This window comes from Vanellus vanellus (assembly GCF_965231255.1).
Source record: "Vanellus vanellus genome assembly, chromosome: 17".
NCBI lineage: Eukaryota > Metazoa > Chordata > Aves > Charadriiformes > Charadriidae > Vanellus > Vanellus vanellus.
In genome coordinates this window covers 14,101,941-14,220,398 of record NC_138922.1, presented here as the reverse complement: position 1 = coordinate 14,220,398, position 118,458 = coordinate 14,101,941, and the positions used below count along the sequence as shown (strand labels likewise).

General features: G+C 61.8%; 5 protein-coding genes across 7 annotated transcripts; 2 read left to right on the top strand and 3 right to left on the bottom strand.

Moving 5' to 3' along the window:
* Nucleotides 1–12,355: 12,355 nt before the first annotated feature.
* Nucleotides 12,356–28,853, bottom strand: CEP131 (centrosomal protein 131). 2 transcript variants are annotated; one of them, XM_082492110.1, is made up of 26 exons: nt 27,922–28,853; nt 26,808–26,893; nt 25,916–26,030; nt 25,388–25,506; nt 24,734–24,847; nt 24,474–24,623; nt 23,966–24,083; nt 23,055–23,171; nt 21,856–22,018; nt 21,606–21,706; nt 21,307–21,489; nt 20,738–20,929; nt 20,447–20,599; nt 19,756–19,881; nt 19,539–19,655; nt 18,055–18,084; nt 16,792–16,894; nt 16,266–16,467; nt 15,898–16,005; nt 15,565–15,682; nt 15,290–15,364; nt 15,061–15,203; nt 14,573–14,750; nt 14,276–14,472; nt 12,735–12,795; nt 12,356–12,635 (listed from the first exon to the last, which is right to left on the bottom strand). In XM_082492110.1, the coding sequence occupies exons 1-26, from the start codon at nt 28,174–28,176 to the stop codon at nt 12,561–12,563; spliced, it is 3,399 nt and encodes a 1,132-aa protein (XP_082348236.1). In that variant the 5' UTR covers nt 28,177–28,853; the 3' UTR covers nt 12,356–12,560. The 2 variants fall into 2 exon arrangements, with proteins under 2 accessions (XP_082348236.1, XP_082348235.1); XM_082492109.1 differs by lacking the exon at nt 27,922–28,853 and having other exon boundaries at nt 20,462–20,599; nt 26,808–26,888.
* Nucleotides 28,854–30,107: 1,254 nt separating this feature from the next.
* On the bottom strand, nt 30,108–35,325 carry TEPSIN (TEPSIN adaptor related protein complex 4 accessory protein). 2 transcript variants are annotated; one of them, XM_082492352.1, is made up of 13 exons: nt 35,265–35,325; nt 34,992–35,064; nt 34,714–34,805; nt 34,477–34,570; nt 34,236–34,303; nt 34,025–34,103; nt 33,501–33,572; nt 32,739–32,945; nt 32,445–32,619; nt 32,009–32,122; nt 31,705–31,783; nt 31,405–31,539; nt 30,108–31,100 (listed from the first exon to the last, which is right to left on the bottom strand). In XM_082492352.1, exons 1-13 carry the CDS (start codon nt 35,304–35,306, stop codon nt 30,621–30,623), a joined length of 1,710 nt encoding a protein of 569 aa, XP_082348478.1. In that variant the 5' UTR covers nt 35,307–35,325; the 3' UTR covers nt 30,108–30,620. The 2 variants fall into 2 exon arrangements, with proteins under 2 accessions (XP_082348478.1, XP_082348479.1); XM_082492353.1 differs by lacking the exon at nt 32,009–32,122.
* Nucleotides 35,326–35,763: 438 nt separating this feature from the next.
* NDUFAF8 (NADH:ubiquinone oxidoreductase complex assembly factor 8) lies at nt 35,764–38,500 on the top strand. Its single transcript, XM_082492066.1, has 4 exons — nt 35,764–35,885; nt 35,976–36,086; nt 36,169–36,823; nt 36,916–38,500. The coding sequence occupies exons 1-3, from the start codon at nt 35,805–35,807 to the stop codon at nt 36,187–36,189; spliced, it is 213 nt and encodes a 70-aa protein (XP_082348192.1). The 5' UTR covers nt 35,764–35,804; the 3' UTR covers nt 36,190–36,823; nt 36,916–38,500.
* Nucleotides 38,501–38,554: 54 nt separating this feature from the next.
* Nucleotides 38,555–75,340, bottom strand: SLC38A10 (solute carrier family 38 member 10; the record flags this gene model as incomplete). Its single annotated transcript, XM_082492351.1, has 16 exons — nt 38,555–40,224; nt 40,552–40,731; nt 43,776–43,883; nt 44,459–44,938; nt 45,281–45,448; nt 51,816–51,969; nt 58,179–58,285; nt 58,486–58,597; nt 60,555–60,737; nt 61,564–61,666; nt 64,961–65,085; nt 66,833–66,976; nt 68,200–68,293; nt 70,232–70,277; nt 73,773–73,890; nt 75,242–75,340. The coding sequence occupies 16 exons, from the start codon at nt 75,338–75,340 to the stop codon at nt 39,056–39,058; spliced, it is 3,390 nt and encodes a 1,129-aa protein (XP_082348477.1). The 3' UTR covers nt 38,555–39,055.
* A 16,024-nt stretch (nt 75,341–91,364) lies between these two features.
* BAHCC1 (BAH domain and coiled-coil containing 1) lies at nt 91,365–115,220 on the top strand (the record flags this gene model as incomplete). The annotated part of the gene is made up of 26 exons (XM_082492184.1): nt 91,365–91,524; nt 99,275–99,454; nt 100,567–100,689; nt 101,148–102,860; nt 102,940–103,045; nt 103,142–103,350; nt 103,497–103,655; nt 104,176–104,369; nt 104,700–105,057; nt 105,148–105,864; nt 107,000–107,184; nt 107,298–107,434; nt 107,653–107,754; nt 108,693–108,807; nt 108,892–109,135; nt 109,600–109,764; nt 109,887–110,212; nt 110,749–110,856; nt 110,954–111,216; nt 111,316–111,391; nt 111,474–111,582; nt 111,687–111,809; nt 111,895–112,068; nt 112,637–113,781; nt 114,596–114,832; nt 114,914–115,220. 26 exons carry the CDS (start codon nt 91,365–91,367, stop codon nt 115,118–115,120), a joined length of 7,635 nt encoding a protein of 2,544 aa, XP_082348310.1. The 3' UTR covers nt 115,121–115,220.
* Between the last annotated feature and the right edge of the window lie 3,238 nt (nt 115,221–118,458).

Here is a 118,458-nt window from a genome sequence, read left to right as displayed (position 1 = left end):
GGGCTGGATTTGGGCAGGGAGAGGCTGGATTGGGGCTGGGAAAGGCTGGATTGGGGCAGGGAAAAGAACAGGATTAGGGCAGGGAGCAGAGCAGGATTTGTGCTGGGAGATGCTGGATTGGGGAAGGGAGAGGCTGGATTCAGGCAGGGAACACAGCTGGATTTGGGCAGGGAGCAGGGCAGGATTGGAGCTGGGAACGGGGCAGGACGGGAACACAGGCAGGGCCCTCCGGCACTGCTCAGCGCTCCCCTGCCCCGGCAGCTCTCCCGGCACAGCCACAGCCCTGGAAACGTGTTAATCCCCAGGCCCACGGGCAGCTTCCAGGAAAGCAATTTTACACCCCACAGGATGAGCGCTCTGCTCACCCACATGCATCCAGGCGGCAAGAAACCATCCGCTGCCATTTAGCGCGCAAAGGCGAAGCTGCTCCTCGCAGTCTGGCTGCGGCTCCAGAGGGAAACTGAGGCACCGGGAAGCCGGGCAGCGGGGAAGACATGGGATGGCCGCGGCTGCTGCACCCCTGAGCCCCGATCCCTCCTGCCACGGGAGCAGCCGGGAGCGGGGAGCAGTGTCGGGGCTGGCACTACCCACCCGTGCCACCCGGGAGCCCGGCACGGAGCCGGTACCCGCAGCATCCTCTGCCGAGATGCCGTGGGAGCCACGCGTCCCCTCGCAGGGGCCGGCCAAAACCGGGGCGCAAGGAAGCAGCACCCTGTACCCCCCAGCCCTGGAGATCTTCTCCCACCAGAAACCACAGCCACAGCCATTTGGGCAACCTCTCCGGTGATTAATAGATGGGTTAATTTTAAATGCAAGGCACGCCTTGTTAATCTGTTCTCCTTATGTATCTTTTAATGTGGGCTTATTTAACCAATGCAGAAGTATTTTAAAAGGATTGATTCTTGCCTCTTAATTCTGGTTTTATCATCTTGGGATGAATTAGCAGTAAAAAAAATAATTAGATGGAAAATAAAAAAAATCATCCATCATTTTCTAACGTGATGAAATAAAAATTAGGACTGTAACAAGTACAGGCCAAGCCGCATCATTGTTGTGCATACACCAACCGCGTCAGCCTGATTAGAAACAAAAAAATCAAGTTCCTCCATCAAAGCTGCCCTGCTGCAGAGCCGGGTTTCCAGCCGACGCAGCCCAACCACCATCAACTTTCTCCATTTTCTGAGAAAATAATACTATATAAAAAAGCACGCCAAGCGAGACTCGATTATTTAAACCAAATTGTCTTGCTTGGTGTTTTGAACCAGGTCTGAATCGGGCACCGTGAGCCTCCCACGCCGGCAGGGATGCTACGGCTGCATCACGGCAAACCCACCGTCCCGAGGGACGAGGAGAGACCTCGGCCCTTCGTGCCCCAGGAGGGGTACAGCATCCACCCCAGCCCTGCCCGTGCCCCGGCAGGGACCCCGCCAGCCCCGTGCCGGGATCGGTGCCCACAGCCGGAGCTGCTGGGAGAGCACGGCACCGCGGTCCCGCCGCCGGCAGCGTGCGGCACTGGCCGAGACGAGGCAGCGTTTACGTAACAGCGGGAGAGAGGCAGCGCGGAGCGGGGCAGCCTATTTTTATCAGAAATGCTCAGCGGCGTTATGAAACGAGGCGCTCTGGCTCCGAAGCGGCGCGGTGGAGGAGCAGGGCCCCGCGCAGGAGGAGGGCAGGGGGCTGCTCCACAGGGCATCGCCCGGGTGGGTGCTGGGGGGGACCCTCCTGCTCCACAGGCAGCTCTCACGGCGTCCCTCACCGCAGCCCTGGCAGGCACTGCCCAGACCCCGGCTGCCCCAGCCCGTGGCGTGGCAGGGAGTGCGGCTCAGCATCGAGGATGCTCGGCACGCGCCGGGGGGATGCTCAGGACGCACCGGGGGGATGCTCGGCACCAGCCAGCGCGGCACCCCTCTGCACCACGCCTGCTCTCGGCCAGCCCACGGCACCCAAATCACCCGTCACCCACGTGCACGGGAACACACAGACCGGGGAGCCCGGAAAATACCCTACTTTGCCATAGTGCTGGCGGCGGGGATGACCCGAGGGCGGGAGCAGGTCTCAGCCCGGCTCCCAAACACCCGCCCGGGCTGCAGCCACCGCAGCTGCGGAGCAGGCGAGTGCCGGGAGGAGCACCCAACCTCACCGGTGTTTCGGAAAGATGAAGGGGAGGCCGACGTGGAGGCCCAGCAGCAGGACACGCCGGCAGAGCCGGGACGGGAGCCTGGCAGTGCCCACGGGAGAACCGGCCCCGGCCCAGCCAGGCGGGCAGCGCTGCTCCATTTACTGCGTTTGCCTACACTGGAATTTTCCTTCGCTCCAGTAATTAAAACAAACCGTTTTAACACGGCTGCTGGCACTGGGCTGCGGAGGAGGATGCTGGCTGCGGCTGGCAGAGGGGAAGGGACTGGAAGCGGGACCCCCCCTCCAACATTCACTGCCTTCGTCCCGGGATGGGGGACGGTGGCTCTGCAGGAAATCCCAGATCTGCTCCCCCTTCCTCCAGCGCCGAGCGCTTGCCCGCCCGCCCGCCAGCCCTGCGTCCTCTCCGTCCCTCGGCCAGCCCTGAGCACCATCGTGAGCCGTGCACCAGCCCCGGTGCAACCCGGGATGCCCCCCGGCCCCCGGTCCTTAGGCCAGGTCGGAGTGGCTCTCTGAGCTCAGCCGATGGCAAACGATATTGTGGCAGTAATTTCCCTAAGACGGCCACGCAGCACGCTCCGCCGACGCTTCCGCGGGCTGTCAGGGGGATTAATGCCCAGAGGAGATTTATTTCCCTGCCACCGGGCACGCTGAGTCAGCACGGCTCGGCTCCTCTCCGTGCCAGCACCGTCACCCTCCAGCCCTCCCCACGGCCGCCCCAGCCCACTGTCACACGCCATGTCCCCGCAGGGTCCCTCTGGCTCAGCCCACCCCGGTGGGACACCCCGGGGCGTTTGCCAGGGCAGGAGCAGCCGGAGACCGGCAGAGCCCGCGAGGGGCTGCAGGGCACAGCCGGGACCACCATCCCTCCACCGCGGGCAGCGGGTCCCGGCACCTCCGTGCTCGCCGAGGCCGTGTGGCAGGGGGTAGAAACGGGCTCAGCCATGGGACGAGAGTGGCCCAACAGCCCCTTTGACCCGAGCGCAGGAGCCGCCTGACCTGGCGGGGATTTTCCCACCCAGGGAATTAGCGGGATGGCGAAGCAGCGTAACACGAATGAGGGAAAACCTGGGAAGCATGAGTCGCCCGCTCTGCCTGCCCTGGCTGCGGGTAGCCGGCACCGGGCAAGCCCCCAGCTAAACGTAGCCCCCCTGGCTGGACGCAGACCCCCCCCACCAGCCAAATGCAGACCCCTCGTACCAGCGGGAAGGATGCGGCCATGCATGCAGGTGCAGAGCGCAGCAGCGCAGCCCCGGCCTGGGCAGGGATGGCGACGCTGGGGCTGAGGCAGGCTGCGCGGCACGGCGAGGTGGGCACCGCGGCCCCGCTCCGACCGGCAGCACGCGGTGCCGGGGCGGGCAGAGCCCGTGGGCTGCTCCGGCACATGGTGTCCCACAGAGCGCCGGGCAGGGAGCCCGTGAGTCACAGCCCACTCCCCCCCTCCTCCGAGAGCACGGAGCCCTTTCAACCCCGGCGTATTAATTTCTCCTAATTGGCTTTGACAGGGATCCGTATCGCCATCCAGAACGCAATCGCCCGTGCGCGTGGGGCGGGGGAGCGGGGAGGGAGCGGCACGCGGCGGGAGGGAAGGAGGGGAGAAGGGGGGAGCAAAGCGGCACCCCCGGGGGAGCGGCGCTGCCGGGATGCGTCCCCCCCGCCGAGCGGGACCCAGCTGCCCTGCTGCACTGCAGTGCTGCGCCAACGCCATTTCCCGCGGCAGCCCAGCTGCCAGGCTGTGCCGGGGCCGGGGGCTCGCCACACGCCACCCCGCCGCTGCCCACCCCCGGCACCCCCGTGGGCACTGGGACTCACCCCCTGCCTGTGTGTCCGGCTCCTGCTGCCGGCCAGCCGGACAGACGGATGGGCCCGGTGCCGCTGGCACCTCCCGTGCACCATCTCTTCGTGGGCAACGTGCAGCGAGACGGGACGCCGGCTACGGTGCTGCCCCGGCCGTGCAGGGCGTTACGCCTCCCCATAGCCACCACCTTCATCTCCCGCCCGAGGAGCTCCCACCTCCCTGCCCCAAACTCCCCCTCTGCGTCCAGCCCCAGCAGCACCTTCCCCCTGTCCTCCCCCAGTATCACCAGCAGCCAGCGGCACGGTTGGCACCAGAGCGGAAGCACGGGGGGTGCCCGGCCCTGGGTTTGGGCTGCCAGTGTCCTTCTGGGTGCTACAGCCCCTTTGCCACCGCGGTCCTCCTCTCCCATCCCTGTGCCAGAAGGGGACGGTGGTGCTGGACACGGAGCACCAGTACTCACCGAGCTGTTGCCGCCGCGTGGCCTGGGGCAGAGAACGGCAGCACGTGTCAGCCAGGACCGAAAACACAGTGCTGGGGGGTCCCGGCGTCCCTCAGCCTCGGCCCCCCATCCCTCCCCATCCCTCGAGCCCCGGCTGACCCCAGCGCAGGTGTGCTGCCCCGGCACATGAAGACCCCCAAAACACAGGGTCCCGCAGCCGGAGCGGGGAGCAGTGACGCCGCAGCCACCAGCAGCTGGTGACACCTCGCCGGCTGCCGTGGGACAGGGAGAAGGGCCAGGGCAGCTGAGGGGGTGGAAAAAAGGGGAAGAAGAAATAGGCGGGGGAGAAAGGATGTTTCTCATGATTTCAAAACGCGCTTCTGTGTCTGAGATGGGGAAGTGCGGGCTGGGAGCAGGGAGGGCAGCCGGGCAGGCAGGGCAGGCAGGGCAGGCAGCAGGGCGAGGAGAGGAGCAGCCCTTTGCCCCGGCAGTGCCATCCATCCCTGTGTCCCTGAGCAGCTGCCATCGGCTTCACCGCGAGAGGACGGGGTGCCGTTGTCCCCACAGCAAAGCGCTGCCCACTCGGGTGACACAGGGGACGCAGCGCTACTGCCCGGTGCATCCACACAGCGCCTGCTCGGCCGCACTGCCGCAGGTCATGGCACTTCCAGGGCAGGGAGAGGGCACCCAATTCCCACGGGAAGCCCAGGGGCTCCGGGCTCCGGGCTCGGGGCAGGTGGCGTGGCGTTGCATGTCTCCAGCGGGGCGGTCGGTGCTCTGATGGTGGCTCCGGTGCTCTGTGCACCCCGTAGGAGCATCTCCGGGTCTGGCCTGCAGATGGGCAAAGCGAGACGGGAACCACGAGGCCACCGGGCCGGGACGCCCTCCCCGGAGCCCCCGGCGCTGGGAGTGAGCGCATCCCCTGTGCGGTGCCCGCCGGCGCAGGCAGCCAGCACAGCCCGGTGCGGGCACATCTGACAGCGTCACCAAAAACAGAAGCTGAGGCCGGAGCATGGGGTGCTGTGGTCGGCACATCCCTTTGGCACCTCCAGCCCAGGTGACACCGCTGCCACCGTTCCCCAGCTCAGCCCGCGGCCCCTGGCTCCAGCGGCTGTAGCTGCCCACCGTCCCTCGCCGGGGGGTGCAGGGACACAGGGCTGGCAGTGTCCCTGCTGCTCTCATGGAGCCAGAGCCCCCAGGGCTGTCCCGTCCCCTGGCCACAGTGCCAACGTGCCACCGAGCCCCGCAAAGCCTCTTCCACGCCGGCGCAAGCAAACCCTGGGGAAACCAGGCTGGTGCAGGCGGCTGGTGACACCGCGCAGGCAGGAGGTGCTGCCAAACGGAGAAAATCAACAAAGCCATGAAACAGAGAATGCGATTTGTTCCCCCAATAATTCCTCTCCCTGCCAGTACCCGTGGGTGGCAGCCGTACGACAGCGGCCGAGCCCTGGGCCCCAGCGCGCGGCAGCACAGCGATGGGCAGCGATGGAAACCTTCTCACAGAAGGATTTTTAAATCAAACGTGCCCTGCAAATCCCCAGGTTGACGGGATTAGCATGGCAAATGGGGCGCCTCACAAAAACCCAGAGAAAAATCACACCGGAAAAATCACACAGCTCCGTTCCCAGCGCCGCCACATTTTAGATGCAAATAAAGAGGTTTCCTCCTGAACAGAAATCAATGCCGAGCGTGCTGGGAACAAAGTCTCCGGCAACGGGGATGCGGTTTGGTGAGTCCCGGTGTGGCTCATTTTTAAAGCCCTCCACAGATTCAGACCGTCCGCAGCCACCAGACCCAGGGCCAGGCGAGCGGGAGCGGCGTCCTGCGAAGGACGGAGGGACCAGGAGCCCGGCAGGGAGGGACGCAGGAGCCCGGCACCGACAGCCAGAGCCTCCGCTGCCACCGCGTCCGGCACGGGCAACGCTTCGCCTCCTTGGCGGTGATGGAGGAGGCGATGGCAGAGGCGCGGGAGCCGCGGCACCGCTGCTCGGCTGCCGGACCCTGACACACGTTTTCTCCAGTTTGGTAAACAAAGAGCCAGTGCCGAGCGTGCCGCCAGCCCCGCCGGACGTCCCCGCGGGCAGCGGGTCCCACGCATGAGGGGTTCCCGGTGCCCTGCGCGGGTGCGATCCCCGCAGCGGGAGGGACGCGAGGCGAGAGGCGGCTGTCGGTGTTCGGCAGCGGAGGAGCCAAAGGCAGAGGAGAGGGGGAGGCTGCTGCTGCGGCAGCCCCAAAACACGCACACACAAAAGCCAGCCCCTGCTCTGCTCCCGCGGCTGCAGCATCTCCCTGCGGCTGCGACGCGGCCGAGGCCGTACCACGGCGCCTTACATAACAGCCTGCACCCCAAAACGCCCGCTGCCCGTCCCCCGGCACACCGCCGAGCCCCGCCGCCTCTCCTAGCCCAAGGGGCCACCATCAGCCCCGCAGCCGGCGGGCAAGCAGGCGTCCCAGGCAGCGCGGGGGCTCAGCCCCGGGCTCCCCCTTCCTCCCTCTCCCCATCACCATTATTCCCGCTGTTATTATCCCATTTCCATCCCAGAGGTGCCTCCGGAGGCAGCGCAGCCCCCGCGATTCCCCCGCGCCCTCCAGCCCGGGGGGGACACAACGCCGCCGGGCTGCGGCAGCGGTCCCCCCGCCGCGGCAAAGGGGTCCGGCGGAGGACCCCCAAAGTGACATTTCCCGGCGACGGGGGCGTAGGGGATGCGCGGGTCGCGGTGCGGCACAGGGCACCGGCACGGCACGCTGCACCGGGCGGGCTGCCGGCGCCGGAGCCCGGCGGGGACCGAGCGAGGGGGGACGCCCGGGAGGGGACCCCCGAGGGCACCGGGGAGGGCTCGGCGGGGGGGGGCGGGGGGGGCTGCGGCACTCACCGGGGTCGAAGTGGGAGCTGAAGGCGAGGCTGGGGCTGAGGAAGGCGGCCGACATGGCAGCGGCGGCGGCGGCGAGGCGGCCCATGGCGCGGCGGCGGCGGGAGCCTCACGGCCGCCGGCTGCCGCTGGCCCCGCGCTGGGCACGGCGGCGGCGGCGGCGGCGGCGACGGCGGCGGCGGCGGCTCCTCCTCCATGGCGGCCGCCGCGGCCCCGCGCCCCGTGCCCCGGGGAGGGGCCGCGCCGCCGCCGCCGCCGCGGAGCGGGCTCCGGCGGGGGGGGCGGGGGGGGGGGCGGCAGGTGGCGGAGCCGCAGCCCCGGGCCCGCACCGGGACCCGCCGCTCCCCCGGGACGCGCCGCCGCCGCCCCCGCGCGGCCCGGATGGGGCGGACGGGACCCCCTCCGGGAACCCCCCCCGGAGCGGGGCAGGGACCCCCCCCTCCTCCTCGAGGGGCAGTCGCCCCCCGGCACCACGGAGATGTGCGGGTGCTGGCCCGCCCCGGGCACTGCCGGCTTCCCGGGACCGGGGGTGGGGTGGGATGGGGATGGGGTGGGATGGGGATGGGATGGGATGGGACTGGGACGGGGACGGGGACGGGGACAGGGATGGGATGGGACGGGATGGGATGGGACGGGATGGGATGGGATGGGATGGGATGGGATGGGATGGGATGGGATGGGATGGAGGTGGGGATGGGAGGGGGATGGGGATGGGACCAGGAATGGGGACAGGGATGGAGATGGGGACAGGACTAAGGATGGGGACAGGACCAGAGATGGGGACAGGACTAAGGATGGGGACAGGACCAGAGATGGGGATGGGACCAGGGATGCCCTGCAGCTGCCCCTCGCCCCCCAGCCAGCCCCACACACACCCCCCAGCACAGTCCCACACCCCACGCTCCAACCTCGCACCCTGGCTGGACACCCCAGCACCCCACATCTCTGCACCCACAGCCCCGCGCACCAGCACAGCCTCAGCACCACAGCTCCCTGAGCCACCCCGGCATGGGGGGAGCAAAACCCCTCTGGCAGCCCCCCGCGAAACCAGGCAGGCCAGCCCATGGTGTGGGGTCCCCGTCGGGCTGGGGGGCTGCCCCACTGCGGGGCCTCACAGCTCGGCCTCGTGCGCTCAACATCACAGCTGCAGCACATGAGACTGCGCCCTCCAAACATGGGATGCTCTAAAACCCAAATGGTCCCGATCCCTGGGAGAGAACAGCCCACAGCTTCACCCACAGCCACACACAGCTCCCAGTCAGCACCCCGGCAAAGCTGCGGCTGCAGCCGGTGACCGAGCCCACCCAGCCCCAGACAGCAGCCAGGACCTGGGTTGGACTTTCCTTCGGGGTCATGGTGGGACAGCCCCATCCCCAGTAGCCCCCAGACCAGGACCCGCTGCTGCAGGACATCGGCCCACCCCACACGGGGCTCAGCTCTTAGCACAGGGCTCACACTTCCCCACAGTCGATTTTAATATTTAAAGCCAAATTTTGCGTACACGATTAAATTTTTACAAGACTTCAAGCTTGCAAAGAACACCACACTGCACATGTCACATCGCCGCAAATAGATACAGGGCTGGAAAAATTACAGACTGCTGGGAGAATAAACACGCTGCCGTCAGCCAGAGCCAGCTCGCTTCTCCCAAACCGCATTTTGCTGCTCCGGAGCAGCTTAGACCCACGTGGCCCCAAAGACCCTCTGTGAGGGACCCCCCTCGTCACCCATTTTGCTTTCGGTGCACCCTGGCTGGGTTGCAGCCCATGGGCATCCCACTGCCCCCTTCAGCGACCCCCCCGGGTCCCTGGTCCCTCCTGGTGGTGCAAAGGGCCACATCCCTGTGCGCCTGCTCATCGCAGCCTGAGACCCCCCAAAGCTCCCCCAGACGCCTTCACAGGCTTCAAAGCAACCGAGCAAACCCGGCATGGTGCCTGGCGCCCGGCGCCCGGGAGCGGAGGGGATTTGGGCTCTCTTGGAGCTGCGGTGGCACCTGAACCCACCGGAGCTGCCATGGCCGTGCGCTGCCGGGGGGGGTTGCATGGCCAGCCCCGCTCCTCGTGCAGCTGAGCTGGCGCCGGGCTGAGTCACGGCAAGGCTGGATGCAGGCGGGGGCGGGCGGCTGCGCAGAGCCCTCACTGGCACCCACCAGCCCATCCTGCAGCCCCCACCGGGCACCCACCCCTCCAGGCCGTCCTCAGTGCCAGGAGCACAGGCAGCCGGTCCCGATGGCAGAGCGGGAGGAGGACGAGCTCGAGGCCTTCCCACCGCTGGGCAGGGGCAGCGGTGGCTTCGGCGAGTAGGAGGGGATGAAATCACCCGGCTGTTGTGTTTGGGGGTGGCAGGGCAGCTCTCTGCGTAGGCAGCCCCAGTGCCCAGTGCCGCTTCCCTCCTGGCGTGCAGGAGCCCAGCACAGCCCGTCTGGGTCGGGATGGGATGGGGATGAGGATGGAGGTGGGATGGGGCTGGGGCTGGAACAGGGCTGGAATAAGGATAAGGATGGGGGATGAGGATGAGGTTGAGGTCAGGGATGGGATGGTGCATGTGCCTGCCCAGCCCGGCTGTGCTGCTCAGCCCTCCCTGGGACCCCCAGCTCAGCCAGGACCCCGTGCATGGCAGCCTTGTGTCCAGACACCCTCCTTGCCCGGGTGACAGCCCCGGCAGCTCCATTTGACACGGTCGGGAGCGGCACTGAGCCATGTCAGGGTCCCCCCAAACCCACCGCCACCCTCTGTGCTGCGCACTGCCCCTGTGCCCACCCCGAGCTCCAGCCGCCCACCACCCTCCTCTCTCCCTGGTTCCTTGTGGTTTTCTGACGTGGCCGTTAAATAGATGATCCCAAAGAAGTATTGAGGCCAAAAGCCCCATCAAAGATCTCCCCAGGCACCACCTGGGGCACAGCCCTGAGCAGTGGGGACAGTCCCACCCCAGGCAGAGCCCCATTCCCGGCAGGAGGCACAACGTGGCACCAGCCCGGCGGGCGTCCCCTCCTCAGCCGAGCAGTCTCGGGCAGGCGAGCAGCACGCTCGCCCCAATTAGCAGGGGAGATTACCCCGCACGGATCCTGCCAACTTGCTCCGGCTTCCCGGCTGATTTGTCTGGGGCCGCGGCTAATCCCCTCCCGGGCAGACACCAGATTGAGCCGCGATCTCTGCGCGGCAGCTGCCAAAAGCACCCTGCGCTCCTGACCTCCTTCCCGGCACAGCGGTGGGGCTCGCCGGCGGCCAACAGGCTCCGCTCATCCCACCTAATCCCAGGGCGGGGGGAGAGGGGCTCCTTAATTGGGGATCTTTGGTAGAGCCTGTGACAGCCACGCGGCCACCAACAGCCTTGCTAACCGCCCTGGCCGGCAGGGACAGGGCTTGTGCCACGTGGACGACAGCCCCGGTCCCAGAGGACCCCCAGGGTGCAGGGAGGGGTCGTCCGGTGCTGGCGCAGCAGCAGCAGGGTTGCAGGCAGCCATCCGGTGAAAATCTGCATCCCCGCTTATGCAACGCCGCTGATTTATTCATGCCTGAACCGGGCACTGGCCTAGAAATTAGCCTCAGTGATGCTGGCGAGGGGCAGGGCCGGGAAGATGCTGGGGGACTGAGCCCCAGGGGAGGGCTGAGCCCCAGGGGAGGCTGCCAGAGGCACATGGGGCACCCAGGGGAACCTGCGTGGGTGCTCACCCCACAGCCGGCGACGCCGGATGGGGCACAGGGTGCTGCCGTCCTACGCGTGGTCAGCAGGGCTGCGGACAGGCACAAGCCCCCCGGGAGAGGCAGGGAGGGGGCTGATCCCCTCTTCTCCTCCCGCACCAGATTTTGTGTGATTAATCAATTTCAGCACAGCAGGTTCCAGCGCCCGTCCGGGGCCGCGCTGGGAGATGCCGGCACAAGGCTCCGGGTGGCCCAAGCGGAGGCTGCGCAGGGGCGGAGGACGGAAGCGGCGCTCAGGAAACGGTCGTTAGAAAAAGCAACAACAGTGAAAAGAAGCACGGTGCCCGGCCTTTCCCGGCAAAACGGGGCTACGTGCTCCTCCCCGTCCCTGCTGCTTGTTCGGAAGGCCGAGAGGGGCAGCTCAGCGAGGGGGGAGCAGAGACCAGAGGGGAAAGGAGCCCGGCAGGACACAGCCACCCTTCTGCCACTCTGCCCCAGCCAGGAGCACCCCGGGGCTGGAGGAGCTGCTCGTGCCCCCAAACACCCACGGCAAGTGCCAAAGCATGGGCAGGGGAAGCGGTGTCCATGGGACTGCATCCCCCTGGGAAGCTGCAGCTGGGAGCCTACGCCAGGACAAATGCCAGCACGGGGAAGCGACTGAGCTCCTCCACAGGGTGACAAGGGGTCCCTCTGCCCCTCACCCTGTGGCTCCACATCACGGCAGGGTCTCCCCGACCACTCCTCCCCAGGAGGAAAGGGGGTCTGGCACTGCTGCCGTCACCCACCTCCCACCAGCAGGGGCCGGCAGGAGGGATGGGAATCACCCTGGGACCTCGATGAGCAAACATCTGCTGACGCCCCGCACCGAGCCCCGACCTCCTTGGAGGGAAAAGGCTGCAGAGGAGCGGTCGCACGCTCCCTGCCGAGAGGAAACAGATGCCGCCGGCCCGGCCCAGGCATTTCCCGTCGCTGTCAGGGGGTGCTGAGAGATTTGCAGGTAGCAGAGGCTGCGGAATCACGTCCTGCCCCGCCTGTGCCTCCCTGCATCATCCCGGGGTATTTTGTTTTAGAAGGGGAAACGAGGCACAGAGCTGGGCACCGTCAGAGCCAGCACGCGCCTGCTCGGGCTGCGGGGCAACAGCTCCCACCTCCACCCAGCCCTTACCGACCGCTGGGGATGGGGGGACTTAGCCCAGGGTCCCTGACCCAAAAATCTCCATCTTTTCCCAAGAGGAGGCTTCTGTCCCCCAGCTCAGCCCTGACCCACAGGTCCTACACATCCCACCATGGGGAAGAACACAGGAACATGGGGTGGGGAGGATCTGCCGCCCGCTCACCCCACGAGGAAGAGCAGCGCGTGCCCCAGGAGGGACAAATGAACCAGCAAAGAAAAAGAAGTCGTGGATGCCAGTGGGACAGAGGCCCCCCGTTCCCCCAGGGGACACAGACAGAACGGGAACAGCTGTAGAAACCAGCGCAGATTTATTGCTAAAACCCAACCACCGAACACCCGAAGGCTGCCGAGAGCCCTGGCAGGGCCCACGGCCGTGGCACCGGGACCAGGCTGTGAAAAACAAGGGTAGAAGGAGAAGAGAGCCTGACCCTGGCTCCACGCACACGGGTGTCCGCTCCCCCCGCGCGCCCCGGAGCACCCCCAGCCCTGCACGGCAGGGTGGTCAGTTGTTGGCCAGCAGCTGCTTTCGCTGTTGCTCCAGGAGGGCTTCCAAGTGGTCGGCTCTCTGCATGGCCGCCTGCAACAGAGCACACAAGAGGGAGAGCTGGCTGCGCCCCGCGGCAGAGCCGCAGCCCGAGGGACGGGGGGGCTGGGGCTGGTCGCCCCCCTCACTCACTTCATACTGCTTCCGAAGGCTGCTCACGCTCTCCTCCTTCCTCACAACCGCTGTTTTCACCCTGATCAGACGGACAGAGAGGCTGAGAACCCCATCCCCAGTGCCCAGCCCCAGACACGGGGTTAGCCCCGTGTCCCAGGGGGGCGATTCCAGCCCCTCTCCCCCCACCCGGCACGCTGCAGCAAGCCAAAGAGCAGTGGCTCTGGGCTCAGGGTGCCGTTACACACTAGAAGCGCCTTTATTCCCTTGGTGAGCGTTACGTAGTTCAGATCAAGTCAGCTACAGGAAGAAGGGGACATTAGCTTCACAAGACTTAATTAATTAACAGGACCACAGGGAGGGGATTTTAAGTTTCCTCCCATTTCTCAAGCCCACGGTTGCTGCCTCATGGCTGGACTCTTCCCCACAGCTCTCAGAGCACCAGACTTCCTGCGTTTCAACCTTTGCCAGGCTGCACATAAGGGACGGAAGGGGAAAGGGGATCCTTCTTATCTCATACTCAAGGTATGATCCTGGCTCTCCGAGTGAGTGGGAATCACTCAGCAGGATTCAGGAAAACCAGTGAGCTCTGTGTGCTCGTACAACACCCTCTCGTTACAGCTGGTGGTGAGCAGCTCCATACAGACACCGACAGGACGGCTCTGCACCACGCTGGAGCTGTTAGCGCAGCGCTCTGCCCCACGCAGAAAGAGCTCCCGCAGGGGACAATGCACTTCCCCTTCCGATTCTCCTTTCACTTGCAAAATGCCTCTCCCCCGCAGGCAGACTCAAGGGAAGAGGAAGCCTTACATCGCTGCCTGACGCTGAGCCCAGCTCCCAGCACCGTGTCCCCACTGAGCACAGGACAGAGCAGAGCCCCACGGCACAACCCCGCAGTGCCAGAGCCCTGCACACGAGCACAGCCCCTGCTCCCTGCAAACCAGGTCTTGGGGTGCTGTGCAGTCAACAGTCAGGGTCCCCGGCGTGTTTTGGGAATGTCACAGTTGCCCTCGACCTCTGTGGCTGTGCAGCGGTTGGCCAAGCTCAGACCCAGCAGCAGGCTGCTCCCTCCCCTCCCTCGGAGGGGGGAATCGGCTGCCTGGCCCCTCTGGAGCAGCAAATCTGCAGAGGGAGATGCCACAGCTCCAATCACAGGTACCACACACTACCCAGGAGCTGACCGTGAGCCCGGCCGGCTCGCAGTGCTCCTGCCAGGGAGGCACCGCAGACAGAGCTGCGCACCACCGGTCTTCTCCTGGCAGGAGCCCTCACACTGCTGCAGGCGCCTGCCCCAACACTAGTGTCCTGCAGGCATGCAAGGCCCTGGGGACAGGATGACACAGAGCAGGCTGGAAGTCACAAGGGCCAGAGGATTCACGGTGGCTGAGCAGGCAGCCAGCTTGGGTGAGAGTCTGCTGCCTATTTTGCCCCAACAGGACTGGAAGCCATGCCTGAGGATGCAGCACTGCGGACACGCTCCGGCAATGCACCCCGGGCCAGCTCTGCGCCCGCAGCCCCAGCTATGAGCGCAGCCCGGGGCTGCGAAGCCCAGGCAGCCTCACCTCCTGTGAACCTCTTCCAGCTCTTTGTCCTTCTCCCGCACTACCCTGTCCAGCTCCAGGCGCTGTCGGGCTCTCATCTCCACCATCTCCGCCTTTAGCCGCTTGTTCTCCTCCTCTGTCCCCACCAGCCTGTCAGCGAACTCCTGCCGGATCACTTCTGCCAGGCTGCTCCGCTCCTGGGCCAGCTGGTCCCTCACCTGCAGCAGGGCAGAGAGGTGACATCAAGGCACGGACAGGCACAGGACGATGCAGAGGGACAGAGCCAGGCAGGGCAGGGAGCAGGGAAAGCTCACCCACCTTCTGGATCTCCTCCACCTCCTGCTCCTTGTGCTTCAGCAGGCCCTGCAGACGAATGTTCTCCCCTTCCAGCTCTGCCAGTCGCCCCTTCAGCTCGTTGCAGCGCTCCTGCAGCTTCCGCTCGGACCTCTCCAGCTCCTGGAGCTCCACCTCGTACTTGTCTCGGATCCTCTTAATCCTAACGGGAGAAAAGGACAGGCAGCCTGGCTCAGCAGGGACCATGCCCAGCCACCTTCGTGCTGCAGGAGGGATCACAACAGAGCAGCAAGGTTGGGGGGAAATCTGCCCCATGGGAGATCCATGGCTGTTCCCTCAGTGAGAAGTACACTGAAGCGGCCCTGCAAGCCACTCCTGCCTGCACTAACGCTGCTCACACCCACAAGCTGCAGCATCCAGAGCTCGCTGGAGAGGTGTGCGGGGCTCAGGGGAAAGGGACCAGCCCGTGAGGAGCTGGGACTTGCAGGCTCCCTCCTCCCTCTTCCCACTACCTGTTCTCTGCTGCCCTCTCACACTCCTCCTTGGCCGAGGACATGTCAGCCTCCAGACGCTGGATCACCAACTCGATCTCTTTGTCTCTCTCCTTCCTCATCTCCTCCCGCAGCTCCCTCTCCCGGGAGAGCAGCCAGGCTTCCTGGGGACAGAGATGGCAAACGTTGCCTCAATGCCTCCCAGAGCCCAAGGGTATCACCTTCGGAGAAGGGCAGCCCTTGCTATTACCTCCTTCTTCACGTAGTTTGCCTCCCAGGCCTGCTTCTCAATCTCCAGCCGGTCCTTCAGCACCTTCACTTCTGCCTGTGGAGAGACAAGAAGACAACTGCTCAGCTCTGGCAGCCGCAGCACCCCATGCCGTCTGGGAGCAGCCCCCACACCACCTCGGTGAGATACAGGGCTCAGCGGTGCCAGCATGTGTCACCACAGCCATGCGCTGGGGACCAGACTGCTCGCACCCAAGAACAGCAATCCAGGGCCCAGAAGCGAGGGGAAAACCAGACCTGATGCCGCCTCTCCTGCTCCTCCTTCTCCTTTGCGTACTCCTCCTTCAGCGCCCTGGTGACAGCCGAGCTGCTGGCCTCCAGCTGCCGCCGCAGCTCCTCTGCCTCCGCTCTCTGCCTGCCCACACACAGACCGCAGCTCCCAACATGGGTGCCAGCCCAGCCTCGCCACCCCCTCCTCGGGCTGCTCCCCCTTGGCCCTGCTCAAACACCAGCCCTCTTCCCACCGCAGCCTGGCCTGGGGAAACCAGCCCCACTGCTCCAGAGCTCGGGGCTGCCTCCAGACGGGCCCCCGCGAGGTCCCGAAGTACTGCTAGCCGCTAGCCCTCTCACCTGGCCGCTTGCTGGCTGAGCCGCTCCTTCTCTTCAGCCACCTCCGCGTAGAGCCGGCGCCGCTGCTGCTGCAGCGCCTGCTCCTCCTGCTCCAGCTGCTGCTCACACCTGTGGGGCAGAGCAGCCTCAGGGACATGCCTGGCTTCGGACGTCCATCCATCTCTCCACCCTGCCCCATCCCATCCCTTCCACGGCCAACCAGGGGCTGGTCCAACTCAGGAGGATGCCCCTGGTTCACCAGCATCTCCCACCTCAGGCTGGTGGAAAGAAAGGGGCTGCTCCCCGTGGATATTAACTGCTGCAAATATCGGGAACCCACCAGCATGAGACTCAAACCACCCTCAAAGCCTCCCCCCATAATGACGTACCGCTGCCGGGCCAGTTCCCTCTCCCGTTGGCTCTGCTCCTCCTTCTCCCGCTCCAGCAGGTCCCGTAGCTCCTCTGCCTGCCGGCCGTAGCGCTGGGCAGCCCGCTCGTCTGACTGCAGCAACTCAGCCTCGTGAAGCATCTTCAGCTTCCTGATGTCCTGCCTGTGCTTGGCAATGAGCTTCTGGATCTCCGGCTCCAGCCCTGGGGCAGTGGGAAGGACAGTTACCGCTCGGCCTCGAGGCTGTCCAGACCCCAACACCGGTACCCTTGGCCCCGGCCAGCTGGCGAGGAGGCTGCAAACACATCAACTAGCAAAGAGGGGCTGGTAAGAAAGGGGAGGCGAGCACGCACGGGCTTTCTTGCCCTCTCTCTACCAAATACAGGGAGCAGAGACTGTCCACGCTGAGCAGCTCTTCCCCGAGCTGCCAGCAGCTTCTGCAGACACAGCCCCTCCTCCTGGAGCACCACAAACATGACCCCTGTACCAGCCTGACTCCAGCCACCACCAAGGGAATGTGCCCATACCTTTCACGGTGATTTCTTTGATCTTTTTTGTTTTCTCATCAATCCACTTCTCCCGCCTGATTTTCTCGGTTGCACTCATCAGTTCTTTCAGTTTCTTAATCTCCTGTTTGGAAGCAAATGGGAAACTTCAGAGAGAAGCTAGGGGAGAAAACCCCTGTTAGCCTGGGAGCTCGGCTCTTGAGAAGGAAGATGCAGGCAAAAGCAGATGGCCTGAGCTGCGCACAGATGACTCGCGCAGCCCTGGATATATTCTCCCAGTTCAGAGAAGCAGCCGTACACTCTCCCAGTGCCTTCTCCTCTCTCTCACTGGATGGGGCTGCTGCTGCCCTGCAGGCCTTAAGCACAGGGGAGAAGATCAAAACCCTTGGGAAAGCGCTCGCTGGCTGAGACATGAGAGGGCGAGAGGGGAATTGGGGCTGCTGACGGTCCTTGCACGTAGGTCAGTCCATCTGTCAGCAGACGCAGGGTCATGTGTGAAGATGCCTCCTTCTCCAGCCTTCCCTCTCCCTGGCATGGAAGACCCTCCAGCAGGAGGACAGACAGACAGGCAGGCACACCTCTCAACACCACGGTACCACTGCAGACCAAGCTCCTGCAGCACCCCAAAACTCTTCAAAGCCTCGGAGGCTGCACAGCCCAGGCACAGCCGCTGCTCTCGCTTCCTCCTCTGCCTGAGTTTACCTCCTCAGCCCTCCTCTCCAGCAAAAAGGCTGGAAAAACACCCAGGCCCTGCTGCCCGCGGAGCTCTTCCCCAGCATCCCCACTGGCAAAAGCCAGTCGAAGCACTTGACCACATACTTCTGTGCTGGGGTTTCTGGTGAGAAAGGCACCACCCAACAGAAAGCCCAGCCCGGCCAGAAATGGCTCCGTTTTGGCACGGGCAGACGATGTCCACATGCTGGACGTGGGGACATGTCACAGCTCCGGAGGACAAGCGTGTGGCAGGACATCCAACGGCCACTGTGCGGAGAGGAGCGGGGAATAGCAGGGGGCCACCCCCACAGCCCAGAACTTGCTCTTAGGGCAAAAGAGGGCAGAAAAATCAGCACGGGAAGACAGGGACAGTCTGAAGGCAGCCGCAGAGAACGTGGCCTGGGGGAATGGGGTGAAGGGGCTCCTTCACGGGGCTGACCCTGCTGCTGAGTGGGGAGCTCCCGTCCCAGCCCTGCTGCCCACAGGCGCATGGGGAGCCAGAGGAGGTCAGGGCATGAGAGCAGAAGGGTAAGGCACAAAAAAAAAAAAAAGAGCAAAGACCACATTTACCTCACAAAAGGGGCCCAAAGTGCGCCAGACCTGGGGAGAAAGAAAGGAGGGGATGGAGAGAGAAGGGGAATCGCAGCATCACAGGGGAGAGGGGAGACAGGAAGGGAGAGAGGCAAAACCAAACAGCTGTGTGTACGCGAGAGCCACGGGGAGGGCAGAGAGAGGGGCAGGGGAGCGAGGGGAGGCAGAGCTGAACCGGGCAGTTACACAGAGGCACGAAGGACCCGGCAGCACCGCCAGCAATCACAGCTCTGGGACAGGGACAGAGCCAGCACCGCCAGGGAGCGTGCCGCATGGTCGGGAGCCCGCTCTAGTGACCAGGGGAACCCCATGGGAACAAACGTCCCCCACCATGCTCTAGAGGAAGCAGGGAGCCATACAGCAGAGCCGGGCAAAGAGCTCTGGCCACAGAGCAGAGACGGGCTCCTGGGCCGTTCCCAGCACTGCTGCCCTGCGGGGATCAAGGAGCAAGAGGTAACGGAGACACCTCCTCTGCTCTGCACAGGCTGCAGCAGCAAAACCAGTCCCATCCCACCATGGGAAGGGGTCCCTCCAGGCACCAAGCACAGCAATATTGCACTGGCTTCTTCCTCTCAGCTGGGCTCAAAACTCAGGCAGAGTGAGCCAAGGGAGCCTTCGCTTTGTTTGCGTGAGGGCATCTGTCTGAACAGGCTCAGGCTGGCACAAACACTTGTGCCACTCCAGAGCCCTGGACACGAGCTCGGCTGCAAGGCCAAGGGCGAGCAGGGACCTGGGCAGCAGAGCCAGGACAAGCCCCGCAGCCAAGCTGCGAGCCAGCGGCACTGCCTCCCAGCCCGGGCGAGCCGAACTGGCTCCATCTGCGGGAGAGGGAGCTCTCTGCACGCTCCTGAGGGAAGCTGCCAGCCAGCTCCCAGGAGAAGGCAGCACATCCTCACTGGGGAAACAGCCCTCTGTGTGTCTGGGTGCCGGTCAGGGCAACAGCCCAGTGAAACCCACAGAGGTCTGTTACTATTGCTTATATACTCCATGTTCCTTTATAAACTTGTCCCCATTTAGCTTTGAGAGCATTCCCGCTCCTGCAAAGGGGGCTGGAAGTCACTCAGCTCAGGAGGATATGGACACAGGTACAAATTTGTGCCAGCGCCTGCTTTCACCTCTGCCGAGGCAAGATCCCCCAGACAGGGAAGAGCTCTGTCCGCACCAGGATGTGTGGGAAGGGTCTTTCCGAGCGGAGTCACTGGGATCTGGCACTGTCTCTTGGTCAGTCCCATGCACCTGGCTTTGGGCAGCAGAGGACAGCAGCCACTGGGGGAGCCAGGGCAAAGCTCTGCGCGTGACACGGACCTTCTGCGCACAGAGAATGGCCCCCAGAACAACTGGGCACCACTGAGGTGAGAGAAACCATACTGCTCTGGGCAGAGACCCCATTTGAGCAAAACCAACCAACTCTGGCAGTGGCATGTCTCCTCTCCCAGCTCCCCCCACCTTCCCTATCCTCTCACCAGCTCATGCTGCTCCTGCATCTGGGTGATCTTCTTGCCATACTTCTGGTCCACTTGCTTCAGCTCAGCTACCACAGCCTCACACTTCTCACTCAGCACCTTCTTATCATCAATGAGCTGGGCAGGGTGAAGAAAAGGCATCGGGCAGCCAGGCAGGGTAGAGCCACCTCAGCTTCTGACTTCAGAAGCATCAGTCTGAGTTGGGATGAGAGATTACCTGGTCAATGAAGGCCAGATGCCTCTGGATAGCTGCCTCATACTGTTCCCTCTGCAGCCTGAGCTGGTGGCCAAGCTCTTTCTCGGTCTGTTTGACGTGCCGGACAGTCAGTTCCCTCTGCTGAGCCTTTGGGATGTAGGGAAGAAATAGACACAAGACATTCAGAGGGAAAAGTTACACCAACCCCACCATGTGCACAGGAGATAACTACCAAACCTGGAAGGCACTGCTGGGCCAGAACAAGGAGGAAGAGAGTTAAATCAAAGTCCCTGGTACTCACACCCTCTGCCCTGCTGTCAGCAACACCCAAATCCCCGTGGGACAGAGGAAAAGAGTTCAGCCCAGGTCCTGACCAAGGGTTTCTGGACTAGCCAGGCACCTGCCAGGGAGCGGAGTTTGATGGTGCCTTTCAAATCAGAGGGGCAACAAGGAGAAATCTGAGCGAACCTCACGCCATACTGGGAAGGGCCTTGCAGGTCTTTCCCCTGCTAACAGCAACCGGGACTGTGGCATGCCCGGCAGCCTCTGGCTCTCCGGCTCCTTGGCACTAGCTCCGGGAGCACTGCAGTACGCTGCCGGGGACGCAGATGGAAAGCCCTATTTGCGGAGCCCTGATCTTGTGCTTCAAAGGCACTGCCCCAGGAAACAGCTGCTGAGGGCTCTTGGTCTTCGTTCCCCAGCAAGCACGCACATCTGGCTCACACACCAGGGCTGTCTGCAGCAGGCTGATGGCTCGTTTCTTCTCCTCCACTTCCAGCTTCAGCCTCATGATGGAGCTCGTGACCTCTGTGGCAACAGCCGACGCCTGCTCCAAGTGAGCCAGCTCCTCTTCCGAGAGGAGGCCCTGCCACAGCAAAAAAATACCCCATGATTAAAAGGTAGCAGGGACCACCTGGAACCGGGACAAGGAGATGGGAGACCCCTCCCACCAGGATCTTACACCACCTCTCCAATACACATGGGCTCTCGCTTCAGCACTCACCTCCCGCTGCGTGGCCGAGGCGGCCGACCTGGGCCTCTCCTGTTCCAACTTCTCCATCTCATCCAGGAAACTGATGATGCTTTGGAGCTTGGCCTCCGAGAGCAGGGCCCCGTCCTCAGGGACCCCCGGGGAGTGGTTCAGCTTCCCAAACTTCTCCAAGTTATCAGCAGTCAGGGAATTGGAGCTGGGCTCCTGATGGGAAGACACAGCTGTGCATGAGCACCCAAGGGAAGGCTCGGGAGAAGAGGTGCTGGCTCTTCTCCATCACTGGAGCCCAGTCCTCCCACTGCACCCCAGTAACCAGCCTTATCCTCTGTGTTAACCCCACTCCCACCACAGCCCTCGCACAGTTTTCCTCCTCCTTGCGGATACCCAAGCCCTGGCTGCCTCCAAACCCCTCCACTGCCTCCAAACCTCTCCGCTGCCTTCTCTAGCAGTGAACCAGCTGCGTTTTTCACCCTCCGCCACCCAGCAGTGCTACGAGAAAGCAGCCCATAGGGGAACCTGCTCTCACAGGGCAACCGTCACTGTCTGAGGGTGGACACAACTGGCCTCAGCCCTCTGCTTACCCCGTCTATCCAAGCATATCTGTCCTTCTTGAAGAGCTTCGGTGGGGGCAGCAGCTCTGGCTCTTCCTCCAACAGCCTGAGTGTGTCCAGCAGCTCATTGAGAGTGACCTTGGACTGAGCCCTGCTGACAGCAGTCACCACCGTCTCCAGATCCTCACCACCCGTCTCTCTGGAACTTACATCCTAGAGGAGAAAACAACACACCTTGCAGTAAAAGAGTTTGCCGGATCGCCCCAGAAGTCAACGAAGGCTCCAAAGCCACCCCAGCCAGGAGCCCCACGAGGTAAAGCCAGACTCACCTGCAGCTTGTCCTCTACCCCGGGGTCCCGCGAGGGCACGGAGCCGAGGTCTGCGAGGCCGCTTTCTTCTGGCTCTGCAGCTACTGAGTGGAAATTGGCCTCTGCAAGAACCAGACTGTTCTCAGGCACTTGCAACCACCAGCCCCTTTGAAGCAGCTCCACTGAGTGAGAACTGCTCCTCCGTCCTCCTCCTTACCCCTCATGTCACACACGGCTCCAAAAGCATCGGGGACCTGCAGAAGGGACTCACCAGCATTATTGGCTTTGGTGACGCTGCTGGCTGGACTGATGTTCCTTGCAGGTTTGGCAGACTTCTTCTTTGCTACCCTTCTGCTCTCCTTCACCAGTGCAATCTCTTCTTCTGCCAAGCGCTTTGCGTCCAAAGCCTTTTGGGCCCTTTTCTGGTGCAGTTCCTGTAGGGACAGGCAAGCCATCAGTGTCCTGCCCAGCACAGGGTGCGCTTTGACACATACCTGCACTGCTTTAAGTACTAGCAGGGGTCTGGGTGACAACAACCCACACACTTGCTGCTGAAGGGTTAACAAGGACAAATCTAGAGAAAGGGAAGGCACAGGAACAACAGCTCTACTCTTTACTGCTCTGAGCAGAGGGGAGGCGATGGCCAGGGTCTTGCCAGCTCCACATGTGAACAAGGGCTGCTCGCATGCCCCTGCGCAGTGTCCTTTACTGCTCCGTAAAGGGCCTCCAAATCCCAAGGGCCGAGCACGGCACAGTGCAGCGACACCACAGTACCCAGGAGGCTGCCTTAGCCGAGTTTTGGGAAGTCACTTAAGGCACAAGCACGTGCTTGCAAGGCTGTTGCAGCATTTTGCCGTCCTCCAGCTGCTCGCTGTTGTGTCTCCTGTGACCCCCCCGATGAAACATGATTCCATTTAGGGCAAAGAGAAATTGGGCTTTTAAAAAAAGTCTTCAGTTATACTTCAAGCGAGCATACAACTCCCCATAGTCTGTGCCAGCCCCTCATCTGTGCCCCAGGAGCACCAGCCCTCTCCTGCTGCAGAGGCAGCTGCAAGAACAGGGTGAAGACGGCGAGATGCTTCCTGCCAGCAGGCACAGCGCAACACTCAGCTCACCCTGGAGGGTCCCCGTTCCCAAGGAGGGTCCCCTCCCAGGCCACTCTCATCCTCAGCCACTCCGAGGAGCTGCAGTTACAGTCTCCCTGTTTCAATGTGGTCACCCTTTCCCCGAGAACTAGATCAAAATCAGTGCTGTCTTCGCAAGCTCCGAATGAGCTGCCAAGGCTTGGCAGGAGCACAACGGAAAACCGCTCTATGGCACCTCCGTCTCCGCAGGGAGCACTCCATTTCCAAGGCTGGCTCTAATTCCGCTTCACGCAAAGCCCCGAGAGATGCAGAGGAGAGGCCCTCTCATTGCCTCACAAAAAGATGTCAACAAACTGGTCTCATGCAGGCCTTGCCTTGTCCCTACCTGGATGGCAGCACGTCGGGCCAGGCGTGCCTTCTCCTCTCGGATCTTCCGTCGTTCCTCATCCTTTCTCTCATGCAAATCCAAGATATTCCCTTCCTCCATCCGCTGCTGCCTTTCCTTCCAGAGAAGAGGGTCAAAAATGTTACCGAGAGCGGTTCAGCATCCACTACCCACAGCAGGAAAGAGGAAAAGGGCACAACACACCTGAGGTCACCCCATACCCAAGCTTTCCATCCTCTCAATTCCCCCCTCCACATGGGTAAAGAGTCCTCAGAAAAGCTCCACTTTAGAACAGTTTATTTTCTTTAGATACAAAATGTAATTATTAGTCATCTGGGTCTGAAACCACCAAGGAGACAAGGCTTAAAAATAGACTCACATGCAAAGAGCTATGGTACTCTTTGTTATTGGGATAAATAATTCAACACAAAGAAACACAAATAGCTGCAGATGACTCGTCACTCTCTAATGAGCCACTCGTTACCGATTCGCTAAGATGAGCCGAGACAGGGTATCCCTCCTCTGGCCACGAGCGTGTCTGAGACAATAAGAATTCAGCAGGATTTGTGCTGCTACTGCCAAGCATCTGCCTGCTCACAGCTGAAGGGAGCTGGTAGACCAGAGCCAGTCAGCGCTGAGCCCAGGGGCTCCCAGCCTGAACTCCCCCTGGAACCAAAGCTGTGCCTCCCCCCTACACAGCCACACATCTCTGCAGGGACGGGACCCTCCCCGGCTCCCTGGACCACAAGGGGCTGGCTAGATGCAAAGCCAAGGCCTCCTAGTCTCCAACAGCTCAGGTCTTGGTTGGAGGGTCTGGTGACTAAAGGGACTCAAATTCCCCTGCCAGCAAGGTGAGCGGGACACCTGGGTGTTGGAATGGTCTGTGCTACAAGGCAGTGGACAGGACTGACCTCTCTTTTGGAAGCCAGCAAGCGCCCCAGAGCCGCTGCTCCTGCCTTATGCCGTTGCGAGTGGCGTCGGTACCAGCGCTGGATGGTCACGGCAGCCAGGTTCACCTGCTGGATGAACCTGTGGGGAGAGAGAAGGTCAGCACGGCCCCCGCATCCTCCTGGGCCGCTGGCCAGGCAGCACCACCCCGTCCTGCTGCAGCAGAGCACAGGCTGCTCACCAGGGGACCGGGACCTCTTCTGTCCCCTCACACCCTGACTTAATGAGGACCTTTCCCAGGCTTTTGGGGTGGGAGGAACTTGGGCCTCTGATGAGGACAACTCAAAGCACAGAGCTGAGTCACAGGGAGGGTAATTGAGCCACTGTGGGTACACATAGAGGGCCCCTTCCCAAATCTGGACCGCACGGGACAGGAATAAACCAGTACCAGCTCCCCTGGAGCTCACCCCTCCACCTGACACCGTCCTCCTGCCTCTTCCCACCAGCCATCATGCACTGGCTCCACCTCACCTCTCTGCCTCCTCCTCGGTCACCTCCTTCCTCCGGGGCAGGCTGCTGTTGTTGTTGCGGGTCATGATGTTGTTGCTGGAGAAATTCTTCTGAGACTTCACGAAGCTGCTGCTTTCGCTGTCCTCATTTGACGTCGCTTTCACAACATTGCTAAGGCAGAAGATGAAGCTACTTGGCACCATCCTGCCCTGTCCCGTGCCACATCTGCACGTGAACACGGGGTCAGCACAGCCTCCAAGCCAGGACCTCACCACACTTACTTGAGGGAGCTGGGTGCCTGGTTGGAGCTTTTGGGCGCAGGACCCTTCTCAGTGGTGGAGTAGTTGTTGTGCACCATGGTGGTGACAGAGTTTCCCATCGCGCCCTTGTTGCTCCTTTTGTGAAGAGAAGACAAGGCATTAGGACTTGCTGGACCTGAAGGGGACAGCATCCACCAGTAGGGACACTTCCTGCATTGCAACCCTCAACCCAACCATGACCATCTCGAGCGTCCCCCAAGGCGAGGAGCCAGCGAGGCCTCACAAGCGACTTGCCTGCTCTCTAGAGTTTGCTCCTCGGTAGCTCAGTACCTCACACACAGACAGACACAGCCCGAGCAGACCTAACAGCCCGCTCTTCAGGCTGTTCTACATACAGCCTTGGCTTAAGCCTCTCCTGGCCCTGAAGGGCTCAAAGTTTACTCGTTCCCTTTCCTAGAGCAAGAGCAGCCTCTCCCACACACCCATCAAGCTCCTGTGCAGCTTCCAAACCTGTCCTGGCCAGCCAGCCTGGCACACCGTCATGGGCTGCCCCGCACTTGACCCCCGTGCCCCAGCAGAGGCAGAGCACTGGCACCCCCTCCTCTGCCTGGGTGTTTCCTTGGTGTAGTTCCTCCCAACACCAGACCAGCTCTGGTTAAGCATCGCCTCTCCTACCTGTTGTTGGCAGTGAAGTTGGCTGCCAGGAGCACAGTGGCTTCTTTCCTCCTCATGCCTGCTGGTGGCTCAACGCCGTGGGAGCTGGAGGGGCCCGGGAATGCTCGTGGCTGATCATCCTGCCACGAAGTCAGCAGGAGTAAGGAAGGGCAGGCAAGTGCCAACCCCACATCCTCAAACACCACCCTCTTCCTTCACAAGCAAGTTTCTCCCCCACACAAGAAACCTCTGTTCCACAGCACGGCAGCCTCGAGGCTTTGCCTGCGCCTCTGCCTGCCTCCACCAGAAGCCAGGAGCACAGATGTGATGGGCTAAAAGCCCCGGGCCAGAGGCAAGTCCAAGGCGGGCTAGAGGACTGGCCGAGCACGCTGGCCATTCAAACCATGACAGCTTTGACTGCAGGCTGAGCAAGTACCCACGGATCCTCGGGTCTAGGGAAACCCTCCCACTCCTCCACCAAACCCAGCCAACCCCTCAGGCTGGCAGAGGTGACTTAGCCCACCGACCCCAGGAGGCCGCTGTCCTCACCAAGATGTTCCACGTGGTTTTCTTTTCTGGGGAGGTTTTGCTCAGACTCGTCAGTTTCTTTCTTCCCCCAGAACCGCTCTCAAAGAAGGTCAGGAAGTCTCCCGTCTGCTCTGAGCTTTAGCCCGAACCCAGGGAAGGCAGAGAGGAGGAGAGAACACGTATTCTGGAGTTAATATTGCATGTAGACACATGGCAACAAGACAGCGACAGCAGGGTTCTCATCCCGCACAGGCTGCTTCAGCAAGAAGCACGCTCTGATTGCGGCAGGGCACTCTGACACACGCACAGCATAGAGCCGAGGCACACCTACCGCCTGCCATGGTGACACAGAGGAAAAAAGGGATGGGGAATCATTACACAGTCATGAAATCTACAAAATATTCATTTTTACACAGAGCTTTAGATTTCAGCATGATGTGCAGAAATAGAATGTATTAAAGGGATGGGTACAAGGCAACAAGAGAATGGAAAATCATGATTCAGAGACAGCCCTAGGAGGTCACTGGGGACATAAGAACTTTTCGTCTCCTAACACAGTCCAGCTATGATCCAGGGGGTCCAGGAGGGGCTGTTGTAATTCAACAGTCCCATCCCTTGGAATTAAACTGACTGTCTTTTGTGACAGACTTCCCAGCCACAGAAATATACTCTATTTCCCCAAATGTTAATCAAGTGACCTCCGCTCAAAAAAAAAAAAAAAAAAACAAACCAAAAACCCAGTCCTTGGCTTTCCAAGGCCAGATTATAACCCCCAATGTGTATGACAGACCTTAATGCACATTTTTGAAAGGCTCCGGTTCCCTCCCAGGATGAGAGGTCAGACAGATGGGTGGGCTTTCACACAGTCCCATCCACAGGACAGACAGACACACGTTGGTGGCTGGAGCTGTACCTGCGCGTGCTGTTCACCCGCTGGTTAACGTGGGTGGTGCTGTTGGACCTCCGGAGGTTGTTCATTGCCCGGGATCCCGCATCTTCCTGCGGAGGAGAGAGCTAAATTCAGCAGCAATGTTAAGGAGAAGCATGGGCAGGCTTCCCCCGTGAATCAGGCATCCTAAAATAGCACTGCTGGCGGTGCTACCCTTCCACCCCCTTCAACCCAGCCCTGACACGATGTTTCTGATATCCCCACGGCTGCCTCTCCTTGAGGCAGAGAGCAATGACACCTCGCTCACTCTCAGGCTCCCGCGCTGCTGCTGAGCCAGCAGGAATGCACTCGTTTGTGTGAACTCCTCAGCTGAGGAGGGCCGTGCTCATTACCTGCCCTGGGAATGAGCATGAAGGATGACTGCCAAGACAGCAGGGATTACTCAGCAAAGAGCGCAGAGACTCTCTGCTACTGGATCTTAACACAGCCCTGTAAGTACCTGGGGCTCATTCACTCTGCTGAAAAAACACTCAGAGAAACCCCCACTCTGCAAGACACCGAGAGTCCAGAGCTCCTGCTGACCCCAGCAGGAATGGAGGGTGCACAGCAAGGAGCAGGCTGGGCCTGAAAACACCACAGCATCCAGCAGAAGATATCAGGAACTCGGGACTTTCCAGAAGGAAATCACCACAGGGAGGTGAAGGGCAAGGAAGGGAAGTGTGAAGCCTGACACTTCCCTGCTTGCCCTTCTGCATGTTAAAGGGATCAAGAAGAGACCTGACGAGCAGCTGATCATTGAGGATGATCAGATTTGGAGAGAGGGCACAGCACTGCAGCACCCAGAGCTGCAGCACTAACTGGCACCTAGACCAGCCCGATTCTCCCCTCCCGAAGGTGGCACGGCTGCTCTCCGTACATGCACAGCCATGCCACCTGCTCCTGGGGGAACCAGCGTCCTCCTCAGTGCCATCTCCTGCCCCAGGCTACGCTTCAAAGCTCAGCCTGCAGGATCAGCACAGCCCAGCGTTAGACAGATGGCAGAGCATGTGTGCATCGAGGCATCCCATAGCCCCTGCACAGGCGCCTCCCTGCCCCAAGCAGCAGGAGGAATGAAAGACTTCTCCTGCCCAGGACTCACCAGAGCATTCCTCTTCGGTTTGCCATCGGCGGTGACCGAGATGGAGCGTGCCATGTGCTTCGCGGGAGAGGCACTGCTGGGGCGCCGCGAGACCGGTGCTGGGAGGCCTGTCAGGCTCAGATCCACACTGCCAGAAGTGGCGCCCTGGAAGGAGGAGGTGCTGCGGGTGCTCTTCATGCTCGAGCAGAGAGTAGGGGCCCTGGAAGCACAGAGCAGACAGAGAAGTGAAGGCACAGAGAGCGCATCCAGCCTCATGCGGCAAGGAAAACAGGCACTCTGCTCCCAGCTTTCTCCTACAAAGGCCAGCACACAGAGATGCAACCACTTTCAAATGGGATAAAACACCTTCCTCTGTATTCACATGTGCCAAATAACCTGAACACAAGGCCTGCAGAGGCTCCAGGTGAACTCCTCACAGTGCCCGATGCCAGCAGCCATCTCTTCATTGCTTTGACCTAATGCCCTGGCCAGCCAGCCCACATGCTGCTGCCCCATTTACAGGCTGGGGCTTCTCTCTTGAAAATCAGCAGATGACTAAAACAGAGGAGAAAAGCCCTGCTCCCCACACCAGGCTCCTTCACTCCATACAGACTGTGGCTGCCAGAGGATCACGCGAGGTCAGAACGGCCCCTTCTGCTAAGGCCAGGGGTTCAGCTCACCCAGCACCCTGCATCAGGCAGCGATGCTGAAGAAGCAACTGGGCAGCTCCTGAGGGATCCTTCCCCCACCAAGCACTCCCAATCTCTGCCAAGAAGCTGCTCAGAAGCAGCTGCGCCCTCTCCACACGTGCAGGGAGAGCTGAGCCCCCTTCCCAGCTCAGGAGGCAGCACACTCCCCACTTTACCCCTTTGCATTTCCTCCTGCTGTAGCTTTGAGCCAGGAGCTGTTGCTGTCCCCAGGCAAATACCACTGTGACATCGCTTTATTTCTTTACATACTGCCACCCAAACCATCCCTAAACCAATCTTCCCCCAGCAGGTCTGGTTTCACCCTCCCCCCTTGAGGCTCCACTGGAGACCTTGGCAATGCCTTGGCCTCCAACAGCACAGGTAAACAAAAGGCTCTCGATGGAAACTGCCGGGAAAACAGGACTCAGGCCCACAGCCCAGGCGCAGGACATCCGGGCCCAGGCCCCAGGTCCAATCTTAGGCTGTATATCCAAGCCCAGGCCCCCAAGCCCCCAGGCCCAAGATCCCCCAAGTCCCAAGGCCCTGGCCTCCAAGCTCCCAGGCCCAGGGCTCCCCAGGCCCCCAAGCCCTAAGGCCCAGGACCCTCCAGGCCCCAAGGCCCTGCCCCCCCCGCTCCCAAGGCCCTGGACCCCAAGCCCTATGTCCCATGATCCCCCAGGTCCCAAGGCCCTGGCCACCCAGGCCCCCCCAGGATCCCTGGCCCAGAACCCCTAAAGCCCAGGACCCCCAGGCCCCACACAGGAGGGGCGACAAGGGTGAGGAGCTCCGAGCAGCGAGAAGGGCCCAGAGGAGGCTGAGAGGGACCCGCACCCCCCCCGGGGCCTACTGATGGGGCAGCGCCGAGGTCGAGGCCTTGGCCCCCTCCTCGCCCAGCTCCAGCCCCCCCTACACAGAGCCCCGGGGGCCATTACAAGGCCGCGGCCTCCCCATACCCGCGTCCCGATCCCCCCGTCGGAACAGGCCCCGGTACGTGTGTGCCCACCCCTCCCCTCGGGTCGCCCCGCGCCCGCTCGCGCGCAGCCTACCGCCGCCACACGCTCCGCCCCGCCCCAGCCATTGGGCGGGGCCGTGACGGTTACCAATCGGAAGGAAGGGGCGGGGCGAGGAGAAGAGCGGTGGTAGGTTGAGGAGTAGAAGGGGTGGGAGAGGGGATGGATGAGGGGGCGGAGCCTGCGGGGGAGGGAGGGGCTGGGGTGGGGTCGAAGGAGGAGAGCGTCATTGGGAGGCGGTGAGAGGCGGGGCCAGGATGGGCAAGGGGCGGGGCTTCTAGGAGGAGGGGGTGGGATTAGGGAGGAGAGAGTCATTGGGAAGAGGCGAGAGGTGGAGCCAGGAGGGGCGGGGTTATTGGGAGGGCGGGGAGAGGGGCGGGGCCTGCCCCATAGGGGCAGGCAGCGCTGTATTAACGGCCCAGCTCTGGGGCATGGAGAGCTGCGGGGCAGGAGGGAAGCTGTGGGGCAGGTTCCAACAACGGCGCAGGAGGAAGTCACAAGTTCCCAGACCCGAGTGCAGGGTTTATTGGTGGGTCCCGGCCCCACTAGGACGGCGCCTTCTCCCACCCCAGCCACACAGCTGCCAAGCAGGGGGAGGCTGGAGGCAACGGGTCACCCAGGAGCACCCCATGGCCATGACGCAGTCCCCAAACCACCCCCAGCTCAGCCCCAGTGGGCAGCGGCAGACCTCTGCCCCAGCTCCCCCGCACCCCCTCGCAGCCCAGCCGAGCGAGGGGCACCAGCCCTGCTTTTGGCAAAAAAGACAGTGAGAAGGATGTTACCATCTTATTAAAGCCCTGACCCCTGCAGCCATTTCACACCCTGTGTCCCCTTGGCAGCCCCCTGGCAGCCCCCCTTCCCTTGCCTGTGCTATTCCCTGGGGTGCCGTGGGGGATCGGGGCTCCCATTCATGCTGAGCCTGGCGCAAGGCGATGGAGGAGCCCCCGGGGGGCCATAGCACTACAGGCCCCACAGGGAGGGAGGGCAAAGCCCCCAAAGCCCCCCGGGAGCCCAACAGCAGCTACATGTTGAGAAAGGCGAAGGCTGATGGCTGCCAGCTGCCCTCTGTGTCCGTCTGCCTGTCCTGGGGCTGGGACAGTGTCCGCGGCTCTACCGGCAGAGAGTCCGGGCAGAGCACAGCACCAGGGCATGCCACCAGCTCCATGCCAGCAAAGAGGGACAGGCTGCAGGAGGGCACCGTGTCCCCTGCCAGCCTGCTTGCCGCCTCCTGCTCGCAGGGACAGGCTGGTATTATGGCATCAGGCTGCCCGTGGGTCTCCGCTTCCACCCCTGGCTCCTCGCTGCGGGCCGGCATGGCCATGGGGAGCTGGGCTGCGCTCAGGGGGGTGAGGATGCTCTCGTCTGCCAGGGGTGGGATGTCTGTCAGCAGGTCCCCAGTGCACGGGGCTGAGCCCACAGTGAGGGCAGAGGGGTCTGAGTGTGGGCGTGCACTCTTCGGGGAGGGCTGGCCTCTGCAGAGAGCCTCGATCTGCCGCAGGATCTGGGAGGAAAAGAGTGGGATGGGCAGGAGTGAGAGCAGCATTGGGGAGGGGGTTCAGCCCTGGCACCTTTTCCCAGTGCTAGGGATCAGGCCCAGTGTCCCCCCCCAGGGCTCAGCCTTGTCTCCTGGGGAGGCAGCATCACACCCTCCAGGCTCCCCACTCCTGGGAAAGGCAGGCAATTCCCACCCCTCTGGGACACGCACGGAACCATTCCCAAGAGGTGGGTGTCCCCGAGGACGGGCAGGCCAGTCCCCAGGAGCCCCCTGCCCCAGGGAGAGGACACAGGGATGTCCCCAGGGTCACCTTTGTTGCTCGGTTGGCGATGGGGCCGGGGCTGCCTTGGCTGAGCTGCTGCAGGTGCTGCCGAGTCACGGCAAAGATCTGGTCCAGGGAGAGCAGGTCGGAGCACATGAGGGAGGAGATGGCACACATGGATCTCTACGGGGAGGAGAGTGTGGCTGAGCCTGGCAGGCAGGACGGGCACCAAAACACCCCGTCTCAGTGACATTTTTTCCCCCCCAGTCCCTCCACCCTGTGCTTCCACTGGTGTGGGCGGCACCATGGGCACATGCCGGTGGCACACCAGGACTGCCCCATGCTCACCATGCGGACACTGTCGCTGGGGTCCTCCAGCGCACGGTTGAGCAGCTCCAGCACCACCTCACAGTTCAGCAGCCCGCACCTGGTGCCAAGGGGAAGGAGTTACAGCCACATCAGCCACAGGCAGCACCCCAAGCCCCAGGAGCCAGCAGCCCTCCCGCCTGGCAGCCTTTTGGCCCCAGAGGTCCGGGCCAAGACAGCCAGGGGGGTGCAAAGGGCTCAAGCTGCCCCTTGAAGCCCCCGCAGAGCTCCCCGCCTGACCCCGCAGCACCCACAGTCCCAGGGAGTGTCTGCCTTGGGCACTTACTCCTTGACGAAGTGCTGTGCTTCCTCCCTGGTAAGGAAGACCCTGGCGCCGCGGGTCAGTGCTGACACCAGGCTCACCTCTCGCACGCAATCACCCAGGCTGTCAGCGTCCACCCTGCTCGGGGAGATGCCTCAGTGGGGACAGGGGACAGCCCTGCTCCCTCCTGGCACCCCAGCACAGACCCCCACCACCCTCCTGCGGGCAGGGACTCCCTCCCATATCAAGTCCCCTGCCCGTGGCTCTGCCCACCCATGGGCCGCCTGGGCTGGGAGGCCAAACATCCCAGGAGGAATCCAGCCCAGCAGCACCAAAGGACTCAAATTAATGGTGTGGAAAATGAGGGCACCATTTCTGGAGATGAGGGAAGCATCTCAGAAGGTCCTGGGGGAAGAAAAGCCCTTGGGGAAAGAGAAGCCTCCAAGGGCTCCGTTCTCACCTCTCGGCCCCTTGGGTCAGCTCCCGGCTGGCCCCGGAGTGGCTGTCGCTGCCCGATTTGCTGCAGGAGTCCGAGGTGCGGCTCAACTCGCCGTTCCCCTGTGAGGAGTCCTGGGAGCTGTGCCCGCTGTCCGCCTCCTCCCAGCCGCCCCCAGCCAGCCCCGGCTGGTGGCTCACTGCAGGGACAGCAGCAGTGAGGTGCTGACCCCCAGACCAGCCCCAGTACCTCGTGGGGACCCCTGCCAGGCCCCCCAGCAGCCAAGGGCCGTCCCAGCCCAGTGGTGGGTGGACCTACCTCGGGTGCTGTGCGCTGCGGTAACCGCTGGTGGCTTCACAGCCCCAGCTGTGCTCCTGGTGGGAGAGGGGGCTCTCACGGGCTGGTAGGCATCCTCGTGGAGCTCTCTGCAGCGAGGCCGGGACCCCTCTGGGGAGGGGAGCACAGCATGGGCCACCGCTTCGGCTGCTCGATGAATGGTGCTGAGCAGGGCTTCCCCCGTCGAAGCTGGGGAAAGGTGAGGACATCAGGGGCTTCCCAGGGAGCTCAGCCCAGCCCCTGGACACCCACCACCTCGCAGGGAGTCCCGAGGGGACAGCGGGGACCTGCTGGCAGAGAGGAGTGGCCCTGGCAGCCGGGCTCCAGGCACAGCCTGGAGATGGAAAAACCTGAGAGCTACTGGGACAGGCCAAAGGGCACAAAACAGCCTCCCACCCCCCTGTCACACCTGCCAGCAGGGAAGGACCCAGCAGAGCCCCCTCCTGCCAGCCCCACGGCCGTGCCACCAGCCCCAGCGCCTTTCAGACGGCTCAGGAAAGGGGAGAGCTGCAAAGGGTGCAGCGGACTCTGCTCTGAGCCACCCAGAAACACCCCCCCGAGTGAGAAACACCCACCAAGAGAGCTGGCAACCAGGTTACATGTCTCCGAACACTGGGAACCTGGTCTAACCCCAGGCAGGACCCCTGGAGCTGGGGAACCACCCCACACAGGCAGGGCAGTACCGAGCAGGGGACCCACGTGGGGTGAGGGGCAGCACCAGGCGAGGGCACTGCCAGAACTTACCAGAGCTGCGTTTCTCACTACTGAAGCCAAATCCTTGTAAGGAGCCACAGGGGCTGGGGCTGGAGCCCATGCCTGGGGGAGGCACAAGGCACATTCAGAGGGAGCACAGGCATTAGGGATCCCCCTCCACTGCTGCTCCCCACCTTGGAAGCACAGGGGAGTGCATGGGGCAGCTGGGAGGAGCTGGGGTGCAGGGCAGGGCACTTACAGGACAATGCCTCAAAGGGAAGCTAAGGGTAACCTGTCCTGTCCCTCTGCTCCCACGAGCACATTTTTCCCTCTGACACAGTACCCTGCAGCTTGCTCTGCCCAGAGCTGGGGGACATCCCCAGTGAGCAGAGCTGGGCCCTGCAGCAAGGCACGGGCAGCAGTCAGGCATCTGTTACTGGGGCCTGTGGCACCCTGCCCTCACCCCAACAGCCCCCCTGGCCAGCAGACCCTCTGCACACCCACAGCTCCAGCTGAAGGGACCATCGCAGCATGGCCCATGGGAGGTGACAGGGCCATGAGGGATCTGCACTTACCCGTGGGAGGCAGGGGACGGGCAGGCAGCGTGGCAGGCTGAGGAAGCGGCGCATCTGAAAAGAGAACGCTGGCCAAGTCCTGCCGGGAGAGACAGGGGAGTGGGCAGAGAGCTGGGGAGCACTGAGCATCCCGGACGGTCTCTGAGGTGGATGCTGAGAGGCAGGGCCCAAACAGTCTGCCCGGCACATGGGGAACAGGGCCAGCACTCACCTGAGCAGCTGCCCGGACCTTCTGGTTCAAGCTGTTGCCGTGGAGCGGGTCTGGGGGCCCAGAGAACACTGCAAGGCACAAGGTTGGGAGGGCGCTCTGCTCCCAGGCATGAGGCAGGACCCTGGCCCCAGCCAGTGCTGGGCCTCTGGAGCAGCCCCCGCCGCCAGGCTCGGTTCTCCAACACCATACAGGACCACTCCCCGTCCTCCTGCCCCAGATCCCCCACTCCTCACCCCGTTACCTGCTGCCTCCCGGATGAAGCAGGCATTCCTCTTCAGCTGCAGGATGAACTGGGGGGAGCCCTGGGTGCAAGTGTGCAGCAGGATCTTCAGCACCTACAGACACGGGGCTTGGGGTGAGAAGGCCAAGTCTCTGCTGCCCTGACAGCCCCCAGCAATACCCATCACCCCGGCGCCAGGGCTCCTCCACGGCCGGGGGAGCCCCACAGCAGCCCCCCTGCTCCCCACCACAGCCCTACCTTCAGCTTGACGTGGCAGGAGCTGCTCTGCAGCCGGTTGAGGAGATACTCCAGCAGGCACTGGCTGCTGCCGGGCGATTCGTGGGAGATCTCTGGGGTGGGGGTTAGGGATCCTGCTCCCACCATGGGGACCGCAGCCGGGCTGGGGGGCAGCCGCAGCCCCCCCGCTTGCCAGAACCTCCACACCCCTCCGGTCCAGCCGCCCCCGGGCACAGCCCCGCGGGCCCCCCGCACCCCCCGGCCCCCAAGGACCCCCCCGGGCCCCTCTAGAAGGATACTGGCAATCTCCTCCAACAGGTACCCGGGGCAGGGGACGTCGTCGTCCGCCGTTCCCCTCAGCAGCACCGGTAGCTGGAGGAGGAGGAGGAGGGACAGTGTGAGAGGCAAGGCCGAGGGGCCCCAGGCTGACAGCAGGGGAGGTGGGAAGGTGCAGCGATGACATCACGGGTGGAGGAGTGACGTCACGCCCCACGGCAGCCAGCCATCCAGCCCGCCCACCCATTTCCCTTCCCTTCCCTCCTCTCCCCGGCCCGGCTCGGCCCGGCTCGTACCCGGCTCAGGAAACTCAACCGGTCTCTCAGCGGCGCCGCCATGACAATCCCGGCGCCGGCCCTGCCCGGCTCGAAAGCAGCCTCGCGGCTCCGCCTCCCGGAAGACGATTCTGTCCAATGAGAGTGCGAAACGCTGCCGCTCGACCAGTCGTCAACGAGGTAGGGCGGAGCTCAGAGCGGAAGTGGCTCACAAGGTTGACGCCGGCGGCAAAAGGGCGGAGAAGGAAAGTAAACAACTGGCATCTCGGCCAATCAGAGCTGCCAGCGACGAGCTACCAATCAGTAGTGGATCGGGAGGTGGGCAGCCCAGCCCGGCCAACCTGAGAAGGCCGAGGGGACGACCTTCAGCCACCACCCAATAAGAGATCCTATACGTTTTGATAGGCGCACCGCTTCACCTATCGACGAGCCAGACGGGGCGGGCGTCCGCCGACACCCAATGCGAGGGCGCGACGCTTTGATGAACAGAGCGGGCGGCCAATCGCGGTTGCTCAGCTATGGCGGCGCCCAAGCCGTGAGGAGTAGGTGGTGGCGGCGGCGATGTCGGGCCGGGGCGTCTGGCTGCGGACGCGGGCGCGGTTGCGGCGCTTCCCCGCGCTGCTGGCGGACTGCGGGGAGCAGGTGGGGATGGGGGGGATCGACGCCGGGGCGGGGGGGGGGGGAGATCGGCGAGCCGGCGCCCCGCTCCGGTTCCCTGTGGTTTCCCCGCAGGCAGCTGCCTACGGCCGGTGCGTGGCGGCGGCGGCGGGCGGGACGGCGGAGCTGCGGCGGGACGCCTGTCTGGAGGAGTTCAGGGCGCTGCGGGACTGCTTCGCCCGGGCGGTAGGTCCCGGGGCATCCGGGGCGGGGAGCGGGCCCGGGCCCGCGGGGGCCTCGGCCCGGCCTGACCCGCGGCTCTTTGCAGGCCAAGGCGACGCCGAAGTGACAGCGGGTCCGGCCCCGGAGCCCCTCACCGGCCTGGAGACGCTTCGGATAAATAAAAACTCTCGAACCCGACACGGTTTGTCCGTAAATTACAGAATAAAGCAGGAGACGGCACCGCGGTCACCGCCGGCCCCGGGAGGCCGAGCAGCCGCGGGCCAAGCGGGCCCGACACCCCCCCGCACCCCTGGGACACTCGCCGCGCTCCAACCGACACCTCACGGAGGCCTTCCCGCCGCTCGCCCATCGCGGTCCCACATTTCCCGACTCCATGCGAGCTCCAACTTGGCTCAACGGCCAAATTTCCTGCAGCAGCAGCAGGAACGGCAGCCCGAGGTGCCCAAGAGCGGAGGCGAGAGGGACACCGGCCCTGCGGGAATTCCCGCATCCCTTCGGAACGCTCCGGCTCTGGCAGCAGCGCTGCTGCAGTCGCTCAATCCCCTGAATGTCAAATTAAGCGTTTTCCTCCCCAAAACCAGGCCGGGTGTGCGAGGGCAGCGGGAGGATCGCAGCCTCCCCTCCTCTTCCCCGGCAGCAGGGAGGAGCAAATCTCAAAGAAAGAACAAAAGCCCCTTTTCTTTCCGCAGCGGAGCTCCCGGCGGGTACAGAGCACGGCAGATGCCACAGCCCAGGGCTGGGTAAGGCTTACCCATATCTTTTTTTTTTTTTTTTTTAATTTTAAAAAAAAGAGAATTCAGCTCAAAATGCTTCAGCTTATTTTATTGATCAGCTCAGCCTTCCCTCCGGTCTCTCCACCCCAGTATGAGGTGATACAGCTCCTGTCGGCTTCCAGCCTAGCTTGGGGGTGCCCAGGGCCCCGCTGTTCCCAGCTGCTGAGGAATGTCAGGAGCATCTTTGGTCCTTTGCGTCCACACAGACAACTCAACACGAACAAACACAGGCAGGTCTGACCCCGCGGGGCTGGATCCTGCCCTCATCCTGCCCTCACTGCCTGGGACAGCCCCTGGCAGGCAGCAAAGGGCAAGAAGGGGCAGCTCCAGCTCCTGCTCCAGCTCCCACTCGCTTTAGAAAGGCTGGTTGGTGCTGCAGGGGACAATGCCTGGCCCTGTCTCCCTGCTGCAGACATGGAGCCGTGCTCCAGAGCCCGCTGCCATCCCTGCCCCAACACACACGTACACGGGATGGCTGCGGAGCAGCTCCAGGACACCCGGCCGCATTGCTTGTGCTTTAAGACAGCGGAATGGAGAAGCTCACTTGTACTGTGGGGGCAGTCCTGAGGGTTAAGGCCATGACAGTCACGGGGAAGTAGCGCGGGTGGTCCTCCTGAAGAAGTACCGCCTGAATACGTGGCTGTTGCCCTGTGGCTCTGTGTCATTTTAATGAGAAATTAAGATGACATCCTTCAAGCAACAGGCACACGTCCCAGGCAGGCGGCAGCAGAGTTCCCGAGTAACCAGAACCGGTGTGACAGTCCCACGTGTCCAATAACGACCCGTCCCTAGCTCTGCAAGGTCCCATCGGACACAAACTCAACGAGGCCAGTTTACCAAAGACACTTCGAGATACGGATATAAAAACCACCACAGTGATGAGGTCTGTAGACTCCAGGCTGGGAAATTTCAGCCATTCTAGTGAGAGCTTTGGGATTTGATTTCTTACATTCGCAAGTCAGGATGTAAAAACAAAACAAAATAAAACCCCAACCAAAAAACAAAAGGATGAATCACTGTCTGGGAGCCTGAAACAAACCAGGGCTCTCATAGAAGCTCTTCCCTTCCTCGCTCATAAAATACATTTCCAGGGGCGGAGTACTGACATCTATGGATGTAAAACACAGCACAGAGGGGGGCTGGGAAGAACGCACAAAACAAACACGCTCCACCGCGTTACAGAGAGAAGAGGTAGGTATGCTTGGGCCAAGCCCCCCCAGTCCGCCCTTTTAAGCCACGTCTTTTGTTCTCAAATTAGTCACCTCTTGCAGAAAAATCAAGCTGGTTTGGGGGAGGGGGCAGTCTGCAGCCCCGGGTTGAGCTTCATAATGCACTTTGGACAGGAGAAGTCGAGCTTGAGAGCACAGACGAGAGTTGAGCATCTGGGGAGGGTGGTGAGAGCAAAGCTCCGAGTTATTGCTAGTGTATGGCCAACCAATTAAATCCCTGGGAGTAGAGGCAGCACAACAGCAGCAGTTGTGCCCGTTTAAGGCAGCGTTTCTACTAAACTAGGTTCCTAAACCACAACTATCTCCTAAACATGCAAGACTAACAGCTCCCATTTCAAGAGAAACACCAAAGCAATTGGCTAAGCTGGTCCTCAACTTGCGACTTGATGCTTCTCCCGAATAAAGCCTTTCCCGAGGTGTGTGAGCCCCGGTTCCCCTCCTCCCGCAGCCCCAGACCTCTGCCCCGAAGCCCCGCAGAGCCTGGGTGAAGGCACCCAAGGCAGGCACCAGGGAAGCCTTCCCAAGCAGGCAGGGGAACCTCACGGAGGACCACCTCGGTTCTGAAAGGGGAGTCGAGGGCCGGATGGAGCAGGCAATTTGATATGAAGGAGATGTTGAAAAAGGTCCTTGAAAGCTGGCCTGGCAAGGAGCCAAGGTAGATGGCAACCTCTGAAAGCCAGAGGACAGCGGGAGCTTTTCTTTCACGGTTGCCATCTCCTTGGCCACCTGCAGGGCTATGGTCGCAGAGACTTGAGAAGCCCATGGTGCCCTGAACAGTGCTTGCAGGTCCAAGGGGATCCCCTGGGTGCAAGCACTGCGTCCAGCAAAGTGCTGCTGGCTTAGACCAACCACTGCCTGTGCAACGGTGGCCAAAAAACCAGCTGGTTAACTTGAACCTTCCCTGCGGAGCTCCTCAGCCTCATGCCTGTGGCCAACACCCACAGCCACCCACCGAGCACGACCACCCTGCTCACACGTCCGCCTGCGTCATCTGCTTGATCTGCCGGCTGTGGACCACCTGCTGAGCCCCCTCCACAACTTGGTTTAATCGTGTCTCTAGAGCGCTCCGGAGGTCGTTTACTTTCACATCTGGAAGGGGGTTCAGGCCAATGAAGACCCCCGCCCCCTGTGCAGCCTCCTCTTCCTCCTCAGGAGGCAGCAGGTCTCGTCTCCTCCGGCGAAGGTCCAAGTCCGCCTGCAGTTTCAGGTCCCGGTTTGGTTTGACATCATGGTCCAGCTTCTGGTCCCCCTGGGCAGCCGCTCCTTTCTCAGGCTTTTGGGCAGGACCATCCTCAGGGCCTGGTTTCTTCTCAGCATCATTTGAGAGACCTCCATCCCCATGCCTCTGCTTGCTCCGCAGACCTCCCTGTGGGTCCTGGGCCATGTCCACCACGTTCTCCCGAGGAGCTTCTTCCTTTACCTCCCCTCTGCCAGCCGGGTCCCTCTGCGAGGCCTGCTGCCGTCTGCCAGCACCCTCACCTCCCTCTGTCTCTGCAGCTCTCTGATGCTCCCGTAGGTGCTGCTCACTCTCTGCCACGTTCCTTTTACTGGAGGAGTCCAGTGCAACTGCCAGGTTTTTGGGCTCCACCTGACTCAGTGCTTTGGCTTTAAGGTCTGTTCCTGAGTCTCTTTCCAGACTCTTTCCTGCTACTCCCTGAACTTTGGCAGCCCCCAGCTGTTCTCTTTGGATGGGAGCTGTAGCTACTTCCACAGCTTTCAGGGAATTCTTCTTCTCATGGATGTCTCTTCCAGCTTTGGCTTCACGATCTCCTCCTAAATCCTCCGCCAAGGGCTTCTTTTCTAGGTGGTTTCTGACTGCTGGAATGTGTTGGGCATCCCCATGAAGGGGATCCTGGTTCTCCACAGGATTTTTAACAGGTCTGTCATTCTCCTGTGGCGGTACCTTCCACTCCTTGGGAGGAACCCCAGGAATCTCCCGCCTGTGCCCAGCCTCTTCCAGCTTTCCTGCAGTGCCCCTGCGCTGCTCCACGGAGTCAGCAGGCTGCCTGCCCGGGCCCTGCGCGGGGTGCTCCAACAGCTCTTTGCTGAGCGGCTTCGCAGCAGCTTCTTGCTTACTTCCAGGGCCCTCGTCCTCCCTGCTCTTGGAGAGAGGCACAGCGGGCTCCTGCTGCGTTTCCGCTGCAGAACAAAAACCGACATGTGAAAGCTTTTTCTTATAAGATTCCCTTCTCCCGCCACCCCGTTCTGCACAGCAGGGGACAGGAGGAGAGATCACACCAACGGCCACACGGGAAAACAAGGACAGCTGTGGGGGAGAGCGTTATCCTCGCGGTCAGGGGCCGGGGATCCCCACCTCGGGGGTCAGGGTCAGACAGAGGAATGGCTTTTGCAGAGTGGCGTCTGCCATGTGCCAAAGGGACTCGGATCTCTCCCAGGCCGATTTTAAAACTGCTTTGAGCAGTGATCAGCCCGTGGAGGGGTCACGCTCTTTGGCGATGTCCTTACCTTGCTTTGGCTTCTCCTCTCCTCCCTCCTCCTGCCTTTGCTGGTGGATCTCCTTGTGCTGCTCTTCAATTACAGCCAACAGTTTTGCCTGCTGGTCAAGTAGCTGCTTATGCTGTACCTGCTGTTCTTTGATCACCTGCAGCAGCATAGCATGATCAAGCAGTTTCGCCTGCCCTGCTTCTAGAAAAGGGAAAAAATAATAAGAAAAAAAAAATCCATGACCCAAACCATTCACTAATCATCTCTCAGCACTGGAGGGGCTGCAGGGGCTTTCCTCGGCAGGAAGGTCCCACTCTGCAAACACTGCCCGTTCGCCAGGAGGGAGGGAAGGACGCGGCTCAGCTCTGCTGCTGGCGCTGACGGCGATCACGGCAGCACCGCTCCGGCGTACCTCCACCGAGGACGGCAGCCAAAAGCCCAGACTAGCAGCTCGCTAGCACACAGGACACCGACCCCCCAAGAAGATTTGGGTGGAGGGATCAAAACCAAGCTCTCGTCATTAACTGCTCAGGCAGAAGAACCACGAGGAAGAGGTACAGGGGAGCAGGTCTGCTGGGGTCCCAGCGCAGGGAAGGACGAGGCGGCTGCTTGGCACAGGAGCTGGAAGAGGCCAGGGCTGGCAGCAGTCGGTGAAGCGAGGGGCTCGGCTGCCTGAGTGAGATGAGCTGCTCTTAAAGCTGCCTGTGGTGCCCAGGGAAGCCCCAGCGCTGCTGCAGCTCGGCCCTCGAGATCAGCCAGGCTTCCCAAACACAGATCATCTCTCTGAACGCACTGCAAAGACTTCATCCCAGCTAAACCAAGCCCAGAAAGACCAGAAACAGCAAATGAGCTATCTCAAGAGGAACTGGAAGAAGTCAGCTAAGGGACGGCACCAGGAGCTGCCCTCAGAGGGGAACTACCTGCACGGTGGGATAAACCGACACGGAAACACTGACCCAACACATCAGGTACAGATGCTGAGCTGTGTCTTTTTAGGGGGCAGGTCCTGGGTTACGGCCAGAGTGATGAGAGGCTACTGTTGTCTCTTCCCCCGGCTTAGCCAGGTGAACGTCCAGCCTGGCCCACAGCAGGAAAACACCCTCTGAACAATCCTGCCAAAGATTTTGGCTTTGAGCATGGTGAAAGGGTGGGATCTCGAGCAGCAACCAAGGGTTTAACGGCTGAGGACTCTCGCACGCAGCAGCGCGGGTGGTCAGGCAGGTTGAAACCACAGCGGCGCAGAAAGGCAGTCCCACCGCCCGCTGAGCCGAGCCGGCACCGCAATAAAACCGAGCTCCCCGCACCACGGAAGAGGAGGAAATCCCTGCCCACCGGCCCTTTGTAGCCACGGAGTCATACCAAACAGAGGAGTGCACTTCAGGGCAAGCAGAAGTGACTCATGTTGATTCACTCGCTGTAAGCGACACGTCACGCCCAAACTATGAGTCCCAGGTCTGCATGGAAATGCTGCTGCCTTTTCTCCGCCTGGACGGACACCCAGACGTATCGTACCGTATCTGGAGAGTATGAACCTGTGTGTGGCTTCCCTCCCACACCAACAAGCAGCGTTCCTCTGAAACTCGAGGTGCTTCTAGACTATTATGCCCCAAAGGAAACAATGTCAAAATTAATAGCCTGTAAAATGCCATTTAAATTAAAAAGGGATGCTGTCCAGGTTAATCCTTCCCCAGCACGCACCGCCTCCCCCTGTCCCACTAATCACCCACAAGGTGATTACAGAGAAATATTTCCAGTTCACATTATGGCGCGATTAGCCGAGGGCCCCTGGAATTCCCCTTCCACTCCGCGTGCAGCAAGCTGGGCTGCGAGGGGGAATTCGCTCCTTTCAAGAGAGCAATTGACTTCTCGAGATCTGTTTATTTTTCGCACTTTGCTCAGAATAAACAATGAAAACAGAAGTCATTTCTACTATCTCGCTCTCCGAGCTTGCCAGGTCCCAGCTCGGCATGGGAATGTTTGGGTTGAACCGCAGCAGGCAAAGGTTTAATGCCAAATCAAAGCGTTTCTCATGGAGAGCTCTGCAAACACATGTAACGCCTGTGTTTGTGCAGCACACCTCTTCCACACAAACAAAAGGTGACGCTAACCCCCGGCCCATCCTTTGATCTCGGGGAAAGCAGGCCTCAGCCAACGCTCTGGCTGGGTTTTAACAGGCACTCTTCATAAAAAACATCTTAAACAATTATAAAATGAAAGTATCTGAGTTCACAGGGCCCAGGGCAGCTACGGCCGGAGCACTCAGCGACGGCCCCAGCGAGGCAGCCCTCCGCAGAGAGCATCCCCAGAGCTGCGCACCCTCCGCCTTGCTCCCACGGCGCCTTTTCACCCTTTCCACCCTCTCCCAGCCTCCGGGTACGACGCTCAGCTCAGAGCAGAGGAGGACAACAAGCCCAGAGCACCTTTTGGTGCCATCCTCATGGGACAGCATCCCCGGCAAGTCCCACACAGACTGAGATGGAAAAACCCACAGAAAGTCAGGTCCCTTCATCCTCCTTGAAACGTGAAGAGTCCTCATAGTCCTTTACCCACCACGAGCTTTTTACACTCGCTTTTTAAAGTCCCATTGCAGTGCAGAACAGAAATAAATTAATTAGAAAACCAAGCTGTGACCACCAAAGAGGGCGATACACTCCGCAGGGGCAGAGCCTGCCTGCTGCCGTCGCTCATCGGACCAAACACTCGTCACCTCCAGACCAGAATGAAGGCAGAGAGCCACGAGACCCCACACCCACCGGCTGCAAGACCAAATTTGGGTTCCAATCCCTCTCGCGAGGCAGACGTCAAAAGCAACGAGCTCAGCCTGAGGAAGGGACCACCGCACCGGACCAGCGCCAAGGCTGCTGGGTCCCCCCCTGGTTTCGCACCAACCAAACGGTTCCACTCCGGTCTCGCTCTCGCCGAGGCAGCACCGCCTGCACTTGAGCCGCCGAAGCCGGGCAGCAGCCGGGCCCGGGTGCCAGCGTGACTCATGTCCTCGAGCGGCCCTGCCAGGGGCTGCGCCGTGGAAGAGCCAGCCCGCGCCGCAGGCGTGAGCCCGCCGGAGACAGGCACTAATTGCTGCCGTCGCGGAGGTGACTATGGCCTAAAGCTATGCGCTGGCAAGAGCCACGAACAGCGCTGGCTGGCACCATCCTCTGCAGAGAGAAATCCTGCGCTCGCAGCGCCAGCTCCGGGGGGAGCTCAGCGCCTTCGGCTCCCCACACACCCCAGGGATGCACACTCACCCTCCAACTTGCTCTCCGCGTTCTCCTGTTGCTTCTCCTCAGTGTTTCGGGTCTCCCTCGGCTCCAGCTGATCCGCTCTGTCCGGGAGGGGCAGCTCCTGCTTTTCACCTGCTGATGAACAGATCGACAGACCTTTGCAGTCAATAAGGATGCTCCAGCAGCAGATGTTCTCTAAAATGACTCCACATCGTGTTGTCCCTCCCTGCCTAAGCCGGCACAGTTTATATTCAACCCGATGACTGCAAGGGAAGTAATAAAAAAAAATATTTAACAATCTTATAGACTCATGGCAGTGAGCCAGCGCTAACTACCTCAGCCAATTAAAATGCAAGAACAGTTCTAACTAGCTTTTAGACGGGCACTTAGCAATGTGTTACCTGTCAAGATCTCCCGGCTCCATGTCCCCAGTGAGTTCGGAGACGCGCAGGAACAGCATGGCACCTGACATTTAGTAGGCTAGCAAACAACTGTTTGACAGATATTATAGTAGCTGTCAAAGCCACCAGATTCCTCCTTTTCCCCAACAGCTGCTGAAGGGGCTGTGCATGCTCACGTGCTAATCTTGCGAAATTAAAAAGCAACGTTGGGATGTAGGTAGGAATAACCACACTGCCCAGTCACCAGGGCAGATTACAGGCCACGAGGAGAGTTTGTTCACACCAGCCAGCGTGGAGGGAGCTTACCAGGGTCTCCTTCCTCCTCCGCAGACTTCGCAGTCTCCTCTGCTTTCCTGGGGAGGTGGAGCTTTGATTTCTCCCTGTCACCTGCAGCCTCAGCTCTCTTCTCACCGTCCGGCACGGCAGCTTGTGCCTTGGCTTCCAGCACTTGTTTGTCTGGCTGCAGCTCTTTGTATGGCGGCCTGCCATCCTGCTGCACGACCACCTCCAGGACGTTCTTCGGATTCTTAACGGGTTTGTCAGTCCCTCCCCGCAGTTGGTTCTCAGCGAGCGCTTCCTTCCCTTGTTTCGGGCCAAGTGCCTCTTTCTGGGGATTCAGCACGGCTGGCTCCTCCAGCGCTGGCTTGAGCAGGCGATCGTTGGCTCCTCCGGGCGCAAGCTTGTTCTCATCGGATTCCTCCCGCTCCCGCCCCATGTCCACGACCACTTCGTCGTGCGGGACGGGTGGCTCGTGGCGATGTGCTTCCCCCACGGGCAGGGCAATCCCTAGGGCGGGCGACAGGCAGGGTTAGGGGGCTTAAGACCAACAGGAGAAAGGAACGGGCAGGAGGTTCACAGCACACCCAGCACCCACCGACCTGCTGCCCTTTTTCAGCCCTGCCTTTCCTTCCTCATCAGGAGGCTGCTTTTTTAATGGTTGGACTTGATGATCTTAAAGGTCTTTTCCAACCTAAATGATTCTATGACTCTAACGCACCTCAAGAGCATCAAATATTAAATCACCTTCAGTCCACGAGGTATCAGAGATCAGGATCCTTATCTAAAATAGTCCTGCAGTGTACATCTCCCAGCTCAAAGCTGGCACCCTTTCCCCAAGTTCCTCGTTACCTTGATCGGGACGGTCAAGCTGTACTTTCTCCTCCGGCTTTCCTCTCTCCTCCTCTCTCTTGGGTACCTCCATGGGCACCTTGATCTGGGGCTGCTCCATCTCCTCCTTATCCAGCAGCTTTGGTTTATCGCGGTCATCCTCCGCCTCCTCTACTGCCGGGTTCTGGTCTGCAAAGGCAGGACAGTTAATTGCACGAGGTTACGCACGGCTGCACCGTTGCTCCACGGGCAGGATCAAGGCAATCTCTTTGTCTGCCGCAACCCCCTTTACCAACACAAGCCCAGCAGCTATTTTCCCTCCCGCGCCCGTACGGAGGGGTTGGGGCTTTTGTTCTGGGGTCGCCTGTTTGTTTTCCCTACAGAGGCTTTTTATGGCACTGCCGGCGCGGAAGCCCAGGCCAGGCGGCGAGGCAGGGCCGGGATGGAGCCGGCTGCCGCTGCGAGCCCATGCCGCCAGATGGTAGCATCCTCCCGGCTCCCCCGCGCCGGACCCCCCAGCACCGGCAAAAACCAAGGGGGGGGGTCCAACCGCAGCCCCCCTTCATCTACATGCTGCAAAGCGGCTCAAAACCTCTTTTTTTTTGTTTTGTTTTGTTTTTTGTGGGTTTTGTTGTTGTTTTGGGGTTTTTTGTGTGGTTTTTTTTTTTTTTCATTTCTCCTTTTTGTGCAGGAGCATTTCCCCAGCCCTTCAAACACCGCAAGGAGAAGACACAAAGTTTTGAGGAGCGCAATGAAACAGGCATTAGGGGGAACTCCCGAGGGAGCCGGGGACTCTCCCCATCTCTCCCTCAAAGAGACGGGATGCTTCTGGAAGACACATCCCAGTCAAACCAGTCACTGGGATGTGCTGGAGTAACCACGTGGAACTCATGGCACATCCCATGGATGGGAACGGTCCCTTCCGACCCCAGGGTGGCAGAAGACGACTCACACAGCGTCAACAGGGAGTGAACTCTTCCTCAGAAGAGCAACAGAGGAGGAAATTTAATTGTTTCCCAGCACTGAAGTTGTTCTGCAGATTTTTTTTCCATCCAACAAACTCTAAAAAAAAATCTATCTTCTGTAACAAAAAAAAAAAATCCCAACTCTTCCCCCCATTTGCCCTCCCCCATGCAATTTCCTTTGGGGAATTAATTCTATAAACATCTTTCAATTTTCTCCTCCCCCTCCGCAGGGCTGGTGCGATTTATTACAAGATGAACTCATGGGAAAGAAGAGATTGCCACAACTTCAGCTGCGTGGGCCTTACCCAAATAGGGGGGGGGAAAAACCCGACAAGCTTAAGTACAAAATCCTGGCCCAGAGGGATCCGTGCCAGAAAGACCCAGCGCCGGTCCAGAAACCTGGACACTCTGGCCCAGAGTTCCGCACCCAGCTGAAGGGACGTGCGCCGGGGCTGGCCAGCTTTCAAAGTTCCTTTGGTTCGGGAATGACGGTGGGAGGGGAAAAGGACTCGGATTTTCTGAGAAACTCAAGTTTGGTACCCAAGGGTCCCCTCTCTCCATTGAGGGACTTCCCAGGGTTCAGCAAGTCACGGCAGGACACTCCTCCTTTCAGGAAAAAATGGACTGGAGGAACCGGTGCCCAGCCCTGGACGGGGGCCCTGGGAAGCAGGAGGCTGAGGCCGCGGAGGGGAGCGCTCGGCACGGCTGCGGATGTTCCCAGCTAAATTCTGGCCTCGCAGCAAAAAATTATTTACTCTATTGGAGGAAAGTTTTTTGTTAATTGGTTCATGAAGCCAGGAGATGGCTGAATTTGGAGAAGTCCGCGGCGTGCCTGAAACCAGAGGATCCAGAGAACCACCACGGTGGCAGAGCCGTTCCCAGGGCAGGAGGGGATGAGGACCCGAGGCAGCCGCGCAGCAAGACGATGTTCGAGAGGGATAAAAAACGGGGGGCAGGGGGAAGTTTTCCACGTAAGGGGGACATGGAGGAGTTAAAACCAGAAGGACCCCCGTGAGCACGGCAGGGTTTGGCCGGAGGAGCCTGCAGCAGGTGAACCCCCCTGCGGGTCCGGGCCGCGACGGAGGGGCTGGGGGAGGCCCCGCCGCTGGGAGAAGCGTCAATCGTAAATCAAGAGGCAGCCGCATGTTCCGTGTTCTGCACACAATGCAAGAAAAGACCAAAACACAAACAAAACACAAACAAAAATAAAAGTCTCCACACCATAATAAGACAAAGTTGCCTCTAAGCCGTCATTTGCTCAGCAGGAAACAAAATTAAGTTCATCATCAGGGCGTGAATTAACGACCTCTCACGCTGCATGGAAATCTATAAGGGGCTATATGTGGTTTGCAGAGAACAATTTTGCTCAGGATGTGTAATAATCGCTCTAACTGTCTAGTCGCCCTCCAGGTCCCTTTGGAGAGCGTTACAGTAATGCTGCGCCTCTTAATGTTTTATGAGTGGCGTTGGACTTTACAGGCAAGGGCTGAGCGGCTGTAAAAGCTTTTTGGCTTACACCACCAGGACCTGGGCGTTCGGCAGCACCAGGAGGGTTTGCCTTGCCCCAGCGCGGCCCCTGCTGCCGGCGGGTCCTGCCGAGCTGCCCCGGCTCGCGATGCTCTTCAGCAGCTCCTCTCTCACGCTTACAGGGCGGCGAAGGGAAGCCAGGGCTTTCTGCAACTGATTTGTGTGTGTGCGTGTGCGCGCGTATGTGTTGTGGTTTGCCAACAGCCTCTCTAGGCTGCTATAAAATTTCATGATTAGCAACCTAAAAGCTTCCCTTCCCCCCTGGCTCCTGGGTCGGATAGTAGCAATGGTCCCAGAAAGGCATTAAATCCCTCCTCACATGGTTTTCCTATCGTGCTTGTCCACCGCAGCAACAACTGTAGCCAAAAGCTGCGTCCACACAGCCCGCTCTCGGCAGGGGCAGCGAGACGGGTCCCGCCGTGCTCCCCCTGAGCTGAGGGGGAGCCGGCGTGGGGAGCAGGGGAGCCCCAGGGACAGCACGGGGGCTCGGCGAGACACCACCCTCTCTGTGTCACTGAGCAGTGCCCGGAGCATCATCCCAGGGCTGACGAGAGACGTGGGATGCAGGACCTGCTCGTGCCGGTCCAACACCGGAGTCACTTAAATGGCTTCAGCGCAGAGAAACAGAGCAAGAGGTGTGAGCTCGTGCTAAGGAAAACGAAGATGAACAAGCGGGGCAGAGGGATGGGGGCAAACCGCTGGCCTGCGACGTGCCGAGCAGCCCTGCAGCCCCGAGCAGGGCAGGAGAACCCTCCCCGGGGAGCCCCGCGCAGCCCCCCCAGCCCCGGCGGGGGCCTCCAGCAGCTCCCCCTCCCCCCTGAAACGGTGACAGATTTCACAAGGTTATCGAATGGCATCACTGAAATTAGTTCACAGTTGTCTCCTGACGCACCAGCAGTAAAAACGAACCCAAATTACAAGAGGCTGATAGTTCCTTTTCTGTGTCACAGGCACTATTAAAAGCTCGCTCGCACAAAGCACCAGGGAGAGCTGCAGCAGAGTCAAGCTGTTCCTGCAGCTATTAGGAGCTGTGCAGAATCCACGTTTCACACATGTTCGGGGCTGCTCGGGCTAATAACGCCGGCGGGGACGCAGCCTGCGGCCAGGCAGGTCTTTTTTTTTTTGGGGGGGGGGGGGAGGCAAACACGCACAGATGCAGCACAGGGACAGAGGAGCCCTCAGCATCCCGCCCCGCTGCACGCCGGCAGCCCACAGAGAACGCAGAGCCAAGTTTCACCCAAGTCCATAAAACACGGACCGGCACACACGGGAGGGCTCGTGGGGTGGACGGGGAAGGGTCCCCAGCACGCCAGCTCCCCGCAGCGCCGGGGAAAGGGCGCTCTTGCATAAGGAGCGTGAATCAGGTCTTTGTTACCCGATATTGCACAACACCAGAGAAAGAAAATGAAGCAGCAATGATCAAGTAAGGAGCTGAAAAATATTACAAAATCTTAATCCGCCCCATGAGACCCTCTAGGGTGCTTTCAAATACAGAGAGAAATTGCCTAATTAGCTTTTTTTTTTTTTTTAAATGGATAATTGCCTTCATGAGCTTTCACAGGCAGCTTAGCAACCTTTTAACATACGCGCACACGCTGCATGGAGCGGCAGAACGTTTCTGAAAGGGGTTTTATACCTTTCCCGAAGAGCTGCTGACAGTAAACCTCAAGCAATACAGGCAGGGGCTGTAATGGGCACTTGGGTGTCGTTAGTAAAAACACTATTCAGAGTTCGCTGGTCAATACGTGTTCACATAAAAGGGCAATGTTCTAATATTCATAATCCCAGGGCCCACAGGGCAGGGTTTTAATGAAAGTCTGTACAGTTCTGGTCTCTGCAACATCAAAGAGGCCAATAAAACTCCTCTCACATGCTGACAGGCGAAAGTCAGACGGTGAAGGCAGGGCTGGGAAAAGGCCCCGCGCAGCCCCCGCGTTTGCCTCCGCCAGGCAGCTCCCAGTGCGGGGAAGGGGCACGGAGGGTCCCTCCGCCTGGGGAAGGGGCCGAGCACCCACCGCGGCGCTCGGGGAGAAGCCGTGTGTTTCTGCTAAAGCCCCGTGCGAGGAATACGAACCAGATGTGCGCCGAGGAGGGCACCCAGGTGATGCGGGGCAGCCCGCATCCTGCGCGCCCCATGAATGGCAGGATGCAGCTGCTGCAGTGTTTTCCAGGCTGTGGGCTCCTGCCTCTGCAAAACAAGGCGGGCGAGGACGAGGGGGGAGCCGCGGGGGGGCGGGGAAGAAGGGCACCATTTAACGCCTTTCATTGCTAGTCAAGCCGACATCCTGCGGAGGCACAGGGAGGCACGGATCCAAGGCACGGGGTGGTTCGCAGCAGCGGGTCTCCCAGGGCAGCCCCACGTCCCCCAGCGCCGGCCGCCCTGCGAGTTTCTTGCCCCCATTCGTCTCCCCCCTGCACCATCCCGCTCCCTCCTCCCAGGGGATGGAGCGCCCAGGCCAGGCTCTGCTCCCCAGGGCAGAGCCAGCAGCCCCCTGCTGCGAAAGGGACCCCGCTGGACTCGGAGGGCAGCTGAGCATCCCCTGGGCAGAGGCTCGTCAGCGCATTAGGAGCTGCACAGCTCCTCCCCGGGAAGTTTACGAACCAAGAGCACTAAAAACGCCTTCCTCCCAGGTAGGATTATTTAATCCAGCAGTAAGTACCACGCAATAAGGGCTAACGCCAAGGAGCTCTGGGCACAGGCGGCGGGTGCGGCAGGGCGACCGATGAGCCGCTGCGCTCCGCGATGATTAGACGCAGGCGTCCTGCTCCGCCGCCCCGGCTCATGCGGAGAAGTGGAGAAGAGATTTAGCAAACTCCAGCGGACACCATCTTTTATGGGACTTTTTTTATTTTCCCAGTCACAAGAACACGTGTCATTAGCGACTCCTCCTGAAACGAGCAGCTGTTCTTTGGCCATTACTGCTCCAAAATTAACCAAGACGGAAGAATTCAATTGCATCCCTCCTCCCAGCCCTGCTGAGTGTGCTCGATTAAGGGATTGAGAGCATCTTTTGCTCAGAGTTCACGGGTTTCCTAGTGCCTGAGAAGGCATGCACGCCTTGGGTGAACCATGAGCACGCGCGCATAAAACCCCACCGCTGCCAGGGACGGAGCAACCCAGGAGTGAATGTTATCGGCAGCAGCACCGGTGTCTCGGAGACACTCAAAGCTGCTCGGCAGGAACAGAGCCAACAACCAGGAGGGAGGATAATCTCCAGAAGAGACAGCCCCTTTCTCGCTTCCGTTCTCAATCTCTGCGAGGATATTTCAAGGCCCCCAAAGAACAAAAAAAAAAAAAAAAAAAAAAAAGAAAAAAAGCAAGAGCAGAACCAAAGAAAAATAAAATAAAGAAACAGGACACAGCCCCAGATGAGGGGCAGCGCAGGGTCACGCGACACCTGCTAGCGATGGCCTTGCAAGGCAAGCCTGCAGCTGGGGAAGGGAGGGAGCGGCCGTAATTCTATCAGCGGCCACAGTAAACAAATAATAAATAATGTGAACCAGTAAACAAAGCTGAGGCATAATCACAGGCTTTGTCAGAGCTAAAACCCAATCCAAATTTATATCCTCACAACCAAAAAAAGTCAGTGCCCATAAATTTACATACCTTTGAGTGCAATGAATGGCTTGTTATTGGAAGCACGGACAATGCGCTGGCAGAAATGGTGAAAGCAGCCCTGTTTGGCCACTCACACCCCTCGTACAGGTGGCCAGCGTGGAGCCAGCGCTGGGCTGTGCTCACAGAGCTGCATTTATTACCCTGAACGGGGAGACCGCGCTCTGTCCTTACAGGGGACTCCAGCCCCCACACCCCACCTTTCCTTTCCTTTCCCTTCCCAAAAGAATAACTCCCACACGGTACCACTGGAGCTCAGTCCGGGCTTTTCCAGAAGGCAAAAATGCAGCCTTTCTTAGGAAGAGTCCCCAGGATGCTGTGAAGATGTACGGAGCTGCCTGGAAATGACCCTGCTTCCCCTACACTTGAAAAAAAATTTATTTTTTTTTTTTTTAAAGAGGTGGAGCTGGGAGCAGGGCTGGGAAGCACAACTCAAGCAGCCACATACCTGGGATTTTGACTGAATCCTGGTCAATTCTGTTCTGCTCTCCATCCAGGTGCTCCAAGCCCACCACTTCTGTCTTCACCGGGGCGTCCTCCGTTGCAGACAAGGTGGTATACGTACTAATGACCAGTATTCCCAGGCCAATCCACAGTATAATCTGCACAATGTGCCAGAGCTTCAGTTAGCACAGCAAAACAAACGGGACTGCTCTGTACAGCATTCTTCATGCAAACACTGTCTCCAAACAATTCAAAGCTCAGTGCAATTACACATGTCAATAAGAGAGAGAGAAGAGGAGAGAAATTTAAGAGGTGGAAAAGAAAAAAAGCGTAGCTTTTGGGCTGCAATTTGTATTTGGATGTAGAGACATACCAAGGAGAGTTTCAGATGCTGGAAGCTGTTGAAAAGGCGACTGCTGTATGGGAAGGGCCCAAAAGCAAGTGGACAGGACGTAAGGGCAGAAAAATGCATGTGGCAGAAAGAGTCCAGCTGCAAAGACTCACTCCCTGGTATTTCCAGCAGCTACATTAGAACACCATGAAATCAGGTCTGGCCGAGAACAGAGATGCCCGACCTGTTTACAAGCCCAGAAAGGTTTCTAGGGAGCTGGTTAAAAATTCTTATTTTTGAGAGCAAGAATAAGATGTCTACACACAAGTCCTGGTGGCCAGTGCTCAAGAAGCTGATAAGAATCCTTACCGATTTCCAGATGCCTAGGACCAAATAGATTATAAATAGAAAGCCAGAATCTGGGTCCTGCGGAGGGAAGGGCTCTACGAATTTCTCTAACTCAAAAAGGAGAAAGTGACCACCTCCAAAAAGAACATTTCTACAGCTTATTATCTAATGATAAATTGATCTAAAAGGATCTAATTCCACATGAGCTGTAAGAAAGAATAAAAAAAAAACTCTCTGCTTTTGACAGCACCAAAAAAAAAAAAAAAATCTCTGGGAGCACTAGCAATTCACGGGGAAACTCGAGAAGGACAAGCAAGACAACGCACTGCAGCAACAGGGGCCGAGGAACATCTGCCGTGTTTGGTGTCAGGGCTGCCCAACGCCTGCCTGCTCCTCCAGACGAGAGCAGCACCATTCAAAGAACCGAGCGGATGGACTGCTGGCTGACAACCCCGACTGGGGAGATTTAATTAAACTCTTAATATATTATTTTTATCTAGTTACTTATTGCAATTGTCACAGTAAGGGCTTCTCATGGAACCTGGTTTGCATGTCAACGCGTCAAGCGCACTGAATGACTGGTAGGAGAAAGTCTGCAAGAGTTTGCGCTGAAGGAAGCAGACAAAGCAGCGGCACCCTCCGCTAGAAAAACAGTCTTCCCACAAACTCCTTTCCACAACAGACTATGGAAGCAACAGGAACCATCACATGCAAAACAGTAAACGCCTCTGCAATCCTGGGAGGCTGAAAGTTTGCAGCAAATTGGTATTTATGATGCAGAAATTCCCTCCCTCTTTTTTTTTTTAAAGTACATTCTGCTCTCTGAAGCACCAGGGACCAAGCTCATTTCTGCAGCTCTGCATATGTCAGCAAAGGATCCAAGACGATGCTGCAAACTGCATCTTTTCTTTGCACCTCACGGCTGCCCCATGCAACACTGGGAGCTTGCAGGCAGCACACCGCTGGCTCTCCTCTGCTTTTCGCCAGTTCCCATCCCCAGCCCTGCTGTGTGCACGCTGACTGCAGGCTGCCGGGGAGGGGACACCACTTCTTCCACCCCACGTCTAACAAGAACCAACTCGCTATGCATGCTGCAGGAGGCAATCGTAAAAAACTCTCAATCTGCAAAGGAAAAATGCTGCTTTGGTACACGATCTTGTTGCTGTTCAGTCGGAACCACACAAGCTGCCCGGCCCCTTTGCAGAGAGGCACAACACCCAGAGGACTGGTGATGCCGACTTGGGCTGCGATAGCAGCTCACGAGAGGACCACGTCCTGCGGGACTCCTCCTCTTCCCCCAGAATCCTTACCCTACAGCATTTACAGCTCAGTTAACAAAAAGCCCAACAAAAGGATGCTACTCGGTGTGAGAAAAACCAGGAACAGCTACAGGGGACCATTGCTACAACTGGGAGCTGCCAGAAAACTGAAAATAAAGGGAAGTGAAATTGAAAGAAGTTAAAACTTTGGCATCCCCAGGGGAGGGAGGAGAGGCAAATGCTTTCCTCTCCTTCCTTGCACCGAGGGTGATCGCCCAGAAATGCAGGCCAGGGCGGTCAGAGCCCCGGGCCCAAGAGACCCTCTTCTCAGCACACCCCTGCAGACAGACAGACGCCTTCAGAAGGAAAAGGCTGGTGGGATGCGAAGAAGCTCTGGCCAAGGGATGCGCAGCGTGGTCAAGGAGCAGAGGCCAGACCTTAGAGACATTGCAAAGGAAACAGAAGTAAAATCCGCTCCCTGCCTTGCCGTGTGGGTGCACAAAGAGCAGATATCCTGCCATCCCGCTCAGGCCAAAAGCGGAGTCAGCAGGTCCCTGCCACTGCTGCCCTCGGCTTGGAGCTCCTCCACTTCCTCCCCTCGCACAATCCACAGCCCCGGCAGAAACACACTTTGTGACTGGAAGGCTGTTCTGGCGTCTTCCAGAAACAACAGCGGAGAGGAAGAGCGTTTCCACAAAGAGGATCTATTCTGGTGCCACAGGAACTAGGAGCAACGTGGGAGAGAAGGGAACTGTAGGAAATGGCTGAAAACATTAAATGTTTTAAAAGGATTTTTGTTGTTTCTTATCTTAGTGGGGACCCATGGGCCTGAATGCCTCGGACACAAACCCCTTTGATTGTTTGGAGTTCATCTGTGAGCTTCCCAGAGCAGTGGGTACGGGCACACGTGGCAGTACAAGAACAGTCCGCAGGCTGGGCTGTGCATGAACCAGCAGCCATCCTTCACCTTCAGCTCCCCCGCTGGCACGCCGCCTCCTCACCTGCCCTGTCAGCAACTGCAGACCAGAATAAAGAGGTCCACAATTCGGCTTAATTTCATGGAGATACTTATGGTATGGAAAACCAGACAGTTTGTACTCAAGGGACCAAAAAGGCTGATCTGGCAATCAAAGGAAGCAGAACATGGGGTGCAAGGACCCAGTGGCTCAAGGAACAAAACACAGGCAGAGGAGCCACCTACCCCTAAAACATCCAGCTGAAGAGCTGAGAACCTGGAGCAAGGAGAGGGACAACACTGCAAAGCAGTTATAAGCCAGTGTCTGGTCCCACAGGAAGGATCTCCCCCACACCTTTGAAAAGCAAACCCGCCGAGAGCAGAGACCCTTCTCCAGAAGCACCTCTCAACGTGGACATGGCAAGAGGACATGCAAACCCCTCTGGCCACAGCCTCCTCCACCAGCCAGGTCAGCAAGGCAAAGGCTTGTCTCCCGAGAGGAGCGCTCCGAGCACGGACAGGAATTCAGGAGAGGAAGTTTACGCGGCCGTTTCCTCTGCTGGTCGCTTTCCCTCGGCCGTCCTTCCTCCCAGAAGATAACTCGAACTTTGTACAGCAGTGTCATTAGCTCAGACCATCTCCTCTAACCACGCCTGAGCCATCAGCGGGAAGCAAAAAAAAACTGCATTTGTGTAGAGTGACGACATCCTCCAAACTGCGCTGTTTTGGACACCAAGCGTTTGGAGGGACAGAGTCATGGCGAAGGAATGCAGAGCCCTGGTCACCGCCGGGTTCCTCCGCTGCGCTGCGACAGCGATGCTGCGCTTGAAGGGCTGTACCGACCCGAAAGCGCCCGTGGTGAAGGTGTGCCGGCCACCGCACTACCAGGGGAGGGCAGAGGGGAATCTCTTTTCCATCTGCACAGAAGCGAGACCGAGGGGTCATTTCCTGACCTCAAGCAGCCTCTCCGCAGCTCCTCTTCCCCAACTGGGACAACAGCAATCCCGGCCTCCCTAGGAGGGGCCTCTCGGACAGGCTTGTGTCAACACTGGGAAGCCAACACCTTCCTGTTAGAAGTTAAACACTCTGTTTACAGACCTTAACGTGACCTTCGGCAGCGCTCTGCCAAACCTCACCCTGTCCCCTCGCTCAAGGCTCCCGGAGGGCAGCAGGACACGAACCCGTACCTTTACAGGAATACACTTGATGCTTAACTGCAAGAAAGGGAACGCTCTCCCCAGTTCATTCACAGCTCCGCACGCCTGACTTCAAGCTTTTTAACTGCTCCGTTACCTGATCGTCTTTCCGACACAACAAGCCTTGCAACCGAGCCACCACCCAGGCTAGCCCAGGCTGCCGTCCCCAGCCCCGACCTGCTCTTCAGCGGCCATGATAATTAACAACTCACTGGCAGAAGCTGCCCACGCTTTTTGCTGGCCAGCAAACATCTGGGACTGCACATATTCCACCCCCTGGAACCCTCTTCACCATTTTTCATGCAGCTTCCCTGTTTTATAGCCTCAGCTTGCACCATCTTCCCAGCTCAGTAAATCTAACCATCCTATCTCGCCAGCCCCACAATGCCCGAGACGGGACTTTGCTGGATGCCAGAGGTGGCCCAATGAAAGCAGTCAGTCCTCAGCAGCAGCACCACAAGAGTTGAGATAATTCAGGCAAGTGTCAAGAGCTGGCGTTGAGAAGGTCTGCTGCTTTTGGAAGAAAGCTAAGGCTGATGGAGGGAGAACATACAGGTGCATTGTTGAGACAGGGAAGAGCGGGGAGGGACAGCTATGCCCAGGGCCAGCTCCTTCTCCCCCTTGACTGCCACTTTTCACAGGAGCATATTTTGATGGACTGGAGAGCCTGATCAAAGAAAAGCAGGAATGAAGGAGGAGACCAAAGACGGAGCGCTTCAGGGGAAGAATAAATGAGTCTTTGCAGAAGACCTGGAGGAACGAGGAGAGGGTGGGCCCAGAATTCTGCTCCAGCGTGGAGGCAGAGGAGGGGCTCTGCAGCCCAGTGAGTTCCTGAAGGCAGGTGTGCCCTCGCTGCAGCACTTCAGAGCATCGGTCAAAGCAAGTATGCAAACTTGACAGGCAATGGATCACTCAAGAGAAGGCTGGACAGCTTGCTACCAGCCCCTTGAAATGCCAGGGTAACCCGGGGGCTGATGCTTTAGATAAGCCCTTATTCCTTTGTGGGGATTTCTGCAGGACAAACATCTTCCCCGGCCTTGTGACCAGCGATTCAGGTCAAGGATTGTGAGGGCCCCAGTGTTCAACCCCGGGCAGCTGACAGTCGCCTCTGGGCAGCCCGTCTAAGAGCTCAGCACATCTTAAGTGCAGTTTCGAGGCACTGCAGAGAAACGTTCTGGCTCAGCCGGAATAGAAAGCAATTCTTGAAAGTGCTCTTTGTTTCTCTGAAAAATCCAGGCTGGCATTCAGACTCCTGCTTGGGGTTTCAGTCAAAGACGTTAGGACCAAAGTGTCAGAATTCAGAGTGAAAGCTGGAAAGTTGGACTATTTCCTTGTGTCAGAGAAAGCACGGGGAAAGAAAAAAAAATACACCCTGCTTAAAAACTTCGTGTACATTTGCAAACCCACAAGTCATTAAACACAGACAAAGCCATTAGTTCTGTAGGACCCACAAAAATGTCGTCCTCTCCCCCTGCTGACTCCACAGTTTGCCGAAAACCTTATTCCCAGCCCAGCACTGTCGTGACTGGTAACGCTGGGGCAGAGGCCTGCTAAAAGGCAGTGGATTAAGTCATTGTCAGAAAAAAACCCCAAACATGTTAATTTCAGCCCCACAAAAGCAAAGGATTTGCAGAAGGAGAGAGATCAAGCACAGCAAAGAGCCACTTTGTTTCAGTCCCCGAGGAGGCCAATTCAAACTGGAGCAAAAGGGAAAGCTAAACTTCTAATAGCCTCTGAACGACCCCAAGTTTTAAAAAATCAAATCCTGAAGCAACACCTCTATGTGTGTGTTCCTTTTTATTATTATTTTGGTTGAAACCAGAAAGCTGAGGGTCAGCAGCAAGAACCGCATCGCTGAGAAACCCTGTTTATCTTACCCAGCCCAGGCAGGTTGGGATGTAAAGCCCGTGGAGGTTTTATAGCCTGCCTGGATTTCGCGTTCTGCAGATACAGAACCTGAATCCCACCAGAAGGCGGACTGGAAGGAGCATTTTATGCACCAAATGAATGCTTGGCTTGCGGCTGGAGGGACAAAAAGAGCTGGTGTTCCAGCACAGGGCTGGCCATGTACTGGGCCAGCACCTCCTCCACTGCCGCCTGCATGCCCATAAGCGATGCTGCTCAGAGCAGCCGACCAGAACAACTCCCACCTGTACTGGGCAGACTGGAGGGGGAGGCTGGAGGAGGTGCCGAGCAGTTTCTCTGCTGCAGCCAAATTAACTACGTTCCCAGGCCCCACAGAGGGCTTAGGGGGATGTCAAGCAGCATCAGCACTGACCTGTGAACAAAGTGCATTCTTGTGGATCTTCTTGTAAATAAGAGCTGGGCAGATAAAACAAATGAGGCTTCCCATCGTCGCACCTGTCAGGCCCAGGACTGTTTCCACTGGCAAAGAAGAAGAAGAGAAGTCAGCAAAGGCCCTTTCCAGGACAGGCAGAGCAGCAGCATGTGGTGGCTGTCTGAGCCCACGGGCAGGCTGAGGCACGAGCCCAGCGGGCCTGGCCAGCCCACCCAGAAAAGCAAAAAAAAAAGAGACCAGAGAAAATAGCCAAGCAACCAGCCCTTGCCCCCAACTCCTCACTCACCATTTGGGATCATGATGCCTCCTACCATGGTTCCAAACACAACAGCCAGCGTCAGGGCTTTGAACCGAAGTGGGGGCATATAACCCCCAGCAGCGAAGGTGCCGTCTTTTTGCTAGAAGAGAAAGGGTAGGAGGGGGAGAATAGTTTAGTTCCTGCATCAGAATCCCACAGTTCCTACGCAATTACCCCAGCAGGTTCCAGCAGCTTTGTCACCTCCATGCTATGGTCTCTGCAGAGGTGAATGCTGGGGGGGGGGGGGGCACTAGATGTGGTTGAGCAGTTTTAATATGCAACTGCATTTGAACCTTCAAAACAAGAGTGACGGGGGCACGGAGCCAAAGCTGCTGTTTCCATCCTGCCCCAGATGTGAACTGTACAGCTGTATCCCAGTCCCTGTGCCAGTGCTGCAGCCGCCCAGCCTCAGCGAGCAGCCCCAAGGCCAAGGGCATGAGAAAGAAGCGCAGCTGAGAAGGCAAGAGGGAGAATGGTCACAGGGGGAAGAACTCTGGTTTTGCTACAGCAAGGTGTCCCCAACACCTCCAGGAGCAGGGTTATTCCCACCGTGTTACAACACACATACCAGCTCCTCCGACTTGGCAGGGGGCACCTTGGCTGGACGGCAGAGGGGATGACCAGTGCTGCTGGGGAGCTGCTGATACCGGAGGGTTTCCAGATGCCCTCCGTTTCCCGTCCCATCCCCACCCTGCGAGCAGGAGGTGGGGAAAGCAGAGGACCCAGTGAACCCACATGCCCTGGAGAGCCAGGGGATCCCTGCTCTCCTGGATGCACAGATGGGAGAGGAAAGCAAAGTGACAGGTTCAGAGCCCAAAGAGCACTGAGCAGAGCCCAGGCAAGAGCCGTGGTCCTCCCAAGCACTCCCAGTGCTTAGTCCTCTGCACCCACTGGCTTTCACCGATCGCCTTCTCTCGTCCCCAAGCCCTCCAACGTGAGAAAAGAGCTGGGGGCTTCTCACAGGCAGAAGTGGCAGGATTTAGAGCTATAAATTGCTCAAGTTTTATTTCCTGCCCTAAGAGGTTTCTATTTATGCAGATACACAAAGGCCTCAGAACATTCCCACAATCTCTTACTGTTATTTACTGAATACCATCAGCATGCTTAGTGCCGTACAATACACAGAGGAGAACACGCTACTGCCACAAGGGACTCACAGTCTAAATCAGACAGACCAACTATAGTCACAAAGGCCGTCTGAAGATCTGACCCTGGGAAAGGTGAACGTGTGGGAGAGGGCTCTGCTCCACCGCATGCTTCTGCGCCAGACCAGCACCAAACAGCCCGGGGAGGCACTGGAGGAAGGGGACACCTGATCCCAGAGGGGAGAAGGCCGCTCAGGGGGCTACTGACAGAGGTACAAGGATGCGAATAATAATAAAGGAGCAGAAATGAGCAGGCAGAAACAGAAGCAAGAAGAAGTGAGGCTGGGCTGGGCTCTGAGGCCAGGAACAGAAGCCGGAGCTAAATGCAAAGCAAGATCGAGTTGGCCAGCAAAAGGATGCCAGCTGGAGCAGCAGGAAATAAGGAGGCTCCTCCGTTTCCAAAAGCACATTTCTCCCTCTTTCTGAGGGGGAGAAGCACCTTGGCTCTGAACTGTGTAACACTTCTGCGCAAGAGCCAAAATCCCCAGGGAAGCAGCAGCCACGGGACTTGGGGCACAGCAGAGCAACGGCAGGCTTCAGGCTCGCAGCTCCAGCACTTCTGCCCACGAAATTCCTCCGCAGAGAGGACAAGAACCTCAAAGTACCAGAGATTAACTATTCTGCAGAGCAGGATTTACAGGCTGCCACGGGCCTCCCACCGCACCGTTACCACACACCAGGCACTTAGGATTTCACTGTGAGTTGAGGGTTTGTCCCTCTGGATAGCGAGTACCTACCACAAGTCAGAAATATGCAGTTGTCAACGGAGTCTCAGAGAACCAAGGCACGTTTGTAGCCCAGGTCGGCAGCCGGCAGCCGAAACCAAAGAGTCACAGTAGCCCTTCAAAAAGCAAGTTTCAAAGGTGCACACCAAGGCAGCCAGCTGCTCCTGGCCACACAAGAGGATCTTACCTGCTGCTCAAAGAGAAGGGTGTTCAGCGCTTGTCTGCACGGCAGAATCATCATCGGAAACCCCACAGCTACCGACATCATGAATCCCACTCGAATCATCTCCGTCACAAGGTTGGAAGGGAAGTTCATTAGGACGTTCCCAGCAATGGCTTCAGTGTAACTCACGTAGCCAAAGAAGCCCACCTGTCCGGCAGGAGGGGAGGTGAGCGGATGGGGTTTGACTCCCAAGCACATTCATATCTGCTCTTTACAAAAGGGTGGGAGGTCAGTGACCTCCCGCAAGTTAGGACCAGTCAGCCAAGGAGGGAGCCTGGGGCCACCTCCACGGGCAACCTGCCATCAGCCCCGGCTGCAGCACCCCCAAAATGTTGAGACAAACGGTTAAAGAACAGTGGGACCTTCCTAAAAGCAGAGGCGAGTTTCTCACCAAATACAGGGGGCTTTCACGGAGGACTCTGCAGCAAGGGAACGCTGCCACTGCCAGTGACAAAGAGCAGTGACACCCTGCTTGCTGCCAGGCCCAGGGACCGCCCCCCTCCAACGAAGGACGGGCTGTAACAATTCCCCGCAGCAGCCTAGCTCACGGGGCCAGGTTCTTCTCAGGAATTATTAACTCAGTTTTATTACTGGTGCTTCATGAGGCATAACTTCCTTTACATCTTTCCAATTGCAACAGGCTGAAAGGAGCTCTCCTAAACTCTGGGCAGCATCTCCAGCGCCAGGCTGGGCTCTGGAAGGCAGAGAGTGGGCTGATGCGCAGGGAAGAGCTGGGTCTCCACTCTGCCTCTGCCCAAGGAAATGTGCCACGCTGAAAATTTGGACTCTCCAAATGCCTCCTGCACTGTTTGGTTCATCATCTCCCATCTAATTTTACTTTCAGCAAAATGACTTATCTTTCAGAATAAATACAGATAAGCAGAAACCAGCCCGATGTGAAGACAAATCATCATCCCCGTTACCCCTCCAGAGCGTGACTTCTGGCAAGGAAAGAGAAGGGGAAGTTTCTTACCGTAATGTAAAAGGTGGTGACCACGTTTAGGGAAGAAGCAAATATGGAGCTCATGATTTTAACAGACGGCTCATCCAAGCTATCATAGGTAGGCAAGACCTGACTGTAGAAAAGGGTAAATTATTTAAGGAAACCTTCTGCAGAGAGAGAGAGAAAAACCCAACTCCAGTACGTTCCGTGCCTCAGCCCAGCAGCGAAGAATCCCTGACACCTTCCCCCTATGGAGCGTAAACACTCGCTGCTATTCCACAATTTATATTGCTAATGCCAAGAGATTTCAGAACACTCATAACTTTAAGTGTTGCAGAAATATTCCTGCTCTCCCCACCCCACCACGTGGAGCTAAACGTGTGATGTAAACATTTTGGTTCAAAAGTGTTGCAAAATGAATGACCGTTTGTTCCAGTGAAACACCAGTGGCAGCAGGCCAGGCAGCGCATTGCAGATTATTGTTCTTGGAGCTCTCTACGCTGATAATTAAAGCAACGCAGTGTTTACAGAGTAAAAGCAGGAAGAAGGTTAGAGCACCACACTGTCTAAAAGAAAAGTTAAACAAACAAAACTAAATGCAGTGCCTGTCATATTTCAGCGCTGCTGCTAGAGCTCAGTTCATAGAAAGCTGGGAGCGCCAATTACACGGGATTTGGGGTATTTACAGACTTGGAAAGCATGTGGAATGTACTTTTTGACATCAGGTGCATATTTTAGCAACTCATTAACCTCTTGTTACTTTAATTCAAGTGGCTACATCCTGGCTTCATGTTACCAAAGGAACTCTCACGAGAAGGGGGGGGAGTCTCCAGTTAGATGGGAAGGGGGTATCCCCAGCTCCAGTGGGCACAAAGCCATTAACAGAACGTGTGTCAAGCTGAGGCCAAGCAGAAAAATCCTTAACCCTTAATCCCTTAACGTCAAACGGTTCTGCACAAAGGAAGCTGAGCACATCGGCCCTCAGGAACCCGCGAGACACACACAGGGTCTGCGAATGCAGCACCGTGACGGCCGTCCACCGGCAGGGAGCGAGGAGACCAGCTTCCCCAGGAGCCTCTCCATTTCGGATTCCTCCCTGCCCTCAACGCAGCGACCTCCGCTAGATTAACCGACTACGTCCTGGATTTCAGCCCCGCAAGGGGAAGGGGGTCAGCCATGCACCCAGGCCCAGAAAGGAGAAAAAAGGAGGGAAGCGGAGAGGCTCCGCAGTGTGAGGGATGGCACAGCCAGGCCAGGTCCGTGTGAGGGCAGGAGCAACAGCAGTGACACGGGGAAAAGCGCTGCCCCCAGGCCTCCTGCAATCGCTTAACAGCACTCATTTGGCCAACCTGGGTTTGGAGGACCAGCACAGCGTCCCTCAAGCCCCCACAACATGCCACTGGGCCCTCCTGACCATCACCACCTCCCAAGGCAGAGCAAGAGGACAAGAGGCGTGCAATAAGCAGCGTGTCCCGACACGCCTGGGGTTTATTTTTAAGCAAAATGACTGCATTGAAGACCAGTGAAGGATCAGGGACCTTTCCCTGTGTTATCTGTTACACTGCACCTCAAAGAGGGAGCAAGCAGATGGCTCCTCCTGAGCAGAGGGCAGGCAAGTCAGCACAAGCCCTAAGAGCCGCCTTGGAGAAAGCAGCCCTGCTTCGGAGATGGCCAGAGCCACCTCAGAGTATCTGGTCTTCACCTTCACTCTAGGGACTACCTTGCACAGGCTCTCTGAGCCAGCACTGACTCGGCCCACAGGGAACTGATGCTCACAGAGGCAATGAACAGCCCCCTGACTTTTATCATCCCTGTGAATGCAGCATTTTAGCATTCATCTGCACCAGAACAGCCACCCCCAGGAATGAGAAGTTTTCTCCTGGAAAGCTCTACTGACTCCTCTTTCATCAGAAGGTTCAGTGACTTGACCAAGGTCACGCAAGGAGGCTGCAGCACAGGTAACCCCGAGTGCTCGCGCTCCCAGCTCCACAGCAAATTTCCACCCTATATAACTGTAGAGAAATGACCTACTTTGCAACATCAGCAACAACAGGACAGCTTTTAAAGAGCGAAGGGGATCGAACCCACAAGTAAAGCAGGGTCAAGTGTTTCAAACTAGAATAATAGTACATTTATTTGGCCTTACTGTATGCTGCACTTATGTGCTGAAGGAAAAGGATTTCTGCTTTATGTTAGAATTATTTTTTAAAATTAAACCTACCTAGCTGAGAATAACATGTTTATAAAGATTGACTGGGCTGGGGCCAGTGTATTGCCCTGATGTTTGGAAAAAAACACATAGCTTTAGGTTCAGCTTGCCACGTAAGTGCTGTAATGGAGCCTATATTTAGGTACGTGCACACTGGTCCAGACCAAACGATTTCCCTGCATTTCCAGCTCCCAGCAAAATTGTACTGGGTACTGTGTGGCTACCATAAGAAAAAAAAAAAAAAAAAGGAATTTAAAAACTCTAAAACGTTAACAAGGTAAAGCTGTAAAAGAATACAATTCCCTTCGCCAGTTGTAATGGAGACATTAAACAGCAAGACTGGAACGTGCTCGGGTAGGAACTGAGCTGCCAAGAGAGCCGATAAGTGGAAAATGATGATTTGGATCTTGCGTGTGGGTGTAAACACAGCAGTCTGAACAAATTTTATCTGTCACATTCATTTACTGTTGGCATGCTACCCATTTGCTAGAACTACAGGGGGGGAAAGCCCGTCTCTGCCAGCCTTCCAAATGAGGATGGTCTTTTCCGCGTCCACATTTGGATTTACACTTCTATTTAAAGTCTGTTACTATTCTGTCCAGGCACGTATTGCTCACTTGCCATTTTGGTGCAGAAGGTAATGCTGCTATAAACATGAAAATAGCCTGGTCTGCCATCACGTCCTTCCACGTGCCAACGGAAACCCTCATTAAAAGCAGGTAACTGGAAATGCGTGAACAACTCTCCAAAGTCAACGACTGTGCGATCTTCTGAGTATTCTCAAAGAAATTCGGGGAAGCAGAGAGCAGCCACGAGTGTACGCTACCCTGCAGGGGGCCCAGCGGCCATTAGGCGACACGGCCCCGCTGCCTTTCCTGGTACTAAATCATTCCCTTCAAGAAACCAGGGAAATTCATCACTTTACGCAGCTGTACCAGAAGCAACCTGCATTACACTGAGGATCTGTTTGGCCCAAATGATCTTGTGTTGCTCAAGTACGATAACTCCCAAGTGAAATATAACTCCCTCCCCCATCTAGGTAACAAAAGGGTCACAACTGAATGAGGTGCTGTACTTCAGTGGGCTGTAAAATATTTTGATTAAAATAGAATAGGAAACCAGATGGTATCTATCCCTTGCAGATCCTCGTGACCCTCTGCCCTCACAAAAACTCACTGCGGACCACAACCGCCAGAAGTGGGAATGGCAGGTACTTACGACTGACAGGCAAAAGACATGCCAAAGATGGGGATGCAGCGAAAAATGCCCTCCCAACGAGTGTAACTAACTCGCTGCAGCCACTGCCCGCTGAAGAGGCCATGCTTGAAAGACGACAGCACGATCTGTAGCCAAGAGAAGGCAAAGGGGTTAAGATCCAACCCAGAACAACTTCACGGCAGCAGTAACACTGGTGCTGGGATAAAAAGCAGCGTGTGGCAGCTCTGAGAGGAGCAGCTTACACTGCCTACCACAGCCCGATCTCTATTACTCAAATTCCCCAGCTCCCCACCCCACCCACACACTTTATTAAAGCTCCCAGCAACCCCCCAGGGCCCCTGCCACCAAGGATCCCGGGGTATATTTTAAAAGATCTATGGCATCTCCCCCTTGTTTGATGCCATCAGACATCATAGCATGCACCACGGTGGAACAATTTCCACTGACACATTTAACTGTGAGAATTATTGTTCCCAGCAATTTCTTTTGCACTCTTAAGCATATTTTTAAATCCAAACGGGAAACAACATTTGCCTTGGAGAATCCTGTTCAGAGACACAAAGGTTCCTAAAACAGGACCCCCACCTGCACACTGCTACTCCAGAGCCATTTAACAACAGCAGTTCACCGAAGACAAGGATAAACTTCAGGAAAACGGGGGGAGCCAGGTAGCCAGAGGAGGCAAGGGGAGCTCTCTTTTGCCATTGACAGGGGAACTGGCAGGCATTGGGTTGCACAGGAAACAGAAGGTAAATATGTCTGAATGCCTGTTTATAATATTGCCTGAATGGGGGTTTTCTAATCCCCAGAGATTATGTTTTAGTGCAGCCAACTCTCATGAAATGTTGTGGTTTTCTTAAAGGCACAGCTCCTGGAACACAGCAGTTTTATAAAACACTCATTTACAGTTTCCAGCCTCCTGACAGAGGGAAGCTCAGAAGCATGACCCTGCACAACCCACGAAAAAAAGTGATGTGGAAAGAATTTTACCACTTCCCTTTTCTTCCTTTTGTTTCAGCCCTTCCAGTCCTGAGATGTGGGAGAGACAGGGCTGGGGATCCACGAGCAAACCACATGGGCATCCGCGAGGTGAAACTTGAAGTCATTCAAAAGCAAGTGAAAGTCTCCACCTCTCAGTAAATGGTGCTACACAACGGGGCTTGGCCCAGGCAAACAGGGCAGCTTTGGGTAACCCTCAGCTTACCCTACTTAATCTAAATGGTCAATAATCCGTTCACGTCAGTGAAGAAACACTTTTCTAGAAATATCTAAGAACAAGTATATGCCACGTACCAGACTTCAGACTTCATGAAGCTTTCAATGCTTAAAAATAGAAGTGCTGGTGTCTAACAAATAAAACTACTTGCAGCCTGAAAGACATTAACCATCAGCTGCAAAAAAGCATGCAAAGTACATGTTTGAGTTCTTAACGAGAGCTGCCTTCCCCCTACAGATTAGAAGCGTTGAGGTTTTCAAGGCAAAACACTAACGCATGATCAAAGTCCTCCTGCTTCCAGGCACCCTTCCCCACATCTTCCATCCTTTGATTTAAAGTTCAGAGCCCTAAATTATAGATACCAACAAGCAGAATAAACCACAACTCAATTTGTGGTTTATTATTATTTGTGCCACCACAGTCCCTAGCATTCGTAATAGCTTACAGACCCACCGGACAGCTCCTACAGTCTGTAACCTCCCCACCTCCGCCAGCTCAAGAGCACGGGCACCCGGATCACTCGTTATGCCCGGCACCAGCAGCACTAATTATCAGGAAGGACATTTTAAACTTGAGGCCTGCACCTGCAGGCTGTCCCGGCGGGAACATCTGTGTTAAAACAATAGGAAAACAGCATTCCCAGCGCCAATACTCACCACGAACATGAACACCGTGTAAAAGATCAGAGCCATGGCACTGAATGACTGTATGGAGGCCATCATGTTCCTCTGGAGGCTCAATGGAAGTACAATGCACAGGGAGACGGCAAAGAGCAGAACTATCCGGAAACTGCCCGACACCTGGAAAAGGGACCTGCATAAAGAACTGGAGCACGCAGGATACTCAAAACATCCCACCAAATTAGCATCCCTGACACCGTTAATTTTTCCAGAGTGAGAAACAATGCAAAGCCAGGATGGGTTTCAAATGTGAAATACTGCTTCTGTGCGTATTTAAAGATTTGACGCTGAAAGCTTGCCATTTCTTTGGCTAGGTCTGTGATTAGCTTATACAGTCACTGGGTGCCACTGTTGCTCTACACAGTGTGTGACAGGTCCATCCTGAAATGGAAGTATTTGGGGGGAGCGTTGTGTTTAAATGCTATTCCAGCACAAGCTATTTCAGTATTTTCATGCAATTAAATAAAAACTTAACTTACGTGGGAAACAAGAGATTGAAGTCTTGAAAATTCTGATCCAGAAAACTAATCAAAACCTCGCATTGGTATTTATTATAGCAGAACACTCTGAAACGCTTGGAAATATTTAATACCTAATTTGGCTGCAGCCACAACGCATCTTTTTAACTTCACAGTCCCTTAATCGGAGCTTAGCAGCATCAGGCAGAGCAGATAGCAGCCCCGCCAAAAATGCTTCCACTTGCCCATTCTGCTTCCCCACAGGGCCCTCACGCCGGCCCCCGAGTGCTGCCGCTCACAGCCTGGCTCGCAGCGCCCCAGGAAGAGCAGCAAGAGCCTCCAGCCCACAAGGAGCACCTCTCACCACCACACATCTTGAGCCTACACCGGGCTCATCACACAGCTTATTCTATCTTAAAGAGGAGGCAGGCGCCCAGCAAATTTGGCCACCAAAACAGGACAAAAATCCCTCTTGAACTAGAGGGCTGCAAGGGGGTGAGAGCTCGGAAAGAGGAACTGTCTGTCACTACCCGTTAGGGGCAGGAATTAAGACAGGAAGCATCATCTCCTCCAGAAATCTGCTCCAGAATTAATAGAGGAGAAGTTGAAAAGAATTCCTTTGTTGAAGTGCCTTATTGGAGGTTTTACACATCTGATTGTTTGCCATATGTCTGGGCTTCCAGGACTTCATAGAGCTAAATGCTCTGTGCGCAAGGCATGCCGTTAAAGCTCACCATGAGATGACCCCGTGACGCCTCATGGGCTGCTGAGCGCACTACTAAGGCAGGACACTCGTTGCTGTATCTGAGGCATACACTGTTCGATGCAAGAAGAATTGGGACCACTGTCTGCATTGTGGATGTGATCCAGTAAGGATTTATTTACCTGAAATCCAAGCAGCCGGGCAAAGAAGTTGGACCCCAAATCACCAATGACAACATAGAAAGCGATGCAAGTTCCCAGCATCAGCCCAATCATGCTGCAAAAACAACAAAATACACCCAGGTTAAGAGGCCGGAGCAGGAACCCTGGCACACAGCTCCTGCTCCCGGGCAGGTTTGTGCGAGCAGCCACATTCCCAGCAATTTGTGCTCTGCACAGCCCTTGTGAAGGAAAGGCCTTGGTCATGCTAAGGCTGCCTCAGAGACACCTGGAGACACTGTTGGGACTGCCGGGACCACCCCGCCGACAACACATGAGCAGTGAGAATATCGCTACAGTTTATACACTGGGAGCAAAAGACATCCTACGCACACTGCAGTGGCTGGTGAAGGATTAAGACAAAGGTTGAGCACCAAGAAGGTCTCCAGGGCTACACCCTGCACACAGCCGCAACAGCTGAAGATTGCTTAGGATCCTACTGCACCCCCTGTTTGCCAAGGAGCATCCAGAAGAATTAAAGAGAAACAGCTAAAAGGGTACATTTAAACTGACTTAAAATCTTGTGCAGCCACTTGCTTGTGTTCAGAGGTAGAGCAGCCTCGGCGTGCCCTGCTTCAGCATACACCCATCCTCTAACACAACTTCCTGGCCCTTCACAGTGAAGACAAGCCCCAGATTTTGTGGAACCCACACTGGAAAACACGTTTGCCAGCCAGTAATCAAGTGGGTTTTCCATCTACAGGGATAGAGTGGGCTGGGAGCTCGCTCTCACAGCGGTACGGGCAGGCTGTGCATCACTACCAGTGCTAGAGGGGCGGACCACGCTTTTATCCTCAGGCTTGTGAAGGGCAGGCCACCAGTTCTACATTTAACCCAGTAAAATAAAAACCAGAGAACCTCTATTCACCTCGCATCCACACCTAACACCTCGGCTAGAGGTGCAGTTCCCGTAACAAGCCATGCATGAGTTTAACTGCTGCTTAGAGCCACAGAAAAAAAATGACCTTGGAGATGGCAAGAACTCCTTTATTTCTTGGAAAAACGTTTAAAAGAATCAGCAAGAGGTTCTCTCAGCCCCACACCCCACAGCAGGGGCCTACCATGAAAGTTTCAATACCAAAATCAGCTCTCAAACTTCATTCCACAAAAATGGACCACACTTTAATGAAAAGATTGTCTTATGAACTGCTTCTCCTCCCATTCATGATTGCATGGACCACTTTCCCTCCCAGTTCCAATTATATAACATCCCTGTGGCAATTACAGCAATTGCTTGCACGGACAAGTAACATCTGAGAAATATTCTGTGTATTTTTAGTGTTCTGCAGCAGTTTGCAGCTGGGAAGAGGGACAGAGCCAGCACCACTGACTGGCCTGGGCTCAAGATGCCTCCACCAAAGAATCTCCGCTGGAAAAAGCCGTTCTGTAATGATGTCCCATCGCCCACCACAACTGCAGAACAAGACCTGCGGAGGACCTTCTACTTGCATGGGGGTCATCTGAGGAACAGGGGTCTGTCCTGAAACGGAGACAGGATTCTCCCCACAAGGCAACTCCTAACGGCCAGCGCCTTGCAGAGGAAAGCAGCACCCGCTGCGACGAGCGGGCAGGAGCAGAGCAGCTAAAGGGTGGATCCGAGGTACTGAACGCTCTCCCTCCCACTAACTCACGGCAATCTTGGCAGGGATTTCATCCCTGGAAATCAGCCACAAGCGACATGCCCATGATTTCATAGCACACACAGCAGAGCGGGAGATGAGTTCATTCCCCGACTTCTGTGCTCCCACTGCCTGGAAAGCGCTCCTGTCTCCACTCAGGAACGGGTGGGACATGCTGAAGGCGACACCTGTGAGCTGTGCTTACGGGATCTCACTTAAGCTCTTGTTCAAATTCTAGGTGGCAAGGAAGACTTCTGGGACCACAGAAGGCAGGAGGGTAAGAAATGAGAGCGCAGCAAGGCCACAAGAGGCTACAGAGCAGTATTTTTCATTAAAGAAAACCAAACTATTCAAGATTTAAATAAACAGCAGATTACCTTGTTTCCACCAACATTTTTCCTGCTTTTCCATAGGCATGAAACGCTGGCGTAAGAGAAAAAAAAGTTGCAGTTAGTCAAAGAAAGGTCCAGAAAGTGGCATACGCATCAGTTTGAAATTAAACAATAAGAGTGACAAAGGGCAATGCAGCAGGAACCCACCAGTGCTGTGTTTTGGGGCTGTTTCCCTTGCTCACCCTCCCACTTTCTTTTTCAGACATGCCCTCTGCAAACTGAAAACCACATAAGACAGGAACAAAGATGAGGGAAAGATAGAAAGCAGGTTCTTTTTTTTTTTCCTATTTAAAAAAAAAAAAAGTAGTGTGAAGTAGCAGTCACACATGGCAACCATTAAAAGAAAGTCAGCGCGGAAGAGAAAATATGCATGTATAAGATGCTATGTGGCAAAGTTACTGCAGTGCAAAATTTCAATCAAACTCTCATTTTTATTTTTATCTTCCCACTATAACTGAACGTTGCTGGATGGGAGATCTGAGATGGTGCCCAGAACGTTCAATCCCATACCCAGAATACCCAGTACTCTCAGCCCACACCAAAGGGCTGCTGCCAAGAGACTTTCTTTTTTTTCCCCTCCCATACTTGGGTTGTAGCTTGTAGCAGAAAATGATCAGTAGTCTTTAAATCATTGTGTTTTTTCTCAAAAAGAAAGTGCCAAGAAAACTCCGCTTGTATTTTTAGATCTTACTGGGTAGAATGGGAATTGAGACCTCCAGTTCCAAACACAGACCACATTGCCCAACTCTGTCAGTCTTTAACTGTCAGTCCAACATGAAAACCACCACCCTGGACTCCCCTTTGTCTTCTCTCAAGGTACAGCACACATTCCTCGAGACCGCCAGAAAACAAACTTTATTTGCTTCTGGAAGCATCTTCTGCTATTTTAAATATTAACTTACAAACTCTGATTTCTTTGGACTCTTCTTGAGCTCAAAATTAAGGAAACAAGATGTTCTCCCACAGAATGAGAAAAAAAGCATGGCAGGAGACCCACAGCAGAAAAATAAACCGGAGCTGCTATGTGGGGTCGCACCGAAAATAGCCGATGGCTTGGTGACAGATCGGGTGGGACAGCCGCCACCAGGCACGCTGCCCGAGTGTGAACAGCGACTGCACCGCTTCGGCCTCCAGCTCTCAGCTCATTTGGGAACTGCGATGATAAAAGGAAAAGGCAACAGCCCTTGGGGGGTTCAATCACACAGCCAAAGGGCCAGGGATGAGAGAGAGAGGAACCAGCAAGAGGGAAACATCCCTCCTGGAGGCCGGGTCACTAACAAGCCAACCTCCAGACAGACTGCCGCTGCTGCACTGCTCCCGTGAGCTCCTTTTTCGCATCACACAGAAAGGTAGGTGCCTCCCAAAAACAGCTACAGCTGCCAGCAACAGCCCAGGCCGGAGATGCTGAGAAACAATCAGTCTCCTTGGCTGTTCTGAAGTGACGTTCTAATGAGAACAAGCCTTCAACCGTTATGCCAGATGTCCCCATCTGGGGACACTGGAAAAATTGGATCCTTTATCTTCTCAAGGAGGAAAGAGACAATGACCATAAAATAAATTGTACAGTTGAGCATCTTTGGAATGGGATCTCTAGATGCCTAACAAGCTGGGCAGAGCTCAATCTGCTCAGTAATTAGAGAAGCCCTTTTAAACCAAGTGTGGTTATTAGAACGGGCAACCTGTGTTTCAGCACTTTTCTCTGCAGGGAGCGGAGCCGAGCTGCCTCCCGGGGCTGCAGCATGCTGCTGATGGGGTCAGTACCCAGCACAGGCAGTATGCAAAGACCCAGACCGCTCTCAACTGCTGTAAGGTGAGGCATTAACTCACCCCCTGGTTAAAGTCTATCTGGGAACTGCATCCCGCCACCCTTCATGTCCACACATCTGCCTGAGGCCCTTCCCTTCCACACAGTGCAGAACAGCGGTGAAGAGCGAAATATTTTTAATACCCAACCCCTTCATGCACAGAGCGCTGCCAAGCGAAGACGTCTGGGCTAGATATCAGCCCGTTACGACCCTGGCTCTTTTGTAGCTGTAACGATCGCTCTCAGTGTTCCTCCGGAAGGGACTGGCTGACTGAAGTTAATTTGCAAAACTTTCTTACATCTTTCAGCACTGCCAAAGCCTCCCACAGAATCAGCTGCAGGGGCTGCCAGGATCTCTCGCAGATGTACCAGGGCACAAGCCCACGGTGACAAAGGCTGTCTGTGTGGAGTTGCTCAACCTTGATGCATTAGGATGCATTATAGGAGCGCTGCCTTTCCTCTCAGGGCTGTCCCTCCCGGTGGCACCTCTCCCAGGGCAGAGGCATTTCTTTCAGCGCCAGTGTCTGCGTGCCAGGAAGTTTAGAAGCATTACTGGCCCTCTGTGTATTCGAGCCCCTTGGCTTCAGAGAGTGCGGAGGATCCCTTCTTCCTGGGAGACGCTCCAAGGTGGAGGGGACTCTCTGTTCTTTGGGGAAGCAGCACACAAAGACGTGTTGTGAGGGTCCAGGGAGAGGCAACCCAGGCAGCTGGGCTAGGAGCATCAGGGACAAGTTGGACGGTACCTGAGGGCTCCCCCTTCCCTCCAGCATCACACACACAATCTCTGAGACCATGGAACTTCTTGATCTTTTCAGTTTCTAGCAGCTATAGCTGGGCAAAAGCCAAGACGTGCAGCCTGGTAGCAGCACCTCAGGCACTCTGAGGATGGAGGAAACCCATCTGTCAACAACAGGGTCAGCAAGCGAGCCGTGCATTTCTTTAGCTCTTTTACCAAGGGCAATACCAGCCAACTCTCTCCTCCCCCAGAGAAATAAGGGAAATCGGGTAAGATGACTTTTCCTGTCGTTTCCCATGCCAACAGAGAGGACTGGAACCTGACCACCTCCTCCTGCCCCCCAAGTCAGTCAGAATGAGCAGAGAGGTCACAAGCAGAGGCCAACCCTGGCGCCAGCGCAGAGGCAACGAGCTCCGAGGAAGAGGGCTGGCAGGCTCTGCCAAAACCCCACACATGAATCTTGCAGATGTTTTTATTTTCTTGGCCGCTTGGAACCTTGCGCACTGTTTCCTCTCTGCTCTGCCATAAACGCGCACACAGCTCGGATCCCAGCAGCCCGAGCTCCATGCCAGGCTCTCCGCTGGCAGAACCCGATGTCCTCGGCAGCACACTGGGTGGGGAAGCTCGCGGCTTTCATGCCGAGACCAATAATTTACACCAGACACCCGCTACGCCAGCTCCCGAAAACTTGGGTTTTGATCAGTCAGTGCTGCGTCTCCTCCCCTGCCCTGCAGAGTCAAAACAATTCTGCGCCTATTAACTTCACTGTCAAGAGCAGAATTAAACCCTCACGTTCCCCTGGGGACGTGGGGCAGGGGGGAGAGACTGACAGAGGAAAACAACGCCAATTGAAAACTACATCAAGAAACCATTTGCTATTCCAACAATATCAGTATGAAAGTTGTAAATTAAGAGGTCAAAGTAAAACCGCAGTTAAAAAAAAAAAAAAAAAAAAACAACCAAGCCCTAGAGCTGAAAATTCTCACCGAGGCCAGGGTAGGTCCTGCGCTTGCTGAGATTGGCTGATTTTACCAGGAACATGCAGGATTGATGAGTCATCCAAGAACAGAAAATCAGCAGCAGAGCTCCCAGGACAATGCCACACTAAAAGGGGAGAAGATGGGGGAAGAGACAAGCGCAAGATGGAAAGTCAGTAATTTCATGCAACCTTACTGCCAACCCTTATCACCTTCAGGCTCCCTCACATATTTCTAGCCATGCTTTTGCCTGTTAAGTGAGCTCCCTCAACTTCAGAGCAGCTGGGAAAAACATGACGTACGAGCACAATTTTACTCTCCAGCCCAAGGACAACACAGAGCAGCTGCCTGTTTCCCACAGCTTCCAGTTGCACCAATTTAAGCACCAAAGAGTGAAGTGGGAGCTGTCTGTGGAGCAGAACTTTCATAGCTCCCCTCGTTTACCCCCCAGCGGTCTCCGCAGCTCTCAGCAGGCTCACACAGAGCAAAGAGAGACCACTCCTAACCCCAAGGTGCAAACTCTGTTGTAAACTTATTTAATAAGAACTGTCTGATAGAATAACCTAATTACCAAGCTCATACATTTACAGTGTTTAAACACTGCACACTTTTTAAGCAGGTGAATTTAAACGGGGACAAGTAATAAAACTATAGAATCACAGAATCATAGAATGGTTTGGATTGGAAAGGACCTTAGAGATCAACCAGTTCCACCCCCCTGCCCTGGGCAGGGACACCTCCCCCCAGCCCAGGTTGCTCCCAGCCCCGTCCAACCCGGCCTTGAACACCTCCAGGGATGGGGCAGCCACAGCTTCTCGGGGCACCCCGCGCCAGGGGCTCACCGCCCGCACAGCCAAGAAGTTCCTCCTCATATCTCATCTAAATCTCCCCTCTTTCAGTTTAAAACCATTCCTCCTCATCCCATCGCTCCACTCCCTGATCAAGAGTCCCTCCCCAGCTCTCCTGGAGACCCTTTAGGCACTGGAAGGGGCTCTAAGGTCTCCCCAGAGCTTTCTCTTCTCCAGGCTGAACCCCCCCAACTCTCCCAGCCTGTCCTCCCAGCAGAGGGGCTCCAGCCCTCCCAGCATCTCCAGGGCCTCCTCTTGCCCTGCTCCAACAGCTCCGTGTACTTCTGCTGTGGGGACCCCCCAAGCTGGAGACAGCACTGCAGGAGGGGTCTCCCCAGAGCAGAGCACAGCAGAGGGGCACAATCCCCCCCCTCGCCCTGCTGGCCACACTGCTGGGGATGCAGCCCAGGATGCGGTTGGCTTTCTGGGCTGCCAGTGCACATTGTTGGGTCATGTTGAGCTTCTCATCCGCCACCCCCAAGTCCTTCTCCTCAGGGCTGCTCTCCATCTATTCTCCACCCAGACTGGAGTTATGTCGGGAGTACACGACCCCGCCCGCCTCTGATGGAGATGGCGACGAAGGGCCAAGACTCTGGGCCCGCCGTCCCGGGACGGTGGCGGAGCGCTCACCTGTCTGAAGCAGAAGGGGACGGTGAGCACGCTCACCCCCACGATGCTGTTCACCACGTTCATGATCAGGCCCCAGTTGGAGCCCGCCGCTGCCGCCATGGCCCGCGGCGGGGGTGTCCCCGCGGTGCGGGGTCCGGCTGGCCACCACCCGTGACCCCGGTGATATTTTCAGCCGCCCGTACCCGCCATGGCGAGACAGGACCCACTGCCACCCACCCGCCGCCGGCACCGGCCACAGCGGCACTTCCGGGTTCCGCTGCTCCGCTGGCGCTTCCGGGAAGTCGTGAGGCAGGGAAGTGAGAGGGGCGGGGCAGAGCGCCGCCCAGATGGGCCACTCTTGCCGCCTTGGAGGACCGCGCCCGCTGCTCCTGGGAGGGCTGGGGCGGGGGTGGGACCGGGGTGTCCCCCCGACTAGGGACACCCCCGAGAGCCGGGGACACACAGGGGCATGCAGGCGTGCAACACGTGCAGAAGTGCATACAGGCGTCCACATACATGCACATACATGCAGACGCACGCACATGCATGCATGCATGCACGTGTGTGCACACACGTACGTGCTTGCAAATGCACATACATGCAGGGACGTGCACATGCATGTGTGCAAATGAATGCACATGGACACGGACACACACGGTTGCATGCACACATGCATGCATGTGCATAAAGACCCACACATGCATGCACGTGAACACATGCACATGCGTGCAGATGCATGCATGCAAATGAAAGCGCGTGTGCACACATACATATGCATGCAGATGCATGCACACACGTGCACACACAGCAGCCACGGCACCGGGGTGGGTGCACAGAGCCCTGGATGCACACCTGGGCATGCATCCAGCTGTGCACGTGCAACGCACGCCGCAGGTCTGGTCCCCATCTGGTCCCCATCCTGGCCGGCATGGTGTCCCCAGCCACCTGCCCTGGGGGGGTCCAAGCACCCCGAGGTTCCTCTCCCCGGGAGGACCCAGCCATGGGTGCTGCACCCTGAGACCCACACTGTGGCTACGTGCCACGGGGGCCAACATCCACCAGGCCGTGGTGGCCGCTCACCCAGCACCCAGGGGTCCCTGCCCTGCCCACCCGCTCGCTCTCCATCCCCCAAGCAGCAGAAAGAAAAAATAATGAAAGAAAATTAAAGAGAAGGTGTGGGGGGCTCTGGACGGCTCCCCCGGGGCCGTGCAGGGCAGCAGGTCGGGGCGGCACACGCCGACGGCACGCTGCCGCTGGGACGAAGCACGCGGCGCTCGTATAATTTGCAGCAATTGCGCTGGGTAACCGCAGGAATTTGCTCTACAAAAGGTTTGCAGGGAGGTGAACACGCCTGCCTAATTCCCTCCAGGTGCCCCAGCGAGGGCTCGGGGGGCTGCGGCGGCAGCACCGGCTGCGTTTCTGTGCCTCCTGCACCGGGGCTGTGCCCGTGTCCCCGCGCGTCCCCAGGGTGGGATGGGGGGTCCCCTCGGGGCCATCGCTGCCCTGGTCTGGGGGAGCCCCAGCTGTGACTGGCAGCACTGGGGCATGGGACGTGGTGCACAGGCACGGGACCATAGAACCATAGAATGGTTTGGGTTGGAAGGGACCTTAAAAATCATCCTCTCCCTGACCCAGAGTCCCTCCCCAGCTCTGCTGGAGCCCCTTTAGGCACTGGAAGGGGCTCTGAGGTCTCCCCGGAGCCTTCTCTTCTCCAGGCTGACCCCCCCACCTCTCCCCGCCTGTCCTCCCAGCAGAGGGGCTCCAGCCCTCCCAGCAGCTCCGGGGCCTCCTCTGGCCCTGCTCCAACAGCTCCGTGTCTTTCCTCTGTTGGGGGCTCCAGAGCTGGAGGCAGCACTGTGGGGGGGTCTCCCCAGAGCAGAGCGCAGCAGAGGGGCACAATCCCCCCTCGCCCTGCTGGCCACGCTGCGGGGGATGCAGCCCGGGATGCGGTTGGCTTTCTGGGCTGTCAGCGCACGTTGCCGGCTCATGGCTGGCCTTTCACCCACCAGCACTCCCAAGTCCCTCTCGGCAGGGCTGCTCTCCGTCCCTCCATCCCCCGCCTGTGCTGATACCGGGAGCTGCCCCGACCCCGGTGCAGGACCCTGCACGTGGCCTTACTCATCCTCATGAGTTTTGCACAGGCCCACTTCTCCAGCCTGTCCAGGTCCCTCTGGATGGCATCGCATGCCTCAGGTGTGTCACCACCCCACTCAGCTCGGTGTCATCAGTAAACCCGCTGAGAGTGCCCTTGATCCCACTGTCCATGTCATTGATGAAGATACTGAACAGTACTGGTTCCAGTACAGCCCCCTGAGGGACACCACTTGTCACCGGTCTCCATCTGGACATTGAGCCGTTGCCCACCACCATCTGGATGTGACCATCCAACTAATTCCTCATCCACCGAACAGTCCACCCATCAAATCCGTATCTCTCCAATTTAGAGAGAGGGATGTTGTGGGAGACCCTGTTAAAGGACTTACAGAAGTCCAGACAGATGACATCCATAGCTCTTCCCGTGGGGATGTGGTACAGGACATGGGATGTGGTACCCGGACATGGGACGTGGTACCCCGGCACAGGACGGGGGGCTGCAGGGGAGGGAACACTCATGTGCCATGGAGATTCCCCCATGCCCCTAGGAGCACACAGCGAGGCCCATGTGTCCCCAAAAAAAGCTGCCACAGCCCCAGACCCCGCACAAGTGCACACCCACTATCCGTACCAACACCCCCACACCCGTGTGTGCCGGCACTCCTCATACATGTGTGCAAACCCGGGGCACGTGTGCGCACACACACGTGCTCACACACCCCTGCACATGTGTGCACACGATGGGGCCAGGAGCACCCCACAGCCCTGCCCTGGCACCCGCCTGGTGCCACGGGCTGGGGGCGCCGGTGTGGGGCTGGGGCCGAGCATCTCCCACCCACGGGTGCCTGAGCACCCACCGGGGAGGGCAGAGCTGCCACCGGGTGCCCGTGGCAGCCACCAGCCAGGCCGGGAAGAGAGGGGAGAGCACCTTGCTCCCGCGCCGAGGAGACATCTGCAGCGAGTTAGAGGGGAAATCATGTTTATCCAATTAGCGTTACACAGCCCCTAACTCAGCGCTGCCAGAAAAAAGGGCTCAGGTAGCTCCACGCGCCGAGTGGCCACTGGCAGCCAGGAGCCCGGCAAGCGCCGAGAGCCGGCCGGCCACGAGCCCCCGCACCACGGGACAGGGATGTCGGGGGAGCAGCTCCTGCCCTGCCACCCCCACCACCCCCGGCCCTGTCACCAGCACGGGTGAGCGAGCGCCAGCTCGGGGTCACGGTGTGGTTGCGGCACTGACATGGGGTCACCAGCATGAGCCGAGATGGTGGCATGGGTCACTGGGACAGGCTGGGGACAGCTCAGGCACTGCCCGGCTCCCTGCCAAGTGCCAACCGGTGCTGCCGGGACAATGTGTTTCCAATCGCCATGTCCCCAGCCCCACTGCAATCCAAACCACCTGCGGCCGCTCGCCTGCAACACATCAGCTCCTGCTACTGAATACACGGATCGCAACGGCCCCACGCTGCGGGATGGCCACCGCTCGCCACGGCACTGTGGGCAGGGACAGGCAGCTGCCCCTTCCCGGGACAAACCTGGGGCTGGCACTGCCTGCAGCACCCCAGGGCAGCCCTGGCCCGTGCCAGGTGGTCTCCATCCCACCCCCATCCCAGGCCCTGGGAACACTGTTGGCACGTGCACCCTCTCCAAAAATATCCCATCCCGCCAGTGGGCGCCTGCGGTGGCCCGGTGCCCGGCTGTCACCGTCCCCTGGCAGTGCCGTGGGACAGCCGCGCTCTCCGGATCGGTGCCATCTGCACCACGCACAGTGCTGGGGGCCACGACCGGGACAGCCAGGCTGGCACTGGGGCTGCACCCCAAGTTGGGTGCTGGGTGCTACGCAGGGTCCTGGGGAGCCCCGACCCTCCCTGCGGTGACAGGCTCAGCCCCCATCACTTCCCTGCACCAGCGTCCTCCTGCACCTTGTTGGGGGGGACGAGGGCCCCCACCCTGGCTAACCCACCCCCTTCCCCCCAAAATCCACGGGGGCTAAAGGCACCTCTGCTCAGCAAACAGGAAAGGGGACGGGCTGCAAAAGGAATGAAATTACACAAATAAGGACTAAAATGAAGGAAGGCAGAGCCGGCCGTGGCATGGGGAGGGGGGGGAGCCCCGCAGCCACTGGCGGGAGCTGCAGCAAAGGGCAGTTACCACCAGCCCAAAGGGCTCCCCGCGAGCCAGCAAATATATTTATCGCTCACAATAACTGCCCGATATTGCAGCAGCAGCCACGTGCTTGATGCCGCCTCCTCCTCAGGGTTGTTTTATTTATTTATCCCCCCCCCAGCAGCCCTGGGAGCAGCACCTCCCACCCAGCATCGTCCCCTCCTCCTGCGCCACTGCTCCAGGGGCTCACCCGTGCCTGTCCCGAGGGACCACGTTTCTCTCCAGCTTCTCAGGTGCCTTCAGCCACTCGGCTGTGACTAACAGCCCAGGGCCTGATCCTGCCCCCAGCGTGAGCCGGTGTCTGCCCGGATGGCTGTCCGTGTCCTGGCCATGGCCAGACCCTCCCCAGCAGCACCGGGGCCCATTCCCCCACCGCAAACCTGCCGAGAGCAAGCAAAACTCCCTGCAAAGCACCGAAGCCCCCCGTGTCCCTGCGAGCATGGCCAGCACCAGGAGATGCCAACCCAGATGGGGACAGGAACAGCGGGGCTGCTCTGGGGGACCCCCAGCCCCACGGCGTGGGTCATGGTAGCTCCTGGGATGGCAAAGGGCGAAGGTTCTGTGAGCGCGGCAGCAGTGTCCCCACCGCAGGAGCTGCCGGGAAGCCCCACAGCGCTCAGCCCGTCCTGCCCGATGGCCCAGATTCCTCCCGCCTGGATTTGGAGCCGCAGTGAATAAACATCCCCGGAGGGCTGCTGGAACCGCAATTACTGTAATTAGAAAAGGTGGCTTAGGGCTGGCTGGGGATCCCGTGCTGGTTCACGAAAATGCAACATCCCCCTCCCGGGAAGGTTCGGCAGCAGCCGGGGACCGCTGCTTTGTCTGACACTGCTCCGCGGGGATACACGCACCGCCATGCACGTGCACACATGTGCATGCACACACACATGCACCATGCTGAGCCATGCAGAGGCAGATTTGCAATCCACACGGGTGATGTTGTCGCAGGAAGAAAGCTGGGTTCATCCCTGCCGGCTGGGAGCTCCCACGTCTGCCCCCCCCCACATCCCTTCCGTGCTCATGGATATTTTTCCGCAAGAATTCGCTTCGGTGGCAGCTCCAGGTCGGGGGGGTCTGTGCCACGGGGCTCGCATGAACCACCCACAGCACAGGGCTGCTCTTCCCCAGGACTGTGACCCCCCCCCAGGGGCAGTCCTGCCAGGGAGCTTCCCTGGGGCAGAGGGGGCACTGTGAGTGGTCATGGCAGGGTGGGGGGTCCCAGCGCAGGGTCCTGGGGGCTGGAGGAACAGGAATCCCCCTTCCCAGGCTGCTGGGTAAGAACTCATCCACACCACAGCCCAGAGGTGGGTGCGCCCCAGGGTCTGCACCCACACACCACCCACAGCACCCGGTGTCACCCCTCCCTGGGGGCCCAGCACCCACCACCAAGCAGCCCAGGGCTGCTCCCCCCCCCCCCGCCACGGCCAGCCCCGATGACAGATGCCTGGCAGAGCCCAGGAACAACCCGGCAAGTATTTAAAAACATAAATTAAAACAAATTGCGTTTTTATATTGCAAATAAGGGCAGTTTTATCGGTTTTATTGCATAACAACCATTAATGAAGTGCAGTTTCAGGCCCCTTAATTGCTCGGAGACTAAAGTTCAATCCATATCTGCGGCGCAGGCTGGAAGCCGCCGTGTGTCATGCGAGTACCTGGCAGATTGGAAATGTAAATAAATTTATGGTCACTATTAGGAAAATGGAAGAGAGGGACCCAATTTATCCAGGCAATTTATCCGGGAAGGAAGCGGCGGGGGGTGAAACAGCCCAAACCGTTCGCGGGGGGGAGGCAGGAGGCTGTGCTGGTGCCCCCGGCTGTCACCCCAATGTCCCGCGGCCGGTGCTCGCCGTGGGGTGGGTGTCCCCAGGCCGTGAGGAAGCCGGTGCTGCCGGGGCAGCTCCCTCGCCGCCGTGGGGTGACGCAGAGCCCCGGCCGGGGGGAAGGAGGGGGGGCTGCACGGGCCGAACGCGGCCCCGGTAACCCCCTCCCCATCACAGCACACGCGTGGGCGTGCACGGGACCACGCAGGTCCGCAGCACCGGGAGAAGGCGGGGGGAGGGGGAACGACGGCACACGCGGGGACTGTACCGGGATCTCCGCGCCAACACGCACCCCCGCACCCCACCGGCCGCGGCCGCGCGCGCCCGCCCCACGCGTGTCCTGGTAACGTCACACCCACGCGTACCACACGCACCGAGCCGTACCGGGCCTTACCGAGCCGGTCCTCCCGCACCCACCCGCCTGCGCGGCGCTGCACCGCGGGACGGGGACCGTGACCCGGCCCCCGCCGCTGGCGTGGGCGGAGCCAGGCGGTGGGACCGCCCCTCCCCTGCGCGCTTGAATGGGCTCGTCCCGCCCCGCTCCTTATTAGGCAGCTGGCGCGCCTCGGTGGGAGGGGCCTGCCCGTGTCCGTCCCGCCCCCTCGACCTGCCCCCCCGCCAATCAGGGCGGCGCGCCGGGCCCCCCGCGGGCGCCGGCCTTTGTTTGTGGAGAGCGGCGGGGCCAATGGGCGCGCGGGAGGGGGAAGGGCGGGCCAATGGGCGCGCGGGGGGAGGGGCGGGGCGGTTGGGGATGGCCCGGCCCGGCCACGTGCGCGCGGAGCCGCCACCGCCGCGCCCGGGGACACCGAGCAGCCCCGGGACGGGCCCCGGCCCCGCCGCTCCCTTCGCGGCCCCCCCTCTCTCGGGAAGGCCGAGCCCCACGGGGGGAGGCGGGGCGGTGGCCGTGATACCCCTCCCGCAGCCGGACTGGGGTGCTGCACCCCGCAGGGCTGCCCTGCCGGTGCCCTGGCCGTGTCCCCAGAGGGGTGCTGTGTCACCAGGACAGTGGCCGTGCCCCAACGACATGCCATGTCCCCAGGACGGTAGCCATGTCCCCAATGGGGTGCCGCATCCCCAGGAGGGTGCCATGTCACCAGGACAGTGGCTGTGTCCCCAATGGGGTGCCATGTCCCCAGTAGAGTGCCATGTCCCCAAGTGGGTGCCATGTCTCCAGGAGGGTGCTATACCCCCAGGACAGTAGCCATGTCCCCAGAGGGGTGCTATGTCCCAGCAGGGTGCCACATCCCCAGGATGGTGGCTGTGTCTCCCAACAGGGTGTCATGTCCCCAGAAGGGTGTCATGTCCCCAGGATGGCGGCCATGTCCCCAGTGGGGTGCCACGTCCCCAAGACAATGGCTGTGTCCCCAATGGGGTGCCATGTCACCAGGAGAGCACCATGTCCCCAGCAGCCCCAAGGAATCATGTCCGGCCACGCACTATCGATGCCAGGCTGCCTGCCCCCGTGTGCTGAGGCTGCCCCGGCCACTGGCACCAGTTCAGCACCTTACTGCCCCAGCAGCCCCCGCGGTGCCTGGGGGGGCCATGGTGAGGAGCAGCCCCAGCCCCGGCCGCGTCCCTCAAGCTCCGTCCCGGGTGTGCTGTGAGTCAGGGCCGGCCCGGCAGCGGAGGCTGCGCCATGCTCAGGCACCAGTGGCCCCACTCGCCCACTGGGGCTGGGTCCGGGGGGGGGCGTCATGTCAGAGGGCTCCAGGCAACAAAGCCCAACCACCTGTGTCCCCTCGGTGCAGCCGGAGCTGCACCGTGCATGGGCCATCGGGGCTGGGACATAGAGCCATGTGCCAATGTGTGTGCTGTGCCGAGCACCCACCGCGCGGAGGGGAGCACGGAGCTGCCGCTGCGGCTGCACTGGGCGGGAGCATCCTGAGCGGCCCCCCGGGAATCCCCCCCTGTACCGGGGCTGTGTTCGGGCACTGCCGGCCTCTCCTCAGCCGTGAGAAATTTCCTGCTTCCCAACCGGCCCCAGCGCCAGGCCAGCTGCATGCCCGTGCCATGGGGCCACCGGCTGCCGGGCCATGCTCGTGGCAAAGCTGGTGCATGAAGTCACTCCCAGGCTGTCAGCGGCAAGCATGGCTGCTGGAGACGAGCCCTTTGCTGGGAAGGTGAAGGTCACAGTCGTTTTTACCATCACAGGCAGCTCCAGCTCCTGCGTTTGATGGCTCTAACCCCCTCCAACGTTCCAGGATGCCGTTTGTCGTGGTGGAGGCTCAGCCTCATGCCAGCCACGGCACTGCCAGTCCCGTCCAGGAGCTGGGGCGGTGGCTGGTGACGGCTGGAGCGAGGGGTGCTGCCCCCTCTGCTGGGTTTGCCAGGCTCTGGCTTCGCTTCTCGTCCCCCTCCCCATGTCGCCTCCTCGCCACCAGCCCATGGCTCCAGGGCCAGCTGCCCGCGTGCCTCCGGCACAGCCCGAGGAGGAGCCATCCGTCCGTCTGTCTGTCCACCCAGGCCTGCATATGATGCTGCCTGAACCACGGGCAGCAGCACCACAGCAGCCAGGCAGGGTGGCAGCCCCGGTGTCACCAGGGGAGGCAGAGATGCCAGCGAGCCCCAGGCCAGCATCGCCGTGCTCTCCGGCAGGCGAGGAAGCACCGGTGCATCTCCCCTGGCTCGGGGAGAGAACAAAGGAGGGCATCTGCGGCAGAGGGAGTGCCGCTGCCGGATGCGCTGCAGCGTGGCTAATCCGCCCCGCGCCCTCCTCGGGGCCCCGACACACCGCGCTGCCATCATGCCCCCGCTGCCACCATGCCCCCGGCACAGCCCTCCCGCGCAGCCCCATGCAGCGGCCATCCCCTGCACCGTGCACCAAGGAAAGCGGCTGCGCAGCCCGAGGCGCGAGGGCCCGTGTGGAGCCAGGGGAGGGGGCCCGGCACCGCTCCCCCTGCGGCACCACGGCACCGCGGCCCCGGCCTGCCGCCCTCACAGCATCCACCGTTCAATCCCGCCACGCGCACCGGTGTCGTGGTGGTATTCACCCTGGCTAATGCCGCGCCATAAAGGAAAAGTCTTACATTAACGACTTTTGTCACCAAAGTCATTAACATAATAGGACTTCCACATCAAAATTGAATATTAATGCTACACCCGGCTGTGGAGTGGGGCGGATAATTGCTCTAATACATTTTCCAGTAGGATTTTCACATCGCAGCAGCAATTGCATTAGCAAACCTGATTATTACCACGGCCGATACAATGGGACAGTTAATGGGAGTTAAGTTCCTTCCTTTTTGCCTGGGACCCCAGAGCAGCCGCTGCTCCGTGCCCCTCCCCCCGCAGAAACCTCCCCGGGCCACGGGGCACAGGGCAGGGGGACGGTGTCCCCGGGCTGGGAGTGGAGGTGACGGCACCGCTGAGCTGCCTCTTCCCTCGGTGCCTGCAAACGCGACCCTTGCTCACCGACAGCTTTGCAACACGCCGGCAAACCCGCGGCCAGCTGGAAACCCGCCTGCCCCGAGCGCCAGGAGGCCGAGCTGCCCGCATTGCGCCGTGCCGTGCCATGCTGTGCCGTGTCATGCCATGTCGTGCTGTGCCATGCTATGCCGCGCCGTGCTATGCTATGCCATGCCACGACATGACATACCATGCTGTGCCATGCCGTGGTGTGCCATGCAGTGCCATGCAGTGCCATAATGTACCATGCAGTGCCATGCAGTGCCTTGCCGTGCTGTACCATAATGTGCCATGCCGTGCCATGCAGTGCCATAATGTGCCATGCTGTGCCATGCCGCGCCATGCAGTGCCTTGCCGTGCTGTACCATGCTGTGCCATGCCATGCTGTGCTGTACCATGCTGTGCCATGCCATGCTATGCCATGCAGTGCCTTGCCGTGCCGTACCATGCCATGTTGTGCTGTGCCATGCTATGCCGCGCTGTGCTATGCTATGCCGTGCCGCGACATGACATACCATGCTGTGCCGTGCCGTGCTGTGCCATGCAGTGCCATGCAGTGCCATAATGTGACATGCCGTGCCATGCTGTGCCATGCAGTGCCATAATGTGCCTTGCCGTGCTGTACCGTGCTGTGCCGTGCCATGCTGTGCTGTACCATGCTGTGCCATGCCATGCTATGCCATGCAGTGCCTTGCCGTGCCGTACCATGCTGTGCCGTGTCATGCCATGTCGTGCTGTGCCATGCTATGCCGCGCTGTGCTATGCTATGCCGTGCCACGACATGACATACCATGCTGTGCCGTGCTGTGCCATGCAGTGCCTTGCCGTGCTGTACCATGCTGTGCCATGCCATGCCTTGCCATGCCGCACCATGCTGTGCCATGCCATGCTGTGCCATGCAGTGCCTTGCCATGCCGTACCATGCCGTACCACGCCATGCTGTGCCATGCAGTGCCTTGCCGTGCTGTGCCGTACCGTACCATGCCGTGCCGTGCCGTGCCGCACCGCAGAGCCCCGGGATGGGCCATGCAAGGACAGCAGTGGGCTCACACCAGCCGGGGGGAGCCCGGGGAGAGCAGGGGGTTGCTGCAGCCCCTTCCAGCCCACCCGTGGGTGCCCCCGGGGAGGGGCTGAGCTCGGTCCGGCCCCGACAATGGGCGGCGGGAGGGGCCCCGGTCCGCGGAGCCCCGGTCCCGGGGCTCCGCGGACCGGGGCCCCTCCCGCCGCCCTTTGTCTCCCGTCCCGTCGGGGCCGCCCCCGGGGGCGGACAAAGGCAGCTCCGGGGCCGTCTTTAATTACTCTCGTCTAAGCTCGTTTCATTCATTAACCTCGGGGAGGGGGGAGGGGGGGGCACGCGGGGGAATGTCTGTCCACGGGGGATCGTCCCACGGGGGGGATATGCCCACGGAGGGGGGACGGACAGACGGACGCTCCCCAGGGCTGCAGGCTCGGCGCTCGCACATCTCCCAGCTCCGCAAGCCCCCGCGGGGCTCAGCCCCTTCCCACCCCCCACCAGTGGGGGTTTCCCGACCCCCTCCCTCTCCCACTCCCCCCCCCACCCCGGCGCTCACTGGGGGAAGGAAGAACCTCACAGCTGCTTTTGGGTTTTTTTTTTGGGGGGGTTTCTTTTGTGGTCAAAAAACCTTTTCCGAGCGCTCCCCGACCACCGGCGGCCGAACAATGCGCCAGCAGCCGGCACACCGTTACGCCAGCGCCGGGATTCACCGCGCGCTCCCGTTCGGCAACGATTCCGTGCTGCGCTGGGTTAATCCGTAACGTTCTTTATCGGGCTGGAGCCCTTTCCCAGATGGAGAGGGATCCGACGGGGATGTCTCAGCCCGTTTCCCCCAGTGCACATCCCCGGGACGATGCTCCCCGGGCGGTCCGGATGCGGCCAGCAGCTCTTCCTGGGGAGAGCAGGAGCCCGGGATGCAGCCGCACAGCTCAGCCAGCGCTCCGGCAGCTGCTTTGCAACACCACAGCGAAAACCAATTGAGGAAGAAAAAGAGCTTTTTGGGGGGCCAGCACGCAGGGAGGGGTTGTGCCGGGGCGGCAGGACCGTGGCAGTCCGTGCCCGGAGGGCCCCAGTGCGTCCCCTCCCGCAGTCCGGTCCCCGTCCCGCTCCTCACCCAGGTGGAGGAGGAATCCTCGCTGCGCCGATAGGCCTGCGGCACCGCGGCGCTCGCCCCCGGCAGCGCTGCCTGCACCGTGCCAGTGCCTGCCGGCACCGCGGCCTTTGCACGGCGGCCATGGAGGAGGCCGGGTGTGCGTTGCCTCTGCGCTCACAGTGTGATGCTGCGTCCCTCTGTCCGTGTGTCCCTGCGCATCGCTCCCTGCTGCAGCCGCACGCCCCCGTGCACCAGCGTGTGTGCCAGCACTGTGCCCCACGGTGCAGCCGTCTGTCCCCGGCCGTCTGTCCCCGGCCGTCTGTCCTTGTGCCCTGTCCCCAGGGGTGCGTGAGCGCTGGGCCGTGTGCCGTGTCCGTGTGTCCCGGTGTGCGCAGGTCTGTCTCTGTGCGGTGCTGGGGTGAGGTGCAGCCGCCGTGCCGGAGGGTCCCCACGGGCTGTGCCGTGTCCCCCGGCCGCTCGCCCTCCTAACTCGATTTTTGTCCCGGCGTAATGAATAGCTCCGTTGTAATCTAATAGCTTTTACAAGTTATTTGGATTTATTTGAGCATTTTCAATCAATTACGTCCTTTTATTTTGAAAAAAAAAAAAAAAAAAAAATTAATCCCCGCAGTGCCCCACCGGGGACCCACGGTGGCAGGCGCTGCTGGGCCCCACCGGTACCGGTACCGGCCTCCCCGTCACTCCTCTCCCTCCGCTGCTTGTTCGCTGCCCGTTCGCAGCCCGTCCTGCTGCACAGCCCCGGCACGGCACAGCCCCGGCACCCCTTACCCTGCACGGCTCCTTAATATTGCACTGCCCCCGCAACCTTGCACCACGTCACCCCCCAGCATTGCACCCGCACACACATTGCACCCCCACACACACACTGCACGGCCCCCCAGCACTGCACACCCCCCTCCCGCGCTGCACCCCCCTATTGCACTCACTCCCTATTGCATGGCCCCCAACATGGCACACCCCCTCCCGCACCGCACAGCCCCCCAACACTGCAACCCCTCACCTTGCCCTGCGTGACCCCCCCCAGCACAGCATGGCCCCCTAACATCACACCCCCCACCTTTGCACAGCCCCCCAGAATTGCATCCAGCTCCTCACCTCCCACCGCATGGCCCCCCCAGCATTGCACAGCCGCCCCACTGCACAGCCCCCCCCCCACCGTACCCCCCCACCTTCCACTGTATGACCCCCCCAACATTGCACCCCCCAAACATTGTACCCAGCCCCTCCCCTTGCACTGCATGACCCCTCCAGCATTGCACCCCCCCACTGCGCAACCCCCCAACGTTGCACAGCCCCCTAAAATTGCATACCCCCCCTTGCACAGCCCCTCAGCATTGCCCCCCCCGCATTGCATCCAGCCCCTCACCGTGCACCGCATGCCCCCCCAGCATTGCAGACCCCCCCCACTGCACCCCCCTCACCTTGTGCCGCGTGACCCCCCCACTATTCCACCCCCCCCCATTGCACGGCCCCCTAACACTGCACCCACACACACACTGCACAGCCCCCCCAGCACTGCACCCCCCCAAGCATTGCCCACCGCCCCCCAAGCACTGCAGACCCCCCCCCATTGCAGACCCCCCCGCACCCCCCCCCCCCCCCCCCCCGCAGACCTGCCGGCAGCGCAGCGGCCCCGGTGCCCGACTCCGGCCCGTTCCCCTCTCTCCGCCGCCTTTGATCTCCCCCGCGCCGCTCCCGGCCCTCGGGGTCCACCCGGGGAGTGCGGGGGGGGGCGGGAGGGGGGGGAGAATTAGAGTCGGGGGGGGAGGGGGGGGAGCGTCCAGGGGGGAGCCTAGAAACGGCCCCCCGCTTCCCCCTCCCTTCCCCGCCCCGGGGGCCGCCTTGAAACCGCGCGCGGGGCTCGTCATCGCGTTGCGCCAATCAGCGCCTTGTTTACACTGCGTGATTGGCAGCGGGCTGGCGGACGGCCAGCCAATCAGCGCCCGGGGGGGCGGGGGGTTGCGTTGCAGCGGGGGTTGCGTTGCAACCTTCGGTGCAATGCAACCCCCGCTGCAACGCAGCCCCCCTCCCCATCACAGGCAACATCTGCGCATGCGCGCTCCTCCCATTCATCCGCCGGGCTTGAATTAGGCGCCGCCGCTCGGCGTCGCAACCCCCGCCGCCCTCTGATTGGCAGGCGGGCTGGCGGGGCGCCAGCCTATTGGGTGGGGTGTGTGTGTGTATGGCGGGGGGGGGGGGCTCTGACGCTTCCGCGGCGCGCGAAAAGGGAGGGGGGGGGTGTGTGTGTAATTGTAAAGCCGGGCCCGGGGCGCGAGCGCCGCGCGGCGGCCAATCAGGAGGGGGGCGCGGGGCACGCGCTTATTAGCATGCGGGGCGCGTCGCCCCGGCGGAGTGCGCGGCGTGAACGGGGAGGCGCGGCGGGGTCCCCCCCCCCCCCCCCCCCCCGGTCCTCCCCCCCCTTTCCTACACCCCCCCCTCACTCCCCCCCCCCCGCCCCCCCCCTCCGGTTCCCTTTGCTGCAGGAGCAGCCGGTGCATGGGCAGTGCACGGGCACCGGCAGGAGCACGCTGCGCACCCCGGCAGGGCCGCCCCGCGCCCCCGGGACCGCGCTCGCCCCGCGCGTGGAACGCCCCTCCGGTAAGTAACTGCGATGGTACGGGGGGATTTTCGGGTGGCGGTTGTTGTTGTTGTTGTTTGGGGGTTTATTTTTAATTCTTTTTTTTTGTTGTTGTTGTTATTATGTTGGGGTTTTTTTGTCGCCTTATTTTTTTTTTTTTGCATTAATTTTTATGCATTAAATTAATTTTTTTTTCTTTTTTTTCTTTTTTTTTTGCTTTTTTTCTTTTTGCCCTTAAAATATTTTTTGCGTTCTCTTTTTTCTTTTTTTTTGCTCTAAAACATCTTTTGCGTTAATTTATCCTTTTTTTTTTTTTTTTTCGCTAAAATATTCTTTTGGCATTGATTTTTTTTTTTTTTTTTTTTTAACACTAAAATAATTCCTCGCGTTTAAAACCTTCGCGTTAAAAAAAAAAAAAAATCCCTGCTTTTAAATTTATGTGCGTTAAAACATTTAATATTTTTGTTGTTGTTGTTTTGCGTTGAGTCTTTCCCGCATTAAAATTTTTCGCGTTAATTTTTTTTTTCCTTAATTTTATTCTTTTTTTTGGCCTTTAAATTATTTCCTCTTCATTTTTTTTTTTTTCGCTTTAATTTTTTTATTGCCTCTTTTTACATCGCTTTTCTTCAATTTTATTAAAAAAAAAAACACCTTTTAAAAAATTATTTATTATTATTATTATTTTTCGGCGGGGCGCGTATTCCTTTTTCCCGGGGATGCCGCTCCCCCCTCCCCCCCCCCCCCCCCCCCCCGGACAATACGGCCGCGCTCTCCGTCGCGGTCCCGGTTCCCCGCAGCCCCCGGGGGGGTGTTGGGGGGGGGGGGGCCGGCGGCCCCCGGCCGCCCTCGCCGCTCCTCGCCCCCTTTGTTCGCCGCGGCCCGGCCCCGGTAGCCGCCGTCGCCCCGCCGGATCGGGCCCTCCGGCCCCGCCGCTGCCGAGAACAATGCCCCGGCGGGCCCGGCGCACCGGGCGGCCTCCGCGCCGCTTTGGGCGGGCTCCGGCGGGCGGGAGCCGACAACCGGCACCGCGCACCGGGGGACCGAGCGGCGGCCGGGCGAGCCGGGGAGGGCAAAGCGGCGCGCACCGGGGAGAGGAGGGTCGGTGCAGCGGGGCCGGGGAGGGGAAGGCGCCGTGCAGCGGGGAGACAACGGGCGACGGGGCCCGTGCAGCGGGGAGGAGGAGGGAGCCGGGAAACGGGGCCCGTGCGCCGGGGAAGGCGGGCTCCGAGCACCGGGGAACGCGGTCCGTGCACCGGAGGTGGCGGGGGGGGGGGATCGGGGTAAAACGGAGCCCGAGCACCGGGGAAAACACGGGCCTGTGCAGCGGGGGGAAGCGGGGGCGGCGGGGAAGGGACGGGGCCGCGCACCGGGGAGCGAAGGGCCCGGGCGGCGGAGGGGGGTTGGGGGGGGAATAACGAGGGTTGCGGCGGGGAACCGGGGCCCGAGCTCCGGGGGAGCGGGGCGGGGCGGGCGGGGAGGCCGGGGCCGCGCTCCGGGAGCACCGGGAGAACGGGGGTGGGGGGGGTTGTGTGCATTACTGGGGGAACTGGGGACGGCGAACTGGGGGATACTGGGGAAATGCGGGTGGGGGGCAACGCTCCGGGGATGGCGGGGAAACCGGCGACCGCGCACGAACGGTACCGGGGAAACCGGGGAGCGCGCACGGGGGGTACCGGAGGAAAAAAAGGTGGGGGGGGGAGGTCGTGCCCCCCCCCCCCATCCTCCGCCGCGGTCTCACGCTCTCCGTTCTCTCCCGTGCGCAGGAGCGGAGGATGAACCGGGAGCCCCGGCGCGGAGCGCGGCCCGCCGCCCCCCAGCCCGGCCCGCCGCGGCGCTGAGGATCGCCGCTGCCCCCCCCCGCCCCGCGCCGAGGAGCCGCCGCGGGGTCCCGCCGCGCCCCGGGCGGGTGGGTGCCCCCCACCGCCCCCCCACCCCCTCCCCACTCTCCCGGTATGGAGGGCCGTGACTTCGCCCCTCCGCCGCCGCGGCTGCTGCCGGAGCGGGGCGGCCCGGGGCAGCGGCACGGCGCGGGGCGCGGGGCCGTGCAGCCCCCCGGACACTTCCAGCCCACCAAGTATTTCCCCGCACCCATCACCATGGCCACGCACACAGGTCAGAGGGGCGCCGGGGGGTGGGGGGGGGTGATGGAGGGGGTTGTTGGGGGGGTGGGGGGGCTACGGTGCACCGGGGGTTCGGCACGGCACCAGCGGCGCGGCATGGCACGGGGGGCTCGGCGTCCCCTTTGTGCTGATCCCGCTGTAACCGCGCCCGGTGGGTTTGGGGGGTGGGTGTGCTGGGGGGGTTCATGCACACACGGGGTGTGTGTGTCCCGCTCTGCCGGTGCGTGACCCCCGGCCCGGCCCGGCCCAGCGAGATCCCGGTGCGTGAACAAGGAAGCGATTTTTGGGCGAACAAGGAGGCCGTTATGCGCGGGGCCGGTGCGGCGGCGGGGAACGGCCGGCGATCCCCGGCGCGGTATCGAGTGCCGGGGTGTGATGGGGTTTGCAGCGCAGGCGATCGCTTCGGCAGCCGCTGTCCTGCCGGGGACGGACAAAGCGCGGCCAACCGTGCCGTCACCGGGATGGGGCTCGCTGGATCCGGCCGCTTCACCGGTGCACGCCGCCCGCTCGGCTTTGTCTGCGGTGGCGTGCGGGGTGAAAGCGGGGCGCAGGGCGCTTAAAGCGGGGCGCACAGCACGGGGGGGCTTCGAGGGTGAGGGGGAGCCCGTTTGGTGCCGCTGAGCTCTGGGACGGAGGCAAAGCCGCAGCAGGGCCGGATCCGGTGCTGCCCGCGGCCCCCCGCTTCCCGCCGGCGGTTTTCTCGCCGCGGCACGGCGGCAGCGCCGGTTATTGTCGCCGCCTTGATGAGCTGTGAATACTAATAAAATTATATCTGCTTTAATGGGATTACAATTAGTGCGTGGATTAGGGCGGGGGGCACGGCCGGGCCGGCGCGGGGGGGTTGGCGGCGGGGGGCACCGGGGGGTGCCGGGGAGGCGGCGCCGGATCGGGCCCGTGGCCGGGGCGGTTTCGCTTTGTGCCGGCGAACCCCACGCTGTAACCAGCCCCCCCTGGGACCACCGCCGGGCTGGGGGGGGCCACCCCGGCCTCCCCCCGGCTTTGGGGTGTGGGGGGCCTGGATGGGGGTCGGTGCCCGTCCCCAGGGTGGGGGCTCATCCTCTCTCCGGCTCATGGTGGCCGGGGGAGGGGGGGAGTCCACGGGGGCCACCGGCACTGGGGTGTCGCTGGCTTCCCTCCGGCTTCTCGGCGCAGCAGTGTCCCCGCGGCGCTGGCGGCCGGACCCTTGCACCCGCCGGGGCCTGGGCGACACATGGGAGCCCGAATGCAACGAAGGTTGTTAAAATAACATGGATCAGGCTAAAAATACCCCGGCAGAAACTTGCCTTAAAAAAAAAAAAAAAAAAAAAAAAGAGAGAGAGGAAAAAAAAAAAAAAAAAAAAGGAGAAGCCAAACCCAACAACAGAAAGAGCTAAAAATATTCCCAGCTTTGGCAGGGCCGGCACAGCCGGAGCCGATCCCGGCGAGCCGCGCTCGGAGGCTCCCGCGCCTACGGGAACGTTGCTCGAGCGAATAAAAATGATAATTCTGTGCCCAGCGCAGGGCCGGGGCCAGCGGGAGGGGGGGGGTCCCCGGGCTTGGCACCCCGGCATCCCCCCGGCGTGGCCGTGCCACGGGGCTGGGAGCCGTGGCAGTGCGCGGAGCGGTAATTAACACCGATGATTGATAATTACCCCACCCAGCAAATAAAGCCAGCCCGCGGTTTGCCGGGCGGCCGTGGCGGTGGCCGTGCGGCACGCGGCAGCCCCGGGGTACTGTGCCGGCCGGGGGGGGGTCTGGCCACGCTCCCCCAAATGGCTCCCGGCCGGACTACACCTCCCAGGAGCCTTTGCCGAGCGCCGGGGGCCGGAGGCCGCCCTGGGAAGGGGAGATAAAAACTGTTTAGCTTGATTTTATTAAAGCCATAATTCAGGGCTGCGCAGTTATTGCAAACAAATGCTTCGGTTTGCGTCTGGTTTTGGCACCGGGACCATGCAAATGATGGCGCGAGACGGCGCTGGGGGCCGGAGCGTGGGGAACCGCGGCCCTGCTTGGTGCTGGGGGCTCGGTGGGGACGGGGACCCCCGGAGCGGCCGGGAGCCCGGGCTGGGGTGCAGCCCCCGCTCCCCGATTGCGGCGCTGCCGGGGGCACGGCACGGTTTGGCTGCCCCGGTCCCGCCGCCCCGGCACACCGGTGCCAACCCCTGTGCTGCGCAGGGCCGAGGGTCCCAACGCCCCCACTGCGAGCAGGGGGGTGGGAAGCTTTGGCCGAGCCTGTGCTTTACGCCGGAGCCTCAATTTTTGCCCTTCTGATGTTTTTAGGGACTAATACAGAGTTGAGATCGCGTCGGACTGTTTGTCACGGCGGCGGAGCCCTCGGTGCATGGCAATGTATAACGGTGCCGGGGGGCTCGCACCAGCGCCGGGCTTTGCCGGGAGCACCGGTGCCTGTGTGCAGCCCGGTGCCGGCGTGCGGCTTGACCCCGGTGGTGCTGCTTTGCAAACCGGTGCCAGTTTGCAGCCCGGCCATGGCAGTTTGCAGTCCGGTGCCGGTTTGCGTCCTGCTGCGGGCGTGCAGCCCGGCCGTGGCAGTGCCGGTGTGCATCCCGGCACGGGTGTGCGTGGCAGTGGCGGTGGACAGGGCGGTGAGCCGGCGGCGTGACGCTGGTGGCCGGCGGGGCTCCCGCAGCTGTCCCCCTCCCTGGATTAAGTTGCAGGCCGGGCTGAGGCCGGTGCTGCGCGGTTCCCCGGCGTGGCGGGGGGGTGGGAGGGATGGCAGGGGGCAGGTGGGGACGGTGGCCCCCGGCCGGGGTGGTGATATGGGGCTGGGTGCCAACGCTGCAGCCGCTCCACATCGCAGCTTCCTCATTAATGAGCGGAGACGGGGTCTGACGAGGGGCTGGGAGGCCGCGGCGCAGCACCGGCACGGCCCCGGCGCGGGGGCTCCCCGCTCCCCCCCCCCGCCCCCCCTCGGCACCGCGTGCCAGCCCGGCTGCGCCACCGCATGCGCTGCATTTTAAAAAGTAGGTGTCAAAGTTAAAACAGATTTTGAGATTAACTCGTCTGCTCCTCGTTAGCCACGCTTGTGCCGGGGTGGGACACACGCACGCGTGTCCGGCGGGAAGAGCGGGATGCGGAGAACCCCCGATCCCATGGAATTACCGTGGAGTGGTTCCGTCTGTTGGTTAGCGATTAGCGGGATCCGTGCGGAGATGCCGCTGCACGCCGTGGCATGGGGGGGGACCAGCAGCCCCAGCAGCCATGCGGCACTACGGGCAGCTGCCGCGAGCCCCGGTCACCGCCGGTAAACGTGGTGATGGCACAAAGTGTGCGTGGGGGCGGGGGTCTCAGTACCCGGGGCTGTGGGCACCCGGCCTTTGCCTCCCGTCCCTGCACCCCCGGGGCTGCCCGAGCGGGGGGTCCCGTGCCGGGGGGGCGATGACGATAACCGGGGGCAGTGCCACCACCGCCTTCTGTGGGCCCAGCACCGCTGGGCTGATGGCAGCGATACGCCACAGCCGAGCGGGGAATTACGGCGGAAAATAAAACCAGCGGGATTTGGCGATTCGGTGACTTTGCAGAGATTCACACGGGCTGCGCCCCCACCCCCCACCCGCCGCCTCGGCGGTAAATAAACACTCACCCAATAATCTCATTCTTGGAGTTCTTCGTTATCCGCTCCGTAAAACGAAACAGATGGGCACAGTGCGGCCCCGCCTGCCCCCCCCCCCGCCTGCCCCGCAGCATCGCCCTGGGGCAGCGACCGACCCCGCTGGGTGCTGGGGTCCCCCGGCCCCGGGGGGACAGAGGGGACGTGTCCTCGCAGCCCCCCCTTTGGGCTTACTCCCTCCCGCTCCGTGCACGGGCAGCCTGGACCCCGCGGCTCTGATGCTTGGCACGTGTTACGGGCTCACCACCGACCCCGAGTTTTGGGGGGGTTCCCCGTGCTTGGTCTCCGTGGGACACCGAACCCCGTGGGGCCACATGGGGTGGGACGCCGGGACCTCTTGAGCCCTCCATGGTTTTCCCGCGGTCCCAGCCCGTGCCGGGCCTGCGGCTGCTCCCAAGATGTCCTCTGGGCTGTGTAAGCCGCCTGCGTCGAGCGTGCAAGTCGTGCGTCGAGCGTGCAAGTCGCTTGCGCCGGCCCGGCGAGCGGCGTTGCGTCAGTCGTGCAAGGAGCGTGCACCGAGCCGCGTGCGCCGCCCTCGCCGGCGGCGTGCAAGCTGCGTGCGTCGGCCCTGGCCGGCAGCGCGCGTGCGTCGTGTGCACCGAGCGGTGCGTGCACACGCGGCCCCGCTGCAGCGCGTGGCCCCGGCGAGCGTGCAAGCGTGCGGCAGCGCGCAGGCTCTCGGCGGCTCCGGCCTCCCCTTCCCTCCGCCGAAAGCCGACAGCTTGCGAGTGGCACTTAGCGCGGAGCGACTGCCGTGTGATTACCCATCGGATAACGTTTTAATTGTACTTCTGGCACTCTGTCAAGCTAATTTGAACTGCATTTCAATATTACAGCATTTATTTAGTGCCATAACAATATGGATTAATCTTAAATTATAACACCGAGGAAATTATATTACACTTATTTCCTATTTGCCAAATATTTAAAGGGGCCGTGTGGGTTGGCAAAGCGGGGCGGGGGGGGGGCTGCATCCTGCCCCCCGGTCCGGGCACTGGGGGTGGCACCTCCCCGGGGACGCGGTGCGGGAGGGTCCCTGCCAGCTCCCGGCGTCTCCGCGCACGGCACCGGCCCCGTTAGGAATGTTCCAGCCCCGAAATAGCCGAGGGAGTAACCCAACCCCGTGCCCCGCGCACGTCCCCGCCGCCGTGGGGACCCGGGGACCGTCACCTCGCCCAGGCGTGTCCGGGGGGCTGCAACCCCCCCCACCACCTCCCTCGTTGAAAATAGAGGCCCCAAATACCGGGGTGCAGCCATGCACCCGCACCGGGGGGGGATGTGGGGTGCAGCCCCCGCTTTCCCAGAGCTGTGTCCTGGACGGGGGGAGGCCCGGGGTCCCCCTCCCTTTCCCGGCAGCGCCGCCCTGGGGATCCCGCCGCCGGCCTCTGGCCCAAAAACCTGCCAGGCCAGAGCAGCCGTGGCCGGAGTGACCCCCACCCGGGACCGCGGCCCCCCCACACCCGCCCCGGCCCCGCGTGCTGGCGGGAGAAACTTTCCATCTTCCCAGCACATCTGTGCCGCGCTCGGCGCGGGGGCGAAGAGTGGCTTTGGGGGGGAGTGGGGGGAGCGCCCCTCGTCATCCCTTCCCCCCACTCCCACCAATGTCCACACACTCCCCCCCATCCCACCCCCAGCCCACCCCTCCTGCAGCGCTGTCATGCTGAGACCTGGCATGCTCATCACATGCATGACCTGCTGTGGATTTGGGGCCAAGACACCCCCCCCTCCCTCCCCCCGCGGTGATTTCCCTTTTAACCCTTTCCTCCAGCTGCCGCCTCCCCCCAGCCCCAGGCAGGGGGTCCTGGGCGCTGCCAGCCCCAAAGCCTGCGTTGTGGGGTGGCCGGGGCCAGCGTGGTGCCCGCGTGGCCGTGCCGGAGCTGCCGGAGTTCCCAGTGTGGGTGTGAGGTGCAAAGCCCCCTCACCGCCCCCAAAAATCAGCTGAGGGCCAGTGGTCACGGCCGGGACAACCCTTCCCTCCCCACTGGATCCTGGCACAGGGGATTTTCTCTCCGGCCATGCCGGTGCCGGAGCCGGGAGCGGTGCCGGCGGGGCTGACTCACGGCGCTGGCCGCGGGGAGCCCGGCCAGGGAGTTCCCGGGCTGACACGGCCGTGGGGTGGTGGGGGAGCCAGGGTGGGACCCCGCTGCCCGTCTGCCCCGTGCTGGCAGCCGGTCCCATGGCACTGTGCCTGCCGCGGTGCGGGGCTCCTCCGGCACTGCCTGCTCACCCGTGAGATGAGTTATGCACAGTCTCAGCAACCTTCCCTGGTCCTCACTGGCACCACGGCCGGGGGTGCTCTCTGTGCGCCGTGCCGTGCCATGTCGAGCCGGGCCGTGCCACGCCATGCCGAGCCGTGGCAGCGCGGGACAGGGTGCGAGCGTGCGAGGGGCCGGGGTGAGCGTGCGGGCGGGCGTGCGAGGCGGGTGGGAACAGTGCGGCCGGCTGCGGGGCCAGCGTGCGCCGGGGGACCCGGCCGTGCCAGTGGGTGTGAGTCAGCGGGTGGGAGGTGTGGGGAGCGTGGCCGCGGCCCCGCCAGCCCCGCCGGGACACCCCGCGCCAGCCCGGCCCCGCCGCCATCGAAGGGGGGTGGTGGTGGTGTATTTTTTTACAGCCTGTTTCACAGCTTCCAGAAAAGGCTCGCTCTGGAAACCTCGGCTTCCTGCCCGGCACAGCCACCCGGCACGCTGCCGGCTCCACGCCCCGCCGCGGGGTCCCCCGGCACAACCGCGGCTGGGTGCACGCCGGGGGCGGTTGCCCATGGGCAGCACCGGGCACGGCTTCTCCGGGATGCGGTGCTGCGGCCGGCGAGATGTGCCCAACCGTCCCGGTGCGTGCCAGCGCACGGAGGTGGGGGGGGGGCGGGCAGCGTCCGGCCCCGGTGCCGGTTCCCAGGGCCGCGGGCAGGGAGCGGCCGTGCCCCCGGCCCACGCAGCCCCTGCCCGGCCGGCGCAGGAAGGAGCGAGCTGCCTGAAACCACATCCCCGACACTCATCCCAGAGGCATCCCGGAGGGATTAGCCGGGGAGCGTGGGCCGGCTTAGAGAGCAAAGCATCGCTTCCTGCCCCGGCCGGGCGGCCGGCCAGCCCGGGCTCCTCCGCACCGAGCCGTGCTGTGCCGAGCCATGCCGTGCCGTGCCGGCCACGGACCCACCAGCCCACGTCAGCACACACACGGATGCGGGCCGTGCCGCCAGGGGCGGATGGTGCTTCCCCCCCACACCCATCCCCAGCTCCCGCCCCGGCCGCTGGCCACCGGCTCCGATGTTTCCACCATGATCTCACGGTTTGGCTGGCGTGGGGAGCGCCGGCCTGGGTGTCCCCGGGGGGGGCTGGAGCCCCCCCCCCCCCCCCCCCCGCAGGCTGCGGGGGAGGCCACTGGGGTCAGGGTGGGAGCTGCCCCCCTGCCCTGCGCTTCCCGTGCCGGCTGTGTCTTCCCCGCACGCCTGCCCATCCCTGCACGGGTGCGCACACACGCGTGTGCACACACATGTACACACATGAGGATCTGCCCCCCCCCCCAGCAGCATCCCAGAGCTGCTGCTGCGGTGACAGGCGGCTGTCCCTGTGTCCCCATCCCTCCTGCCACCGCAGCTGCCCGTGCTGGCAGGGGCTGTCCTGGCACGGCACGGCACAGCCCGGGCCCTGAGGAGGTCAGGCTCGTCCTGGCACGGGGGGGGGCAGCCGGTGTCCCGCAGCGGCTCACAGCTGCCGCCAGAGCCTGGGGAGAGCAGCAGCGTGGGGAGCCACACGCGTGTGCAAAACCTCCCGTGTGCTGGCACACGTGTGTGCCCAGGGCATGCGCAGGGGGTCAGGGCAGCGGTGCCCCTCGCCCGGCTCTGCTGCTCCTTGCACGCCCCGGCGCCTGTGCAAGCCCTGTGGGGGCGAGAGGACGTGAGGGGCGTGCATGGACGAGGGGTGTGATCACACGAGGGTTGCGCGTGCTCACAGAACGCATGTGCACGAGAGGCAGTTGTGCACGAGGACTCTGTATGCACGAGGGGGACGCGCATGCGGTGTGGGCTGTGCACAGCCCCGCAGCAGGCGTGCACACGAGTGTGCACAGGCGAGCGTGGCGGGGCGGGCGTGCGAGTGGGGGCATGGACAGCCCTCCCTGACTCTCTCCTCTCCCACTGCAGCCGGCAGCGGTCTGATGGGGAACGCGCCCGCCTCCTCCTTCATGGGGGGCTTCCTGAGCAGCAGCCTGGGCTCGGGGGCACCCAGCCACCCCACCGGCCCCACCGCCTCCCCCCCGGAGCCAGCTTTCCGCGGACCCCACTCCGGCACCTCCCAGATCTGGTTCTCGCACTCCCACGAAGGTGAGCGGGCGCCGGGGCCGGGACGGGTGGCAGCACCGCGGGGCGGGTGGGCAGAGTGTCCCTGCGGGGTGGCCCCGCGGGGTGGCCGGGATGTGGCCAGGGCTCTGCCTGGTGCCGGTGGGTGACATCCAGCCGGCGCCCACGCGGAGGGGATTTGGACCTCCCAGGCGCTGGCACACGGGGTGGTCGTGGCAGTCGGCCGGCGTGGGCACGCGGTTGGCAGGCAGTGAGCTTCGGGGTGGCGTTGGCGGGGGCACAGCCGGCGGTGTGCCCCACAGACCCCCCCAGGCGTCCACGGGCACCAGGCTCAGCCACCCCCCAAACGGGGGTTCACGGTGGGCCGGAGAGGCTCGTGCCGGGCTGCAGAACCCCATCCCGTGCCAGGAGCTGGGCTGAGGCCAGGCCAGCTCGTGTCACTGGTGATGATGAACCAGGGGCTGCGCTCCCCTCCTGCAGCAGGGACCCCCGTGCCGGGGCAGGCTGCAGCACGGGGAGCAGCTCCGGTTAAACAGACACCCCGCACGGTGGGGAGCGGGGGGGATCCTTGCAGCCTGGCACCCCGCGGCACCCCGCGGCACGCCGGGGTCCCCGTCCCCACCTGAGCGGCCGGAGCGAGGGCCGACAGAGTTAAGGAGCGGGGCGGTGGTATTGGCGCGGGGCCCTGGCAGCCGGCCCAGCTGGTAGTTTGACCGGCTGCCAGTTGGCTCCCGGCGTGCCGGGGCCTGCGCGGCGTGCCGGGGGGGCGCGAGGGGAGGCGAGGAGGGGGAGGTGGGGGGGGGCCAGCAGCACACGCGGCTCCGGCAGCGCAGCGCCCGCCGGTGATGGACAGCCCGCCCGAGCGCGCCGGCTAACGAGCCTGCAAGGGCCCTGCGTAGCCGCTGCGATACGGCCACTGCTGCTATGAGTCTGTGGGGTCTCAGCCCAGCGGCAGCTCCCGGGGAGGGGGGTGGTCCCTGGAGGAGATTACAGCCTCCGGCGAAGTATTTATAGCCGGAGCGGTGCATGGCAGGGATGCTGTGCTGCGGTGTGCACTGTGGCACGGCACAGAGATGCCGTGGGGGGGCTGTGTGCCTGCGAGCGTGCCCCGGCCCCCCTGACCGCTGTGTCCTCAGCCCCGGGGTACCCCCGCTTCTCCGGGAGCCTGGCCTCCACCTTCCTGCCCATGAGCCACCTGGACCACCACGGCAACAGCAACGTTCTCTACGGCCAGCACCGCTTCTACGAGAGCCAGAAAGGCAGGTACCGGGGGCACGGCACGGCACCACGGTGCCACCGCAACCCCACAGCCTCCGGGGCTGGTCGGGGTCCCCCACGGGGGTACGAGTCCCCAGTCAGGCGCGGTGCGGGGGCTCAGTGCCCGTCCCCATTGCCTGTGCCCGGCGTTGGGGTGGGGGGCCGGCGGCGGAGCGAGTGCCGGGTCCCTGGGGAGGAGCGGGGCCGGCGGGCACGGGGTGGTGGGCACCCGGCCCAGCCACCGCCGCCGCTCTCGCTTTTCACAATATTTTGGCGGGCACTTAATAGGGAACATTGTTTGGGTGGGAAATGGAGCTAATTAGGCCGTGCCTTCCCCCACGCTCCTCCCCTCGTTAGCGGGGAGCCGGCGCTGGCACGGCTGAGGCCCCGGGCGCCCGGACCCCCGCCGTCGTTCGGCGAGAGGGCTGCGGGGGGGCTCACCCGTCGCCCTCCCCTCCAGATAACTTCTACCTGCGCAACCTGCCCGCCCAGCCCGCCCTGCTCCCCACCGGCCACGGCTTCCCCGGCATCGCCCGTGCCGCCCCCGGGCCCCCCGCCGGCTCCTGCAGCCGGGAGCGGGAGGCCGGACCCCTGCCCAAGACCCCCAAGGACTACGACCGCTTCCTGGCGGGCAAGGAGAAAGTGGGCAAGGGGGACCCCAAGGAGCGGCCACCCGAAGAGGACCCCAAGGAGCGGCACAAGGTGGTGCTGCCGGTGCCACCGGAGGGGCACTGCAAAGAGGGGCTGCCCCCGCGGGGGTCCGGCGACGGCCGCCCCAAGCACCTCGCCTCCTGCCTGCTGGGTGCCAAGGGGCTGGAGGGCGACGGCGGCCGCGCCGTGCTGCCCAGCTGCGCCGGCAGCGCCCTGCCCCGCGCCGGCCGCTGCAGTGCCAAGGAGCCGTGCCGGGGCGAGCGGGAGCCGGTGGCCCCCGAGGTGCCCCAGCCCTACGGCGAGTGCGTGGAGCGGCGGCAGATGTTGCACCACGCCGTTTCCTACGCCGTGCCCGCCGCACCGGCCCCGCTCGGCCCCGCCGCCGGCTCCTTCCCCTGCCTGCAGCTGCACGCCGGGCCCGAGGTGCTGTGCCCGCTGCCGGAGCCGGCCGGCCGGGAGCTGAAGCTGAGCGGGGCCACGCTGGTGCCCTCGGTGGGACACCTCACGGACAAGAGCCGCTCCTTCCAGGTGACGGCGGAGGCCGGCGGGCTGGAGCGTGCCGATGGCAAGGAGCGGCACGCCGAGGCGGGGGCCGAGCCCCCGGCCGCTTACGGCGGCCCCTTCCACCACCCGCTGAAGGCGGAGGGTCCGGCGGAGCGGCGGCTGGAGTGGGGGGGTCCCGGCGCCCGGCTGAAGGGGCTGGAGTACCTGGGTGGGGGGGCGGCTGAGGGGCCCCCCTTCGCCGGCCGGGGCCCGGCACCCAAGGGTGCTCTGGAGAAGGGCTACTTCGAGGTGCCGCCGGCGCCCGACTGCTCCCGCGCCGCCCGCCCCGACCCGCTGGGCGTCCGGGTCGGCCCCTCCTGCTGCACTTTAGAGAAGGGCCCCCCCAAGGAACCCCCCCCCGGGCCGGCTCCCCAGAAGGTGGCACGGATCCGGCACCAGCAGCACCCCGAGACGGAGGCGGCCGGCGCCGAGGGCAAGCGCAAGCCCCTGGAGCTGAGCGCCCTGGGCTATGGCGGGCCCCCCCTGCCCCCCTGGGGCGTGCAGGGCCAGGGCCCCCCCCTGGCCGTGGCGGAGGAGCGGAAGGGAGCCTACCTGGACCCCTTCGGCACGAGTCTGCAGCAGGCTGCGTTGATGACTCAGGGCTCGGTGCTGGGCCAGGAGGTGCCGTCCGCCCCGGACGAGGTCTCGGCCATGAAGAACCTGCTGAAGTACAGCAACCAGGCGCTGCTGGGGGGGCAGAAGGGCCCCCCCTTCGTGGGGCTGGGGGGTGTCAAGGGCAGCTGCGCCCACCAGGATGCCAAGTTCCCCCCGGGAAAGGGGCAGCCGGAGCTGGAGCGACCGGATTGCGCCCGCGGCCGGGAGCACGAGGGGCTGGCCAGCGGCGAGGGCGAGGTGCGGCAGCCGCCCGTCGGCATCGCCGTGGCCGTGGCGCGGCAGAAGGACACGTTGGGACGCCCCGAGCCCTCCTACGGCGGCGGTGGCTCCGGGCGGCAGGGTCGGGCCGCTGCCGGCATCAAAGGTAAGGCCTGGGGAGGGGGCCGGGGGTGGCAGGGGTCCGGCGGCGCCACGCTGATGCCACGGTCCTGTCCCCGGCACAGCGGGCACCGCGCGGCCCATGCACCTCATCGACCTGGAGGCAGAGGAGGAGCGGGGCCGGCTCTGCGAGGAGCGTCTGGGGCTGCCGGGGCGAGAGCTGCTCCTCCAGTAAGTGTGGGGTGGGGTGGGGGGCGACAGTGGGGACCAAAGGGTCCCCATGGTGCCACGCTGCCTCACACCCCCGTGTCCCCCCTTTTCCCGCAGGGACAACAAGGACCTGGTGGAGTTCGCCCGGATGCACCCGTCGGGGGGGTGTCCCGGGGAGCTGACCCCCCACCTGATGATCGCCGGGGGCTCCTCGCTGCCGGCGGGGCAGCTCGGGGGGGACCCCGCCGCCCATGCCCACCCGGCGCACACGCACTGGCTGCCCCGCACCCGCAGCCCCTCCATCTGGATGGGGGGACATTCCTACGGTCAGTGCCGGTGGCAAATGGGGGGGGGGGGGGGCTGTGGCAGCAGGGCCACAGGGGTGTCTCCCACCCCCCCACACCCCCAGGTAGTGGGGTGCTGCCCCCCCCAACCCCAGCGCTGATGCCCCCCCCCCCCCCCGGCCCCGCAGGCATCGGCCACCCCGCGCTGCACCAGAACCTGCCGCCCGCCTTCCCCGCCTCCATGCCCAGCACCATGCAGCCCGTCTTCCCCCTCTCCCAGGACCCCCCCGCCCAGCTCGTCATCCTGCCCACCGAGCCCCCCGCCCACGGCACCCCCCACACGCTGGGTGAGGCTGGGACGGGGAGGGGAGGGGGAGGGTGGTGGGTGGCCATGGGCTTGTGCTGGCGGGGGGGGGGATGTGGTGGGGGTACTGCTGTGGGGTTCGGGGCGGGGGGTGCTGGTGGGGAGGAGATGGGGTGCCTGTGGGTGCTTTTGGGGGTGGGAGATGGGAGACCTGTTGGATGCTGCTGTGGGATTGGGGGTGCAGGGGAGGGTGGTGGGGTCCCTGGGGGTGCAGAGGGGGGGAGAGGGGGGACCCCGTGGGTGCTGCCGGTCGTGCAAGGGTGGGAGATGGGCCCCTTTGCTGCTGTGGAACTGGGGGTGCAGGGGTGGGAGGTGGGTCTCGGCGGATGCTACGACGGGATAAGGGTGCAGGGGTGGGAGATGGGGTCCCTCTGGGTGCTTTTGGGGGTGCAGGGGGCGGGAGATGGGGTCCCTGCGGGTGCTGCCAGGACTATGCTGGCACCGCTGGGGCCTGCAGGGTGACCCCAAGGCGGGTCCCTGGTTGACCCCCCTGCCACCGGCAGCCGACGTGATGGACCAGGCATCGCTGTGGCCCCCGATGTACCCAGGCCGGGGTCCCAGCGCCCACCTGCAGCACACGGGGCAGCTGCCCGTGTACTCGCGCTCCCAGTTCCTGCGGCAGCAGGAGCTCTACGCCCTGCAGCAGCAGCAGCGGGCGGCCCAGGCCCTCGAGATCCAGCGCCAGGCGCACGTCCAGGTGCCCACGGGGCTGGGGGCAGTGGGGGGGCGAGGGGGGCTGGGGTGGGATGTGGGGCTGGTTTGTGGGATGTGGGGCTGGATTGAGGCTGGGGTGTGAGATGCTGCAGCGTGAGATGCGGGGCGGGGGGGGATGCGGGGCAGGGCGGGAGGATGCAGGTCGGAGGGGGGGGGCTGGGACCAGGCGGGGGGGGCAGGGGCTGAGCCACGGGGCAGGGCTGTGTGGTGCTGGGCAGGGCGGTGGCATGCAGGGCTGGGATGTGGGGCAGGGTTGTAGGGTGCTGGGCAGGGCGGGGGGGATGGCGTGGGCCAACCTCGGTGTCCCCCACAGCGGAAGCCGGAGGAGCAGCCCCTGGAGCTGGAGGACGGGGGTCCCGAGAAGCCCCTCAAACCCTCCCACAAAGCAGTTGCCTTAAACCCCCCCGCCAAGGGCCTGACCTCGGCGGCCCCTGGGCCCCCCAAGTTGTCCCCTTGCTGCCACTCTCCGGCCCTGCGGCACCCGGCCAAGTGCCCTGTGGCCCTCCCCGCGGCCCCCTGCACTTTACCCGTCTGCCCCGCCGCCAGCTCCGCCGTGGCCCCCCGCTCCCCGGCCGACAGCCCCCTGCCCGTCCAGAGCAAGGGCAGCGAGGGCGAGGACAAGCGCGGAGAGGGACAGCCGCCCCGCGACTACCCCAAGTCTCTGGAGCCAGGTAGGACCGGGGTGATGAGGAGGAGGAGGAGGAGGAGGGTGGATGTGGTGCTGGGGGGGTCCCCACTGAGCGTCGCTCGCTTCCCCGCAGACCTGCCCCCCGGGTACAGCTACCCTGCCGCCGGCATGAGCTTCTCCGAGGCGCACTCCGCCGAGCCGGCCGACCCCGACACTATGCACGCCGGCTCGCCGCCGGCCGAGCCCGAGCAGTCCCGAACCTTCAGCCCCGCTGCGGAGGTCCTGCGGGAACCGGGCCCCCCGCGGGAGCTGCCAGCTGGGGGGACGATGGCCGAGGGTCCCGGGGTGCTGCTGCACCGCCACCACCTCCTCCTCGCCCCGGGACCCCTCTGTGGGGAGCGGGGGCCACCCCCGGTTTCGGGGACCACCGAGGAGCGGGCACCGGTGCCCTTCGGGGTGTGCCGGGAGACGGCTCAGGGAGCACCGGAGCAGAGCCCGCCGGAGCAGCAGCACCCAGTGCCCGTGGCGGGGGCTTCCCCGCTGCCCCCCGCCACCGAGGAGGAGGAGGAGGAGGAGGACGGCGACAGCGAAGGCTCAGAGCTGGAGGGCAGCTGCGACGAGGAAGATGGTGTTGGCCCCAGAGGACAGCAGGGCTGTCCGGGCGGGCTGGAGGCGCTGATCGCCGCCGGCATCGACCTGGGGGAGCTACCGGCGTTGGGGTCCCCTGGGGAGCCCCCCCCGGCCCCCCCCTCGCCCACCCCCCACGCCTCAGGGATCCCCGGCATCGCCCTGCTCAGCGAGCTCGCCGACCTGGAGCTGCGCCGCCGCCGCTGCGACCTGGCCCTGGAAGGTGAGCGTCCCCCGGTGCCCCCCACCCGGCCGTGCCCTCTGTCCCCCCGGTGCCTCCTGTCCCACGGTTTTTGTCCCCTGGTGCCCCCAGCCCTGGGTGCTGCCTGCCCGCGGCGGGGTCTGGGGGGGTGGGGGGGTCCGGGGCTCTGTGTGGGGTGTGCGAGAGAGCAGTCGTGCAGCACACGGGCAATGGAGGAGCTGCGCAGGGCACGCAAGAGCGGGGCTGCTCTTGCAGGAGCTGCATGCATGCCGGCAGCGCAGGGGGCTGCACCCGCATTTCGGTGCCGGGGGCTGCATGCACATCTGCATGGCAGGGGGCTGAGCGTGTGCTTGCAGCGCAGGGCTGCACGCGCGTCGGCGGTGCCGGGCTGTGTTCTGGGTGCAGCATGGAGCCGCGTGCATGCTTGTGGCACGAGAGCGAGCGGGCTGCGTGCGTGCCGGCGGTGCGGTGCGGTGCGGTGCCCGGCAGCCGGGCCCTGCTCGCAGCCCCGGGGCCGTCTCCGGGGCTCAGCTCCAGCGCTGGCTCCAGGCAGGCGCCGGGATTCCCTCCCAGCTCGGCTTCCCCAGGGAATCCCGGGGGCCCCGGGCGGGGATGGCCGTCCTGCTCCTGGCACGTCCCCAGCGCCGCGGCGGGCGCGTGACGGCGGGGCCCCGCGTGCTCGGTGCTGCCGGTGGCCGTGACGCTGGGGGGTTGGGGGGGGGGGGGAGGGGGTTGGCCGTTGGGGACCCGCTCCCCGCCGATCGCCCCACTGCCGATGGGCGCGTCACCGCGTCCCTCCCGGCCCCGGCCTTGGCTCCACTCGCCGATGAGTTCATCGCTGGCCACCGCGGACACCCAGCCCCGGCCCCCCCCAGCCCCACGGCCGCCTGGGGACGCTCGCCGTGCCATGCATGCCCTACCCGCTGCCACCCCCTGCGTGACCCCATGGCCACCCCAGGGCACCCTGCTCACATGTGGCACCCCATGGCATCATCCCGTGCCCCACAGCACCCCCTGCCCCACAGATGTCCCTCCTGTAGTGGTCCCGGTGCCACCGTGGCATGCACACGTGTGCACAGGAGCATGCGTGGGGTGGCATGGGGGTCCGGGGCACGTCCCGCGCCGGCCCCGCTGATCTCCCGTCCCATCCCGGCAGGGGAGGACGAGGACCTGCTGGCCTTCAACCTGCAGAACCTGGCCACGGTGGCGGCCGCCTGGTCGCTGGTGGAGGCGGCCAGCCGGGAGGGCAGCCCCCCCGCGCTCAGCCCCCTGCCCACCTCCCCACCGCCCCGCGCCCGCGTCCCCCGCCGCAAGTACACCTGGACGCCCAAAACCAAGGCCGTGAGTGTCTCCTCGCGTGCGGCGGGGGCGGGAGGTGGGATGAGTTGTGCCCGGTCTCAGCCTAGGAGCTGAGGCTGCCGGCGCTGCGAGCTGCCCACCCCCCTGGCCCCCAGGTTTGCCCCCTGAAGGCGGCCATCGAGCAGCTCAACACGCAGGAGGTGGAGGTGCGGATGCGGCTGGCCGAGCTCCAGCGCCGCTACAAGGAGAAGCAGCGGGAGCTGGTGAAGCTGCAGAGGCGGCATGACCATGAGTACGTCCCCGTCGGGTCCTGAGGCTGGGGGGGGGCTGGGGGGAGGCAGCCCACGGGAAGGGGGGAGGCTGGGGAGGCACCACCCTTGGCTGAGCAGGATGGCAGTGGCGGTCACTGGTGTGATGAGTTTGGGGCCATCCTCAGCCCGGCTCGGCGGAGGGGCACTGCCTGCAGCGACCGCACGGCTCAGGCTGCCCCCGGTCTTGCCGCGGCTGCAGGCGTGACGAGAGCTCCCGGAGCCCGGCGCGACGTGGCCCGGGGCGGCCGAGGAAGCGCAAGCACTCCAGCACGCTGGGCAGGGCCGAGAGCCGCAAGGTCAAGTGAGTGACTGGCGCCGCGTGCCCTCCTTGTCCCCGGGGACGGGCCACCAGCCCTGCTGCCGGTGGGGGTGGGTCTGGCCATCGCGCCACGGGGGTGGCGGTGCTCTGGGACCCCCACCGCATCCCCTCCGGCAGCAGCCGCTGCGTTTCGGGGGGTCCGGCCGCTCGCTGCAGCGCGCTCCCGCTCTCAAGTCGCTTGCGGCGGGGGGGATCTTAGCTGGGCGGCAGCGCTGTGTCCTGCCCCCCCCCCGCCGGCCGCGGGAGCAGCGTTGCATAAAAGCCTCTTTATCTGCGCCGTATAAAGCCATTGGTCACGCTGCAGCGGCGTTCATCGCTGCCGGCGCTTTATTATTACCCATTAGCCGCCCGGCGCAGCCGTTTCCCCACTCCCGGGCCCTGTATAATTGTCCTTCTCTGCTACAAATTGCCTCTCCCGACAGGCCCATTTGCATAAATCCTCCGAGCGAGTCCAAACACGCTCGGAGCGCGTGTGCGTGCGCGGCCCCCGGCCCCCCCGCTCGGTAATAACAGTTAAATCTGCGCTAAATGGTTCCTTCAATTAAGACGGAGGGGAACAAAAAAAAAAAAAAAAAATTAATCTCCAGGTTTTATGTCACAAAACATTAGTGAGCGAGTGAAGGTTATGGAGGCGGGGGGGTGGGAAGGAAGGCGGGGAGCCAGCGGCTGGCGGTGACCAGGGGGTGCAGGATGTGGCCGGAGGGTGCGGGATCCATCCAGGGGGTGCAGGATGCAGCCAGGGATGCAGAATCCAGACTGGAATGCAGGATGCAGCTAGGGATGTAGGATCCAGCCAGGGATGCAGGATGCAGCCAGGGATGTAGGATCCAGCCAGGGATGCAGGATCCATCCCGGGGGCGGGTGTAGGATGCATCCCGGGGGTCCGGTGGGCACCGTGCCCATGCCACGCTCCCCGCCAGGGCGGTGAAGACCAGCCTGTCCCTGCTGTGCGCTGAGCTGCGGGGGGACCCCGAGCCCAAGAAGAAGAGGAGCAAGCTAGCCGAGGCGGCGTTCGGCAGCCTCAAGGGCTCCCCGGTGAGTCCGGACCCACCGCCGGTGAAAGCCACCCCGGGGCCAGGGGGGTCCCGACCCCCTCCCGAGCCTCCCTGTGCCCCCCAGGAGAAGGTGCGGTGCAAGAAGAGCGGCTCGCAGGGCAAGCTGGCCTGCAAGGTGGCTCACAAGGTGTCGCAGCTGAAGCAGAAGGTGAAGAGCAAAGGGCTGCCCGCCGGCATCAGCCCCTTCCGCCGGAAAGACCCCAACCCCGGCAGCCGCATCCAGAAGAAGCTGTCCCGTCCCAAGAGCTCCAAGGCCACCAAGTACCAACCGCAGGACCCCGACCCTTGCCAGCCGGCGGGCTTCAAAGGCAAGGCTGGCACGGGGCTGGGGAGACCGGCACGGGGCTGGGGGTGCAGGGTCCGATACGGGGCTGGGGCTGCGGGGTCCAGCACGGGGCTGGGGGTGTGCGGTCCAGTATGGGGCTGGGGACATGCGGTCTGGCATGAGGCTGGGGGTGCGGATCCTGGCATGGGGCTGGCACTGTGGGGTCTGGTATGGGGTTGGGGGTGCAGAGTCCAGCATGGGGCTGGGGGTGTGGGGTCTGGCATGGGGCTGGGGGTGCAGAGGGGGTGCTGGGGGTCCGGGACAGGAGGCTGCATCCAGCTGCAGGTGTGTGGGGGTGGCTTGTGCCAGGGGGTCCCTCGGGGCTGGGAGCAGCCCCAGCTCACCCCATTTTGCACAGGGAAGCAGCATCTCCCTGGGCATCGGGGCGGGTGCAGGGGCCACCCCTGGGTGTGCGGGGTCTCTCATCGCTGCCCCCTCCCCTTGCAGATGAGCACGACGAGGACACGGACAGCGAGGACGGTGACGACGAGCCGGGCTTGTCCCTGCTGCCCTCCGTGCCCGTGGCCGTGCTCGGACCCTCCCCGTCCTCCGTGGTGAAGATGGAGGCGAATGAAAAAGCGAAGAAGAAGAAGGAAAGGCAGGGACTGCTAGGTAACGGGATCACCCCGCGGGGATGCCGGGGGCACGTGGGGGATGGGGACCCCCCGGCTGCACGCACCGGGGCTGGGTGGGCACCCACGGGGTGCGCTGAGCCCCTTCTCCCCCCCCCGCAGGGCCCTGCCGCCTCGGCAGCCCCGAGGGCGAGGTGAAGATCAAGCAACGGCCGGTGAAGCCGGGGACTGGCAAGCTGGAGAAGGTGCCGGCGCGGCGGAAGGCGGGCGGCTGCGAGGAGGGCGGCAAGAAGAAGCTGAAGGCCAAACCCAAGGAGAGCCTGCGGCCACCGGCCCCCAGCGGCTCCAGTGCCGCGGCCCCCGCCGGCAGCCTCTTCGCCGGCACCGACCCCCGGCACTTTGGGGCGAGGGACGAGGGGGCCCGGCTGGCCAGCGAGAGGCTGAAGAAGGCCACGCGCAAGAGCAAGGTGCTGCAGTCGGCCCTGAGGGTGAGCGCAGGGGGGGCAGAGGGTGGGGGGCATCCGTGGACCGTGGGGTGCAGGGGGATGGGTGCAGGGACTGGGGCTGCTGGGGTGGTCGGGGAGCGCTGGTGGGATCTTGGGGTGCAGGGGCTGGGTTTGCACGGGCTGGGGGTGCTGGTGGGGCTGGGGGGCATCGATGGGACCACGGGGCACAGAGGGCTGGGGGTGCTGGGGTGGTCGGGGTGCTCCGAGGGAACCATGGGGATGGGGGCTCAGATGGGACCGTGGGGCGCAGATGGATGGGTGCAGGGGCTGGGGGTGCTGGTGGGGCTGGGGGGCACTGGTGGGATCATGGGGTGCAGGGAGATGGGTGCGGGTTTTGCACAGGCTGGTGGCATTGTGGGGCACCAGTGAACGGGCTGGGGGGTCGCTGAGATGGTTGGGACCACCGATGGGCCCGTGGGGTGCAGGGGCTGGGGTGGTTGGGAGGCACCGGTAGACCCCAGAGGGCTGTGGTCACTGGTGGGGGGGCTGTTGGCCGGCTCTGAGCCCCCCTCCCGCAGCGGAAGAACGGGGCTCTCTCGCTGGCCCTCTCCCCCCGGAGCGCCAAGACCATCCTGAGCAAAGGCAAGAAGTTGGCCAAGGTGAAGAGCAAAGTGGCCACCAAGCAGGTGAGAGGCGGGGGCCGGACCTCCACCCCAGCATGGACACCCCCCCCCTCCTCCCAGCCCTGTGCCCACCCCCCAGCCTGCGCTCCCCCTCCCGCAGTGCAAGGGCCGGGCGGTCAGCAAGCTGCTGGAGAGCTTCACCGTGGAGGACGACTTCGACTTCGACGACAACAGCAGCTTCTCGGAGGAGGAGGAAGAGGGGGGCTGCCCGGCGGGGGGGGCGCGGGGGGGCCGCCGCTCCCCCCTGCCCCACGCCTGCGCCATCCAGAAGGAGGATCTGCGGGACGGGCTGCACATCCTCATCCCCAAGGAGGACAGCCTGCTCTACGCCGGCAGCGTCCGCACCATCCAACCCCCCGACATGTGAGTGGGGGCCAGGATGGGGGGGGGTCCCTGCTGTGCTGGGGGGATGCTGGAGCGGCTGAGCGGGTACTGAGCCCCACCGCTGTGTCCCCTCTCCAGCTACAGCATCATCATCGAGGGTGAGCGGGGGAACCGGCAGCGCATCTACTCGCAGGAGCAGCTGCTGCAGGAGGCGGTGAGCGGGGCGGGGGGGCCGGGGCGGGGGTCCCGGGGGGTAGCGTGTGCCCCACGAAGCCCAGCACGCCGCTTCCTTGCAGGTCCTTGACGTCCGGCCCCAGTCGCGACGCAGCCTCCCGCCGGGCACCCGCGTCTGCGCTTACTGGAGCCAGAAATCCCGGTGCCTCTACCCAGGGAATGTCGTGCGAGGTGAGGGGGGATGGGGAGCAGTCAGCGGGGACGGGGGGCGGTCGGCGGGGATGGAGGGTGTCGAGGACCCCTGCCCCATCCCAACAGCCCTCCTCGTGCCACAGGTTCCTCCAGCGACGAGGAGGAGGACGACCCCGAGGCGGTGATGGTGGAGTTCGATGACGGGGACACGGGCCACATCGCCGTCTCCAACATCCGCCTGCTGCCCCCCGACTTCAAAATCCAGTGTGAGCGGGCTGGGGCGGGGGCCGCGGGCAGGGGACGGGCAGAGGGGGCAGCGGGGCTGGCCCTGACCCTGCGCTCTGCCCGCAGGCACCGAGCCGTCCCCCGCGCTGCTGGTCTCCAGCTCCTGCCGGCGGACGAAGCGGTCGTGCAGCGACGTGCCCCCCTCTGGCGAGCTGCCCCCCAGCCTCTGCCCGGACCGCCACGACGGCCCCGAGCCCCCCAAGAACTCGGGCAAGAAGGCGACCGGCAAGGAGAAAAGCGGTATGAGGCTGGGGAGGGGGGACTGCCACCCACGGACCACCTTCCCTTGGGGTGCCCAAGGGAGGCGGCACCGACAGCGCTGGTGTGAGGGATGGCGGGATGCAGGGAAGGGTGCTGGGCTGCGGGGAAGGATGCTGAGCTGCAGGCGGGGGGGGGGATAGAGGAAGGATGCAAGGATGCAGGCATGGGAAGGGCACGGTGGGACCCGGGGAAGCAGGCGGGGGAGGGGATGCGGAGAAGGGCACTGGGATGGAGGCGTGGGGGAGGATGGGGGAGAGGGAAGCAGGCAGGGAAGCAGGCAGGGAAGCAGGCAGGGAGAGGGGATGCAGGGAAAGATGGGGTGCAGGAGATCGGGAGCGGGGAATGGCAGGATGCAGGGAAGGATGCACGTCCGGGGATGGAGGAAGGGGGTGGCGCAGGCTGCTGCAGCAACGGCGCGATGGAGACCGGGCCACAAGGAAGGACGTGCAGGGATGCGGGCAGTCCTGGAGCCTCCCTGCCTCCGTCCGTCCATCCATCCGTCCTCCCTTGTGGCCGCCGACCCCTCCTGACCCCCGTCTCCCTGCAGGCAAAGCTGCGGAGGTGCTGTCGGGCGGCAAGGCGCCGGTGCTGAGCGACCCCTTCCTGGGCCGGCGCGGCGGGCCGCTGCTGAGCTGGTCGGCGGTGGCGCAGACGAAGCGGAAGGCGGCGAGCAAAGGCACGGCCGTGCTGCAGAACCTCTTCCAGGTCAACGGCAGCGCCAAGAAGCTGCGGGCCAAAGAGGCCCTCTTCCCCGTGCACCACCACCACCACCTTGCCGCCCCCGTCTTCGGCAACGGCTTCGGGGCCGACTCCTTCAGCCGCATCGCCAGCTCCTACGCCTCCTTCGGGGCCGGGGCTGGGCTGGTGCTGCCGGCTGCCCAGAAACTCCTGCGCTCCAAGAAGGCCGAGCGGCTGGAGGCAGAAATGGGCAAAAGCGGCCGGAGAAAGGCAGGCAGTGAGTACCTGGTCAAGCTGGACCACGAAGGGGTGACGTCCCCCAAGAACAAGAACTGCAAGGCCCTGCTGCTGGCTGAGAAGGACTTTGGGGCCAAGCTGGAGCGGCCCCTGGCCAGCCACGGCTATGCCCACGCGGCGCTGGCCGGCAAGGATAGGAAGGGGCGGGCGCCCGTGCACCAGCTGCCCGTGGGGCTGGCGCTGCGGAAGTACTCGGGCCAGGCCGAGTTCACCCTGAACTGCGACAGCGACTGCCACAGCTCCTACTCGGACATGGACGAGGACGAGGAGGCGGGTGGGCTGGGCGCCGACGTGCCCTCGCGCTTTATGACCCGCCTCTCGGTTTCCTCCTCTTCCTCGGGCTCTTCCACCTCCTCCAGCTCCGGCTCCATCTCCACCTCCAGCCTCTGCTCCTCCGACAACGAGGATTCCTCCTACAGCTCCGAGGACGAGGACTCCACGCTGCTGCTCCAGACCTGCCTCTCCCACCCGGTGCCGGCGCTGCTGGCGCAGCCGGAGGCCCTGCGCTCCAAGAGCGGCGCGCCGCAGCGCTGCTTCCTCACCAAGGCCGCCGCCGCCGGCCCCAAGGCCAAGCTCAAGCGCAAGGAGGCCCTCAGCTTCTCCAAAGCCAAAGAGTTCTCCCGGAGGCAGCGCCTGCCCTCGGTGGAAAACCGGCCAAAGATCTCCGCCTTCCTGCCCGCGCGCCAGCTCTGGAGGTGGTCGGGGAACCCCACGCAGGTACGGCCGGCGCCCGCCGCCGGCACACACCGCTCGGCACGGCGCCTGGGGCAGGGGTGGAGGGGTTTGGGTGCATGGCAGGGTGCATGGGGGCAGGGTACGTGCTGCGTGGGCACATGGCAGAGTGCATAGGTGCAGGGTGCGTGGGTGCGTGTGTATGGGCGCATGGCAGGGTGCATGGGTGCCTGGCAGAGCACCTGTGTGCACAGGGCGCGGGTGCATGCAGGGTGCGTGGGTGCACGTGTATGGGTGCATGGGGCAGCGTGTGTGGGGCCCGGCAGGGTGCCTGTGTGCCCAGGGCGAGGTGCATGGGTGCAGGTGCATGCAGGGTGCATGGGTGCAGGGCGTATGGTGCATGGGTGCAGGGTGCATGGCAGGGGACCTGTGTGCAGAGGGCAGGGTGCGCAGGTGCATGGTGCATGGGGCACGGTGCATGGGCGTGTGGCAGTGTGCCTGTGTACCGGGGCAGGGTGCAGAGGGTGGGATGCGTGGGTGCATGGCGGGGCGCCTGCGTGCCCCGGGGCAGGGCGCGGGAGGCATGGACCTGGGTGCATGGGTGCAGGGGCATGGGTACGTGGGGCAGGGTTCATGGCAGGCTGCCGCTGCACAGGGCAGCGTGCATGGATGCAGCGTGCATGGGTGCAGGGCGCGTGGCTGCAGGGCAGGGTGCTTGGGTGCACAGGACATGGTGGGTGCTGTGGGAGCATCCCGCCCCGTCTTGGCGCTGCTTTCCCCGGGTGCCCGGGCTCTCACCGGGGTTTGGGGTCCGTGCGCTGTCCCTGACCGCCCCCTCCTGCTGTTCCCCCCCCCGCAGCGGCGGGGCATGAAGGGCAAGGCGCGGAAGCTGTTCTACAAGGCCATCGTGCGGGGCAAGGAGACGCTGCGCATCGGGGACTGCGCCGTCTTCCTCTCGGCCGGGCGGCCCAACCTGCCCTACATCGGGCGCATCGAGAGCATGTGGGAGTCCTGGGGCAGCAACATGGTGGTCAAGGTCAAGTGGTTCTACCACCCCGAGGAGACCAAGCTGGGCAAGCGGCAGAGCGACGGCAAGGTGAGGGGTGGGCCGGGGGCGGCGGGTGGCACGTCAGTGTGGGGGGGGGGACAACCGGTGACGCCGTGTTGTCCCTTGCAGAACGCCCTGTACCAGTCGTGCCACGAGGACGAGAACGACGTGCAGACCATCTCCCACAAGTGCCAGGTGGTGGGACGGGAGCACTACGAGCAGATGACCCGCAGCAAGAAGTACCAGGACCGGCAGGACCTCTACTACCTGGCGGGCACCTACGACCCCACCACGGGCCGGCTGGTGACCGCCGACGGGGTGCCCATCCTCTGCTGACCCCCCGTGCCCACCCCGGGCGCGGGGAGGGGGACGGGGACCGGCTCCTTCCCGGTGATTATGCAAAGCCCGGGGTGGCCGGGGCGGGGAGGGGGGGACACGGACATGCGGGGGCATCACCGTCACCGTGGGGGGCGCGGGGAGGGGGGGGGCTCCCCTACAAGCCATACTTTCCCTAGTACCTCTGACTGTTTGCCAGCAGGTAAAGCAGAAATCAGGTGTGTTGTTCTATTTATTTTGCGTGTAAATATTGTATTTCTTCTGGGAAGTTTTATGGAAAACAGACAAACCAACAAAAAAAAAAAAAATCCACAAAAAAAAAAAAAACAATCCAAAAAAAAAAAAACCCTAATAATAATATGGGGGTGGGAGGGGGGGGGGGGTCGCGTTTCCGTTTCAGTGCACTGTTTCCCCCAGCCTGGCTGGGACGAGGACAGCGGGGGAGCTCTGTATATAGGGGGGACGCGGCGGCAGGGCGGGGGGGGGCTCGGCCCCCAGCGCGGCTCGGGCACGGCGGCGGGCGGGGGGGGCTGGCGGGGCGGCTCTCCCGGCCCCCCCCCGGGGGTCCCAGTGCAATAGCGGGGTGGCCGCGGTGGCGGCGGACGCTGGCCCGTCCCGCCGAGCCCTGCCCGCCGCTGCCCCGCGCTGTAAATGTGTACAGGCCGCGCGGCGGCGGGGGCTTTTCCAGTGTAAACACTAAAAAAAAAAAACAAAAAATCCCACAAAACAAGACACACACAAAAAAAATAAAAAAAAAAAAAAAAAAAGGAAAAAAATGGAAAAAAAAAAAAGGATTAAAAACACAAAGGTTTTATGAACAGCAAACTCTATGTAAAGGCCTTTTAGTATGGAACTTTTTTATTGATAACTTGGCTTATGAATAAATATATGAACCGTTGCTGGCGCCGGCTCCGCTCTGCCTCAGTTTCCCTCCCGGTGCCACCACCCCCACTGCACCCTGTGCCCCCCCAGAGCCCTCCCCAGCTCGCTGCGTGCAGCAGACGGGTGCGGTTGTGGGGCCGCGGGGTGAGGGGCAAACCCCCCCCCCCCCGGCACCCGTCCTGCTGCCACCCTGTCCCGGTGGCACCCGGTCCTGGTGGCACCTTGTCCTGGTGGCACCCCCAGGGATGGGGGATGCAGGCAGGGATGGGGGATGGGGGATGTGGGCAGGGATTTGGGGATGCAGGTAGGGATGGGGGATGCAGGCAGGGGTGGGGGCAGGGATGGGAGAATGTGGGCAGGGATGGGGGGGATGCGGGCAGGAATTTGGGGATGCGGGCAGGGATGGGGGATGCGGGCAGGGCTGGGGGGAGGGTCCCAGAGCTGTGGGGCTGGGGGACACGGGGATGGAGGGTGCGGGGGCGGCCGCAGGCGGGGTTGGTGTGGGGCTGGGGGAGGATGAAAGGTGGAGGGAGGCAGGAGGGAGGAGGAGGAGGGAGGGAGGAAGGGGCTGTAGGAGCGCTGCAGGGGAGGGGAGGGAGGATGCAGGAGCCTACGGGGGATGGAAGCGGGATGCAGGCGGGATGCAGGCGGGATGCAGGGGGGATGCAGGCGGGATGTAGGGGGGATGCAGGGGGGATGCAGGGGGGATGCAGGCGGGATGCAGGGGGGATGCAGGGGGGATGCAGGCAGGATGCAGGGGGGGTGCAGGCGGGATGCAGGGGGGATGCAGGGGGGATGCAGGGGGGATGCAGGCGGGATGCAGGCGGGATGCAGGGGGGATGCAGGGGGGATGCAGGCGGGATGCAGGGGGGATGCAGGGGGGATGCAGGGGGGATGCAGGCGGGATGCAGGCAGGATGCAGGGGGGGTGCAGGGGGGATGCAGGGGGAATGCAGGCGGGATGCAGGCGGGATGCAGGGGGGATGCAGGGGGGATGCAGGCGGGATGCAGGGGGGATGCAGGCGGGACGAGGCTGCTGGTGGGGGCTGGGAGGGGGAGGGGAGGCTGCAAGGGGGAAGGATGGTACAGGAGGGTGCAGGCAGGGGGTGCAGGCAAGGGGCTGGAGGCAGGAGGGTGGAGGCAGGGGGGTACAGGCAGGGGGATGCAGGCAGGGGGGTGTTGGCAGGGGGATGCAGGCAGGGGGATGAAGGCAGAGGATGCAGGCAGGGATGGAGGCAGGGGATGGAGGCAGGGGATTCAGGTGGGGATGCAGGCAGGGGTGCAGGCAGGGGATGCAGGCAGGGACGCAGGAGGATGCAGGCGGGGATGCAGGCGGGGTGAAGGCAGGAGGGTGAAGGCAGGAGGAATCTGCGGGGGGGGCAGAACTCTCCCACCCCACGTGGGCCCAGACGGACAGGCCGAGCTCGCCCGCCATTGGCCGCACCGCAGCCAACCAGAGGCCGCCGTCGTGCGGAGCCCGCCTCCCATTGGCTGGCGGGGAGCCCTTTTGTTCTCACCACCCGGCTGCCGTTAACCCTTTCCCTCCGCCGGCGGCTGCGGAGCGCGGCTGTAACGGGGCCGGGGGGGCCCCGTCCGGGCACTTATGCCCCAACCCCCACCCCGAGCCCGGGGCTCTCCGGGACCCCCTCAGCCCCGCCCCCGGCCCCGCCCATCTGAGGCCGCGCACACTCGTGTCGTGCGGCGGCGCGCGGGGCCGTGCTGCCCCCTGGCGGCCGGAGAGGGAGAGGGCGCGACCGACCGACGGGGCGGGGGGGGGGGGGGTGGAGGGACAGAGGGACAGAAGGATGGAGGGGAGGGGGTGGCTGGGGAAATGGAGGGACAGACGGATGCGGGGAGGGACGGGCGGACGGGTGCAGGGACGGAGGGATGGATGGATGGATGGACAGACGGATGCAGGGAGGGATGGACAGACAGATGTAAGGAGGCTGGACCGGTTGGTGCAGGGATGGAAGGATGGCTGGACAGACAGACAGACGGATGCAGGGAGGGATGCAAGGGTGGACAGATGCACAGACGGGTGCTGGGAGGGATGGACAGACATAGGGCTGCAGGGTGGGACAGACAGCTGGACAGGTGGGGAGGGCTGGGCAGGAGGGTGGACAGGTGGACAGACAGACGGGCGGACAGCTGGGGGGTACTGGGGGGGGGGGCGGCCAGTTGGTGAGCACAGGTGCCACGGGCTGGGTAGCCCCGGGGGCTCCTCCCGCACCAGGGGGGGTTCACTCTGCAGTAGCCCCCGGGCAACCAGGGTGGGGGACAGAGGGTGCTGGTGGGGGGCACCCAGACAACCCCCCCCCCCCGCCCTGGGCCTGATCCTGCCCCCGGCTGTGTCACCCCAGCAGCTATGCCCATCCTGTCCCCCTGTGTCGTGTGTCCCCCCCCAATTCAACAGCAGTCACACGGTGGCCCTGGCATGGAGGTGACAGTGGCCCTGCA

Coding starts and splice junctions, on each gene's coding strand:
- NDUFAF8 (XM_082492066.1), top strand. CDS start 35,805: ATGTCGGGCCGGGGCGTCTGGCTGCGGACGCGGGCGCGGTTGCGGCGC. Junction 35,886..35,975: donor TGGCGGACTGCGGGGAGCAG/GTGGGGATGGGG, acceptor GTTTCCCCGCAG/GCAGCTGCCTACGGCCGGTG. Junction 36,087..36,168: donor GGGACTGCTTCGCCCGGGCG/GTAGGTCCCGGG, acceptor GGCTCTTTGCAG/GCCAAGGCGACGCCGAAGTG.
- TEPSIN (XM_082492352.1), bottom strand. CDS start 35,306: ATGGCGGCGCCGCTGAGAGACCGGTTGAGTTTCCTGAGCCGG. Junction 32,620..32,738: donor CGCAGCGCACAGCACCCGAG/GTAGGTCCACCC, acceptor CTGTCCCTGCAG/TGAGCCACCAGCCGGGGCTG. Junction 31,101..31,404: donor TCGCCAACCGAGCAACAAAG/GTGACCCTGGGG, acceptor TTTTCCTCCCAG/ATCCTGCGGCAGATCGAGGC.
- CEP131 (XM_082492110.1), bottom strand. CDS start 28,176: ATGAGGCTGGATGCGCTCTCTGTGCCTTCACTTCTCTGTCTGCTCTGT. Junction 24,624..24,733: donor CAGGCACCCAGCTCCCTCAA/GTAAGTGTGGTG, acceptor CTTCTGCCTTAG/CAATGTTGTGAAAGCGACGT. Junction 18,085..19,538: donor TGCAGGAGCAGCATGAGCTG/GTGAGAGGATAG, acceptor CTTTCTCCCCAG/GTCTGGCGCACTTTGGGCCC.